Source organism: Patella vulgata, chromosome 4 (assembly GCF_932274485.2).
Source record: "Patella vulgata chromosome 4, xgPatVulg1.2, whole genome shotgun sequence".
Classification (NCBI taxonomy): Eukaryota; Metazoa; Mollusca; class Gastropoda; family Patellidae; genus Patella; species Patella vulgata.
The window spans coordinates 9,365,859-9,510,037 of record NC_065882.2 but is presented as its reverse complement, the minus strand read 5'-3'; the positions used below and the strand labels follow the sequence as shown (position 1 = coordinate 9,510,037).

The 144,179-nt window shown below is 36.0% G+C and overlaps 5 protein-coding genes across 14 annotated transcripts in view; 3 read left to right on the top strand and 2 right to left on the bottom strand.

Annotated features, from left to right (window-relative positions):
• Positions 1-2,175, top strand: part of LOC126819090 (actin-binding protein IPP) — a 9,511-nt gene extending 7,336 nt beyond the window's left edge. For both annotated transcript variants that reach the window (XM_050546932.2, XM_050546933.2), the window contains one exon: positions 168-2,175. In XM_050546932.2, coding sequence (XP_050402889.1) covers positions 168-392 — 225 coding nt within the window. In that variant the 3' untranslated portion in view covers positions 393-2,175. The remainder of the gene's footprint in view (positions 1-167) is intronic.
• Positions 2,176-19,441: 17,266 nt separating this feature from the next.
• LOC126819126 (inhibin beta B chain) lies at positions 19,442-24,025 on the top strand. The gene is made up of 3 exons (XM_050547007.1): positions 19,442-19,481; positions 20,360-20,917; positions 21,842-24,025. Exons 1-3 carry the CDS (start codon positions 19,454-19,456, stop codon positions 22,051-22,053), a joined length of 798 nt encoding a protein of 265 aa, XP_050402964.1. The 5' UTR covers positions 19,442-19,453; the 3' UTR covers positions 22,054-24,025.
• A 1,377-nt stretch (positions 24,026-25,402) lies between these two features.
• Positions 25,403-35,771, bottom strand: LOC126819113 (phosphotriesterase-related protein). 2 transcript variants are annotated; one of them, XM_050546986.2, is made up of 8 exons: positions 35,630-35,771; positions 34,630-34,792; positions 33,512-33,587; positions 32,647-32,758; positions 31,598-31,753; positions 30,200-30,364; positions 28,759-28,976; positions 25,403-28,113 (listed from the first exon to the last, which is right to left on the bottom strand). In XM_050546986.2, exons 1-8 carry the CDS (start codon positions 35,664-35,666, stop codon positions 27,976-27,978), a joined length of 1,065 nt encoding a protein of 354 aa, XP_050402943.1. In that variant the 5' UTR covers positions 35,667-35,771; the 3' UTR covers positions 25,403-27,975. The 2 variants fall into 2 exon arrangements, with proteins under 2 accessions (XP_050402943.1, XP_050402942.1); XM_050546985.2 differs by lacking the exon at positions 28,759-28,976 and adding an exon at positions 29,013-29,230 and having other exon boundaries at positions 25,598-28,113.
• A 108-nt stretch (positions 35,772-35,879) lies between these two features.
• On the top strand, positions 35,880-48,852 carry LOC126819087 (PCNA-interacting partner). Its single transcript, XM_050546928.2, has 11 exons — positions 35,880-35,966; positions 37,564-37,723; positions 38,785-38,981; positions 40,247-40,534; positions 41,338-41,496; positions 42,345-42,509; positions 43,072-43,226; positions 43,817-43,982; positions 45,459-45,628; positions 46,947-47,135; positions 47,638-48,852. Exons 2-11 carry the CDS (start codon positions 37,636-37,638, stop codon positions 47,960-47,962), a joined length of 1,902 nt encoding a protein of 633 aa, XP_050402885.1. The 5' UTR covers positions 35,880-35,966; positions 37,564-37,635; the 3' UTR covers positions 47,963-48,852.
• A 14,220-nt stretch (positions 48,853-63,072) lies between these two features.
• Positions 63,073-141,563, bottom strand: LOC126819117 (uncharacterized). 8 transcript variants are annotated; one of them, XM_050546992.2, is made up of 6 exons: positions 141,237-141,563; positions 139,409-139,505; positions 69,363-69,565; positions 68,170-68,331; positions 67,483-67,674; positions 63,073-66,568 (listed from the first exon to the last, which is right to left on the bottom strand). In XM_050546992.2, exons 1-6 carry the CDS (start codon positions 141,436-141,438, stop codon positions 66,420-66,422), a joined length of 1,005 nt encoding a protein of 334 aa, XP_050402949.1. In that variant the 5' UTR covers positions 141,439-141,563; the 3' UTR covers positions 63,073-66,419. The 8 variants fall into 8 exon arrangements, 3 of the variants coding, with proteins under 3 accessions (XP_050402949.1, XP_050402950.1, XP_050402951.1); XM_050546993.2 differs by lacking the exons at positions 139,409-139,505; positions 141,237-141,563 and adding an exon at positions 85,105-85,509; XM_050546994.2 differs by lacking the exons at positions 139,409-139,505; positions 141,237-141,563 and adding an exon at positions 77,999-78,222.
• Positions 141,564-144,179: the final 2,616 nt, after the last annotated feature.

Here is a 144,179-nt window from a genome sequence, read left to right as displayed (position 1 = left end):
CCTGGTTTGACTTGGTACCTGGTTTGACTTGGTACCTGGTTTGACTTGGTACCTGGTTTCACTCGATGCCTGATTCGACTTTGTACCTGGTTTCACTCGATGCCTGATTCGACTTGGTACCTGGTTTCACTCAATGCCTGGTTTCACTGTTTTTTATATATTTTCAGGATGAATGGAGTGATGTATCGTGTTTATCAATGAGAAGAGCGGGACCATCTGTTATCAGTGTGGATGGTTTGTTATACGTTATCGGGGGTCGATATTACTCAGATCTCTATACAGCACCAGTAACCACGGATAGCGTGGAATGTTACGATCCAAACACCGATAAATGGACGGAGTTTCCCCCCATGTTTAACAGTCGATGTGAAGCTGGTGTCGTTGTTTTATGACATAAACAGGAAACTGGTGTCACAGTTTGACCCGATACCTGGTTTGAATTGGTACCTGGTTTGACCTGTAACCTAGTTTAGCTTGGTACCTGGTTTGACAGGGTTACCTGGTTTGACAGGGTACCTGGTTTAACTCAGTTCCTGGGTTGACTCGGTACCTGGTTTGACTCGGTACTTCGTTTGACTCTGTTCCTGGTTTGACTTGGTACCTGGTTTGACTCGGTACTTTGTTTGAATCAATACCTGGTTTGTCTCGGTACTTGGTTTGACTCTGTTCCTGATTTGAATTGGTATTTTGTTTGAATCAATACCTGGTTTGACTCGGTACTTGGTTTGACTCGGTACCTGGTTGATTCGGCACTTTGTTTGAATCAATACCTGGTTTGCCTCGATATCTGTGTTGGCATACAACAGGGTTTAAATGGATACCGGTTTGACTCGATACCTCTTGTCTACGATATCACCCTTGGTGGAAGTGGACGTAAAACTCCAGGAACGAATGAACTCGATACCTAATTTAACTGAGTACCTTGTACGACTTGATGCCTGCTTTGATGCCTGCTTTGTCTCTAGGTATATTGTTGTAGTGATAATAAATAAAAGTGAACATAGCACTAGCATAAAATATATTTAATAATTTTACTAAATAAGTTTTATAACAAGGGATCATGTTAATGTTGTCAGAAATATAAATCTGCATTTCCTTATTTTTGCAACTGGCACCCTGAAACAGCAGGATAAATCAAATCATGATTGTTCTGAAATTGGTACTGGTACCATGAAAACTGTGAAAAAAATATTTATGTAAAAGATATTAAGTTTCTTTGGAGTCGCAAAGACAAATTGAGTTCCATTGCAGGCACCCCAGTTTCCTAGTCAAACTGGGTTTCAAGGCATTCCAGTTTCCTAGTCAAACTGGGTTTCAAGGCACCCCAGTTTCCTGGTCAAACTGTTTTTCAACTTGAAACTTTCAAGACACCCCAGTTTCCTGGTCAAAACATATTACTGTAAGAAAACTTGTTTCGGGGCATTAATTAACTCTTTTTTTTAAGTTGACTGTTGTTTTACATTTAACATGAAATAGAATTGCAAATATTGCCATGAAATAACGCCATTGAGGCACTGGACCTTCTGTGGTATTGTTGTACATTAAAATCACCTGGCACTATCAAGGTTTTTCCTGCCCAGTAAACAATTACACCTGTCTAGACTGGAAGACAAGGATAATGTGAGGTATTGAGACTGGAAGACAAGGATAATGTGACATGAGACTGGAAGACAAGGATAATGTGACCTATTGATATCTTATATATTTTATGTGCACATATTTAGTGAATGGATTCCTACTCAGCAATATATGCCGGTCTTGACCACTTATTTTAAATTTCTTAGAACCAATCGGTCAATGTATATCCAGTAAAACGAACATATTTTCCAAAACTTCATTTCAAACATGGCCACGATTGACCTCTGTTGCGCCACTGTAAAATATAAGGGCCTCTACAGATTGTTGAAAAGCTGGGTCCAGCCTATTTTGTGGCTTTCTCTGGCAAGTTTCTTAGGAAACACTTGTCTATGATGTCACCCTTGGTGGAAGTGAACGTAAAACTACAGGAATGAACGAACGAACAGATTAGTGCAAACACAGAGAAGCCAAAAACAGGAAGTCATATCTAATTTATTTTATTATATATAAGTGCAGATTAAAGGAGAGAGATTTGTTTTTTTGTTGTTTTTTTTTTTTAGGGCTGTGGTATTAAATTTTTTTCGATGTAATCTCTTTTTGTTGCATTTTGTTTATTATATAAATAAAGAATATAATATTGTTAAATGTTTTTGTCTCACTAAGAGTAATGCTGATACCAGGGCTGTAACTAGCTCAGAGAAACGAGGGGGGGGGGAGTGTTCTCAGGGGTGCTGTAAAATGGACGGACAATGTATATCTATTTTTGTAATGGTCGACAATTTTTTCACAGTTGGGGGGCGTACATAACTAACGTACGAAAATTAATTGGTGGCTAGCTTTTTTTTCGCAGTATACAGTGATTGGCCATTTTGCTTAGTAATCCCAGCCAGAATTTGGCTATTTTCTAAATTTCGGTTAAAGTTTAAAATATTTGTTTTAGAACTGAAATAAATTAGCTATTAGTCAATCCCAATGCTAAAAACATCAATAGAATTGATTCTGTATATCTGAAATAGACACGACCGACGCACAAAATAGTGCCAAGATGGCAGCTACCATTTGCAAACGCTGTCATTGAAGACGATGTCAATTCTATGAGTTGTAGTGTTATTTTTGTGAAAAATCATTGGAAGAAGATAGAACATGTTGGGACTGTACGAATTATATAGTCTTTATGGGTGCAAAGGACACAATGCTGAAGATAAACCTATTGTTTACAATGTTGACCTCATGACCCATTGACGCGAATGTCATGACCTGTGATGTGTAGATCACGTGATATGGATATCATGGCTATTGACTGTGTCTGAGATACTTCTCCGCAGGTAGCGTGTCTCAGATGTTCAGAATGTTGTGGGGGGGGGCGAAACTTTTGGCAAAGCCTCCCCCCCCCCCCCTAGTTACGGGCCTGTCTGATACACAGTAGATAATGTCATCTTGGCTGCAATTTGCAGGAAACTGGAGGACCCGGAGAAAACCCACGAGGTTGAACAATTTGTACATTCATTGATGTTTTGCAAAAGTAAAAATAGCCTCAAACAATCTTAATAAAATACAGATCTATATTTGGTTTTGTTTTCTTATACTTTCAATGGCCTACACTACATGAAGATCTGACCAGTTGTTTTGGGAGGTCATGTCAGAAGTCATACCAGTTGCTTTTGACCCTATGATGTCAGACATTTGATTAACCAATCAGCATTGATGTTTTAGTGGATTACCCACAGTTCCGTGCATCTCACGCCAAAAGCTTTCCGTTACAGACCGTTTCATTGGCTAATCCCTCACACCATCAAGAACATATCAATGATAACAACTCTTCTAGATCCTAGTGCAGTAAAGACAATTAAAAAGAAATTTTGAACTGTAAAAAACGAAACGAAATAGGATCTGTGTTTTAATCAGATTGAGCCTCAAACCACCAATTTTCAACACATACCATAATTTGTAAACCACAAACAATGAAGTATATAATCCGACGTCCATCTTGAAATCCAATATGGTGACTGTTGTAAGCGAATTTTAACAGTCGGACATACCCACCAGGTACAGTTTCTGGCATTTATAGCTTTTCAGATACTAATGAATTTCTAAAACATGGCAGCCATCTTTAAATTTTATATGGCGGTTGTTTGACCGAAACTTTCATGCCTCCATAATGTTCCTTGTATTGAAAATATGGACATAGACATTAGATATCCTGTCAGAATTTCAGGAGAATTTGAACAAAAATAGGTTATTTTGGTAACCATTTTGTAATCGACTAATTCTGGACAGTAAATCCAACTAACGTTCGTAAGTTACAATCCTCCTACGCGGTGTGTTATTGGTTCTTGGGTAATCGACGCTCCCCTATATACAATGTACATCTTGCCTATATTGAAGAAAATCCAAGCACGGTAGATACCTTTTTCTTGCTACCCTAAAAAAAATGAGAAAGTACTGTTCCTGGCTTGTCCGAAGTCTATTCTTTCCTGGGCATATTTTTTTTATTTTTCCGAAACCACAAACATCAAATTTAGCTTGAAAAAAAAAACAATTTTAAATGATCGGATATAATAGCAAAATCACGTTTCCCATTCAGGGCTCACTAACCAAACAGCCTCGGGCCCGATCTGGTTAAGAAGACAAGGAAAGTCGTCTTGTTGTTCGGATGGTACAAAAAAAACTAAAAAACTGAGTCCCATGTGTACAATTTACAGAAAAATACCCCCATTTTATTTTTAATGTATATGCATATAATTAAAGTCTCTTGGCGTCATTTTTAGCGATATGGGAATCTTCTGTAAACTACAATAGAAATATCGGTCCAATAATGGTTGGATTCCGTTCATTATTTACAAAGATACAATGGATTGAAATTTAATCGATATATATATATGTTGCCTTAAATGTACACTTTTATCGCTTCTTTTCTTCTTTTTTTGGACAGAATTTGTCCACAACACGTGTGTCTAAAGTTGAAATTTCTGCCATTTTAACCTACGCTACGTCACAATATTATAACACGCTTTGCGACATTTACTTGATTGGTCCGTTTTTAATTCGTTTGAATCCAAGCCGAGAGATTTTTAAACTAGCGTGGATTTAGCCGTGAGAAATTTGATATTATCCGAAATATGAGAATCACGCATAGTTACTTTAAGTTATTAAACAGTATAAACTATCAATGATAGATGCGCGAATTTAAAAATCAGCGAATCGTTTATTTCGAGGGAGGTTGGATGGCTGAATGGTTAGCACGTGCGCGCTGTATCATAAAGTCTGTCATTGAGTCAACTGGCGTGGTTTCGATTCCCCGGTTGTACGTGACAAGTAGGGTCGCCTGTCCAACCTCGTGGGTTTTCTCCGGGTCCTCCCCCCCCCCCCCACTGCTAGAGAACCCTACGCGCAAGCGAATTATGGAAATAAAATTGAATCATATATTAGTCCCGAAATGACCTAGTTTGTGTCGAGTGGACGTTAAACCCTATTTCTCTCTCTCCCTCCTTTATTCCGATGCCGGAAATTATTTGGGTTCGTGATATTGCAAAAAATAAATTCAATTATTTCGGTGTCGGTAATTATTTGGGTCTCGTGATATTTTGCAGAAAATAAATTCAATTAATTATATGTTCAAAATATATAGACCAGTATAATGTTTACGACTTTTAAAATAGCTATACCAGATGGTTTTGAAGATTTTTCTCAAATATTGCATATAATCTAACCGTATTCAATACAATCACGTACGACAAATAGCTGATCGGGTTGTATTACTTATTTATTTACATATTGTTCTTTTTAACTTATTATTTTCAGCTCTACATTTTTTCCGTTTCGTATTTTAATGTAGAGAAAATATGACTACTAACTGCTAAAATGTCACGGATATGACCGATTTATTTAATTCGCGTACGACTAATAGAAAATCAAATGGTTTTTAGCGTCCTACTTTTCTACTCCGACTAGGTTAATGAAGACGGGCGTACGCCATACAGTGTGTTATGAGGGGAGTGTTGCCTGGACGGCGGAGGGAGAGAGAGAGAGAGAGAGAGAGAGAGAGAGAGATGTTCACTGGACACAAAATAGGTCATTTCGGGACTAACACATGGGTCAATTTTATTTCAATAATACGCTTGCGAGTAGGGATCTTTAACAGTGGGAGGTTAAGCCGGAGGACCTGGAGAAAACCCATGAGGTTGTCACGTACAACCGGGGAATAGAAACCGCGCCAATTGACTCAATGACAGACCTTATGATATAGCGCGCACATGCTAACCATTCGGCCAACCAACCCCCCTGACAGCGGAACAACGGCCTACTCATATAGATTTCCAACTGTCAATGATTCTTTTACGTGCTCGTTAAGGTATACATGAATCCTTCGCAACATCTGAATGATTAGACGCTTTCCTTATTGCCAGGCCCTCCATCCTGCACAGTGACTGACAAGGAAAAATCCACGCTAGAAAATCACGGAAAACCTTCTCGAACTACACCGGGATCGAACCCCGGACCTCCCGGCTAGTGAAACAGCACCTTATTCACTAAGCCACCACTGCTTTGAAAACATTCTGCGGGAGTTCCCCTCCCCACCTCAACCTATAATGGGCAATTCTAACTGCGATACTGTTGTATCAAAGACAAACCACGCAGCCCAGATCAATTAGGCTAATTACATAGTTTATTTTTAAATTGTAATATTTTTGATATTTTACAACTTTAAAGTGAGTACCATCCAGTCGCCGAAGAAAGTAGGCATTGGAGGCGCTACGGCCTACTTTTACATCGAATTCCAACTGCCAAGGGATCGTTTACGTGCACGCCAATGTGTACACGGGACCTCAATTTTTACGTCCCATCAGAACGACTATACGTTCTCCCTTGCACTACTGACAAGCAGGAACCACGCCGGAAAATCCCGATGATTTTTCTCGGCCAACGCAGGGATCGAACACGGTACCCCCCGCTTTGCGAGCTAACGTCTTACTCACTTAGCCATCATGGCCCCCAGGGAAAAAACAATGTCACGTGTACACGTTGTCGTGCACGTAAAAGAACCCATGGCAGATGTGTGACACTATGGGGACGAATTGTGACTATCCTGATCACTTATCGTCTAGGACTTTCTTTGACTTCACGTTGTGGGATCAATTATTTCAATCATCAATTAACTGACTCTGGAACACCATTTATGTTGTTATTAAGTTTATATAACAAAAACAGGAAAACTACAACATCTATTATAGAAACTTTAGGAGTTATTAAAATATCCACGGTCTGAGTTTAGCATCCTTTACAACTCAGACCTAACAGTTCCCCCTGAGCTCCGAACGACGTTTATCTCCCAGCCTCTCAACAATGTCTAAAAAAACTTAAATCCCGCATGTTCTTTATATAGAGGTTACGTGCATGACTCATGTATTGGGCCCCGGGAAATTCACAAGGTACCTCCTTTATCGGATTGGTCAGATGCACAGACGCTACGCTGGATCTAAGCACAGTATACTTATATGGGCACCTAGGATGGTGGCTAACCACGTTTCTAACACATCGGATTAGCATATTTGGATTATCAGACTATGATGTCATTGCCCGATTTTAAACTACCAGACTTATCCTTGTTAACCTAGTTCTCGTTATCACTGGTACTAGCTAACTACTTCAATACATTAACCAGAGCATCTTTACAGAACTTGTGTAACCTCTACAGTATAGGCCCTGTAGTATTATAATACGCCCCCTTTGCAATGCGACAAATAAGCACCGAAGCTTAATTAACGTCGTTATCTAACATGCATTAACTACAATACAAATACTTTCAGAATGACATTTCAAAACTGTCATTCCATGTCGCGAACAATCTTTAAATAATTACTAATAATAGTTACTAAAAACTTCTAGTTGTCCATTAAATATTTCAAGTCCTACTTCTATAATAATATCATTACACTGATAACATGCTACAATAACATAAATACATTGATTCAGGATATAACACAATAAATAATATTGTTTCAAAGGTAATGTAATTTCACTGTTGTTTAATAAATTCCATGCCCTATTGTTCGTTTTCTTCCACTTTAACCTAAACACAGAAAAATATAACTATAATGTTCCTGAATTATTTAAATGTCCTAATTTCAAAATACTGTTCAGTTTCATTTTAAGTTCTTAGATTCATCCTCTTGGATTTCCATTGGTCTCTTTCAGCTACCATCGTCTTCTTCTTCTAAGTAAGGTATCTCGTTTGTCAGAAGTGCCGACTTCTAAGAATTTTCAATCAGCACTTCTTTTATAGACTTGTGATGGGATAAATTCATTGATCCTCAAATCAAACATATCATTGTCATCAGACCAAAAACTAAGTACATGTAGTCCTAATTTAAAACTTTATTTAAATATTAGCCCAAGATTATTTCTTAACCTTAATATCAATCTTTTCTCTTAATTAAAATAAACTTCATTTAATTATCAACCTCTTCTCTTAATTAAAATAAACTTCATTTAATTATCAATAAACTTTGATAACGTTCTACCTATTAGTATTACCTGTTAACAGGAACAGTTTTATACCTCAAGTACTCATTAACAAATCGTCTACAAAAACCAGATTCTGTCCTGACATTCCTGTTATTTTCTCTCGTTAAGACTAAACCCGTCTTAACGTTGAAGAATACACAGCTTTTGTGGGTGTGTGGGTGTGTGTGTGTGTGTGTGTTAGTTGTATTTTACGTCCGCTTCCACCGAGGTGATATCGCAGAGCTTTTGTCCTTCTTAGTTGTATTTTACGTCCGCTTCCACCGAGGTGATATCGCAGACAAAGAGCTTTTGTGATGATGAGTTAGTTGTATTTTACGTCCGCTTCCACCGAGGTGATATCGCAGAGCTTTTGTATACCCTCCAAGCTTATATAACAAGAACCATGGCGTCTATTTGGCGGCCTTTATTAATCATATTTTTGACAGGCACGCCCCTTTTCAACACCAGTGATACCGTGTGTTTCTAAATAACATATATACCTCATCTTAACATTTTAAACGCTTTTCCGTGAATTCATTTCTCTCTGAATTCAAACAAAACAGCATCTTGAAATGAATGTGATCAATATTCATTTCAAGAACAAATTGGATTATACTCATGGTTGTAATAACCAAACACAACCGTAAGTTATTATATTTCTTAGTTTCAACACATATAACAATTGACTAATAAGTTCGTGACTTCTTCTTTGACATTAAGTATGGTTTATGTATATATTACGCATGGCATGTCCGAGAATTCAAAATTTATTCAACAGCTAACCGTACATTCGAATCCAACGTTAAATTACCCATTTACAATGGTATGTTTCCCCACTTTTAACTAATAGTTTGAACTTATTCTCCGTTATACATTTTGTTTTTACAAAACAACACGAAAATGTGGAAACCGGTACATTGCTTAAGCTACTCGCTATATTGCAGGGCCCCGTGTTTCCTTTAAAACCTTCATTAGAACCTTATGCCGACCCACACGCTATCCCGCGAATTTAAAAAGGTCATTTACAGGTTTATACTTTAACACAAACACATATACAGGTACCTTACATTCATGTACAAAGAAACATAAAGTCAACCTCCCTATAGACTTTTCGAAACGGTGTGATTACAATCTATGCCTCGGGAAGAACAATTTTTATGGAGTTTTGTGTCAATCGCGCAAGATCTCCATTTCCGAACTTCCTACTTAGATCGGAGAGTGGAGGCTTTATTAATTCTTTATTTTATTCCCTATTCCGTTTCCTTATTATTCCTTAGTTAATAAAACATTTTTGCAATCTACCCCTTAGACCCACTTTAAATCTAGTTTAACAATTTTAACATACCTAGCTAGTCATATTACCTCGTTTATAAACCATGTCCATCAAAACTTAATAATGAAGATATCCTATTATTATTCAGTTGAATTTTAAACACCTATATTATATAATTTTGATCTTATATTAATTGGTCTGGTTAAACATATTGACATGTTGAATTTTCAGAAAAAAATGTGTTTACCCATTTGCTGAATATTTCCACCAACTCTGTCCACCAGATTGATTTCTTATGATTGCTATTTTCTTCCAAATTTCTTCCACGGGGTTTGGGATCTGTGTTACGGTTCCAAAACAAATATGTGGGACTATGCAGTCGTTGGTTAGATGTGGAAAGCCTCTCTAACAAAAAAAAAACACATCCAATGTGTGACGCATACTCCGTTCTCTGCTACATATTTTTAGGGCCGATATCCTTACGTCACTGGCTCCAAATAAAAATAGCTCTGACACTATGGGGACGGATTGTCACTATCCTGGTCACTTATCGTCTAGGACTTTCTTCGACTTCACGTTGTGGGATCAATTATTTCAATCATCATTTAACTGACTCTGGAACACCGTTTATGTTGTTACTAAGTTTATATAACAAATACAGGAAAACTACAAAGGTTAAATACAGGTAAACTACAACATCTAAGATAGAAACTTTAGGAGTTATTAAAATATCCAAGGTCTGAGTTTAGCATCCTTTGCAACTCAGACCTAACGGTTTAAATACTACATTCATTTGTCTCTATTCCAGCCTCTCAGCCGAGGAGGCTATGATGCTCCCTCTGAGCTCCGAACGACGCTTATCTCCCAGCCTCTCAACAATGTCTAAAAAACTTAAATCCCGCACGTTCTTTATAAAGAGGTTACGTGCATGACTCATGTATTGGGCCCCGGGAAATTGACCAGGTACCTCCTTTATCGGATTGGTCAGATGCACAGACGCTACGCTGGATCTAAGCACAGTTTTCTTATATGGGTACCTAGGATGGCGGCTAACCACGTTTCTAACGCATGGGATTACCATATTTGGATTATCAGACTATGATGCCATTGCCCGATTTTAAACTACCAGACGTATCCTTGTTAACCTAGTTCTCGTTAACTTAAATCCCGCACGTTCTTTATAAATAAGTTACGTGCATGACTCATGTATTGAGCCCCGGGAAATTCACCAGGTACCCCCTTTATCGGATTGGTCAGATGCACAGACGCTACGCTGCATCTAAGGACAGTATACTTATATGGGCACCTAGGATGGCGGCTAACCACGTTTCTAACGCATGGGATTACCATATTTGGATTATCAGACTATGATGTCATTGCTCGATTTTAAACAACCAGACTTATTCTTGTTAACTTTGTTCTCGTTGTCATTGGTACTAACTAACGACTTCAACACATTAACCAGAACATATTTACAGAACTTGTGTAACCTCTACAGTATATAGGCCCTATAGTATTATAGATGCAAATGGATAAAGAGTAGACTGTTCGAGCAAAATTTCTCTCACTGGTTTAACGTCACTCGACACAAACGGGGAACTTAGACCACGCCAGTTGACTCAAAGACAGACCTTATGATACAACGCACACACGCTAACCATTCGCCCACCCCCCTCCACCCTGCGCATAAAAGTAAAACATTAAACTCAATTTTATTTGATTTCATTTTTTTATAAGAACCGTTCTGATTTAAAAGCCTATCAGTGAGAAGAAGGCACGAAAATCGTGTAGTTGCTCAGATGGGACAAAAAACCGTAGTTCCGTCCATGTGTACAATTTGCAGGAAAGTGGGACGGTAAAACCCCATTTCATTTCATTTGATTTCTTATAAGTACCCTTCGAGCGTTAAAGAACAATATTGGTGTCAGTCCTCTTGCGTTCGTCACTTCCGATTGTTGAAACGTTTAATACGCATCTATCGTAGCAATGATCTCTGTGTTAAAATTATATTTGGAATGTGTTTAACCAGTTCTATTACATTATGTGATTATGACTGACACCAATATTGTCCTTTAATTGCGGTTGGCTACATCGACTGCCGTGCAGCCTAGTAATCAACTTTAGGTACAATAAGTAGAGTACCAATATACCTTGTACTGGCCGGATTAAGACCCATAGAGGCCCTAAGCACTTAAAAGACTTTGGTGCCCCCCCCCCTCTACATATGTAATTCAAAATATAAGTTATATTAAACCATGGCATGCCTAAACCCAAGGGGTAGAACCACGTCCATTTTCTCTCCGTGTGTCGCCCACAGACCACAATTCTTAATAAATCGTCTTGAAAACTTTTCGTACATATTCCTTATACGCTAAGCATGGTCTGTATTATTTTCGGTGCATGCCCGATCCCCTGTGGCAGAATTACGCCCAATTTTTGGGTGTGTCTGTATGGCGCCTACAAGACCTAATTCTTAACAGATCCCACCCCACGCCAACTTTCTGTGTTGTCTACAGGCCACAATTCTTAATGGATTGTCTTGGAACTTGGCATATTTATTCCTTGATTTTGGTGCATGTCCCGATCCCCTGGGGCAGAGCCAAGCCCAATTTTTGTGGGGGGTTTTGTCTACAGGCTGGAATTCTGAATGGGTCATCTTGAAACTTGGCATATTTATTTATTTTGGTGCATGCCCCGACCACCTGGGGCGGTATCACACCCACTTTTTTTCATTAATTATTTAGTCTATAAATTTGGCAAAACAAACCCAACACCTAGCCTTCTTTGGCTCTTGTCATATTACAGTCATTGCAGCTATTTCATATTTCATCATCTTCATGAAAGCAGGAATGCGGATGTATATTGCAGCGTTAGCGATATTCGAGTTTGGCTGAATCGACTAAGTAGAACATCTTTAGGTATAGTAATGTATACCTTGTTTAGGTTGATGATGGAATTTGTTTGGTGAAGACAAGAGTAAGACATTTAAAACCCATTTCATTTCCGTCCGTGCGATATTCGCGGTTGGCTTGATTGGTTTAAGGTACAGTACTGAGAGAGAATAGAGAGAGATATGGGGTTTAACGTCCACGCGACACAAACTAGGTCATTTCGGGATTAACACAGGGTTTAATTTTATTTCAATAATTCGCTTGCGCGTATAGCCGTCTTTAGCAGTGGGAGGAAACCGAAGGACCCGGAGAAAACTCACGAGTTTGGACAGGCGACACTATTCCTTGTCACGTACAACCGGGGAATCGAAACCACGCCATTTGACTCAATGACAGACCATACAGCGCGCACGTGCTAACCAATCGGCCATCCAACTCCCCTGGTACAGTACTGTTAGTACCGTTTATAAGTGGATGATGAAATTCGGTCTAACTTGATGCAATACCGTGAAATACAAGCAGCGTTAGTTTTTTCTGACACTGCCGTCAAACATGCTGATCATTATGATCATCATACGGTAAACACGTTGTTATCAACCACAAAACACGATAAAAATACGTGATCGTTTTTTTACTGAAACGAACTAAACAATTATTATTTATTTTCTTTGTATGTGAAGCTTCTTTAAGGAGCGTCAATGGATACTTGTGATCGCCACCTCGTTTCGTTAATCTCCCTATTCTCTGAAATCAGCTCGTCAAGCGATGAATACGCCAGTCAAGTGTTGGGCATTATATCTATATTTAATAAGAATTCTTTGTATCAAATGAAATATAAACGTGATTATGGTTTTTTGAGTTGGACTTTAGACTCTGGGAAAAAAACCCCGGCCTTTTTGACATGTGCTTTTCTGTTAAATACCTCTTCATTCATAGATACACACTATATACCGGTAGTGGTGTTCACGTTACAGTTGTGCAGTCGTGTTTCAAAATGGAAGGGCGTTTGGTAGCGTTGGTGATGATTTCAATTTCAATTCAAAATATTTATTCGGAGTTTAATGTGACAAGGACAGAAATGGATTCTTTGATGGATAATTCCATGATAATTAAAAAAATTAATCGAAGTTTGAAAATATTATCCGAATCTTTAACAAAGGGTGTCAATTCGGATATTCCTATAGACAGTTTTAGTAATTTTAGTCAGCCGAATTCCACTATTAATTCAAAGAATTTAAATATTCTACAGACAACTGCCACGCCCATAAAGAACTGCACTTGGTTTAAGGAAAGGACTCCCGATAAAAAAATCCGACATGAAAGGAAAAAATCCAAGAAAGTAGACAAGACTTCGGAAAGTTCCAAACATTTAAAGAAACGTGAAAGAAAAAATCGACGTCAACATCGATGCCAGGAACAGAATGGAACAATATGCAAGGACACCGAAACCCGGGAAAAGAAGCATCATGGCACTGATAAAGACGTGCCTACAAAGGGAGTAGTTCTTAAGGAAGAGACCCGCAAAATAAATGTTTCTGAGGAGAATCCACGACAAATCGGAAAAGTTCCGAAGAAACATTTAAAGAAAAATAAGGGTAGAAAGGGCGCTGATGAACACGGCCCCTTCCAGAAACCAGATGTATCCGAGATTATTAAATGTATAGGCTGTAATCCCAAAGATAAGGCTAAACGAATCGAGTCTTTCCGGAAACAAATTCTACAGAAATTTCGACTGGATTCGGTTCCGTTGAGTACCCCTCCTCCACCCCCGATCCTGCCACCGCAGTACAATCCAGAGTATATGCAAGACGATCATTCCGATGATCCTGACAACAGTTTTTACGCTAAAACAAAGGAGCTGATTATTGCCGCAACCGATGGTAAGCATTTTCATTTTCTCGGCGTATTTCTTTCCTGGGTGGGGTCATGGTGGCGGAGTGGGCAAGACGCTGGCTCGCTAGCCTGGAGGTCGGATGTTCGATCCCTGCATTGGCCGAGAATGTTCATCCAGATTTTCTGGCGTGGTTTCCTCTTGTCAGTGATGCAAGATGGAGGATTTGACAAGGACAGCCTGTCTAGTCGTTCGGATGGGACGAAAACCGAGGTCCCGTGTACACATTCGCGTGCACGTAAAAGATCCCTTGACAGTTAGAATTCGAAATAAGAGTAGGCCGTAGTGCCGCTGTACTGGCAACATTATCCTCTTAGCACACTGTATGGCGTATGACCGTCTTCATTAGCCCAGTTCGGAACAGAACAGTAGGACGTTAAACTCCATTTTATTGGTTACCCCCCCCCCCTCCCCCACACCCACACTTTCCGATTAGCATATAAGAAATGTGTAATTCCTGTGTCCTCCCCACACCAAAATTATGTACGCGTCACTAAAAACTAAAATTCTATAGTTACATATGTAATGGGTTGGGACTTTGCCAAGGCAGTGGTAACGTATTTCAGAGAACTGAAACTAGTATGGTTGCAACGTCTCTCTGTGAGCAGTGGCAACCGGACTTGAAAAATCTCGAAGATTCTTCTCGGCGTACATTCGGAATCTAACTCTCAGCGCTGTAGTGACGATTCCTAGGTCGCCTGACCGCTTGGTGTATACGTAATGGAAGACAGTGTCGGTAGAATATAACCACCGCAGCAGTGTAACCGCCCATTTACCCAAGCGTATGCTAAACGCGTCTGGTACATATCGGTTTTACTTCAAAATAAATTTGTGTTAGCCGAGAATGTTGGTCAGGATCTGTCAGCCTGGTTTCCTATAGTCGCTCGGATGGGACAAAAAAATGGAGTTCGCGTGTATAATTGACAGTAACTTAAAGAACCCGTAACAGTTGAAAATCGAAATAGACCCCACAGCCCACTACATAGCTACGGGAGGGAGGGGGGGGGGGCGACGACTGATCTAACGTGCGCGCGTTTGTTCATAAGGTCTGTCATTGAGTAAAGTGGCGTGGTTTCGATTCCCCGCTTGTACGTAACAAGGAGTAGGGTTTCTTGGCCGGGTACACCGGTTTCCTCCCCACAGCGCGCGCTGCATCATACGGTCCGTCATTGAGTCAACTGGCGGGGTTTCGATTCCCAGGTTGTACGTGACAAGGAGTAGGGTCGCCTGTCCAACCTCGTGGGTTTTCTCCGGGTCCTCCGGTTTACTCCCACAGCTAAAGACCCCTACGCGCAAGCGAATTATGGAAATAAAATTGAACCATATGTTAGTCCCGAAATGACCTAGTTTGTGTCTAGTGGACGTTAAACCCCATTTCTCTCTCTCTCTCTGTTTCTTTTAGATTATTCATTTGCATGAATCCTGACTCATTTATCTTTATGAATAAAAAAGGGAAAACGTTTTAGATACATCTATATTGCATTAAAATATACATCATCAACAAAAGTATGATAATAATGATAATAATATGATACGCTGTAATTTAAAGCGATAATTGCATTTTTTAAGTCATATATATTTGTTTAAAACATGTTAAAATAAAACCTTAAAATACATGGCAGCCCTACCTTGTTAAAGGATAATCCTAAATCCCATGATTCACTTGTGTCGGTCGAGAAATTGGCAAATATATCATTTTTTTTTAAATCCAACGTTGCTTTTTAAGGTGGCATTATCGAGTGTGCAGGTTTGAAAAATCTCACTCACCAGGCATCATTATCCTTATCTGTTTAACCAAGGACTTTGACAATCGAATCGAGACAACTCCCTCTTCCATGATACAATTTCCAAATACTGTTTAACGTCCACTTGACACTCGATTCCCCGGTTGTACGTGACAAAGTGTAGGATCGCCTGTCAAACCTCGTTGGTTTTCTCCGGGTCCCCCCGGTTTCCATTCACTGCTAAAGACCCCTACGCGTAAGCGAATTATTGAAATAAAAATTGAAACATATGTTAGTCCCGAAATGATCTAGTTTGTGTCGAGAAGACGTTAAACCCCATTCTCTCTCCGTGTAACAATATTATGGCCTCGACCTTATATTGGTTCCAAATTCATAAACAAATTATATTAGATAGGACATCACGTAATACAAAGGAAATATATGATATTGTGATGTATTAAAATGACCCACAGGTTAACAAAATACAGAGACTGGTCATTTGGTTATCAAAAACACGTCATCTATCCTGTCATGTTCACGACGATGTCATAAGGGTGAGCGTGGAAATATGCGGTCTGTCAAATTCAATATAAACAGTTGACATTTGGATAATGAATTCCAATAGCTGATTTCAGAGTCGCATTTCCGTCTTCATTAGGCTAGTCGATGCAGAAAAGTAGGACGTTAAATCCTATTTCATTCAGAGTTGCATTAAAGATTGTCCAAATCCCAACGCCCCTAATCTTACTGAACGCAGTAGGCCTACATGCTGGTGTGGGGACTGAAAATGTTTAACGTTCTGTTTTAGAATCACCCGGGCAAATGAAGACAGGAATATGCCATGCAGTGTGCTTTAGGGGACAACGGGCAACGTAGATGTCGTCCACTGTTCGTTGAATTTCAGTTGTCAAGGGTGCACCGCAACATATACGCGGAACCTCGATTTTTTGCCCCATCCGAATAACTAGATTTTTAAACTAGCCAAAGACGTCTGTTATAGTGGACCAATTGTCAAAGGCTTTTTAATGTACGCGAGACTTCTATTTTTTGGTCCCATCCGTACAACTATATTTGTAAACTGTCCCAAGGCGTACGTTAGTGGACCAATTGTCCAGGGTGCTTTATGTGCATGCCAACATGTAGCCTACGCAGGACCTCGATCTTTTTGTCCCATCCGAACAACTGTCCCAGGGGTTCAGCGAGTGGAAAAACGCTTGGAGCCACTGCTGTCTTGTCAGCAATCAAAAGTTAAATTATCCCAAGGTCGTCAGATTCGAGAATAACCTTTTTTTGCTTTCTGCACTTAAAATATCGCCTGAGGATATCTGTACCCGCGATATATTTTAGATATTTTGATTGGGTAGAGTTTCGTGCTTCCTTGATCAACATTTTGGTAAGGTCCAAACTCCAAATTCCAAGGCCATAAATAGACTCGATGATTCATCGTCACATATTGATGGCACCCCGAATTTAAAGAGACAACCGACCATACTTATTATGTTTTTTTTTTTTTAAAAAATTAGAGAAGTATTAAAAACTACAGAATTTAATTAGCCGGCCTGTAGATTAATCTTATTAAAATTAAAACCAACATTTCGTTCCGTTATGTTTTTGGGTGGTTTTTTTGATTTCAACTTAGTCAAAAGAGAGGGGTCTTTAGCTGTGGGACAAAAACCCACGAGGCTTATGACGTACAAGTTTGGAATTGAAACCACGCCATTTTCTTTATGGGCGGATTCTTCACAGTTTGGTCGGCTCGCGAGAAATTCACCGAAATCTTTTAAACGGCTTTGATTATCAAATCAGTAGCCACGGTAGCTCAGGAAGTAAGACGCTGTCTCGCAAACCTGGAAGTCGTGGGTTCGCGCCCGGTGTTGGCCGAGAAAGTTGATCGGGTTTTCCGGCGTGGTTTTCCCTTGTCACTAATATGTTGGACCTAGAAAATGACACAAATGGGTTGGAACGCATATAATAATGTAATATGAATGTATATAAACTGATTTACATTCAATCGTTTCCGTTTTTGCTGTATTTCAAATCAGTTATGTTTGGCGAAATACGCGAGAAGTCTCAATCGAATTGCAATCTCTAGCGTCTGGTTAGTCCAGTCTATTCCGGTAGTATCTATTGCGCATGCTCTCTAGATAGGAATATGTCGTCACACATTGACATTGACTTGTGGGATATGTCTAGCCTCGTTCTTCGAGGCCCTTGTTACAAATGGCGGTGAAACGCATTCTGGTACACAAGGTAAAATTGCTTATTTTGTCTTAAATATTGGATTTCAGAAGCCCACCTTTCCAGTAAGATTTCGGTATCAATGTTGATGACACTGAGTTAAAGATTTAGCTACTTTAAGTAACCTGACGTCATTCAATAAAAACACGCTCACCATTTTTTCCGATTAAATTCACAGAAAATGAAGAAAGTTGTATTACTTTAATAAACTAATTCTCCGTGCGATTTGTATATCTGATGAAGAGATTATAGAATTTCTTCCGCCCATCTTATCATATTTTTATGTATATTGAATTACATTAGAGTTGAAACAAGTGCTTTCAGTACAGGGTTCACACTGGCTTTCAGTTTTATTCCCGTCAAAATGGATAATAATTTTTATATCAAAAAAATGTTCATATGTTTTTTTCACGCCAACTGGAATATTTTATCTGCTAAAAATGTGTGACCATTATTGAACAGATTTTACTTTTAGAAATATAAATGTGACAATATGGTCGTTTCCAAGAATTGACTATCCTCCAAATCACAACCAGAGGTTTTAAATATGGGCTTTTATATGAATCAAGGGAATTGAAATTCGAGTATATTTTGGATATTGGAGTCTAAGTGGCACAGCGAGTAAAGCGCTGACTCGTTAACCTGGGGACCCAGGGTTTAATCCCGGTTGATGGCGTACTATCTTCTTTGATTGGCATTTAGTAATTGAACATATTAACACAAGGTACAGTTTTATGGATACACAATTACTGAGTTTAATACTAAGCTACCTTTCAACGAGGATACTCTCGTCTTTATCAAGACAGTAATTGTGTATCCATAAAATTCTACCTTGTATTTAATCCCGGTGTTCCTAGGATTTTCCAGCGTTAGTTTCCCCTTGTCAGTGATGCAGGACGGAGGGTGTGGCAAGGACAGCTGTCTAGTGTCTAATCGTTCAGATGGGACAATAACCCGAGGTCCCTTGTACACGAAAGAGAGAAAGAGAAATGGGGTTTAACGTCCACTCGACACAAACTAGGTCATTTCGTGACTAACATATGGTTTAATTTTATTTCAATAATTCGCTTGCGCGTAGGGGTCTTTAGCAGTGGGAGGAAACCGGAGGACCCGGAGAAAACCCACGAGGTTGGACAGTCGACCCTACTCCTTGTCACGCACAACCGGGGATTCGAAACCACGCCAGTCGACACACATCCTCGGTTACCCAGTGTACTCATTCCGTTCTACTCCACTATACCCTGGGTTAATCTATGGGGGAGACACGTTTTCAAGTTATCCACCCTTGATGACCAAACCCATCAATTGTTATTTGAAAAGGAAGTTGGCAAAGGTAAGTAACTCTCACCGGACAATGTTAGGAGTTGGCCTATTCAAAATGCGTAATTATTAACAACCAATTATATATTATGTTAATGAAGATCAGACGTTCATATAATAATGTAGGGTCATTAGTTTTATTTAGAATCGTTCGTTCGTTCGTTCCCGGAATTTTATGTCTACGTGATATTGTAGACATTTTATAGTGAACCAAATTGCCAAGTATCAGTTCAATAATAATAAACATAACAGAATGACATATTTCAGACAAAGAACGAATAGTAATAATAATAACAAAAGTCAAACATATAGATGTTATACATATTTGAAATCAACAAGACATACTACAGATTCTGAAAATACAATTAAATATAAATAAATTATAAATATATACATTATTTACATAAATCATTCAGTAAATGGACATGAATATGGTTATCTACCCTTATAAAAACGAAGGCGAAACGATTGGTTTGTAAACTGTTTTCTGATTGGTTCGTAGACTGTAGCTACATTCTAGGCCAGGGCAGATAATTTGAAACCGTGGAAACCCTATGGATTAACCCAGGGTATAGTGGAGTAGAACGGAATGCGTACACTGGGTAACCGAGGATGGTCGACTCAATGACAGACTATGATACAGCGCGCGCACGCTAACCATTCAGCCATCCAACCCCCCACACGTAAAAGAACCCTTGACAGTAGCGCCTTTGGGAACATTTCTCTCAAAATACACTGACGTTACAATAGGATAAAACACTGAGCTCTACACGTGTACACATAATTGTGCACGTTAAAGAACCATTGCCCGTAATAAGAGTAGGCGGGTAAGTGAGCAAGTAATTAATAAATGTCATCCATCTTTTTGGGGATTTAGGCCATGGTTGACATGCGTATGTTGTTTATTTCAATATTTATTGTTTATTTCTGTATTTTTCAGTTTCAAGACATTGCTCTCACCGACATGCCACTGGTTGTTTTCATCTTGATCTACACGGAAAGGTCAAAGGGCACATCGCTTCTGCAAAATTATGGGTGTTCAAAAACAGGGACTGGAATGACAAACAACAGTCGTTCACGATTTCGGAGTTGGACCAGGGCACAAGTTACAATTACACAAAATTACGGCCAAAAAATATCGTGCAGCGAATTGAGACGGACGTGAAGAGCGGATGGTTACAGTTTAATATTACGACTACGATCAGAAAATGGCTGGATAAACCGCACTTAAATCATGGCTTCTCGATCAGATGCAAGACGTGCCATACCAAAAGTCATCGAGTTGTGTTCGGTTCGAAAGAGGGTTATCGTCCTTTGTTGATCATACATTTTGGTAATGAGAACAGGCGACGTGAAAGACGAAGTATCGATTGTACTCCCGGAGAAACGTTGTGTTGCAGGCAACAGTTTTATATTGACTTTGGGGCCATAGAAGATTTTCTACAAATCCTGCAACCCAAAGGACTCTGGGCCAATTATTGTACAGGCTCTTGTTATGGTAAGTGTAGTTCTGGGAGCCGCGGCGACTCAGTGAGTAAGGCGATGACCCGTTTACCAGGGTGTCCCGGGTTTGATCCCGTATTGATCGAGAAAATTCCTTCGGAGTTTTCAGACATGGTTTCCCTTGCGGGGCCGGGGGGTTGGATGGCCGAATGGTTAGCGCGCACGCGTTGTATCATAAGGTCTGTCATTGAGTCAACTGGCGTGGTTCCGATTCCCCGGTGTACGTGACAAGGAGTAGGGTCGCCTGTCCAACCTTTGGGTTTTCTCCGGGCCCTTCGGTTTCCTCCCTACGCACAAGCGAATTATTGAAATAAAATTGAACCATATGTTAGTCTCGAAATGACCTAGTTTGTGGACGTTCAACCCCATTTCTCTCTATCTCCCGTTCATTATTTACAAAAAATATAACCCTACCAGTACATGTAATTGAGTATTTGTCTGCAGACATTATAAACGTGAGACGGTTAAACATGTATCTCTCTCTCCCCCTCTCTCCCTCTCTCTCTCCCTCTCTCTCTCTCTTTCGAGTATTTTAGGGGCTGGTGTTCTTTTCGCGAATTCGAGACCCTTCCATTGGACCATCCCATGTTTTCTCCCCGGATACTACTTAGTAATTTTCACCTGGCATAAACAAAGGGTTTACCTTTGCCATTGATGCAAGAGGAAGGGTCTGGTAAGGAAAGGCGTCTAGTCTTTCGGATGAGACGAAAAAACAATGTGTACTCGTTGGCGTGCCCAGGACAGAAACCTTGACAGTTGAAATTAAATAAAGAACAGGCGGAAGAGCCACTGCCCGGGTAAAATGTTCCTCATAGCACAAATCGTGGCTTATGAATGTCTTCATTAACGGGGTTGGTGTAGCAAAAATAGGACTTTAAACCCAATTTCATTTCAGTTCCTTTTTTTCTTCCTTTTTCAGATGGAACGATGGCTCATTACAACCATACAACGTTAATGCAGACGTTGAGATTTCGATCAACCAGTGTCAATGATAGTTTTGCAGAAACTCTCATGCCCTGTTGTGCTCCGATCAGCTACGCAACAAAATCACTGTTAGTTATTGACGAGCACGGTGACATCAAATACAGTGAAGTCCCAAACATATCGGTTCATGCGTGCGGCTGTATTTAATTCAACAAAGGAATAAGCCGCTGATAGGCAATCTAATGGACGATTAAAAAGATTCTCCCGAAATTGCCTGTTACTAAAACAAGCAATATTCAAGAAACTTCAAGTAGGGCCTATTTTATATGCCTGCGCCGCTTTAATTTCACCATGTAAACACACTTTGTAGGCTATATTTATGCGTGCGACGCCACAAAAATAAGCTACAAATGTATGGCTAATATAAAAATACTCGTTCTGGTGTATCGACAATATTTGCAAACAGGGACAGATATCGTGGTACACAAATTAGCAAATTGTTTCAATCTGATTAAAACACAGAGCCTATTTCGTTTCGTTTTTTATACTTCAAAATTCTGTTTTACTTGTCTTTACTACACTAGCATCTGGAAGAGTTATTATATTACCGGCGTTTTGGTTGAAGTGAGGGATGAACCAATGAAATGGTCTGTTACGGCGACTTCTTGGCGTGCTATGCACGGAAGTGTGGGTAAACCACCAGGGCGACCTTTGGTTATCGTGATTTCTTGACTATGGTCGAACTAACTGAATCCGAATTTCATTTAGTTCGGACCATAGTCCGAAAATACTGAACCATGGTAAGATGGCGGGTGTCGATGAAACGTAAGTGTAGAATATTTAGAAAGAATCTATTTTTATTTAGTATATGATTTTAGGAAAGCTTGAAAGAATTTTAAATGGTTGCAACTTCTATGAGCAGATATTTTTTGTCTCGTATGTTATGTCTGAATCTATATAAGTCTAAAAAATACGCATTATTTCAATATTTATGTAGGCCTAATAAAAAATGTGAAGTCAAATTACAAGGAATTTGGCGTCTCAAGCAATTTTAATTTTATGAAAGTATTATTTGTTTATATAGCGATTCATTATCCTCCGTGGAGAGATTATAGACCTTCCTTGAGCTTAAGGTTTTTTAGGGTTATGATCGAGGTCTAAAGCAGAATAAATTGACATTACCATGTCCATGGGAGCAAACATCTTTTAACAGACGATTGTCCGGACCATTCGCGTTCGGTTTCTAGTTTCGACCACTAGTCATGAAAAAATTATAACCGAAGGTCGCCTAGAAACGTCAATGCTGACACGACCTTCTAGTAAAACTTGTCAGATCTTCATATTATGTAGGCCATATAAAAAACCGAAACGAAATATAGATCTGTATTTTAGTCAGATTGCAAATTGTTTTTGATATGCCTTCATTACAAAAGAAACGCCTCTTGGGATTAACACCAATATTATAAATAATCATCTATTTATTTTAAAATCTCCTATGCATTAGTAATATTCTTCATTTTTATTTATTATTCTTTACGATTCTCAAAATCAAATTAAAATGTAACTATCATTTTAAGAAAATTGTTTCGCATCGCTCCGCTCGGCTGACCGTTTATACATAATTGTCCCCAAGCTTCTAAGAAGTTTAATTCTGCTTTTATATACTACCTTTGATCGACCTTTTAAACCCAAGCAACACTTTTTAGTCTATTTTGGCGTGGGTTATAATCTCCGTAAAATCCTAAGAAAACGCCAAAAAATTCTAGAATGCAGGTTTCACCCAATCTGATTGAAATACAGATCTATATTTCGTTTCGTTTTTTATACTTTAGATGGCCAACACTAGTATAGTAAAGACAAGTAAAACAAAATTTTAAACTATAAAAAACGAAACGAAATAGGATCTGTGTTTTAAACAGAGTGGGTTTCACCCACACCCGTTTTTAAAATCATTGTATATGAGCGCCTGGCGAATATTATCGTTTTTCACTTGTATACTCTCATCATCTTTGTTTAATTTTGTGTATTATCTATATATAGCTGTTAATTAATTTGTCTTTATGCCAAATGTTAATCAATACGTAAAGAACCTTTCTCAATGCAATTTGTTATAAATATATTATTTTATTCTGTATTAACTTTATGTGCGGTATTAAATAATAAAAACATTTTTACCAAACGGAAAACTTTCTGTTTAAATTAACAAAGTCTGTCATTGAGTCAACTGGTGTGGTTTCGAATCCCCGGTTGTACGTGACAAGGAGTAGGGTCGCCTGTCCAACCTCGTGAGTTTTCTCCAGGTCCTCCAGTTTCCTCCCACTGCTAAAGACCGCTAACCATATGTTAGTCCCAAAATGACCTAGTTTGTGTCGAGTGGACGTTAAACCCCATTTCTCTTGTACATTCCTTGTTACATACAACTGGGGAATTGAAACCACCCCGTTGACTCATTGATAGACCTTATGATACAAAACGCACGCTCTAACCATTCCGTCATCCAACCTCTCCCCCACCCCGACTATCACCACATAGATTAGCATGGATGGGACCTACCCAGTGTGCCCATGCGTTAAAACGGACCTGTTGTCAAGACTTATCTGCCAAAAGTCAAACCGCATCGTGCTTTATAAGGGTGATTGGGGCCATATAGTAATTTTAATACACCCACGTTTTTGTGTGGGGCTATAATGTCGTTGCCTTGTCCGTCCGTCAGCATTTCGCTTGTGAAGGCGATAGAGGCTACAGTTTTAAAATTTGGACTAAGGCATCGTGATCATGAGAGAACGAAACCTAATGACCTTTCGTTCTGGAGTTACACACTCTTTTCTTAAAAGCTTGTGAACGTACTAGAGGCCACCGGGTTTGGGGGTTTTTTTTGTTCAAATTTGGTGTTAATATAGCATCAAACTATATCATTTTGCGGCGTTCTACGACTTTCCGTTGTGGAGTTATAAGCACCCGTTTCCGAAACGAGAGATACTACAGTTGTTACCACGCTTACCAAATTTTATAGTGTTAAACTTTGTGGTTATCCGGGGTATGGACCCCAGAACATGTAGGCCTACATACCAAATACGCCAGTAAGTGATGAAGAAGTGCATAGTTACGAATATACATAAATTTGGATTCGCGTCCACATGTTTTGGGGTAGCGGATTCCTTAAAATGGTATAAGGAACCACATAATCCCACCGGGCATATCTTCAAATGAAATAATGGCCCCAAAAATATTAATTTTGAGACTAAAATTCCTATTTTATGATAAAACATGCAGAGTTATGTCCCTTTATAAATTTGGATTTTGGGCAGCATGTTTCTCGGGTAATGAAATCCCCGAAAATGGTTCAAGAGAGAACCGGACACCCATGAAAACCATGCCAAATGAAAGTTTGGCCCCGACAACCTAATGCATGGCGTCAATTTCATGTGTTTCTCTTAATAATTGATGACTTTTTGTTTGTCTGAAGTTGTACCTTAAAGGGACAATAACACTCTTGCTGGCTTGACAGATCCAGAAAATAAAAAATAGCCTTATTCTAAGTACAAGATGTGTTAGTGTCCTACCTGTTGTGTAAATTATCCATTAAATCCTATTTTACTTGTCCAAAGGGTTCAAAAATGTTTTTAAATCCAAGTCACATTTTAAAAGCTTTACGTCAGGCTTTTCAAATCATTTATTTGAATTTTTCAATTTTTTAAATTAGGCGTGTTAAGATGAAATTTGTATCATCAATTAATTGAAATATTGTAAAATAGTACAATTTGTTGACCAGAATAAAGATTGGGGCATATTATTCAGTTACAACAAGAGTGGTTTTGAGCCTTTAAAGGAAAATGGTTCAAATCCCAAATTTTACCCTCAAAACTTGGGACTTTCAGGTACTCCAATTTTGGTAAACTTTTAGGACATCATTCAGTACACCCAAAGCTACCAAAATCATCAAAAAACCTTTTCTTGCATTTTTTGGGGGGTTGACCCCCATTGTTTCACTAATTGACTGGACTATTCATAATCCAGTTGATAAAGGCCTGCTGCTATTAAGCCTGAAACACGTCCTATTCCGTAGCAGTCTTGTTGATGTGTTCCTGGGGGATTACTTTTCTCCATATATTATATCAGATAAGTTAACATTTTAAATTTAGATATACACCAAAACACACATATTATATTAAATATGTTAACATTTTATTTAGATATAAAATTATAACAAAGTAGAGATGAATTATATCCATTAATAAATGTCGGTTAATTTAAAATTCTCAAAATCAATCAAACTTGTATTTTAATCAACAGACTGACCCTTCTCCATAAGCCACAGATGTTGAATTATTTCAATGGCTTTTAGTAATTGAACTTGGATAAACAGGTCACAGTTCTATAGAATACAATTACTGCTTATTACTGAGTGACGCTTCTCTAGTCATTATCAAGCAATGATAATGACTAGAGAAGCCTAGTGGAAACGTCACTCAGTAGTAAGCAGTAATTGTATTCTATAGAATTGTGGCCTGTTTATTCCAGTTTATCACAGATGTTGAAGCCAAAATGGCCTTTATTGGTTTTAATCAATGTCAATGGAAAAATACATAATTAATTTTGGTTAAATTATATTCTTGATATAAAATTACATTAAATCATGATAATTACATTAAAGGGACAATAACACTCTTGCTGGCTTGACAGCTCCAGAAAATAAAAAAATAGCCTTATTCTAAGTACAAGATGTTTAAGTGTCCTACCTGTTGTGTAAATAATCCATTACATCCTATTTTACTTGTCCAGAGGGTTCGAAAATATTTTAAAATCCAAGTCACATTTGAAAAGCTTTACGTCAGGCTTTTCAAATCATTTAATTGAATTTTTCCAATTTTTTTAATTAGGTGTGTTAAGATGAAATTTGTATCATCAATTAATTGGAATATTGTAAAATAGTACAATTTGTTGACCAGAATAAAGATTGGGACATATTATTCAGTTACAACGAGAGTGGTATTGAGCCTTTAATGCTATCTTGTTATTTATATTTTATTCATTTGAATGCCCACTGAGAAACCCATCCGTGCAAGCCTAATGCTAGGTTTCCACTGTCGTGCCATGCTTTACGATAGGATTGTCCCTATTGATTGTCCCTGGTATGTGAAGATATGTTTGGATACGTTTCGATACGATCCACACGATTACCACGAGTAACCTCAATATATGATAAGATCTGATTACTCCACGATTAAAACCACGATTTCAATCGTAGCGCGAATCGTGATAGTGGAAACCTAGCATTAGAAGTTGGTTAGGCATCCGAAAATGTAACACAACATTTTGCTGGTTGACCATTGTAATCTTTGTATGAGAAAAGTACCACTTATTTCACTTCTATCAAATCTGTATAAACACATCCATGTTTGATACTGTATAGCTAATAAAATTAGAAATCTATGAGTGGCGAGTCGCCATCCCTGATTTCTCTCATGAAGCGACTAGTTCCATTCAATTCGAACTCATCAGGCTTAAGTGAGATATAGTCGTCGGGGACCGGAGCACGAAATAGGTCTCAGATGGACCTATATCACCGGAGCAACTGCTTCCGTTTAATGGTGAACAGAGAGACGGCTAAAGAACTGCCTTTATAAAATGCTTATTTGCATAGACTCTAAGGCTCCCAACTCAACTAATGGCTATACAATTTCATAAGATTTAATCCCGAAGTGTCCCCACATTCTTCATATTTGCATATTACAATTCTGATTTACAGAGAGAGAGAGAGAAATGGGGTTTAACGTCCACTCGACACAAACAAGGTCATTTCGGGACTAACATATGGTTTAATTTTATTTACATAATTCGCTTGCGCGTAGGGGTCTTTAGCAGTGGGAGGAAACCGGAGGTCCCGGAGAAAACCCACGAGGTTGGACAGGCGACCCTACTCCTTGCCACGTACAAGCGGGGATTCGAAACCACGCCAGTCGACTCAATGACAGACTTTATGATACAGCGCGCGCACGCTAACCATTCAGCCATCCAACCCCCCCTGATTTACAGATTTTATTATAATATGTATATATTTTTCAATCTTCAATCATCTGATTTGATTTTATTTGAGCAGAGGTTTAAAAATAATCATCAGGAATTCCTTCATTTTGTAAACGTCAACCATTTTCTAGGGTTCTGCACCAATATTTTATCAATGTGTTGCTGAGTTATCCCCCTTCTTTTCATATGAGGTAGAACATTGATGAGAATATGTGAAAATCCATGACCACCATATTTCATCTGAAAAACATGACACACAGATTGCCAGATAAATGAAATCAAGAGAATTTTCTCTGAGTGTCATAAATGGCCAATAATCAATATAGCCCGGGGTGGATATATGACCATCGCGGACAGCATCAATGATAGTTATGTCCAGAGTCAAATAATGACAGGAATATCAGACGATATAACCAGGTGACAAGCCGCTGTGTACATACCTACACAAACAAAACACACACAGGAATTAACACGCTGTTATATCATTCCGATAAAATGACATGAAATGAAATTGGGTGGGATTACCTTCTCTAAAAGAACCAGTCTAGACAATGAAGACAGACATATGCCAAGCAACGTTGACTGCAATCTGATAAAAATACAGATCTATATTTCATTTCGTTTTTTTATTCTTTCAATGGCCTCTACTACATGAAGATCTGACCGGTGTAGTGGATAAGGTCGCTTCAGAGGTCATACGAGTGGCTTTTGAAACTATGACGTAAGGCATTGACGTTTCTAGTGGGTTACCTACAGTTCCTTGCATTCATATTTATTGTAAATTCAGTGACGCCTATCAAAAATGTAGCCCACCCCTGTACTACGGCCTGTACCATCCTATTTGTTGCCATGGAAACAGCAAATAGTATTATGGATATCACTCACCAATCTATGTTTAGTGTGAATATCATGAGCTATCAATATTTTATCTTCGAAAGCATTATCTATCAGACATCGAATAGCCTTGATTCGCTGAGCATCAGTTGGCATGTCGACTGTAGGACAGAGCTTATAGTCTGAGACCTCGATGCCAAAATGGTCATATTCACAGTACATCCCCTGACGAGCAAATTCTAACAATTTTGATTCATCTAAGAGTGTTCCTGAAGATACAACAGAGATTAATTTACGTCACTCACCAGTCGATGTTTAGTGTGAATATCATGAGCTATGAGTATTTTATTTTCAAAAGCATTATCTATCAGACATCGAATAGCTTTGATTCGTTGAGCATCGCTTGGCATGTCGACTGTAGGACAGAGCTGATAGTCCGACACTTCTATACCAAATAAATCGTATTCACAATACATCCCCTGATTAGCGAAATCTAATAATCTGGATTCATCTATTAAAGTCCCTAAAATAAATAACCAATTATTTCAAATCAGGTTCAAGATAAACAAAATCCCATGACCTTGTATAAAAAAAACTAAGTCACATTTGTTTCCATGGAAACACAAATAAATAGCAAAAGTCACAACTTCTATATTTATAGGTTGAGTGTGTACAAAGTTTCATAAACCAGCGGCTGCCAGGCAGGATACGCCAACATTTTACAAGAGATGATAGAGAACAAGCTAAAAACAAATGCAATTTTTTGTACGATCAGGGGCAATAATCCAGAAAGTTATAGTCTGAAATGTGCAAATATCAAAAGGGACAGAGATCTTTGGGATATAAAGATATGTTTTAAGTTTCATCAAAATCGGATAAAAATTGTGACCTCTAGAGGGTCCACAACCTTCGTATTACACACTTCTGCACAATTTGCGTACACAGAACGGCCATTTTGGCGGGCAGTTTCATTTCGATTTTCCAGAAATTTGAATTCAACCTTCATTATGGTGGAATGGTGATGTATTTAAATGGTTTTTAAAAATGGAAAAAAATTGTAACCTCTAGAGAATCCGCCAGCTAAAAATGCGATTTTTCGAACAATCAGGGGCCATAATCCAGGAAGTTAAGTTTGGGTGTCTGCGATTATCAAAAGGAACCAAGATCTTAGTGTGTAATGGTGATATATTCACACATAGGGACGGAGAGGGAGGGAGAGAGAGAGAGAGAAATGGGGTTTAACGTCCACTCGGCATAAACTAGGTTATTTCAGGACTAACATATGGTTCAATTTCATTTCAATAATTTATTTGCGTATAGGAATCTTTAGCAGTGGGAGAAAACCCACGAGGTTGGACAGACAACCCTACTCCCTCTTCTCCTTGTAGGACGTTAAGCTTCATTTCATTTCATTTGCTTTCTGCTAATAACAGTTATTCTTTAAATATGAGTTACTGAGTTCTTCTGCCTAACATTTCGTATTTCAACTTACTATCTAGATGTGACATAACAGAATGTTCCGCCTTGCCGCCAGCCTCGGTAAATATTCGTAGAATTTCAAAAGGCGCTTCCTGATTTCTACCTGGATGGAAGATGACTGGTGCTCCGTGATCTTGTTGTGAGATAGCCGCAGCACGAATTGATCTCTTTTCAAAATCTGAAAATAAGAAATAATTTTTTGTATTTTAAAGCCTTAAAGCGAGAATTTCAAATTTTCTAAGAAAGTCAAAACATAATTATTTCTATGTCTTTTGCTCAAAAGGTTATCAAATCATTATTATACGATCATGGGCATTATTTCCCACCCTTAAAAATCCAAGACACAGGAAATAACAAAACAATTACCTCCCCTGTTTTGCTATTGACAACATGGGGCAGCCATTTTCTAACGTTGGAATTTGAAGTTAAAAATGATATTTTTGCCAATTTCTCAGCTGGCAATAGCGAATTATAGGATTAATAGGATTATTCTTTAACAAGGTAGGACTGTTTATGGATACCATCTATTTTAAGGCTTTATTTTAATACATTTTAAAAATATAACTTGAAAATTTGCAATTGCAACTTTAACAAGCTGGAATAAAAACAATATCTAAAAGATCATACCGAATCAAAAACGCTTTCCTTAAAAAAAACATTTTGGTCCAGAATTATTCATATTGATCAATTCTAACTTACATTCTGCCTATTTAAAGCTTAAATTGATTTCACACACCACATTTCATTCACACCAGCCTATTCATCATGAAAGTGTTTTTGTATGTTGCTATGGTGGAACTAATTACATAGTATTAGTAACATAATATTTACGCAATCTAATTAAAATACATAGTATTAGTAACATAATTGACGTTTCTAGTGGTTTACCCAAAGTTTCATGCACCTCACACCAAAAACTCGCCGTAACAGACTGTTTGATTGGCTAATCTCTCACATCATCCAGAATGCGGGTTATATAACAACTCTTCCAGATCCTAGTGTAGTAAAGACAAGTAAAACGAAATTTTGAACTATAAAAAACGAAACGAAATATTCTCCAGTCATGACCTTCATTCTCTGAGTTCAGACGTCGAATGTCTTTGTACAAGTAAAACCCATTTTAACTCATGCGATCTGTTAGTAGGAGAATTTTACCCAGACAATGCCATATGCACCTACCCTTCATCAAACTCCAACTGTCAAGGTATATTTTACATGCACTCTAATATGTACCTTGGTGCACCTTCATTTTTTATTCCTTCCATAGGACTAGACAAGCTCTAGGACTACACAACTGATATGGGGAAACCAGGCTGGAAAATCTCAAGGAACTTTCTCAGCCAACACCAGAATCTTCTACCTGTAGTTAGTGGACCAATTTTTGTTACAGGTAAAATTTGTATTTATTTACCTGTTAATGGCCAGGTACAACCCACTTCACCAATTACACCACATTTGATACCTGTACCTTCCACACCTTGTGTTAAATCTTGCTGTATCCTACCACACAACTTCTCTATTGATAGTTGTTTTATTTCTTCACTTTGAAAACTATCAACATAAAACCCTTTAAAATAAAATTACACACCCAAAAATTAAAAATATATACAGATCTTAAAATTTCTGATTCATGATATGAGATCTTAAATCGAAATCAACATATAAATATCAGAAAAAAAGTTTCAAGATCATTAACTATCATTTCTTATATGGCGGGGTAGGGTGAGAGAGAGAGAGAAATGGGGTTTAACGTCCACTCGACACAAACTAGGTCACTTCGGGACCAACATATGGTTTTGTTTTATTTCAATAATTCGCTTGCGCATAGGGGTCTTTAGCAGTGGGAGGAAACCGGAGGACCCGGAGAAAACCCACGAGGTTGAACAGGCGACCCTACTCCTTGTCACGTACAACCGGGGATTCGAAACCACGCCAGTCGACTCAATAACAGACTTTGTGATACAGCGCGCGCAGTGTGGGGCTGAGTGGTCTAATGTGTGTCATTGTGTCAAGTGGTGTGGTTTTGATCTTAAGTTTTCACGTGACAAGGAGTAGGGTGTCCTGCCTAACCTTGTGGGTATTCTCTGGGTCCTTTGTTATTCGTCCAATACTAAAACCCCTATGTACAACAAGCAAATTAATGAAATAAAGATAAGCACACAAAACATGGAAATACGCCCGCACACCAGCTTTGTCTTAAAAAAAGATTGTGGCCTCTATCATGTTCACAAGCTTTTCGGAAAAAGTGGGCATAATTTCAGAAAGTAAGGGCATGGAACACTGAATACTGCAAGGTTCGTTCTCTCATGCCCCCAAACCTTCACACCAAATTCGCAAATTTGAGTAAAAATCTGTTAAAAACTATAGCCTGTATGACATTAACAATCTTTTTGTAAAGGGGTGTGGTTTGGGGTGGGGGCAAGGGGGATTCCATTTGTTATATGTAAATCTTTTACTGACCTGTAGAAGCAATAATTTTAACACCAGTCTCTTCAGAAGCACGTTTTAAAAATTCAACATCAGCATGTAAACCTATTGTTGAGTTCTCTACCATTGCATCACCTCCATTCTCCTATAAGATATACATTGGATATACAGAAATGTCATTCTTCATTTTTTTAATACTTTTTTTTTAATAAACAGAGAATTAATTAATTACCGAGTAATAATAATATGTACATTTATATAACGCTAGTACTCCATACTCACATCGCATACAATTAAATTAATTAATCCTCATAACGCTTCTAAAAAGAATGGGTTTTAAGTCTTCATTTAAAACATGAAAGGGTTGGAGATGATTTCTGGTAGATTGTTCCACTGTTTAGGCGCATTCACTGAGAATGATCTGTATCCGAATGATTTTAGCTTCCACCTTGGGCAACACAACTGATGAATTCAGTAGCTTACATATTTTTAGAAAAACAGATACACTTGGTCAGTAGACAATCGATCATCTAACATTAGACATGAAATGAAATGGGGTTTAATGTCCTACTGTTCTGCTCCCACTTGGCTAATGAAGACAGGCATACCCCATACAGTGTCCTATATGTTAAATTTGGGCAGCTACAGCCTACTCAAAATATCAAATTCCTACTGCCATGGGCTCTTTTACATGCACACCAATGTATACATGGAACATCAGTTTTTCATACCATTTGAAGGACTACACATTCTACCTTGCCAGGCCCTCTGTCCTGCACCACTGCCAGAAAATCCTGATGAACTTTTTTGACCAACAAAGGCCCTCCCGGTCAGTGAGCCGACGTCTTACTCACTGAGCCACCGTGCCTCCACCATCCAGTAATGGTATAAAACTTACTTTAAAATATTTGAGTTCTTGTATAACTGTTTGTTCTTCTGGTGTGTCTATCTGTAGATTAGGTTTATGACTATAACTGAAAAAACACATTTAATACATAAATGTTTCTCAATAAATGTAGTTCCACTCCTATATAGATATAACATGCTAATTGCCGAGTTATTAATTAAAAAGAGACCACCTATTCATCTTTAATTGCTGTATACTTTCTGTGATGAATGGGCTTGAAATATGCCAAAAATTCTTTTCAGTCAATGCCAAGATTGAATGGAATCTGAACATTCCAGTAGAGAGAATCCAGTGATTGTTTGCGTTTATGTTAGGCACTACTGCACAGTTAGTGCTACACTGTTTTTATACAGTTTTTGATTTAAGTGCAAATGTTTTAATACATTGGAGTCTGAGTGACTCAGTGAGTTAGGATTATCAAATGCAGTTTCTGCCTTGTCAGTGGTGCAGACTGGAGGGCCTTACAAGGAACAGTGTCTAATCAATTGGATGGGACAAAAAGCTGGCATGAACATAAAAAAACCCTTGATGATTGGACTTCAATGAAATGGTGCTGTCCTAACATAATTTGCCTTTTAGGACACTGTATGATATACACCCATTTTCATTATCCAGGATGAGACAGAAAAGTAGGACATTAAACACCATTTCATTTGTTTTACCTGATTTTGTTTAGAAATACAGGGGGTCACGGTGGCTAAGTAGGTAAGACACTGGCTTACTAGCCTGGAGGTCGGGTGTTCGATCCCTGCATTGGCCGAGAAAGTTCATCCAGAGTTTCCCGCGTGGTTCCCCCTTGTCAGCGATGCAGGACGGAGGGCCTGACAAGTACAGCTGTCTAGTCGTTTGGATGGGACGAAAAACCGAGGTCATGTGTACACATTGGCTGGCACGTAAATGATCACTTGACACTTTAAATTCGATATAAGAGTAGGCCATAGTGTCGCTGTCGGGGCAAAATTTCCCTCATAGCACACTATATGGCGTATACTCGTCTTCATTAGCCCAGTTTGGAGCAGAACAGTAAGACTTTAAAGCACATTTCATTTCATTTCATTTTAGTAATACAGTATTTAATTCAACATAAATAAAAAGTTCGACTTTCTTACGGGTTATGTTGGATCCACCCATAATTCTCCAGTGTGAAAGGCTTGTTGATGTTGTCTTTAAATCGAGGTTGACAAGGATCAACGAAGAAAGAACTGGCGTTGATTGACAGATGTTCGTGGGTTAAAGTCTGACCTAATTCTTCTGGTGAAATTAGACCAGTGACTGTAAAAGAAATAAAGTACATTACACAATAATGTCAATAATTCAATAAATGTTAGGTGAGATTCCAAAACAGTGAAACCGCTGGTTGACAATTGAATACATCACATTTTGTCTTCGAAATCACTCTAGGTGGAAGGGTTAGGGTTAAGGTTATGAAAACAGATCTTGTCTGCAATATCACTCTAGGCTAGGAGGCAGCGGTCATAAAGATTGGATAGAACAAACGGACGCCCAAAAAACAAATTCAAGAACAGTTTAATATGTGAATGAAATGTTCAAAAAGACTCCCAACATAGTAAAGAGATTATGTCAGCTACAATTATATACTTAATTGTAGCTGGGTGAAGAAATAATTGCTTAAATTACGATAATCAATCATTGTTTTAAAGAAAAAATATGATAGTTGTTTTGATCAATTAATGCCATTTTCAGATAAAATAATAAACCATAAACCTAATATCAAGGCATGGACAGTAAAGAGATGTGACAAGTTAGCCTATACCCATATGCCGACATCTGTGTATTAATGTGTGTAACCCCCCCCCCCCCCCCCAAAAAAAAAAAATCCTTGCAATGATAATATGTACATATAATTAAATACATGAATAAATTGTTATATGAGGTCACATTGTTATTCGGGCTTCGCGTGACCGTACATCTAAATTGGTAACTCTACCAACGCAATCAGTAAATGCTATCTCAGTATCTCTTTAATTACTTATTCAAGTTACTGTTGTGTAATCTAGAGTCGGAAAGAGTTCGAGGCCATTTTCAGTTGCCTAAAAGTCAATGTTTTACCTTAATTACTTAAATGAAATACATTAAAATTGAAATTACCTGTTTGAATTTTGCTGACACGATTGGAATCGGACATTTTGAAATGTTGTCAGTTTATAGAAATTAAATAATTCTGAAAAGAAACACACGGAGAAATACAAAATTTGTGTTTTTATCAACAGGCCACCATATTGTATTTAGAGTTAATTCCCTTGATTTTTGGTCTCGTCTGTCCAGTATTTTTGATAAACGGCAATTAAAATACAGGCCTGCTGTAAAAGACTACAAATAGAAAGTTTTGATTGGCAGGGGTAATAAACAGTAGTATAAACAGGTGGCAAAGAAGGAAATTCAAAAAGAATATAATTTGGTTTTATTTTACAATAAGAACAAAGTTGTAAGTAAAAAGTCAGTTTTCATGACTTTAGACTTTAAGAGCATTATTGCCATTCAGGAGATTTTAAGATCGATTCAAATCTGGGAGTATGATTTATAAAATGGATGGATTTATTTTTATTTGTTGTGTGATTTTGTTCATTCATTCAATCATTGTATTGTTGTTGTCTAGTAATTATAATGATGTATAGCCATTGGTAATTACCTCACGTACTTTCAATCAGTTCCAATAGGTTCTAATCAAAAAAGCATGCTGCCACCGGTTAGTAAGAAAATTGGGGTTCAAGAATGCTGTCTTGTCTAGTAATCTTTCCACACCATGGTCGCCATGGATCATATCAGAATATAAAAAAGTAACGTTTAATAACGCATTGGTGGATTAAGAAATTTAGCAGATCTATATATGTAGTGCAATTTAAAACAGCAAACATTTCTATATCGGCCAAAAACAGTCCCACCAAATTTCCAAATATATTTCCTGTCATATGGTTGCCCTATCGTCAGTGGTGTAGGACTAGGACGCAGGCCTGGGAAAGGACAATGACCAGTTGATCGGATGGGACGTAAAACCAAGGTTCCATTTACAAATTGGCGTGCATGTTAAATAACTCATGGAAATTGGAATTCGATATAAGGTCAAAATTTCCCTCATGGCATATGCCATCTCAAGCTTAGGCTGTCTGTCTACAGCTAGCTCCGCCCAAGAACAGGCCCTAAGCTAATTAACCAACATTTTAATTCCTACATCAACTATTTTAGTCGAAAACAATGAGTATGCTTTTAGAAATTTTTAAAAGGATTTATTTCTCTTTTATTGTCATATTGAATGAAATTAAATATGTTTATTTAGCCGCTGTGTGTATGAAAGATGTCAAACTAATCAAAGCCGAATCACAAAATAGTCCTCTAATTATTCAATATGGTGGCGCCCATGAAAGATAATTTCACAGAGGCAGTTTTGTTTGCGAAGACAAATTTAGGAGTATCTAACCTTGTTTTGAAAGATAAACAGATTGAAACTCTAAAGACAGTTTACAATGGCAAAGAATGTATTGCAATATAATATTACCCACTAACACATAATATATATCGCTTTTACCTGAGTGGCAGAAGTTGACATTTTGCCAATGAGATGTGTTTACATAAAACACGTGTTTGATCAAGTTATTTTTACTCTGTTGTGTGCAGTAGTCCAGTTGATAAGTCCCGCCCAAAAATGATCACGTGAGTGTTTTAAATGGAGGGCAACTAGGACAGTGATCATAATCTCGAAGTATGACATAGATGGATCGCTGCGTGCAGTTTGTGCATATGCCTATCTTCATTAGGCCAGTTAGAGCAGAACAGTAGGATGATAAACCCCATTTCATTTCATTTCTGATTAATTCTGTAATTCCAGTAGAACTCTATTAGGCTCTGTGTACCTGGTACCGTCTCATATACATATCTGTTCTGCAAACTTGGTACTGTATTTTATATAATCTGTGTACCTTCTATCTTAAATGAAATGAAATGTGGTTTTATGGACCTTATCTTAAAGATTATCACAGAAACAGAAACAATATTAATACTGCAATATATTTTTTATTAATTTACAGATCTGCAGCCATCTGATCTAGCACCAAAGAGTACTACAACAATATAGTAATTGTGTTACAAGTTTTAAAAGAATGATGATGTACTTAAGTTGTAATAAATTAACTGACCAGGCAGATCATGAAGAAATATTGAAAAAACAAATCGATGAGAAAAATATTGGTAATGACGTTATATATTGAAATGAAAATAATCATTTTTCCTACCGGTACCAGACTTTTTTTGTCAGCCCCCATCTGTTAGTCACAAAATGACCTAGTTTATGTTGAGTAGATGTCTTTCTCTCTCGTTCAGTATTTACAAAAAATATAACCCTACCAGTACATGTAATTGCGTATTTGTTTGCAGACGATATAAACATGAGACGGTCAAACATCTGTGCCACCTAGCTGTAATTTTCATAATATATTTAGGGGGTTGGCTGGTCGAATGGTTAGCACGTGCGTGCTGTGTCATAAGACCTGTCATTGAGTCAACTGGCGTGGTTTCGAATCCCCAGTTGTACGTGACAAGGAGTAGGGTCGCCTGTCCAGCCTCGTGGGTTTTCACCGGGTCCTCCGGTTTCCTCCCACTGCTAAAGACCCCACTGCTAAAGACCCCTACGCGCAAGGGAATTTATTGAAATAGAATTAAACCATATGTTAGTCCCGAAATGACCTAGTTTGTGTCGAGTGGACGTTAAACCCCATTTCTTTCTCTCTCTCTTTCATAATATATTTGATAGGCCTCTTTCCAAACCGATTGATTACATGCCGGGAGATTAACAACAGGCTGATATTTTTATTTTGTTAGATAATTAATTTTAGTACATTTTAGCGTGACTTTATTAAAGATATGTAATGTAAGATTAGATAAAGAGCTGACAGTTCTCAGTATATTAGTTAAAAACCAGATAATGTAAAGGGAATATGCTGAAAATTTCATTCAAATTGCTTCACTCTAAGCCGAGAAATACTCATTTTAATAACATTGTAGCCTCGATTGTCATAGTTACTGTTGTAACGATAATAAACAAAGTCTTGATTATCTATTTTTACGGTTGATCATCAATAAATGTTGGAAGCATCAGATAGCATCGAGAGTTGATTATGGTCTGGATAAGTTAATTAATGTCTAACTAATAATTTAGAAAACATTTCAGACCTAAAGAAAGATCTACAATAGGCAAATTTAGCTCTTGCATAAATGTATGTTTAATTATTGAATTTTATTTGACCTTTCAGATAATCTCTACCAGACAGTGTTAATACGAACATTGTCTGAGAACGTAGACAATTCGTTAACCAGACACCCGACTGTTGGTGAATATTTAATACGACTGTGTAGAGAATATAAATTATTAGCCAATGAAAGAATGACCGTTTTATCAACGACTGATTCGTTATTAGCTGTTCAACTCTGTCTGTCATCGATAGGAAAGGTGAGTTACTCGGTGCTGCCACCACAAGGATTGAGTTAAAGATGCATTATGTAAGATGATAGTTTAAACTAAAGAAAGATTAGGAAAAGCAAAAAGGGAATATATTGAAAATTTCAGTAAAATTACTTTATTCTAAACAAAGTTATGAATGTTTGTTGTTTTGTTAAGAATAGCATAGTCTCGATTTTCATTGCTACTAGTGTTGAGATAATAAACAAAGTCTCGATTATACTTTTTTAAATTAGATTATTAAATGGGGATCATGTTTCAATCCATTCAATAAATATCTAAATAATATTTTATATAATATTTAAGGACGAAAGAAAAGGCCTGCATTAGGCAGATTTAGCTCTTACATAATGCATCTTTAATGGAGCTATCTAAGATGAGTTTTAGTGAATAAATCTGATTATCCAGTGCCAAACGCAGTTAAGGGAGAAATATGGAAAAGGGGGCCATATCTATCCTGGTTTTGTATTTGGAGCATTTTAAATATTTATGAATTGAAAATTTATCACCATTTGGCATACACAAGATGTACGCTCGTATAGGATATAGTCAACATGCTGAAATCTGTGGCTCCGCCCCTTTTTAATCCGATTAAATATAATTCAGGAGATTATCTACAGTTGATATTTTGATATTATGTTCTTAATTAATTTTAAATAGTCAATTTGAATACCTTTTAGTGTGGATTAAGCCATTTTTATTAATTTAAAGGAGCTAAATCGCAAATATTCTTGACCTAGCAATTGGCACAAATGGGTCGCAACACATATAATAATGTAATATGAATTTATATAAACTGTTTTACATTCAATCGTGTCCATTTTACTATGAATTGTCAACAGTTATGTTCGGCGAAATACGCCAGAAGTCTCAACCGCAAGTCAGTTTCTAGCGTCTGGTTATTCCAGTCAACACCGATAATATTTATTGTGTATGCTCTCCAAATAAGAATATGATATCACCGTTTGACATGACTTGTGGAATATGTCTAGCCTCATTCTTTGAGCACCTTGTTACAAATGGCGCTGAAACGCATTATGGTACACGATTCGTGTACCAATGGTAAAATATTTATTTTGTCTTTAATATTAGATATCAGAAGCCCATCTTTTCCAGGTAAGATCACAACACCAATGCTGATTTAAATTGCAAAAAAAATCGTGTTTTCAATATCAAAGATTTTGGATGATATTGAGTTACGGACTTAGCTACTTTAAATAAAATGATTATTAGTTGTTTGATTTTTTTTTTTTTAGGTGAAAGACATCATAACAATTGATGAAATAACGAAAAATCATGACTTTATACAAAATTATAAAATGAAGTCTGATGCTGATTTGTCCGAACCAAATGAAGAGAGACGGAAAATGTTAGATTCATACAATGATTTACTGAAAACTACGAATCAATTAGATATCTACGATATTTATTCACGAATAAAACAAGAACTACGATCGACAGACGTGGAAGAAGAATCAGATTTATTGAAAGATCTCAAGAAAAGTAAAATATTGTGTTTTGGTGAACCAACGACAGAATTAGAGGTTTGATTTTATAATTGCTTTTGTCTTTTACTAATGTTGGCACAATATATATGTTGAATCAATGTATCGTGATTCACCTTCTCACCTTCCACCAACATCGGGATCAAACACAGGACCTCCAGGAGGGGTGGCTGGCCGAATGGTTAGCACGCGCGCACTGTATCATAAGGTCTATCATTGAGTCAACTGGCGTGGTTTCGAATCCCCGGTTGTACGTGACAAGGAGTAGGGTCGCCTGTCCAATCTCGTGGGTTTTCTCCGGGTCCTCCGGTTTCCTCCCACTGCTAAAGACCCCTACGTGCAAGTGAATTATTGAAATAAAATTGAACCATGTGTTAGTCCCGAAATGACCTTGTTTGTGTCGAGTGGACGTTAAACCCCATTTCTCTCTCTGTCTCGGGACCTCCAGTTTAATGAGCCAGTGTCTTGCTTACTGAACCACCACAGCTCCCAGATTGGATTAGAGATTTTCTTCAACCAGTTGAAGTTTGACTTTGATGGCTCAACACGTAAATGTTTATATGAAGCCTGATTTGATTTGTTAAAATATAAATCACTTGTCTGGGAGAGTGTATAGATATTTGATGTATAGGAGAGTGTACAGATATTTGATGTACATGTATGGAAGGAAGAGTGTACAGATATTTGATGTATAATAATGTATGGGAGAGTGTAGAGATATTTGATGTATGGGAGAGTGATATTTGATGTATAATGTTTGGAAAAGTGATATTTGATGTACATATATGAAAGAGTGTACAGATATTTGATGTATAATAAATCACTTGTCTTGTGTTTTACAGAAGTCCATGTTAAAACTGTTATGTATAGATGGGTTGTATGAAGTAGAGTATGACCTCACATCCTGTACAGTAAATCATCAGTCAAGGGAGATAACTTGGTTAGATAATCTGATCTATCAGGAATCATTATCACAAGACACAACACCATCTACAGTTCAGGTAAATATTGCATTTGTTATAAGCAGGTGTTAGCGTGGGAATGGATGGGGAAATGGTTTTACAAGATCTTAAGGTCTGTTATTGAGTCAGGTGTCCTGATTTTGATTCCACACAGGATCAATGCAAGGAGTAGGGTGGAAATTTCTATTGTGGTATGAGTGGCTTGATAATCGCTACAATCCCACATCGCTCTAACTTACACAAGTATGTAGGCAAAGGTATCCAGGCAACTGTGAGTAGCTTGGACTAAGCAAGGTTATCGGTAACCACATTCCATTGTTTAATAGTATGAGGGGCTTGATAATCACGACAATCTCACATCACTCTAGCTTATACAATATGTAGTCATAGGTATCCAGGCAATTGTGAGTAGCTTGGACTAAGCGAAATTATCAGTAACCACAAATGGAAATGGACAGTTTGTATATCTGCGAAAGAGTACCAGAAATCGGTAGAGGACGAGACGAAGGTTTCTAACATTTAACCTGCATTAACTAGATAAACTACAAAATATCTGAAAAATCTCCATTATCAAGGGAGGTTGGATGGCCGAATAGTTAGTGCGCGCTGTATCAGAAGCTAAGTCATTGAGTCAAGTGGTGTGGTTTTGATTCCTCGGTTGTACATGGCAAGGAGTAGGGGCGCCTGTCCAACATCGTGGGTTTTCTCCAGGTCCTCTGGTTTCCTCCTACTGCTAAAAGATCTCTATGCACAAACAAATTATTGAAATAAAATTGAACCATATGTTAGTCCCGAAATTACCTGATGTTGAGTGGATGTTAAACCCCATTTCTCTCTCTCTCACTCTCCATTATCAGTTTTTCTTGTAACTTTATTTAAAATTTCAGTTATATATACAAAGAGTGTTTCGATGTTATTTAGAGTTATTGCTGAATACACGTAGTGAGCTTGCATTAGCAACTATATTTAACGTCCCGGACAGAGAATTAGGGCATCATGCCTTCACAGCTTTAAAACATACATCACAGTCGAAAAGACTTCCAATGTATCAGGTAATTATTTGACAATTTATTGAGAAAATTATTCCAAAAATATATGTAGAAATAAATGAAATGGAGCTTAACGTCCTACTCTTCTGCTCCAACTGGGCTAATGAAGACGGACATACACCGTGCAGAATGCTATGAGGGCAATTTGGCCCAGACACTGGTACTACGGCCTACTCTTATATCGAATTCCAACTGCCAAGGTTTCTTTTACGTGCAAGCCAATGTTTACACATGACCTCAGTATTTTGTCCCATCCGAACAACTATACGTTGTCCCTTGCCAGGCCCCCTGGCCTGCATCACTGAGAAGAGAGAACCATGCTGGAAAATCTTGATGAGCTTTAATCAGGATCGAACACGGGACCTCCAGGAATGTAGAAATAAATTGTGCTTTGACGTCTTAATTTTCTACACTAAACAGGCACACTGTAATCTGGGTATTATTTAATCTTGTGTATTTAGTACTAATTTCTTCACATTCATTTAATATCAAATCTTTTGCTGTTTTTTTTTTTTTGTTTTATTGAAATTTTAAATCGAGACTTATTTTTTGTTTGATATTTTAGACAGCTGTATCACATATAATAAAACTACGACTGGGTGGTAAAGCGTATGCTCCAGCTCTAGATTGTGAGTTAGCTCCCTTTGTAAAAGGTCTAGGAGAGTTAATTACCTTTGTACAGAAGTTACAGTCTATAGTAGAAGAAGAAGCAGATATCAGGTATATGTTGTATATTATAAATAGACATTTACAGATGCATTCCCACGAAAATTTTTATATGGTAGTTATGTATGGTTTAATGGTCGAGAGCGAGACATTAAGTGGTATATTGATACTGCACGAGGCGTTAGCCGAGGGTTGTTTCAATATTCTACGCTATCCCACACGAGTCCAATATTTCATCTAGTATAGATAATGTACGATTGGCAAGTTGCCCGTACATTATTGGAAATAATGATACGCCAACATCAAAGGATGATGTCACATCTGTATTTTAATTCCAATGAAAGTATGACACATTTGGTATATATGGAAAGCATAGACACCCCTTCTTACTAGAAAAATATTGGATAACCTGAAAAACACACATGTGGCGCGCACAGGACAAACATTATGTAAGGGTGTCACTAACCGTTCACGAGTCTGACCTTCTATCTGTATAATATACATACACCATGCCCAGCCAGACAATATAATAAAAAAGAATAGGAATGCAATGCCTGTTGAAGCCTCGTTTTTCCCTGCTCTCTATTCAAATTTTGTAGAAATGTATATAGATGAGTTATATCTAATGTATTTATATTTTGTAGAACTGCATGTAGAAGAGTAATATCTAATATTAGAACATGTATTAAGAAATGTAAAACAAACAGATTAAAAGAGGAAGATGTACAGACCACAGCTGATTATTTACACACAAGACTAACACAAATAATAGAGGATAGAGAAAAAATAAACCTTGTTAGTCCCGACAAGGTAATTTATTTTTGCTTTCTTTTGAGCGGGTGGAGAAGGCCTCTTAATTTATTAGCCAGTACAGCACTGACTTCTCCCCCCAAAAAACACAGATCTACAAACAAGATCTAAAAATTCAAGGTATTACTTAAAGTAGCTAAGTCTCTAACTCAATATCATCAAAAATCTTCGACATTGAAAACACAAATTATTTGTCAGTTCAAATCAACATTGGTCTTGTCATCTTACAGGGAAAAGATGGGCTTCTGATATCCAATATTCAAGACAAAATAAACATTTTACCATTGGTACATGAATCGTGTACCATAATGCGTTTCAGCGCCATTTGGAACAAGGGACTCAAAGAACGAGGCTAGACATATTCCACAAGTCATGTCAAATGGTGACGCTATATTATTATCTGTAGAGATTGCGCAATAAATACCATCGGTTTAGAGTGGAATAACTAGACATTAAAGATTGTCATTCAATTCAGACTTCTGGCGTATTTCGCCGAACATAACTGATTAGAAATTACAGTAAAAACAGAAATGACTGAATGTAAATCAGTTTATATACATTCATATTACATTATCATATGCGTTGCGACCCATTTGTGTCAATTTCTAGGTCCCAAATATTAGCGATTTAGCTCCTTTAAAATCCAAGAAAATGAAATTTTTCCGAGACGGCTGCCCATAGACCTATTCTTTATTGCGATTTTAAACTGTTGGAATTGTGAACATGACATGCACGTAAAAGATCCCTGACCATTTGGGATTGTAAACATGACATGCACATAAAAGATCCCTCACCAGTTGGAATTGGAAGAAGATTAGCTGAAAATGCCACTGTCTGAGCAAATTTCTCCTCACGATGCACACATAACCATGGAATTTACCGTATATTAGTCTCAGAATGACAAGTAATGTTTTGACGAGACTTTAAACCCCATTCATTCTATTCCAGTATCACGTTATTCTTGGTTACTATGACAATGTTGTGGTGATTGTGTATCTATATTGTTGTTTGTAGCCTTTCAGATATGATGGATCGGTGAGTAGGACGTCGGCTCGGTAACCTGGAAGTCACTTGTTCGATCCATGTGTTGACTGAGAAAGTTCATCAGGACAGAGGGTCTGTCAAGGAACAACATATGGTCGTTCAGATGAGATGATAAAACACGTTTCTATGTACACATTGGCGGGCACGTCAAATATCCCTTGGCAGTTGGAATTCGAAATGAGTGTCTGGGAAAAATTTCACTTATAGCACACTGTATGGTGTATGCCCATCGTCATTAGCAGCTCATTAGCCCAGTTTGAATAAAGCAAGTTTCTATGGGCGCATTATTGGCGTCCATGTAAAAGGTCCCTTGACAGTTGGAATTCGATATATGTCTGGGCAAAATATCCCTCGTGGCGTATGCCCGTCTTCATTAGCCCAGTTGAAGCAGTAACAGTAGAACATTAAACCACATTTCATTTGATTTTGTAGCCTGCTAGTGATGGTGGATCGTTATTGGGGAGAAGAACTGTTCGTGTATTACGTCAGCTACTAGATTCTGAAGTAACCGGTAAGGGGGATAACTCTGAATGTTTTTTAGAAGATTTTGCTCTCAATCCTACAACACCAACGAGAATACAGTGTATTTTATCACAGTTCAGGTATGTTTGATATTATCACCGCTTACAAAATTAACCAAGGCATTATGTAAGAGCTAAATCTGCCTATTGCAGGTCTTTCTTTGGGCCTTAAATGTTATATAAATTATTAATTAAACATTTATTAACATGACAAGACCATAATCAACTCTCGATGCCATCGTATGTCTCAAATTTAAAGTAGACTAGAATCATTCGACCATTTAATGATTTAATTTAAAAATGGAGAACCGAGGCTAAGACTCAAATGACCAGGACGGTGGTTACGATCAATGCACACATCTTGTCAAAAATACAACCGTTGATAACTTCGCTCTAAATAATGTAATTTGAATGAAATTTTCAATATATTATTATTCATTTTGCATTATCGGTTATTGAAATATTATAGCGAGAACGGCCTGTTCTTTATCTAAATCTTACATAATGCCCCTTTTTTCAAGGCTTGGCTTCAACGGAGGGTTGGGTGATCTGATGGCTGCGCTTTAGTTAATATGTCTGTCATTTAGTCAATTTACATAAATAACCCAGGCTTCACTTCAAGACAGACTTCTCACACTGATAAAGACCCCCACTTGCAAGCGATTTATTGAAATAAAGTTCTACCATACGTTAGTCCCAAAATAAACTGGTTTGTATCGAGTGGATTATTAACATTGAGTTAATGAGATGTTACATGCCAAGAAATCCTTAACCAGGAGATCTGAATTTGAGATCTAGACATTAGCCAAAAAACTTTTACAGAATTTTCCAGTCTGGTTTACCCTTTTGTCCCGGGATGGGGGGGGTGGGGTGGCTAAATTATTGAAGTAAAATTGAACCATAATCTAGTCCCAAAATGACCTAGTTTCTCTCTCTCTCTCTCTCAATCTCTCTCCCTCTCTCTCAATCTCTCTCTCTCTCTCTCCCCCCACCCCCACCAATAGAATGTTCTGGAATCAAATCAAGATGCGACTCAGGTGACATTTTATTTCAACACAATTGGCTTAACCAAAAAATCAGCATTTTCCCAGTTGGTGCAAAAAAGCAGGATTTCTCATTTCCAAAGAATCTGTGTCTACAAGTCAGCTTATCACTATATAGTTTGTTGGGTTTGGTTTTTCTTGTAGATCGGGGGTGGGGGTGGATGGCCAAATGGTTAGCGCATGGGCGTTATATCATAGGCGTTATATCATAGGGTCTGTCATTGGTTCAACTGGTATAGTTTTGATTCCCAAGTTGTAAGTGACAAGGAGTAGGGTTGCCTGTCCAACCTTGTGGGTTTTCTCTGTGTCCTCCTGTCGAGTAGACATTAAACCCATTTCTCTCTCTCTGTTTTTAGATCACCCGAGGTTTGTCAGGATGAAGAAGTTGTCGTTGATGATCAGATGAAGATTAAAAAACGAGGATTACAGGATAGACATAATATTCAACACACCTACAACTCAATTCCTGTACCAAAAGATGTTCGAATTTCAAAAGAAGAGAAATTATTAAGAGAAAATTTAAATTCTGTAATTGTTATCCCAAGGTAAATATTACACTGCTATAGTTATCCCAAGATAAATATTACGCTATTATAGTTATCTCAAGGTAAATATTACACTACTATAGTTATCTCAAGGTAAATATTACACTACTATAGTTATCTCAAGGTAAATATTACACTTCTATAGTTATCTCAAGGTAAATATTACACTACTATAGTTATCTCAAGGTAAATATTACACTACTATAGTTATCTCAAGGTAAATATTACACTACTATAGTTATCTCAAGGTAAATATTACACTACTATAGTTATCTCAAGGTAAATATTACACTACTATAGTTATCTCAAGGTGAATATTACATTATTATAGTTATCTCAAGGTAAATATTACACTACTATAGTTATTGCAAATGTACCGAAGGATTTGCCTGTAAAATCTGAGAATACCTAATTTTTGTCACATTGATTATGTATATTGGATTCATAATTTAATATTTCATATTATTGTCACATGGTACTAATCTTTTAATCTATATTTCAGTAAAACAATCGTCCACGCTGCTCCAGGAAATCACGGTCTCCATCTTGGATTAAAACACTCTGACACAAATAAACGCGACTCGGCAGCCTTCGATAAAGAAAATATACAACTGGACGATCAGCCAAACAAACGTCAGAAGACAGATGTTGAAGCCAGTAAAATAAACGTAGAAGGGAAATCCAAGAAAGGAGAAAAGCCTTCCAAGAAAATTTCTTCCAAAAGTCAAGAGAGTAAAAAGACTAAACCCCAACCCAAATCTTGTCGTAGAAAATTACTTCCACAGGTCAAAGGTCAACAAAATATCACTTCATTTTTCAGGTTATAGACGAAACATGTTTTATTATTTGTAGGAAATTTTAAAAAATACATTTGATATACGATTGTTAATAATAAATGATATGTGGTTTAACCAGGGGCGGATCCAGAGGGGGGTTATGAGGAACCTGGCAAACCCCTTCCTGCAAAAATTCCTGGATCCGCCCCTGTTAACATCCTACTTTTCTCACTAACCTGGCTTATTCTGTTTATAATCATGGCAGGAGGTTGGATGGCCGAATGGCTAATGCGTGGGCATTGTATCATAAGGTCTATCTTTGAGTCATCTGGCCTAGTTTCGATTCACTGCTTGTACGGAACAAGGAGTAGTGTCGCCTGTCCAACCTGGTGGGTTTGCTCTGAATCCTCTGGTTTCTGCCCACTGCTAAAGACCCCTACGCACAAGCGAATTATTGAAATAAAATTGAACATATTTAAAGCCTATTTATAGCTACATGATTTAAACAACATAATTATAATTTATTTAACATAATTATGTAACTATGGTGATATCATAGTAGAGTTCAGGGAATGTTATAAACATCTGATAATATTCTGTTGAATATGAAATAACAGTTGTGTTAACTGAATGTTATTAACATCTGATAATAATATACTGAATATGAAATGAGAGAGAGAGAGAAATGGGGTTTAACGTCCACTCGACACAAACTAGGTCATTTCGGGACTAACATATGGTTTGATTTTATTTACATAATTCGCTTGCGCGTAGGGGTCTTTAGCAGTGGGAGGAAACCGGAGGACCCGGAGAAAACCCACGAGGTTGGACAGACGACCCTACTCCTTGCCACGTACAACCGGGGATTCGAAACCACGCCAGTCGACTCAATGACAGACTTTATGATACAGCGCGCGTACGCTAACCATTCAACCATCCATCCCCCCCTGAATATGAAATAACAATGTGGGGGGCGGGGTGGGGGTGGGGGAGTGATGGTTATAAACATCCGATAATACTATGCTAAATATGAAATAACATAGTGGTAGTGGGGGAATTGAATGTTATAAACATCTGATTATAATATGCTGAATATGAAATAACAATGTTGGGGGCGGGGGAAGTGAATGTTATAAACATCTGATAATAATCTGCTCAATAACTAATTTTATATTTTGGATATGTGCAATAACAAAAAAATAAATTAGTGTAATTTTAGAATTAATTATATTTATGTGTCATATATATTTTTTTATGTGAATGGTGTTTAATTAAATTATAATTATGTTTATGTGTTGTATATATAACGTTATTTTTATGGGAATGTTGTTTTATTAAATTTTATTAATTCAATAAATGTATTGATTTTTTAACTCCCAATAAGGGTAGATTTAATAACTCAACTATGCACTGGGCTGAGTGGTTATGAGGTTTGAAAGATTTAATAACTTAACTCTGCACTGGGCTGTGTGGTTCGAATCCTGTCCTGGGTCAAGAAGGACCTTTGGGATTTTTGAAGCCCCGTTTCTTACATGTGAGTCAGTGGGGTGGCTGAATGATCTATAAGGCGTGCACATTAGATCATAATGTCTGTCACTTAATGTACTTTACAAGAAGTAGGGTCACCTGTTCTCCACTTCCCTCCCGCTGCTAAAATTCCTAAGGGCAAGCAAATTATTGAAATAAAATTGAATCAAATGTTAGTCCCGAAATGAACTAGTTTGTGTTGAGTGGACGTTAAACAACATATCTCTCTCTCGCTCTCTGACTCACTCCCACGTGAGGAGTGACACCTAAAGGGCTAAAAACCAATTGTGTCTAGTCATTGTCATTCAGAAGGCAGGAAATAACAACCTAATAAACATAAAGATCCCTTGACAGTCGATATTACAAACAGGGAAGGCGATAACCATGCTGTCAAATTAAAGAAGCTAAGTCGCTAATATTTGGGAGCTAGAAATTGACACAAATGGGTCGCAACACATTGTAATATGAATGTATATAAATTGATTTACATTCAATCGTTTCTGTTTTTACTGTAATTTCTAATCAGTTAGGTTCCGCGAAATACGCCAGTATTCTCAATCGAATTTCAATCTCTAGCGTCTGGTTATTCATGTCTACCCGGATAGTATTTATTGGGCATGCTCTCCAGATAAGAATATAGCGTCACTGTTTGACATAACTTGTGGAATATGCCTAGCCTCGTTTTTCGAGTCCCTTATTACAAATAGCGCTGAAACGAATTATATATTGGATATCAGAAGGCTATCTTTTCCCATTAAGATCACAACATCAATGTTGATTTAAACCGACAAATAAATCGTGTTTTCAATGTCGAAGATTTTGGATGATATTGAGTTAGAGACTTAGCTACTTTAAAATTCTTCTCCTTGTACATGTTATAAAAATTACAGGATGTTTTAAAGGGATCAAAGCACCGATGAGATATTTTACTCCATACCTTTAGAGCTGGCATAAACCCCTATCTATTTTCATATGTGATAATAATTTGCAGGTTAGTGGGCTATTAAATGCAATATTTGTAGCTGTGATAATTCTTATTGACGGCTACAATTGATACACTATTCGAGGCCTTGAGCAAGTAAAATTCGGTTCAATTGCAAAATTTTCAACACACCTTACAGTTTGCATTGAAATAAGTGATGAGTGGAACACTGAAATCTTAACCTTATCTTACCGAACAGTTTTTCTGTATTTTCGAGTGACATGATTTCACGTGATTCTGGTTCGGCGTCCATAGTGTCTTATGAGGGACATTTTGCCCGGACTCTTTATTTCGAATTCCAATCGTCGGTAGTCGTTGGTGGCAATTTAACAGGAATTGGCAGTCGTCGGCTGTCTAATATTATATGGAAAAAATAATCATAAATGTTTGAAGATTATATGTGTGTGCAAATGCAAATTGTGTTTACATGTATTTTAAGAACAATCGGCGGTTAATTGAAAGGAATCGGCGATCTTATATATGGTAAATATAATCATAAAGGTTGGGCAAATGTGGCCTAATAGTCCCTATTCTGAATTGTGTTAACAATATCTTGTATTTTGAGAGCAATTGGCGGTCGTCGGCGGTCAATTTAAAGGAATCGGCGGTCGTCGTCGGTGAAAAGCCACACCCCTGTAACGTGCTGCCTGTCAATAGTCTACAAGCTACAATGGTTTGCGTCGTGCCTGAACGATCAGACGCTTTTTCTTGTCATGGGTTTCATTCTGGATCTTTATCAAAGGATAACTAGATTGAAACACCGGATCAAGGCGCGTGCTGACATGGCTGCAGGCAGGGCCCCCAAATTAGTTCTAAAAAAATAATTATCAATCATACTGACATGCAAATTGCATTTGTGTGAGTGTGACTGGCAATGACCAGAATACGCCCCCTTGATGCAAGGACCCCGGTGATATGTCAGGAAGTGGTCCCATGCAAGCTTAAGCTAGCTTAATCCCGTTAGGACTTCTTGGCTGGTATAGTGGACTAGTTTGAGATATAGCATAAAAGAAGCAATTTGTGGCCTTGGAAAAGAACCAGCGGCTGCCAGGCAAGATGCCCCCATATTTTGCAAGAGATGGATAGAAAACATACTAAAAACAAAACCGATTTTTTTTTGTTCAATCAGGGGCCATAATTCAGGAAGTTATGATCCGATATGTGCAAATATCGAAAGGAACCAAGATCGTTGGGATATAAACATGCATTCCAAGTTTCATCAAATCAGATGAAAGTTGTGACCTCTAGAGGGTCCACAACCTTGATATACCATATTTTACACTATTTGCGTACAAGGGGCGGCCATTTGGTCCGGCAGTTTTGGTCCGATTTTCACAAAATTTGGGTGTAACGGTGGTATATTCAAACGTTTTTGTAAATCGGATAAAAGTTGTGACCTCGCTAGAGGGACCACATGCTAAAAGCTCGATTTTTCGTACAATCAGGGGCGATAATTCAGGAGGCTTCGATGCGATATGCGCGAATATCGAAAGACAACAAGATATTTGGGTTATAAACATGCATTTCAAGTTTCATCAAAATCGGATCAAAATTGTGACCTCTCGAGTGTCCACAAGCTACAAACGTGATTTTTCGTATCAGGGGCCATAATCCATGAAGTTATCGTCCGATACATGCCAATATCTTTGGGAGATAGACCTATATTTCAAGTTTCGTCAAAATCGGATAAAAATTGTGACCTGTAGAGTATCCACAAACAAATTGTGGACAGACGGACGGACAGGGACGACGACAATATACGTCCACATGAAAATGTGGGCGTATAAAAATTGTGACCTGTAGAGTGTCCACAAACAAATTGTGGACGGACGGACGGACAGGGGCGACGACCATACGTCGACATGAAAATGTGGGCGTATAAAATAAGATTCTGCATATGTACAACATTAGTTTATTGATTGCTAGGTAACATGTCAACAATATAGAAAATATCAGATCATAACTCCATCAAATATAATATCAATAGTTATAATAGCTATCACAAAAAATCAACAATTAAAATGAGTTGCCTTAAATACAAATAATATGTGATTATTTCTTCTCCACTCCCTTTTCAGATGAAAGACTAAATTGCATGTCCATCAACAGGAGTCAAATTTGTACGCCATATAAGGGGCCGTTTTTATACTGAATTTGATAAATTAACTATGATTTTGATTAACAAAAGGCACGTATGATCAAATTGTCAATGCGTCAGTTTCATCTGAGAATTTCCGCAACAATGATGAGGGTGGAGCGGGCATGAATGCGCGCCCACATTTTGATCACATATGTTCCTGAATGTCTATTGTAATTTCAATAATGCCAGGTCCAGATTATAAAGGTTGCACTGGGACCTTGTCTATTATTCAAACACCCCTCCATCCAACTGATCACTAGCGATCTGGTGTCATTCTAGTTTAGCCATATTTTGTGAAAATATAATAATTATCATTGATAATGAGTTCATCCGTTCAACTTGGAAATTTGCAGTCCAAAGAAGAAACTTTTGCCGACTGTAGCATTAAACAGGATCTCCATATAAAGACTAGTCTATACCCCATACACACTCGGCATACCCCCTCTCCATCTAGGGTCTAGGTATGAAATTTAGTTTACACACAAACAATTTCTGTTAAATAAATTGGAGGTTCCCTAAATATTAGGGGCCCTTGGCTTCAGCCCGGTTAGCCACGGTCTCAGTCCACTATCGTAAAAGGCAGCCATCTTTTACTAAGTGAACTTCTCCTTTGCAAAATTTCCTGTTCAGTACTTTATATACCACCAAGACATTGAACAGGGCTTTAAGTGGGTCTGTGATTAACATTGCCTTGTTTTAAAATCGGTTTAACCGGTGCTGACTTGGCTGGATGACGTGTGTATTTCTTTCTAGGCCGAGAACGAACCAATTGATGACGATCATCGTCTGCCCAATGCACGTGATGCTCTCTACTTGATGCTCGCGACGATGGCAAAGAACCACCTTCGTGCTTATGGCCATCGTGAAAATCGTAGTTGGTTTTAGAGCATCGCGAGCAGGGCCCTGTGTTCGACCAATGTTGGTCACCATGGAAAAAGAATTCGTCTTCGTGATGCTGTTCTATTGTATGTTCTAAATCCATCCCGCACTCACTGCACGCGGGGTCCTTTAAGTCGTCATCGTAGTCGTCATCAGGATGATCTCGTAGCGAACGGAGTATTTGTTGAAATATATGAGACGGAGGCGACGCCATATTGACGCTTCCGACTGGTTGTTGAGATTTATAACGGTGTTTAGTATCAATATTGTAAAATCTGGCTTTAACAAGTTTATTTTTGCAACTTGTCTTTCACAGTACAATCAATTAAATCAATGAATAACAAATCTATGTTGTCGTAAATGTTCCGACCACCCGCTAATCCGAAAGTTTAAATATCCAGAACTGGCTCCAAAGACGTGCTGTTTAAACAGAACTTATGAAATATCCAAGATCACTTGAAGAACAGCGGCTGATAATTACGACTGTTATTATTTGAATATCGGATAAATATCCTTAGTAATTCCAGCGATTATTAACTCAGCGATCACTTCCAATCCTAAGTCAAACTGATCTTCTTATTGTCCTTATATAGCTTGTGAATAATCGGTCCGGAATTATCCTTCGTGAGTAATTCAAATAATGCAATAGTTCACCCAGTGTCCGTTAGTCCAAATCTAGCTATCCATCAGCTCCAACTCCTCGCTATTATCCCGTGGTTTTGAATTATTCAGTCTAAGAGAATCCAATACGGATGTATATCGCAGAAATTTCGGAGATTCTAACCACTGCAATCCGCGACCATTGACTTTTATCCTTCTGTTCTGCGGTGTTTGAGTAACTTAGAGAAAACGATACCGATATTTTTTATTTTAAGACTAGGAATTCGTGACTTAATCTTATGAATACACATGTACCTCTGGGACCTTTGACAAAATGACGTAAGCGACTACTGTGTTTTACGTCAATGATAAGTGTTTGTGGACATTGGGTAATTTTACACTGAGAATCAGATCAAGGTCGGCTGATAATAAAACAAGTAGGCTTCTGTTTAAAAGTGCAGTTAAATCATTTGTAAAAACAAACACAAAACACTTATGACTCCGCCGGGAACAACCCCGTGGTTTCAAGCGAGCTTCTTCAAGTTGCGGTCATGAACGGCCGATTGCGGTCACAAAGGAACCCGTATGGTGCTAACACCACTGGGTAAAACAAGAACCCAGTTTGGGTAGATTATCCGGTTTAAGAAAGAGTCCTCCTTTTATATCCGACTAAGAACGTCTGCCAAACTCCTGAAATACACAAATAAAATCACGTAAAAATCTTATAAAACAATCCTGTAAAAATCTCGAACGCCCTTTCTTTAGTCGATTTAGTAATATATATCTACTTTTCGTTGGACGTTAAAGATCCTTTGACAGTTGGAAATCCATAGTAGGCCGTAGTGCCACTGTCTTGGCAATGTTAGAACTTCCAAGTTTTTACAAAACTTCTTTTAACCTATTTTTAATAATAAGAACCGCAGAAACGGATAATTCTCGAGAACTATTCTTATCCAGGGTCCAGTTTTATAAACATTAGTAAATACATTCAACCTTTTTTTTGAGGAACTTGTTCTTATCCAGAAAAAAAAACAACTTACAATTTAGAATTTTATGGAACTGTCGTAAACACCAATCTTCTGAAAACCAGTCAATTAACTGTTTTGGATAATTTAGTATTTCTTCACACGCTAGTATCCCGTTAGGCGAGTGGCACTGATACACTTCTAGTATTGTCAATTAAATCACCGTTTACTATCGTTCGCTACTAGATATCGATTCGTTGTAATGAAATACCTGAAGTTGTTTACATGTGTAGTCGTCTATCTCTGATGAAATAATCCACGTAAATTTTTTTTGGTGATTTGCCAGTAATCTCTTAATATACGGTCTTATGATGTAGATAAAACATAATCACAATATCGTCACATATTTTTCACTCCTTCTAACATAAACAGGTTACAATATAAAAAAAAACAAAGGAAAGAAACGTAAACGGTTCTAATATGAGAGAGATAGAGAGAGAGAGAGAGAGAGAGTTACCTTCCACTCGACGCAAACCAGGTCATTTCGGGACTAACATATGGTTCCATTTTATTTCAATAACTGGGGACCCAGAGAAAAACCACGAGGTTGGGCAGGCGACCCTACTCGAAACCACGCCAGTTAACTCAGTAACAGATCGTGTGATACAACGCGCACGCTCTAACCATTTGGTCATCCAATCCCCCGTAGGCCGTAGCACCGCTGTCGGACAAATCGGCGGTTAAACCCCAATTCATTTGTTTACGGGGCCGGGTGGGCTCGCTGGTCTGGAGGTCCGCTGTTCGACCTTTGCGTTGACCGAGAAAGTTCATCGGGTTCTTCCGGCGTGGTTCCCCCTTGTCAGCGGGGCTGGACAGAGGGCCTGGTAATGGACAACGTATAGTCGTTCGGATGGGACGAAAAACCATGGTCCTGTATACCCATTCGTGAGAACGTAAAAGATCCCATGGTAGTTGAAATTCGATATAAGAGCAGACCGTAACGTTGCTGTGTGGGTAATATTTCCCGCATAGCTCACTGTATGGCGTATGCTCGTCTTCATTAGCTTAGCCGGAGCAGAACAGTAAGACGTTAAACCCCATTTCATTTCATTTCATTTGCTTTACGATAGCTATTAATTTGAACAGTGTAATTTTGACAGTGTGTATAATATAACGGTTAATCCAGTGTGGATATTGTATTACAGATATTGAACGGTTTATTAAATAGGTTATGTGTAGGTTATTTGATGTGAAACAAGGTCTTATTGGGTGTTTATAGTCGTAGTGTGGGACGTAGGATTGTTTTTTCTAAACTGTGTTACAGGGTACACGTGCGGTGGGTGCATAGCCACTAAACCCCATCGCTCTTCTGATCCACGAGCCATTATATACTATTCAAAAAAAGTAGGGGATATTTGATTTTTAAGTGTTATTAAAGTCACCCAATGAAACTGACGAAGAAACAAATGACAAAATGAAATGAAGTTCACATTCATCGATTTATTCCAAATGATCGTTAGACTAAGTAAGGCACAGACTGGCCATTATATGGGTAAAATGATACCCGGGGTCAAACAGCAAAGTTACCACAGCATCACAACCAAGTCAGTAACGGGTAAATCCTCCTCTGTTTGCCAAACAAGCATTGATCCGACGTGGCATACTCCTAATGAGACGTCTAAGGTCATTTTGGTCCAAATTGTCCCATTCCTGTTGCAACGCAGCAGCAAGTTCTTGGACATTGGCAGGACGTTGTTGACGTTGACGTAACCTCTGTCCAAGCATGTCCCAGACATGCTCGATGGGGGAGAGGTCGGGACTCAGTGCTGGCCAAGGTAATGTGGTGATGTTCTGTTGTTGGAGGTAACCTGTAACGATCCTGGCCCTGTGACATCTTGCGTTGTCATCCTGGAAGATGAAACGGCGGCCATGACGTCGTGCGAACGGCACAACATGGACTGCCAAGATGTTGTCCCGGTAGTACTGGCCTGTAACACGCCCTGCAACAACATGTAAAGCCGTTCTTCCAGCAACAGTGATGCCTCCTCACATCATAACAGAACCACCCCCAAATCGATCATGTCTGATGACGTTAACGTCTTAGAAGCGCTCGTTTCGACGACGCCACACCCTCCTACGTCTGTCCAAAAAATCAACAGTGAACCTTGACTCATCTGAAAACATCACATTGCTCCAGCGTCGATTATCCCAGTGTTGACGATCCCTACACCAACAACGTCTTGCCTGAATGTGATGATCTCTCAAACAAGGGATCACGCGAGGACGTCGGGCGCGAAGGTGACCCCTATGCAGTCGATTCCGAATCGTCTGGCCACTCACTCTCACACCAGTGTCTGTTTGAAGACGAGCGCTGATCTGATTTGCTGTGATGACACGATTTCTCAAGGCCAAGGTACGGATAAATCGATCCTGGGCTTGAGTTGTCGCCCTTGGTCGACCTGAGCGTGGCCTGTCCTGTACAGATTGTGTATCACGGTATCTGGACCATAGCCTGCTTATGACAGACTGAGAAACATTCATCGTCCGCGCCACAACCGCCTGTGTTGTGCCGATCTGTAGCATGCCAAGGGCACGTAACCTTTCATTTTGGGTAAGCCGACGCATATCAAAATTTGTTTTCTGGTCACTAAAACAATTAAACTGATGTTTCCACCCTGGAATTCAATGCCACAATGACTGTAACATTCAAAGTCAGAGTCGTGCAAATCTTGGGTTGGACCCCCATGATGATCCCAAGCATCACCTGCATTCCATGCGGTAGCTATTGGTGCGTTTGGGCGTCACATGTAACTGGAATTGTTTCTTCTGTTAGGTTCTATAGTGACTTTTTTCGTAGTCATTTGCATATTTTAGTATTATGCCCCAAAAATCAAATATCCCCTACTTTTTTTGAATAGTATAGTTCTGTCACACGAACCAGGTCACAGGTATAGGCGTACGATAAAGTCGAAGTTTCAGATACATTATGGGAGATTAGATAAAGAGCTGGCAGTTCTCACTACAATAGTTAAAAGCTAGATATGTAAAGGGAATTTGCTGAAAATTTCAGTCAAATTGATCCACTCTGAACCGAAAATATAGCGGTTGAATTTTAGGCCTAGCCTCGATCATCATTACTAAAGTCGGTACGATAAAAAAACATAGTCTCGATTATCCAGTTTTTGATTTAATCATCACTGAGCGTTGAGCAGCAGATGGGATTCTAATCCAATAAATATCGCAACCTAGCGATGACATCGAGAGTTGATTATGGTCTGGATAAGTTAATTAATGTCTGATTGATAATTTAGATAACATTTCAGGCCTAAAGAAAGACCAACAATAGGCAGATGAGAGAGAGAGAGGGGGGGGGGGCGTCCCTTCGACACAATCTAGGTCATTTCGGGACTAACATATGGTTCAATTTTATTTCAATAATTCGCTTGTGCGTAGGGGTCTTTAGCAGTGGGAAGAAACCAGCTTTACTCAGTAAAATGTCAATTTAAGTTTAACTTCTGGTATCTTTATGAACTGAGACCAGATCGATTAATTTTCCAATATATCTATCACATTGACGTAAATATATAGAACAGAATTCAGCCATTCATTGTGTTTACGATCAATAAGGGTTATGCTATGCCAGGCTGAGTCTATTACTAGATAAATCATATTAACGAATAATGTACTGGATTTAAAGGGTATTAAAGATAATCCTCTTATTTAGAGAATTGTTATTAATAGACAATTGTTGTTGATTAGTGATACGAGAATGGCCACAGTTTCGTACTAGAAATAGCTCATATATACAATAGTCTAAGTATTTGTGTCAATTGAAATCTCCAGGGGTTAAATTGTATCTGATTGAAATTGATCAAATTGTTAATAATTTTGTGATGATATTAGATTGACTATAGTATTTGGGGGGTTGTTTTTTTCTGTTGGTCGATTTCATTGGTATAGACTATAAAAAATTAATTTATACTTAAATGTTTGTATCTGTCTATATAAATATAATCAAAGAGAGAGAGAGAGAGGGGGGGGGGGTAACGTCCACTCGACACAAACCAAGTCATTTTGGGACTAACATATGGTTCAATTTTATTCCAATATTTCGCGTGCGCGTAGGGGTCTTTAGCAGTAGGAGGAAGCCGGAGGACACGGAGAAAACCCACGTGGTTGGACAGGTAAACATACTCCTTGTCACGTACAACTGGGGAATCGAAACCACCCCAGTTGACTCACTGAAGGACCTTATGATACGCGCTATCCATTCGGGCATCCCCTCCCCTCCCCGAAAAATAAAATCAAGGCTATGTTTGTATGTATGTATGTATGCATGCATCCAAAAATATTAGCACAACCGTAAAGCGATGAAAAGATAAAAGGTATGCCGACACAAACTGATTTCAACATTGGTTTAATAATACCCTTCGTCCGTCTTGGGACACCATACATGTGTCATTGTACAGAGTTGGACAGTACTGGACACCATACTATAATTTATACATATTTACATAGTAACACTGTGGGTTTAATTGTCTATGGTTACACGGTATATGGGTAATTAACTGAAACATGTAAACAGGTGTGTTAATCTGTTGTATATGGGTATAATTTAGGAACAATGAGTGGAAAATAATCTCGGGATAGATTAAGAAAATCAATAAAATTAATGGACCGTTGTTATTTATTGATTATTAAGTCGAGGAACGTATTTTTTTATGAAATGGTTTTCCATTTTGTTTCTTTTATGTCATCGACTTTTATTTTATAAAACGTGAAAATTTGAAATTTTACTTGTTGTAGGTGTTGTGCACATCTAAAGATATGACTATTTACAAATAAGGATCCATTTTCAATATTACAATTCCGTCGAGAGATTTCTATATATTAGAAAGAATATTTGCTTTAGCTATATAGAAACTTGTGAATGGCCTACTATTATATGCTATATGAAGAGTCCAGGGGAAGAACGATCTAAGTCACACTTTTGTCCTTTCGCATAAAAGGCAAAACAGACTTTGAGACAAGAATGCTTGACGTGAACAGAACAACGAATGGGTTTAATTACAACTGAAAAATGAGGTTTATTAAGAATCACATAACTTCCAATACAACAACTGGAGATCCTAGTAATGGGAATAACTGACACAGGTTACTAGTGCGGGGTAACACGTTCGCTTGGCCGTCTCGACAGCTAGATGGCATCGATTCTGAGAATCCATTCCCAGCTCATGCAAAATTATAAACTATACGCTCCTTAAGTAAACAAAGTATACATTGTCAACAATATAAATGCAACATTATTTAACAGATGGACATAATGTGATTTATGATTAAGTTGACATACAAAAGTATTATTTAGTTACGTTTAATAAGTTATAGGATATGCATATAAATTATAATTGCATGCTATATATTTAAATTCAGCTATTTAAGTAAAGGGAGATAATACTCAATAATATTGGACAATGTATTATGGTACATTTTCAGCAAAATAGATTAGATTATATAATAGGGATATAAACTCACAAATAGTAAGCTAAATAACAAGACAGGGGTTTTCTATTAAATTATAAAATTAAACATAATATATTATGGCATATAGCAATATCATTATAAAACTTATAAAGAGTGTGTCAACATACTATTCATACAGTTATCAAATATCCAGTCCCTCACTATATATAACTACAGTTACGAGAACGGCGGATATTACTAACGTGGAAGTACAGGTAATATTGACGTTCGGGTTCGTGTTATACTTATGGAAAGGATATGTTGACATAATTACTTGCATTATTAAAAAACAAAAATTAAATTTTTTTTTTTTTAATGGTAAGTAAATTGTTTGTCTGCAGGTTTAAGTTCTCCAGTTGGTAAATAATTATCCTTACAAGTCAGACCCGACTGGTAATATCACAGTCATGAGAGCCCTACCAAGAACAATGGAGTGGAAAACATTCTATCTGAGGGGAAATGAAATGAAAAAGGGTTTAACATCCTATACTGTTCTGCTCCGACTGGGCTAACGAAGCGAACATACGCCATACAGTGTGCTATGAGGAAAATTTTGCCCGAGCAGCGGCACTATTGCCTACTCTTATATCGAATTCCAACTGCCAAGGGATCTTTTACGTCCATGCCAATGTATACATGGGAGCACGGTTTTTCATCCCATCCAAACGACTAGACAGCTGTCCTTGTCAGGCCCTCCCTTCTGCACCACTGACAAGGGAAACATGTCGGAAAATCGCAATGAACTTTCTCGGCCAATGCAGGGATCGAACAAGCCTTCGTCTTACCCACTTAGCCACCATGGCTCTCTCTATCTGAGGAGCTATATTCACCTTTAATGCACAGAATTTCATTTTAAAAATACCATCACTCTTTCTCTCAAAATCTTGGTGGTCAAACTCATAAAAACTTTGAAGCAAAGCCATGTGTTGCTCTGTCTGTAGTGAAAAGCGAAAATTACAAAAAAAGATGGTGCTGGACAAAGAGACCAGAATTAACATTGAAGTCAATGGGAAAATTGTTATGGAATAAATTATCAGTTCAAATTCCTAATTTCAATGCTATTGCTACTCTTAAAACTAAACTAAAGACATTTATTTAAACAGGCTTTTATCCAGCGATCCTTTTATATAAATTATACAGAGCTATATTAATTTCGAACTTATTATATGTAATTTTATCTAAATCACAACTTTTATTTATATATTTTTATCAAATATTTATATAATTTTATCTCTTTTTTATTATTTAACTGAAATATTATCTTAAACTCTAATATGTCATTGTAAAGCGCACCTAAGCACAATTAAGTGGCAGTTGTGTGCCATAGAAGTGTGTAATAATAATAATACCGAGTAATAATGATAAAATTGATGGTGGTCTGCATCCAATGGAATGAGGAGTTGTCCCCCTTTAATGCACAAACTTTCATATTTTTCCATGTGATGGTAAGGATTAAGGAATGAAATGCGGTATATAATCTGGCCAATATTTCAGTCATTTTGAGACTAAACTACAGTTGTTTGTTTTGTTCTGTTCAAATATGCAATCTAGGTGCACGGGTGAAGAATTCTAGCCACAACAATGTGATGTTTCACAATAATGTTCAATCAGTTCCAGTTGTTATTTTTATGGTTCACATTGTTTCATGTTTGTACTTATACTGGGCCATTTTCTACCAGCCTCTACTGTGGTGCATGCAGGGTGTACACATTGGCAGTTGGAATTTGTAGAAGAATAGTCCAGACAAAATAATTGACTCCCTCTATATACCGTCATCATATTGATTTTGTGTTAATACTAGCAAGGACGCCCGTAATATAGGCTGCTTAAAAGTGAATGAAATGAGATTTAACGTCCTCCTTTTTTTCCCCCAAATGGGTAAACGAAGCTGGATATAGAGGTCATAATGTTTGCTTAATCTAGCAAGCCAGCATCAGCATCTTACTCACTGAGACAACACGGCTCCCTATAATTATTATATGGATTTCTGTGGTTTCTAGCAAGGAAGGCGTCAGGCTCTGTTAACCCCCTAGCACCAAGACCCCCTAAATAGGGCTCCTTAGACCATCCAAAACTAACCTAGATAGTAGATAGGGCTCCTTAGATCACCCTAAACTATCATAGATAGGGCTCCTTAGACCACCCTAAAGTACCCTAGATAGGGCTCCTTAGACCACCCTAGATAAGGCTCCTTAGATCACCTGAAACTACTCTAGGTAGGGTTCCTCAGACCACCCTAAACTACCCTAAATAGGGCTCCTTAGACCACCTGAAACTAACCTAGATAGGGCTCCTTAGACCACCTGAAACTACCCTAGATAGGGCTCCTTAGACCACCCTAAATAGAGCTCCTGAGACTGAACTGTGACGTGCATAGCAGGGTGACCCCCACTTGATAAGGAATAGGGTTGCCTGTTCAATCTTGTGGGTTTTCTCCGATTTCCTCCCACAGCTAATTATTGAAATAAAAAATCAAACCAGGTTAGCCTCAAAATGACCTTGTTTGTCTCTCTCTATTATTTGTAAATAAATAAACACAGAAATCAAGTGAACTTGTTATTAATTTATTATATAATATAGAAACAGTAACAATTTAACATTTACTCTCCATAAAAACAATTTTATTTTAGATTAATTAAAAACTTACAAGTATCTTCATGCCACTGTTCAATTATTAGGTCAGTACAGTGATTCTCATCCAGTGTGCCTCGAGATCTTCATAAATGTGCCGCAAAATTTTGAACGGCACACTAAGAAAATGCGAAAAGCCATGTGATCCCAATTGAGTATTTCACTGGTGTCTACTGATAAGTCATTCTATGTCTCTATGACTAGTCAATGTTTTTTTTTTGTGCAAAATTCAAATATTTTTCATATATATTTAGCCAGGTGTGTGGCTATTTGTTCATGAGTTCCAAGGTGTGCCGTTGGCAAAAAAGGTGGGGACCACTGGGTCAGTGTTTGGATTTTCAATAAATAATCTAAAGGCTATCTTATGATTTCATATTAAACACATTTATTTTATTGGTAACAAGTAACTGTGATGCCACTTTTATCCAGTTGTCCTGATAGTTCACTAGCCTAAATTTCACGCTCAAAATGAAGAACTTAATTTTTGGCAGAACACAAAACATTTAGATCTAATTGGTTTTTACTTTAAATAGCTGTAGTCACAGGATATCCATTAATAAAAGTTTGTTAAAGTACACTAAATTAATACGAGACTGTGAAGATTTAAGCCAAATACTGCTGGGAAATAATTGCTAGATTTGTTCAATGTGGTCCTGTGACTTGCTTAAGGATTATCATTGTTGTTTAAATAATTGTGACAATGACATACATTGGACCGGTAGAAGGGGAGATAATTGCTGCACTGAAAACAAACAGTGATAACTACTTAAAGCCTTCTGTACTTGCTGTACAATTGTTTCAGTTATGACAAAATCTCAGTACATATTTAGCGTATATTAGGGCTTGAGAAATAGTGTATCGAGCCTTTAAAGTAGCTATTTAAAAGAATTTATCCAAATTTTGAGAGCATATGACGATCTCTACAGGACTGACACTTTCACTAAATATAATAACAAAAGGAAACTGTGCATGCTTGTTCTTTGGACATTTGTGCATCACTGGATGAAATTCTATTTTTGATATGACGTCATAATTTAAAGATGGCACATGTTTTTACGAATATTTATATGTTAAAGATGACGTCCAGGTCGGTTTATATAGTACGCACATGTTTTTAAGAATATTTATATGTTAAAGATGCATTATGTAAGAGATAAATCTGCCTATTGGAGATCTTTTTTCTGGCTTCAAATTTTATATAAATCAGAAATTTATTCACATGACATTTATTCAGATGACTGAGAATAAAATGGATTTGAACTCTCGCAAGATTTAAAAATTGAATGATAAAATGGATAATCGAGACTCAGTCTTTGTTGTCAAGTACCGTTGCTACGATAATAATAAACATACTGAAATTAAATATTAATTTTAAATGTGTGTTCGATATTGGGAATTATCGTTGTTTTGGATGTTTAAAATATCTTCCTTTCTCACATTTCTAAACTGAGTAATATGTCCTACTTCTGTCGTGTATATAGGCATATACAATCAAGGAATTGGCCCGAGGGAGTGGGAAGAAAGGGGGCAATAAAGAGAAAGAGTCTGATGTCCACTCAACTGTAAGGATAGTAACTATTTATGTTCGAATTAAGTAATTTTAATGAAATTTTCAATATATTTTCGAACTATTATAACAAGAAAGGCCAGCTTTTTTTTTTATCTAAATCTTACATAATGTATCTTTAATAAATATCACACATTTGTTTCAATATGACAGTAGTTGATTTTCATTGCTAATCATCTACATATAAAGATTTCATCAACATGTCTTGAAGTGTAGAATTTTGTGAAGACATTCTAAGGCCAAGGAAATATTCTTCCACACAACATTTTAAACGATCAAAATCCACAAAATTGATAGTTTGGGCTACAATACAATTTACACAAGTTTCTATACTTTGTGCATAAAATAAATTTGATTGAGACAGGATTCCTGGTGCTCTTTAACCTTTTTCAAAAATATAATAGTATAAAAATAACAGGTGGTTTTATTCTACTAATCAGCTCTTATTTCTTATTATATACCAGGCACAGAAATAATATTATTAGATGTATCTGACAAATATCAGGCACTACTGAACTGGTCTGCGACAAAATGAACTTTCTGCCATACACCTGACATGTCGTATATTGAGCGTTATGGAACTACGACGTAGCACTTGACCGTTTGAATCATTGTGTCCGACATTTATTAAAAAAATATCATTAAAAATTTGACTTTTTTGCCAAATATCAGGCACTACTGGATTAGTACCAGACAGTTTGAACATTTTGTCAGAAATATATTAAAAACACGAATAACAGACAATTGATAGACACAGACAATTAACCAACTAGAAACATCAACACTAATTGGTTAATTAAATGTCTGACGTCGTAGGGTCAAAAGCCGCTCGCATGACCTCTGACACTACCTTCTATTACAGCCGGTCAGATCTTCATGTAGAAGAGGCCACCAAAAGTATTAAACAAAACGTAAAGAAATACAGATCTGTATTTTAAACAGATTGTAGACACTGTGTCCCAGACAATTAAAGCCAGAATTTGTACCTGACAATACCTGTGATAGGTTTCTTATCACTAGGCTATATAATACCCATTTTTAAAAAAAAAATAAATACAACGCCAAAGAACATCATCCTATTGCTGAATAAATCTAAAACAATTTCCCGCACTATTTCAATATCTAAAGCACACAACAACCAACATTACAAAGAATCTTATGTTTATAAACAATAGTCCATGTCCTTAATAAACACAGTCCACTTCCTCAAACAATAAACACAGTCCGTGTATTATGTCTCTCGGTACCGTTCAACATTTTCTTGAAATATAACTTTAACATACGCCTGTATATTCTTCTTTGGTCTCTATCATCAACTTAGGCCTATATCGTTATTTAAGGCCTATATCTTCAGGATAGGTTTTTCTATATTTAAGGACTATATCTTCAGCTCAGGCCTTTGTTTTTTTAAGACTATTTCTTCAGCTTAGGCCTCTCGTTATTTAAGGCCTATATTTTCAGCTTAGGTCTCTCGTTATTTAAGGCCTATATCTTCAGCTTAGGCCCATATCTTTAGGTAAGGCCTATTTCTTTGTACTTATTATTTTCTTACAAAGTTTCACATCTCTCTCTCTCTCACAATTTATCACAGGGAATTGAGGAATCAATATAATACTGAAAATAAATTTATCACATAACGACAACAACAAGACTTCTCTAGTTCTTGCTTATAAAATTATCTTTAAACACATTTCATCTCACGAATCACGATCCTGTTTTGATTTCTTTTTAACTTTCTTACTACGTTCCCATCGAACCGTTTCAGCCTCAAGGGCAGATAAGTCTATCAAACGTTGTTGAAAGGAAGCAGGTGCTGCTATGGCAGGATCTGTGTATTTTGGTTCAACTTAAAAAAAAAAAAAAATATATATATATATTCACATATAACTCTATATAAATACATGAAACTGTTCTTTAACCTATGATAAGTTTTTAATTCCTGTCCACTGGACACAAACTAGGTCATTTCGGGACTTACCTACGGTTCAATTTTATTTTATTTCAATAATTTGCTTGCGCATAGGGGTCTTTAGCAGTGGAAGGAAACCAGAGGACCCGGAGAAAATCCAAGTTGGACAGGCGACCCTACTCCTTGTCACGTACAACCGGGGAATCGAAACCATGCCAGTTGACTCAATGGCAGACCATATGATACAGTCGCAGACACTTACCATTCGGCCATCCAGCTCCCCGACAAAATGTCATGGAGAATTTTGCCTGGACAGTGGCGTTTTTGTCTACTATTCCTCTTTGACTCTTCAGCTGAGCCAAGTGGACTTTAGTCGACACCAATATCGTTGCCATTAAGTACCCACAACAACTTCTATTGACAATATTGGTTAGTCGAATGCAACATTTCTAGCGTAAGGAGAGTTACTTCCCTTAGAAACAGACGACTTTCACTCGTGTGTTTACTTACTGTTTGACATTTTGACAGTTTAAAAACATACTGTTTCTTCTTAAAAAAATTATAATAAAACAGTGATATTGTCTACATCTACACAAAAATGTTCTGCTAATCATGGATAGACTTAATGACATGGTTTTTATGACGTTATGACGTCAAACCGCTGGGTCACTTAAGAGTTAACTTCAAACTGTCAAGAGCAGTTAGTTTTAATGTGGCTCGATCAGTGAGCATAACAGGAGGTGTCCAGGATTTTATCCCGATGTTGGCAGACAGAGATCCTCAGAACTATGCAGTATGATTTACCCATGTCATTGGTGGTCTGGTGCCAAAGATATATTATAACTACTTACCATCACGTGCTCGGGAAGCCCCAGTACCCATACTAAATCTAGAAGTTGATGGACCACGTCTTATTGGTGCAGCACTAGAGGTTGTCACAGAATTAACAGAATACTGTCTATTTAATGATAACATAGAGTTCTTAGCAACGGAATTAGGATTCCATATCGTTCCCATAGCAACTAAATCATCTTTCTCTATTCCTGATAAACAAATATGATAAAAGATTACGATAATAGGTGCTAAAGTATTAATAATAGTAGTAGTTATTTCCAATAAAAGGAGTGGAAGAATGGTTTAAAGAAGAGACACTCAATTTTACTAGAAAGATACTGAATTCCACGAGAAACACCCATGGGACATGTACAAGACAACAGAAAGAGAGAGAGAAATGGGGTTTAACGTCCACTTGACACAAACTAAGTCATTTTGGGACTAACATATGTTTTTTTTTTTTATTTCAATAATTCGCTTGCGCGTAGGGGTCTTTAGTAGTGGGAGGAAACCGGAGGACCCAGAGAAAACCCACAAGGTTGGACAGGCGACCCTACTCCTTGTCATGTACAACCGGGGATTTGAAACCACACCAGTTGACTCAATGACAGGCCTTTTAATACAGCATGCACGTGCTAACCATTCGGCAAACCAACCCCCCGAAAAGAAGAATAGAAAATCGTATTTGTAAAATAAAATCTTACCATGTGATGAGGTATTTATTTTTGGTGTAGAATTGTTGGAATGATACTGTTCTCCGCGTAGATATGACTGTCGTATACCCGCGGGTCGGAAGTGATTTTGTTTAGCTGCTGTAGCTGAGTTTTTGATTGGTTGTAATTCATCTTTATCACCATTTATAGACACTGAAAACAGACAGGGAATATAAATACATTGTCAGTCATTTATAGACACTGAAAACAGACAGGGAATATAGACACATTGTCAGTCATTCATAGACATTGAAAAAAGACAGGGAATATAAATACATTGTTGTCAGTCATTCATAGACAATGAAAACATACATGGAACATAAACATATTGTCAGTCATTTATAGACGCTGAAAACAGACAGGGAATATAAACACATTGTCAGTCATTCATAATCATTGAAAACATACAGGGATTATAAACTCATTGTCAGTCATTTATAGACACTGAAAAGATACAGGGAATATAAACACATCATCAGTCATTTATAGACACTGATCGTTAGTCTTTGTTTTCTATATTTCGCTAGTGAGCTAATAAGAGCTCTCCTTAATTTGCAAAAGTCAAAAATTCTTCCCCTAAAAAAGGTCTCCCAGTTTTGACCTTGGTTTTTTTGTTTCATCCGAACGGATATATGTTGTCCCTTGCCAGGCCCTCCGTCCTGCACCATGGACAAGGGGGAACCATGTCGGAAAATCTCGAACTTTCTCAGCCAACACAGGGATCAATCTCCAGATTAGCAAGCCAACATCTTACTCACTGATTCACTGTGGAATAAAAATTGGCTGGCAGGTAGGTTGTCTTGATTTCACTACAGACATTCAATATGACTTAAACAATATGACTTTACAATGTAAAGAAACATCAGATTTTTAATTTCACTTACCATCTTCTCACGCGACAAACAAGATTGCTTAAAATAGATTCTTACAGCATCAGGTAGTTTTCTTACGATTAAAATGTTTTGAGAGGGATTTGAAGCACATGTTTGAAAGATAAATTAGCTTGAATATGCTTCTAGTTCAAATATATCATCAAATCACACTGTTTGGGAAATCAAAACCACGCTAGTTGACTCAATGACAGACCTTATAATACAGCGCGCACATGCTAACCATTCAGCCTTCCATCCCCCCCACACTGTTTGTACATGGGAAGGTATCTTTAAGAAATGTATTTCACGTACCTTTTTCTAAAGACAATGATCGTCTAGAATTATTCCTACTTGCTGGCCGTCGTATATCACCATCTCTTATTCGTGTAGATTTATCTTTATCGAAATAGACTAGATCTTTAGGTGAATAATCATCTGCTAGTGAAGATCGACCAGTCTCTCCATTATATAATATATCTGTGGTTGAATATGGCACTGACGGTGAACTGGAAGAACTGAAAGTAGAGAAAAATAAAACATTAATAAAACATTTCAAAACACGAATTCCACAGATTCGCCTATCTGAGGCACTTAAAACGATCGGAATGATAATGGCTATATTAGCTACTTATGATTAGTTTGTCGATGCATTGCCATGCATAGAAAAGCTGTATTTCATTGGCTATTTTCAGTAACAAGATGTATTATCATTGGCTGTTTACAGTACATAAGTAAGACACAACACAATGACGAAACATGTAAAACTGAATCTGGTCGATTCTAAAATATGGAACATCCATAAAGCATCTCTTTTATCCATATTTCTATATATATATATAGCAAAATAATTAAAGAACTAGTACATCTTCCTAGCATTTATGCCACAAAACCGATTCGACCACAATAAAATAATATCATACTCTCAGAATCAACAGCTATATCCATCTAAATTGTTTCAATGGCATTTAGTTAGAAACATGAAAATACACCGGTCACAATTCTATGGAATACAATTAGGAGACGAAAATATGCAAGTACCAGTTCTGTGGAATACAATTAGGAGACGAAAATACGCAAGTACCAATTCTATGGAATACAATTACAAGACGAGAACAGTAACCTGTGGCCATCACTTACAATATCCTGACGTCACTTAATATAAATAGTAACCTGTGGCCATTACTTACAATATCCTGACGTCTCTTAATATAAATAGTAACCTGTGGCCATTACTTACAATATCCTGACGTCTCTTAATATAAATAGTTATTATATTCCATAGGATTGTGACCTGTGTATTTCTATGTTAAATGAACTATATTCTAACTTTATCCAGTATCTATACAGATTGTTCACTCTTCTACCTATTTACACAGTCTATATAGCATATTCTGTCTTACTAATATGAGTTTACTGAACAAATGTCTTGGTCTGTATTTTATGTATATAAAGTTTCTATGTATTGTATTCTCTCTTATTGAAATCGCAGTATACAAGTGACGACATGTTTCACACTTTCAGTGTTAAAGATATTGTACACTATATATTCGTTGACATGAATTCTTTATTATATAGGAGACATAACTTATCCTTTTACGATATAATATATATCTACTCGACAAAATACACATTGATGATTCTTATCTAATATAAATAGATGAAAGCTTTATTTTATACACTTGAAGCACTTGGTGTTTTCAAACCAATAATACACACTCAAAGATGATTAAGAAATGAAATGGGGTTTAACGTCCTACTGTTCTGCTCCAACTGGGCTAATGAAGATGGGCATATGCCATGCAGTGTGCTATGAGGGAAATTTCGCCCGGGCAGTGGCACTATGACCAACTCTTATACTGAATTCCAACTGCCAAGGGATCTTTTACGTGCATGCCAATGTATACAGGGGACCTCTGTTTTTCGTCCCATCTGCATGACTAGACAGCTGTCCTTGTCAGTCTCCTTCCTGCACCACTGACAAGGGAAAACCACATCGGAAAATCCAATTCAGGGATCGAACACGCAACCTCCAGGATAGCGAGCCAGCGTCTTACCCACTAAGCTACCGTGGCTCCCTACACTTTATGGCACAGTTATATGAAGCTTCTGCATTAATTGATGTTTAAAATTTAACTATCAAATGATTATTATCCAAGTTAGGTTAGAAATGACACAAATGCATCAACACTTTTACACACTTCCTGGATTTGGCAATAATTGTTATGTTTAAAACATTACAATTACATCAACACTTCTACACACTTACTGGATTTGGTATGGTCAAATAGTAATTATGATGTTTATAACAGCACAATTACTTACATCAATATTTTACACACTTACTGGCTTAAGTATTATTATTATGTTTAAGACAGCACAAATACATCAACACTTTTACACACTTTTTAAAACAGCACAATTACATCAACACTTTTACTTAGTTTGGCAATGTCAAATAATTATATTGTTTGAAATGGTACAATTACATCAACACTTTTACACACTTACTGGAATTGGCTTTGTCAAATAATTATTGTGTTTAAAACAGCACAATATGTCAATGTTTTTACACACTTTTTGCAGTTGGCGTTGTCAAATTTATACTAGATTTAATGCAAGTGATATGTGAGAGTAAATATGTTTATGAGATTATTCTAGTTGTATTTTTATGCATAGGTTTTTGTCTACTCCTGACAACAATAGTAGATAGGGTATTATTAACAGATTAGTACATACACAAGCTATCAATGTACAATATATAGAAACCATTGACACCAATAACAAAGATTTCAATAGAATAAAATCTGTATGACATACTCTTTATCTAAACTATAACATGTGTAGCAAAATGAAATGAAATAGGGTTTGACGTCCTACTGTTCTGCACCAACTGGGCTAACGAAGACGGGCAAAGCCATACAGTGTGCAATGTGGGCAATTTTGCCCGGGCAGCGGCCCTATGGCCTACTCTTATATCTGGGCTAATGAAGACGGGCATACACCATATAGTGTGCCCGGGCACTGCAGTACTACAGCCTACTCTTATACCTAATTCCAATGTAAAAGATTTCTTTTACGTGCACGGCAATGTGTACATAGGACTTCAGGATTTTTTACCCCGTCCAAACAACAAGATGTTGTCCCTGACCAGGCGCTCCATACCGCATTAATGACTAGGGGGAACCATGCCCAATGAACTTTCTGGGCCAACACCAGGATCGAATATAGAACCTCCAGGTTAGCGAGTCAACGCCTTACTCACTGAGCTACCGTGGATTCCTTTACATTTTGATGCTGGGGTGCAGAAAAGTTGTAACAGTTGTCCTAAAAGGCTCTGGGGGAAGCTTGTGCTTGTAATAATATAATGATATATAAATATACTGCCATATATTTCAATTAAGCAAAATATTTTTATGATATGATAACACAATATTTGTATGATGTGATATCAATATTTTCATGAATGATATTTTTTTTTTGCATTTGTGTCAATAATTCATTGTTGAATAAATTGTGCGACCAATGCCTTGTTATTCATTAAAGTTCTACATTCTGCTCGATCTAGACTAATGTGGTATGAGCGACATTTTGCACGGACAGCGGCAATACAGCCTACTCTTATTTTCAATTCCAACTGTTACCGGTTCTTCTACTTACACGCCAATATGTACATATGTTTTTTTGTCTCATACTAACAACTAGATGCTGTTCCTTGACAGGCCCTCGGGCTTGCAACTCTTTAACAAGACTGGCAGATATGATTGAAATAAGAGTCCTGATCTGTTCATCAGAGAGTAAGAGACAGAGAGAGAGAAAGAGAGAGAGAGAGAGAGTTTAAATTCATTCAACACAAACTAGGTCATTTTGGGACTAACATGGTTAAAATTTTATTTCAATTATTTGACAGGTGATCTGTCTGTTCCTTGTCTTGTACAAGCAGGAAATCGAAACAACGTCACTTGACCCAATGACAGCCTTATGATCCAACACGCACATGTGAAACCATTCGGACACTCAGCCCCCCTGCCCCTCTGCCCATCAAAGAACCTTAAACATTCGTAATTTGAAAATGAGTAAGTCAAGATCATCTAAAATACAATATATAAATACCTTTTACGACACAATCGAACAGATCTCGGAATGGTCCAAGTCCAATCTGGATACGCGATATTCAGTTCTAGTTTTTTCATAATTTATGGTAGGCCTGCGTAACAAGGATTATATACATTACTCATTGTAACCAATCAGACTGTCTCAGTTACTTCTACTACTATCATAATATACTATTGCAAAGTTCACAGATAAATACTTGTTCTTCCCTCTAAATATTCTTTAATCGAAGTTCCACAGATAACTATTCAATCTTTCGACGAAATACTTGTTCTTCCCTCTAAATATTTAATAATCTAAGTTTCACAGATAAATACTCAATATTTCGACTAAATACTTGTTCTTCCCTCTAAATATTCTTTAATTTAAGATTACAGATATCTACTCAACCTTTCAACTAAATATTCTGTAATCTACCAAGATTTATTGTTTTATCATCAAACAAACAAGATGTCTATTAATTCACCTACAATAATCAATAAATTAATAATGTCTCTCAACATACCACATCATGGCGTTCCCAAGATAAGTTGACCAGTATTTGATTTACGAGTGTCTTATCCCCATGTAGCTAGTGTCAAATCAATACGCTGTCACTAGATCTTGCAAATCAATTATGAATATATGATTTTCAAATATTTCAGTCCACAATTTCTAGGCTTTTATGAAAACCTAATGTAAACTCATGACTTCTCTATTTATAAAACTTGACAGGTATTCATGTACAAGGCAGGTATGCTCCTTCTAATTTCTATTCATGAATTTCACACAGCTAACAATTTTCAATGTTTTTTTTTTTAGTTATTAAACTTGTACAAGGCAGCTATGCTCTTTTTCATTTATATTCATGAATTTCACATGGCTAACAATTTTTAATGTTTTTTTTTAATTTGGCTGATCTCATTGGGCATACTGTACATAGTTTCATGATCAATTTCTTTTATACATGATTCACAAACAACTTGTCATTTACAAATAGTAAATATATTAAGCTCTTTCTATTATTTATGAAACAAACACAAACGTAAGACAGTTGGATGTAACTGTAGTACCACAATCCATAAAGCAAATTTTTTACATGTTGGTCTGACTCCGGCACAGACGAAGACCGATGAAACAAGACCTCAAAGTTGCCTTTTTTATCATTGTTCAACCACATCCGAACACGCTAGTCAATTTGATATAGTTCGTATAAATCCTACTGCCTCAACGATTGTCCACCATGACTGGCCTGTTTAAGTTGACTAATCTATTATAGGGGTTGTATAATATCCATTAGTTTATTGGTTCATACCTAGATAAACCTCTATTAGTTACACTTCATTTAACATCTAATAATAAACTCTCTATAGACCTAACACACTAATCTCTCTATTATATATAGTAACTAAACATGTGTATCATATATACACTACATGTAGCTATGTAATCAAAGGGAAGGTAACTCTAACATGTCATAAACTTTTTGTCATTAATTATCTAGAGACTGTATATCAATCAATAGTTTTACTGACTGAAAGGGTGCTAGAACAGCTGTTAATTTCTTTAACTTGTTCTAACTTGTTACTAGTGAATAGGCCACTATTAAACGTGCGCTTGTTTCAATGATCAGCTAGATATCTATCATAATCATAAGTTTTGACGGACATTAGACTCCGAGTTCACAAAACATATAGAACTGTTTTTTTATGGTGCTCAATCGCTAATTGCCACTCAAAGGATTAACCTGATCAACATTCCTACAAAATCTATAGTTTCAGGCACATCGGAAAAATATTCATAATAAAGGGGTGGGAGTGCATGGTTTGCAATTGCAGCAAAGCAAAACATGGTTTCGGGGGGTTGCACCTGGGAAAATTTTAAAACTAAATACCAAATGTTTGCAAATGATTGGGGGGCTGCCGCTCAATTCCGATGGGTCCGAGTTTACGAGATGAGGGTAGCCTATCAATAAAACTAGGAGTCCATTATACGTGCTATCGTAAATGTGGTCGGGGCAGCAAAGTCCATTTCATTTCATCCCACATACTAATAAAAAAGAGTCCACTCTATAATCGTAAAAGAGTTGGCCTGATGAACATGAAGGAGGAGTTTTCACAGACCAAGGGAAATAACTCTATAAAAATGACTGATGTGAGGATTTACAACCAATCAATATAATCGCCTGCTATGCTCTGATTAAATCAGTGTTATCTATTTTTCTCATATTTATTTAATGGAAATCAATGAATGTATCATGATGAAATAGTTTCAGGTATGTTGTAGACAATTAGAACATTTAAAAATCATTTGACACACAATTTCCCCTGTCATAAAATGAAATGGAGTTTGAAATGAAATGAAATGGGGTTTAACGTCCTATTGTTCTGCTCCTATGCTGGGCTAATGAAGACAGGCATACGCCATACAGTGTGCTATGTGGGACATTTTGCCCGGGCAGCGGCAATTTCGCCTACTATTATATCGAATTCCAACTGCCAAGGGATCTTTTACGTGGATTCCAATGTATACACGGGACCTCGGTTTTTCATCTCATCCGAAGGACTAGACAGCTGTCCTTGTCAGGCTCTCTGTCCTGCATCACTGACAAGGGGGAACCACGCTGGAAAATCTGGATGAACTTTCTTGGCAAATGCAGGGATTGAACACCCGACCTCCAGGCTAGAGAGCCAGCGTCTTACCCACTTAGCTACGTGATCCCCAAAATGGAGTTTAACGCCTTTCTAGTATGCTATGGGCGTCCTCGCGGAAGGAATTCCCACCAGACGTCGCTAGTAAAAACTTGGTTCCATGTGTCCTTGTCGTTGGTAAGAGAACCATATTTCGACGTTAGTATATTGGGATTAAATTGCATTTCAACGACAAACACTAATGTTTGTCCACACACCAGAACGTAATAATGTACAAGAAAACAATGCTGTAAGGTAAATAATGAGGTCATATGGGACCGCCTCCTCTATGGTGTCACCTATAAATTACCCTTGAGTTATACACCCTTATCTCTAACGAGGACGTCCATTAGAACATTTAAAAAGCATTGGACTCTACACACAATTGCCCTTGTCATGAAATATAGGCCTACACAATTAGTTATACAATGAAAGTGTTTTTTTACCATAAAACATAAAAATATAGGTTATACCATCTTGGTGTTGATGTTCAAGTGTAAAATAATGAATTATCATTCAGACATAGACAGATAAAATGAGATGGAATTCAACATCCTCCCTTTCTTCATCAACTGGGCTAATCAAGATTGACATGTGCTATGCAGTGTGCTGTGACAGGAATTTTGGACTGACAGCAGCGTTTTCACTTATTCATCATTACATACACACTGTATACCTCGGGACCTTGATATGGCGGCATGAAGATTGATGTGCGCTGTGACAGAATTTTGGACTGACAGCAACATTTTCGCCTATTTATCATTAAATTTCAACTGTTATGGTTCTGTTACATGCACACTACTGTATACACGGGACTTTGATATGGTGGCATGTAACCCAAAAAATCCGAAAGGGGGTTAAAGGGGGTATTATGGGAAATTAGATAAAAATCTCACAGTTCTCGCTATAATAGTTAAAAAAAAAAAAATTACATAAAAAGAATATACTGAAAATTTCAGTCAAATCGCTCCAATATGAACTGAGATATTAGCGACTAAATTTTAGGCCTAGTCTCGATAATCATTACTAAGTCTCAATTATACATTTTGACATTAAATCATCCATCACAAAAACCATGTAAATATTGCAGGCTAGCGATGACATCGAGAGTTAATTATGGTCTGGATAAGTTAATTAATGTCTAATTAAACATGCATTATGCAAGAGCAAAATCTGCTTATTACAAGTCTTTCTTTAGGCCTGAAATGTTATCTAAATTATCAATTAGACATTAATTAACTTATCCAGACCATAATAAACTCTCGATGTCAAGGCTAGCCTTCGATGTTGGCTGGATTAGATTCCTATATGCCGCTAATGGCCGTTGATAATTAAATCAATAAAAGTGGATAATCGAGACTAAGCTGTTTATATTAATGATTTTAGTAATGATGACCGAGACTATGCCAAAATTTCACCCGCTTCTTTCTCGGCTCATAATGGATCAATTTGACTGAAATTTTCAGCAAATTACCTTTACACTATCTAGTTTTTAACTATTATAGCGAGAACTGCCATCTCGTTATCTTATCTCCCATAATGTATCTTTAATAATATAGATAATACATGTATTTCAGGCCTAAAGAAAGACCTGTAATAGGCAAATTTAGCTCTTGCATAATACATGATGTTTAATCTTAATAATACATAAAATTAATTATGTTGGGTAACTTCAATAAACAAAAATCATTTGTGGAAGATAGTTATTATGTATGATGTTGTTTAAACATATACACATACGCTGTTTGTTCTGGAATATGAAATAAAATGAAATGGGGTTTAACGTTCTACTGTTCTGCTCTGTACTGGTCTAATGAAGACGGACATACGTCATACAGTGTGCTATGAGGGAAATTTAGCACGGACAGTGGCGGTACAGCCTACTCTTATATTGAATTCCAACTGCCAAGGGTTTTTATGTGCATATCATTGTATACACAGGACCTCAGTTTTTCATTCCAACCAAATGACTAAACCGAAGGCCCTCCATCCTGCACCACTGACAAAGGGGAAATGACGCTGGAAAATCCAGATGAACTATCTCGTTCAACACATGGATCAAATACGGGGAGCCCCCGGTTTGTGAGCCAACGTCTTACTCACTGACCAACCCTGGCTCCCTGCTCTAAAATAATTTACCTGTAAGAAAAAATTCACACAAATGCCTACCTGTATAAGTTTAATGAAGAGTAGGGTCTGGACTGAAAATTCATATATTCTTCTTCCCCTAATAAGGTTATTGAACATTTTCTGCCGTAAATATTCCGTAAGGATGAACGTCTCAACAGTCGAGCTTGGTTGTTTTTACACGCGACTGTTTTAGGTCGAATGTTCAATGGTGTGACTATGATGGATCCATCCTGATTCATTCTAATTATTCAAACGTTAATACACGTTATTTTACTGGCTAATCTAGACTACAAGGAATCGAACACAGATTGAGAATGCATTTTCTTACAAACAAACTCAGAATTTCGACATGCCAAATGAGTTCACTGGATCAAAATATTTAGCGTAACTTCATCAACTGAACACATTACATGCAAACAAAACCTTCAAATCAGCGGGCAATGGGACACACAAGTTACCTTATGTAACTTTCTGTATGTGATTATTTTTTCAGTAAGATATGCGTATACGTTTCAACTCTAAACAACACTATCAATTCAACATTAATTCTATACAACCTGCTGGCAATGGGGAACAAAAGTAACCTTATGTAAATTTCTGTATATGATTATATGTATCATCACAACCTTTTCGACAAGAAATTCATATATGTTTCAATTCAAAATTAATTCTATTCAATCTGCCATGTTTCCCAAATTAACTATTCTATATAAGCACCATATCCTAAAATGGTTCATTAAATGCTTGTATGTTTCCAATTAACCATACATAATCAATCTAATCTATACAATCTGCTATGTGTCCCAAAATAACAAATCTATACAATCTGCCATGTGTCCCAAAATAAAAATTCTATGCACTGCACCATATCACATTTTCATTAAGAATGCCTGATTGTTTCAACTTTACATTGTTAAATCAAATCTCATAATTAATTCTATGCAATCTGAAATGTTTCCCAAAATAACTGTTTTATATATGCATCACATCAAATAAACTATATAATATGTCATCTGCAATGTTTCCCAAATATAACTGTTCTATATATGCATATAACATCAAATTAATTATATGTCATCTGTAATATTTCTCAAAATAACTGTTCCATATATGTGCCATGATATCACATCATGTTCATGCATCAAATCAACCATACACTTTCAAATAAAATTAACGTTATGCAATCTGACATGTTTCCCAAAATAACTTTTCACGTATCAACTGAACGTGTTTAAGTAATCAAGATCATGGCAGTACACTAAATTATCCTTCCATGTTTTCAACAAGATCAATCAATATCTCCGTCTACAAGTCAAATAAATCAGATAGCTACCTATTCTATAAATCACACTTCAATATAGACATAAACTTGTTATTAAAATATCACGATAAATCATAAAGTCACGTTTTATTACACTTGTTTCGTTTACGCAACATTTCAAACTAAACACATCTAAAATGAAATCAAATATTTGTCATAAAAATCAGACCAACACGGACACGAAATATCACCAATAAATCACAAAGTCACATTTCATTCCATTTCTCTATGGTACATCAATTCAATCTGTCCAAACATATTTCATTAAAAAAGAAAAACAAACAACTCGAAAACCGCTAAAAGATCGTCTCGGTAACCAACAGTATATCAAATAAGGATCAGAAATCAATCTGTACAAACATAATTCGTTAAAATAAAAAACATGTCAAAATCGTTAAAATATCATCAAATATTTGATATTCCCCAGTAACCAACAGAATATCAAATCAGAATCAGAAATCAATATTCATATTCATTCCTCGTCCAGTCACCAATAACTCTTAGTACACCAACAAGCCTAGTAAAAGTAAACACATCATTTGTCTTGAATTAAGCTGATCAAACAGATCAAGTCGACTTCTCTCGGTTGTTGATGTACAATAAGTCTATTGTAAGTTGGTTAGCTAATTGTTCTTACTCCATGACCAGTCATAAAACTTGACAAGCTTGAAAATCTCTGGCATGTTAAACAAAAGTAAATGAATAAAATGTCTCAAATTACACTGATTATACAGTTCTTATGGAGTATTATAAACAACTCTATTGTAGGTTTGTTGGTTAATTCATCTTATAGTTGAATAGTCAAAGATAATATGAACTCATAAATCAGTTCCCTTGTTTTATGCACATCAGCTAATCATTTCGCTAACCGTAATTCCTTCTGTATATTAAAGGACAATATTGGTGTCAGTCATTATCACATATGCGACAGAACTGGTTAAACACTTTCCAAATATAATTTTAATACAGAAATCATTGCTACAATAAATGCGTAACAAAGATTTGAAGAAAGGGAAGTGTCGAAAGCAAAAGGAAACTTGTGTCTTCCTTTTATATAACTGACTCATGTAACAAGCGATAACATATACGTGGGCGAATTTCTGCTCACTAATAATTCCTTCGAAGACCAAGATCTCTTATCGCTTATTTATTACTTAAATCAGTTATATAGAAGGATAACTTGTGTTTTCCTTTTGCTTTCGTCACTTCTGTTTCTAAAACCTTCTGTTACGCATCTATCGTAGCAATAATCTCTGTGTTAAAATTATATTTGGAATGTATTTAACCAGTTCTATCACATATGTGATAATGGCTGACACCAATGGCAATATTGTCCTTTAACATACTCCTTTTTTTTACCAATACAAATTCACAATCAGCTGATCTAAGAGCATATCCAGTGCCTTTAAGAGTTCACTATCATTTCACACACCTCTTTAATATATAATATGATATAAGATATAGTACATATATCCAGTTCCCTTCACACACTCCTTTTTATACCAATATCAAGGGTTAAACTTTAACCAGTCACAGGTCATTTGTGATCAGTTATGGGTCAGTTAAAATCTCTTTAAGTTTAAGTGGATTAAAGGATCATAAACCAGACCCACGCAGTTAACTGTTTAATTTATAATCTGTTAGAATCTGTCATGTTGAAACACGGTGATCTGCAGGATTAAGGGGTCACTCAAACTCTTAGTTCTTGATCAACTATATATAAGAATTAGAATTGTACAGGATTAAGAGATTGCTACTTTACTCTAAGCTCAAAGATTGAAAAATTCATATTCAGGCTCAGGGACAGAAATAAACAAAGTTTTAATTTCCCTTAAACATACCAGTGCAATATTCAAAAGTTAAATCTGCCTTTTGCAGGTCTTTCTTTAGGCCTTAAATGTTATATAAATTATTAATTAGACATTAATTAATTTATTAAGATCATAATCAACTCTTGATGCCATCTGATGGGTACGATCGTAATTTTGAACTGATATTCCTTTCAGAGAATCATTGTTCACATTAGAAATCAAAATTGACACAGAAATTGAAGTTAACTGTATTATAACTTTTTAACAAAATGTAAGTTCCAAGTCTTCATTAAGTCTCCACAAAATCAACACCATGACATTCAACAACTATATAATAAAATATTAATTAAAACAGGTTGAGGTATCTTCAAAGACTTGATATTTGTTAACAATGACATTAAACCGGGTACTGTATAAAACTTTAAACAAAAAAAATGTTCATATATCTTTAAACACTTCATAATTATCCTATCATTAAACCTCCAAAAGTCACAAGTACACTCTCACACTAAATATATACGGTAATTTCATCATTTTCACGTTCATTTTCATACTTTAAGCCAATCGAGATTTATAAATCTTATAACACCACAACAACAACAACAGCATATTATTCTAACATTAACAACGCCAACTGTCAAATTTTTAAGTGATTATACAGAATTTAGTGACACTCGGTAAAAAGGATTAAATATCTACTGTCAAGTTGATCTATTGTGTTGTGGGCGTCGATCATATATTTATTCTTAATAATAACAATTGATGAGAAAGCCATGTATTGAAGTACAGATTATACCCTTCTATGAGCATGGACAAACGTTTCATGGATATCAACTATCTTCCAATACATGATCGTATTCTTGTGTTCAATAATTCTGTTGATATAAATAACAGTATTGTCATGGTGTCTATCAAGAATTTTGACCAATGGTAGGGTGACCCATGTACTCACAGAAATACAGTCCACCGCTGATAGTTCGAGACTACCACTGAAGCGTACACATTCGCCGTGCCGAGACCAACTTTCTGACAGTATGATACTATAAATAGCCATGGCACGTGCAATTCTCTACAAATCTATCAACTATTACAGCCGTAAAAAATTTATTGTTGACGATTTTGAATAGCAGTAAAATTAAACTTCTTGGTTATTACAGGAGATTTAGAAATTACGTTCGTTTCATTTTTTAAATCGCTTTATCATTAACTGTACCGTTAAGAGCGGCATCTTTTGGTTTAGTACAAATAATATCTCTGAATCACTCGGGTTAGACAGGAACATGATACTAGCAGTAGTTTCATTTTACTTTTACAAGCTTCTTTAAACGATTGTTGAGCTACCTAACGTGCTTATTTCTAAATTCAATTTCTTGTTCTAGCTTTCTGTTATGTTTCGTAAAAAAGTAGTCTTGATTATCCCGACCTGTCAATCAGACGTAGAATGGTCGATAGACTGGTTAAGCGAGACTAATTTCAAAACAAGGGCACGTAACCTATCTTTTACTCAAAAGTGTCTGGATGTTATGGACGACTCTTGGAACCAGTTTTCAGTCTATTATTTATACGTGATTAATGGTCATAGCTTATTAAGTACATGATCGTTTATTTAGTGACTATAATTGTGTGAAACTGATTTGAGGCTTGGCATATATATAAATATTGTGGCATAATTGTCGAGATATATGGAGATATTTATTTATGGTGGGTCACCCTACCAATGGAAGCCTAGGGGATGATCCATCTTGTCAATACATTAGCATTGTCACAACCAATTCCAAGGATTCTAAAGAAAAGATTACCAATAGAAGCCCAAAGAGAGAGAGAGAGAGAGAGAGAGGGTTTAAATTAAACTATTTAATGTCCACGATACAAACTAGGTCATTTCAAGACTAACATATGGTTCTATTTTATTTCAATAAATCACTTGTGCCTAGGGGTCTTTTGCAGTGGGAAGAAACAGGAGAACCCGGAGAAACCCCACATGGTTGGTTGGACAGGCGACCCTACTCCTTGTCACGTACAACCGGAGGATCGAAAAAACACCAGTTGACTCAATGACAGATAGACCTTATGATTCAGCACGCATGTGCTAACCATTCAGCCATCCCCCTCCCCAAAATGGACCACCTCAACACAAGACAATTGTCTTTGTGTAGGTGGTTTAATGTCCTACTGTTGTGCTCTGACTGGGCTAATGAGGACGGGCATATGCCATACAGTGTGCTATGAGGGAAATTTTGCCCAGACAGCGACGCTATGGCTTAATCTTATATCGAATTCCAACCTCCAAGGGATCTTTTACATCCGCAGCAATGTGGACACAGGATCTCGGTTTTTCATTCCATCTGAAAGACCAGACAGCTGCCCTTGTCATTGCTCTCCGTCCTGCACCACTGACTGGGGAAAAATCATGCAGGAAAAAGAAAAGATCGCAAATGGAAATTCTATGGAATGGAGTTAGTCACCTTGTCAACATAACATTCTGACCTTTTTGATTGTGTAATGAATTCTTTGGTTGCGTGTTGTCTTTTAATGAGGAAACTGTTGCCCAGGCAGAAACATTTTCATTTACGCGTCTTCAAATTCCAACTGCCAAGGGTTCCTTATTTATTTATAGATTAAACTCATTTCAGTTAGTTCAAAAATCTCAGTTAATTCAATTGTTTATTAGCATTATCTCTGGAATGGATAGCAATAAATTTTCACATAAAATAAATGCAAAAGTGTATGTGCCTTGGCGTTTATGTAAAAATGTAAAAGAACCCTTGGCAGTTGGAATTTGATATAAGAGTAGGCCGTTGCACCACTGTCAAGGCAAAATTTCTGCTCAAAGCACAGTGTATGGCGTATGCCTGTCTTCATTAGCCCTGTCCGGGCAGAACACTATAAATGTTACACCCCTTTTCATTTTTCTGTACTCGCCTGTAATGTCATCAATACAGTGCATTTTCATTCATGAAGTTCAAATCGTATGACAAAGGTATGAATGTTAAAGAGAGAGAGAGAGAGAGAAATGGGGTTTAACGTCCACTCGACACAAACTAGGTCATTTCGTCACAAACATATGGTTTCATTTTATTTACATAATTCGCGTGCGCGTAGGGGTCTTTAGCAGTGGGAGGAAACCGGAGGACCCGGAGAAAACCCACGAGGTTGGACAGGCGACCCTACTCCTTGCCACGTACAACCGGGGATTCGAAACCACGCCAGTCGACTCAATGACAGACTTTATGATACAGCGCGCGCACGCTAACCATTCAGCCATCCAACCCCCCTGAATGTTAAAGACTAAGTAACAAGGTGATTGACTTCTTATTCAACATGTAATAATCAACTCATTTTAGCGAGTCTAAAGTAGATCAATTTATGATTTATGATAGTGGAGAGTTCAATGAATCAATAATTCTTTCAATGATTGAATGTTTAGCATTGTCGCTCCAACTCTGTGGAATGACGTGTCAAAACATTACTTGTAGGAAAATTTAAAAACACACCTGTTTCAACAAGTTTATCCTGAGTGACATTAGAAGCACTTAGAGCACGCCTCGGCATAGAACAGCCGTTATTTAAATAACTTTATTATTATTATAAAATATACCAAATACCTTAGCATTTGGCGAGTTCTTGAATCAATCATTTTTCAATATATAAAAAATATCCGAAATGATATGTTGTTTAAAGTCCTACTTTTTACACTAACCAGGCCAATGAGAACAGTTATACACCATGCAGTGTTCTATAAGTGGAATTTTGCCAAGACAGTGGCATTCCCATCTACTTTTCATTGGATTTCGTTTTTTACCATCCAAAGAACTGGCAAATCAATTTTCTTTTTCGCAAATCTGTAAATTTGTCTCACTAGAGGGTCTATGGAAGGTCCACAAACTCGGTAAAAAGCAAGGGGCATAAATGTGTGGTGAAGTACCCCTTGGATTCTACAGAATGTCAATGGAGGGTCCACAAGCTTGACACATAATTCACATTTTTTGTAAAAAGCAAGGGGCATAACTTACTTGACTTGTGATATACCCATTGGTACCCATGAATACTGTTTATATCGTGCTAATCGTTTTTCTTCTAAAATAGCTTGAGCGTTCGACTCTAGTATACAATATTTTACGTTTCTAGTGCCACACCCACATGTGGCCGATGAACAACTTTTATCTTTACGAGCTGAAGTTGTGTTAAAATGTCTGGTAAAGTTGATAATATCCAGGTCTATCAAAAAGTCTTTACTGTTACTGAATGACGGCAACATATCCACAGTGGGAATATGCTGAGGTCAGAGGTGGTCTGACTCCGATTTTAATCTGTGGACAAAGTTCAGACAGTTTTTCATAAAGGTTTTTTATGCCTGCATATCCACAGTGATCTGTTCAGAGGTGGTCTGAATCTGACTTAAACAGAGGACAAAGTTCAGACAGTTTTCCATAAATGTTCTTTATGCCTGCATATCTACAGTGGTCCGTTCAGGTGGCCTGAATCCGACTTGAACAGTGGACATAGTTCTGTTTTTCATAAAGGATCTTTATGCTTGCATATATCTGTACTTGATTGTATTTATTATTTTATGTTTTGATAAGAACTTTGCATTGGATGTTCAGAAAGTCCTTCTGGTTACTCCTCTAAAAAATTCAACAGATCTTTTGCCTCCAAAACACTAAACATTCCATTCTCCTTCAAAACACTAAACATATCTTTCTGCTCCAAAACACTAAACATTTCTTTTTCTCTTAAACACTAAAACAAATCTTCTCAAAATATAATTAATCTATATTTCCAGGAAACACAATCAAATTCTGCTGTTATTGTTTTATCTTCACTACAATTCAAACATGGCAACATATCCTTTTCATATAATATAATAAAGTTTAATTTCCTGACCACCTTGATATACACCAACTTCGTTTATCACAGTTTCATAAGTGTATAATCAGTTAATATTTCGTTGTTGTTATTTGTGTATATGCTTGATAACGACTAGAGAAATCTTGTTGATATGTCGAAGTGAAATAAATCATAGTAATTGTTATCCATAAGATATAGAGTTTTATTTGATGATATAAGTGACTCACAAATAATAATTAAAACATCAAATGTCAAACCAATATCTTCATTTCGAGCAGGAACCATCAATATCTTGGTTTAGAGATCTGTCATGTTCAGCCAATTAAAGTATATATAATATTCCAAGAAACCAAACAGAATTTAGTATCAATTCAAGCATCTTTTGGGTTTTCTTTCTTTAATTAGTATGGTATAAACAAGAGCCATCAGAACAGATTGTGTAATTTATGAATCTTCTGTATACATCGATGGAAAGCATTTTGATATGCCATCATTTTGTCTTTTAATATCCATTATTGTATCTTTATAGATAATGGACAAAGTGAAACTAGAATTAGTCACTAATATATACAAACATATCTTTGGTGTAAAAACACAAACAATTTTTGAATAATCTTCCAACAATCGTCAAATAATCCACAAAGATAAATTAGACTTAGTTCTAGTTACTAGATGACAAACCTATCTTCGGTCTCAAACCTATCTTCGGTCTAAAAACAACACAAGTTTTAGTCACTATGGATTCAGAAATATTTCAAGGTCAGAGTTAACAACAATTTGGGAGATAACGATCACGCCAATGACATGAAACCGGCATATTCTGGGGTTAATCTATAGCAATATCAATTAATACACACCCTTATATATGTAACTAGCTTTCTATTTGATATAAGACGGATTAATCTCCAGTAAATACAAAATCAACATTTTTCTTATCCTGTAGTGATAGCTCTGGGGTCAATTTGTCATGTGCTTCCTTATTTCATCTTGTGGACAGCACGTTTGTGAGCAGAATCAGTTTTCATGACCACAATTGGATGAAGTTTTCGGTGAAACAACATGATTGTTCTAGACGTAGATTTACTTGTTTAAATGATATTTGTGACGAAGACCGGTGGAAACTATAGGGTTGTTCTCAACCTAGTCAAACTTGTTTAAACACTATTCAATTCAAATTACGGACATTTTAATCTTTGTTATAGTTATCTGTTCCAGGGGAGAAGTGGAATTTTTCAAATAACAGTTGTAATACAATCTTTTTACTCTGCGGTACTAGCAACCAAATATGGTCCAATTGTCGCTTGGGTTCTCTACTTGTCTCTGCTCTTCTTGTCTTGAGGACCAATTTATTTAGCTTTTCAAAACCCACGACTTGACGAGGTTTGCTGGAAACAACGATTTGTTCCAGAAGTAACTGAACTTGTTTAAACGATGTAATAAAATATTTTTCTTGTAGATATTTTAGTCTCTGGTATCTGTCACAGAAGATTAGTTGTATTTTTTTAAATAACAGCATTCAGTTTAGTTTCCAATATTTCCATTATTTACATACTGACTGACAATACAACAAAAAAGAAAAGTTAGAAATTTTCAGCTGAAATCTAATTCCATCCATCTTCTAATTCTCTATTTCAACTTTGATCTTGTGAATTCCCATTATCAAATCAAATGTATTATCACTGACGAAAACAGTTCTGGTTGTCGAAATTCAAGATATATGACCATCTTTTAAATCTCTGGAATATTTCAACTTTGATCTTGTGAATTGCCACTATTAAATCAAATGTTTTATCAATGACGAAAACAGTTCTGGTTGTCGAACGACAAGATATATGACCATGAGAATTTCCACTATGAATTTTCACTCAAGCCATGCTTTTTGAGTTTTTACGAATGCTTTCTCTCAAGCAACAAAACCTAAGAGGCGATTTGTTCACAATGGCAGAATAAATAATGGCCGTCCTTGTTGGTGAGTACCGTTAATAATAATATCATTAGTTATACAAACTTTTATTCGAAAATGACACGGAACAAACATAAGAGAGTAGAATTAAGTGATTGTACGGCCCTAACTTATTCAAGATCTTTCTTTTGCGGTAACAGAAAGCAATGTTCACGTCATTGTTCCCTAACACAAAGGATATTTCTTTATAAATTCTAATGTCAGGACCTGAATTTACTAATGAAATTATTAATGATCAAATGGGTCTTCATAAAAGCAAAAAAGCAGGTTCGTAGAGTATAAAATTAACTATAAAATTGACGGGCCTTAGAAGTCAACACAAATGATTATGGACGTTTGCCTTAGAATAGTTTTTATTTCAAATCAATAAATACTGTTTGAAGTTCTGTTTTGACGACATGTAAACACCCAAACAGATTGAGGATTAAAATCTAAGAAGTTTGAAATGAAAAACTAAATACAATTCATGTTATGTCAATTGGGACAACAAGCTACATTTGGTCCACACGATAACGTGGCTCCCAAACACCCAAACAGATTGAAAAGAAACGAAAAAATATATGAAATGAAATGAAATGGGGTTTAACATCCTACTGTTCTGCTCCAAATGGACAAATGAAGACAGGCAAATGCCATACAATGTGCTATGTGGTAAATTTTGAAAGAAAAGCAGCGCTACGTCCTACTCTTATATCGAATTCCAACTGCTATAGGATCTTTTACGTGCACACCAATGTGTACATGGGGGCCTAGGTTTCTGTGCCCTCTGAATGACAGTTGTCCTTGTTAGGCCCTATGCTCTGCAACACTGACAAGCGGAAACCATGTCTGAAAATCCTGGTGAACTTTCTCGACCAATGCTGGGATCGAACAGCGTCTTACCCACCGTAGATCCCCCTGGGCTACTGAAGACATATTTACAACAACAGTGTTACAGTATATCCCTACAGTTTAATATATAGGGGTTTGCTATATAACAGGTTATATCAGTGGACAGTGATAACAAAGCCATAATTAACAGAACACAATTTATATGGGAAAACAATCACTAGTTTTATTTTAAGAGCACAACGTTTCGACAAGCGACAAGTATCGTTATTAAGCACATTGTGTTCTGTTTTCTAATCGCTAAATGCCACTTAAAGATTATGATAGCAAACCTGTTCAGTATAATATATAGAGGACTAACTATACTAATGTCTAAAAGAAAGTATACACTGTGCATTTTGTGCTGCATCAACCAAAGTCGTTTTTCCATGGTATAGACAAACTTAGTAATGCTTTATAAAATGTTTTTAATCTAAACAAATATTAGTCATACTTTTAGTGTGTATACTTAATTTCTTTTGGACATGAGTATATAATAATATGGGTCAGTATATGTCTGTTACAAAGTACGAAAGTATTCAAATAATACAACTTTAGTAGTCCTGATATTTTGGTCTTGTAAAAACAGTTCTCAACGACAGTCGTGCAGTTCGTAAACATTTTTTGCTGAGTCATGACATGTCTGCTTGGAGATATAATGTGGTTTTTATCCCTGCTATGGATCTACAAACCTAAATATTGAGAGGTGCCACTGATATTTTAGGTATGACAAAATTCATTCCCCCTGACTGTAAATATAACAAAAATCATGGCCCACATTTTTAGATTGCCCAAAATATATGTGAAATAAATTTGATATTAAATTTTATCCATGATCCCTTTATTTTCCAGGGGGCTGGATGGCCGAATGGTTAGCGCGAGTGTGCTGTATCATAAGGACTGTCAATGAGTCAACTGGCGTGGTTTGGAGTCCCCAGTTGTACGTGACAAGGAGTAGGGTTTTCTCCGCGTCCTCCCACTGCTACGCGCAAGGAAGTTAAACCCCATTTCTCTCTCTCTCTCTCATTTTATTATACATTTAGAGACCGAAAAAGTAGAGTGAATTGAGCTATCAAAACTCTCTCTCTCTCTCTCTCTCCTTCTCTCTCTCTGAGCCACCGCCTTTCTAACTGAGCCACCGTGGCTCCCTCAATGTGATCAAGACAGGAACATAAATACCAAAGTAATAGTAAATACTAACCTTTTGCCAAATATAAAGGGTCCAAATAATTCCCTGGTTGGCGTAGATCTAAAACGAAGCTTAAGACTATCATATGGAACCATTTCAACATACTGAAACTTCTGACACACACATGGTAGTTGAAAGGGCATTATAAATATATCTCTATTTTAATAATAGAGAGTGTGACATAAACTATATCGTGAACAATTCATTAATCTATAATAAATGTCTCTCATTGTTGAAACATGTAATAAAAGTTATTATACCACAGGGTCAGCCATCCAATATAATAACTTCCTTTCTTAAATACAGATTTGTTTAAGCGAGGTCAAACAGTAAATCCAGATAATATTCTCTTTCATGTCAATTAAACTCTATAAACATTTACAATCCTTCCAAAGAACATTGCATACAAAGTTTCAGTAATTTTTTCATACACTTTCTAGAAGAGATTTTGCCAAATGAGATTTAATTTCAGGAACAATTACAATTCTTCCAAAGAACATTGCATATGAAGTTTCAGTAGTTTTCTCAAACACTTTCTAAAAGAGATTTTACCAAATGAGATTTAATTTCAGGAACAATTAAATTCTAAACATTTACAATTCACTAGATATATAGTTTCTTTATAGCCTTTCTATAACCGATTTATATATTGCAATTTAATTTCAGGAACACACATATATAATTCTGTAGACAAGATTTCAACCATAATTCTATCCCAAAACTCTCTGTCTGGTCTAGATTCCGAACAAAGTTACGTTAACACTTGATTTTATGAAACAAAGTTTCTGGCAATTCAGCATCAGTATTCGTCACTTGATCTATAAATCATTTTAAAAATAAACAGATTTCAGCATGTTTTAGAAATTAGTCTTTGAATATAACGTGGGTTTCGCTATGTCAATGCACTTCACAGGTATGGTATTTAGACAAAGTCACATCCATAATTTAATTCATTCTAAATTCATATTATTGCCATACTTTCTTGTTCTAATACGAATATATTAAACAAATTGAATTTTAATCCACGCAAACTCAATCAGCTCCAAGTTTTATTTGGTGGGCTATCTCAAATCAATTTAAACATTAATTCATTCTGTTTGAGAATAGATCTTATTAAATTTGTTTATATTACCACTACAACATGGATTAACTTTGTCGAGTTTTGATTTTTATACACAGACAAATCATTGTTCGACAGTATATAATTTAATGTAATTTAAGTTTGGTGTATTTATCTTTCTATCTGGGAGTAGGTTTATAAAGTCTTTTGTACTTTAAATCTTGACATGCATTATACATCTAGAATAATTTGCCAGCCTTTTTTCATACTATTTGTTGAACATGAATATAAATTTAACAATGCTAACAATTTAAACACTGATATTTGTAATGTTATTGAATAATATCCATTATTTATCCCTCTATATTTTGGTACCCAACCAATTTAAGAATTAAAGTTTATCAACGTGGTATTTGAGAAATGGTTGACAGTAAATGAGCCTTATTTTGATACCAAACCCATTTAAGAATTAGAGTTGTCAAACCTTGTATTGGAGAAATGGTTGACACAGGCTTCCATAGTCTGATAGTAAACGAGCCTTATTTTGATACCAAACCAATTTAAGAATTAGATTTTTCCAACCTTGTATTTGAGAAATAAGGAGGTTTATTAGCATTTATTTGACTATCGTTTATTCCTTCCCTATACTTCGATGTATTTGTCACATGTGTAATATCTATGCAATAATAATATGCATTTATAGAGCGCTTTAATTAATTATCCATGCAAGGTGCATGCTCTAAATGCGGCAATATGTCAATGGACTCTGGATATATAATACATCATGAACATATGTCTTAAATCTCGATTTAATCTGAGCAATCGATTCTGAACACTTTATCACATTAATTTCATTTCTTTTCTGTAAATTCACATGTCGATCTGTATACTGTACCCTTCGCAAAAATTCCAAGACAATTCATTAACACAGTTTTAACTGAAATAGTGAACCTAGATGAGAATATCACCAGAAGTAGCCTATATTAGAAGGGTTGGTTCGTTAATATCCTTTCTTCTATACAACAGTCACCATTTCCGAAATGGTATATATATATCTTAACTCCAAGCCATCTGATGACACTTCTCCTTTAGTTCAACCTTCACATTATCTGGTAACACTTCTCAATAAGAAGTCTACATAACTAACAATTCCTATTATCTTTTTAGTCAAACCTTCACATCATTTGAGTTCCATCACAACTAAAGTCAAGAAATCCTAAGTTAGTGGTTGGGTTTCTGTGTAACAAGACCAACTGGTAACACTTCCCAATAAGAAGTCCACATAACTAATAAGTCCTGTATCTGTTTAGTCCAACCTTCACATTATCTCAGTTCCTATTACAACAAATTAACAGGACCTCCAAACCATCTAATATCAATTCTTACTAAGAATTCAACATAAAAAACAATACTCATATTTAGTCGCACCATCACATTATTTGAGTTCCGATTGCAACTAAATAAAAGATATCCTAAGTTGGTAGTTGGGCTTCTGTATAAATAAAAGACCATTTGATAACACTTCTTATAATATGTCCATGTAACTAACAGTATCTGTTTAGTCAAACCATCACATTATTTGAGTTCTGATTGCAACTAAATAAAAGATATCCTAAATTGGTAGTTGGGTTTCTGTATAACAAAAGACCATTTGATAACACTTCTTATAACATGTCCATGTAACTAACAGTTTCTGTTTAGTCGAACCATCACATTATTTGAGTTCTGATCGCAACTAAATAAAAGATATCCTAAGTTGGTAGTTGGGTTTCTGTATAACAAAAAGACCATTTGATAACACTTCTCATATATAACTAACAGTTTTAAATAATTTTTTTAGTCCTGGCAACCTTCTTCACTTTACTTAAGTTCCCATCACGATAAATCAACAGAAATCCTTATTATTATTAGTAGCTAGCATATACCTTTCCCATAACTCGTTAGTCAGTATACCTGTGTCTAATGCTAGGCGTATTAATTATATAGGTGTTCCTAATCTCAATTAATGTCGACAAGATTGTTTAATTATTCACGGACAGGTTTCAGCATATCACGTTACACAATCCATTCACTTGATTTGATATTTCTTGCAACGTCTGTGTAGTTTGCTTTCTATGCAGGTTTGTCTTGCATGTTCTCCTTCAGTTACTAATAGAATGACAACATTACATTAAAATCTTACATCTTGACCTTAAAATCTCTGATTGTTATTTAGGGGATTATGAACTCCTTGCAAGCTACAATATTGTGAAAGTTGAATATCTAAAAGGATTACAAGTTCAAAAATGTTTCAATTCAGTTTAATATTTACAAAGATATGATGAATTAAAAATTTCACAACATTCGTCATCCTCTGAAGTGTTTGGTATAGTCGCCATCTACTGCCACTTGACGTTGAAGAACAGAAAATTGAGACAATGGTACTTGGGCAGCGAAACTATTTGGGCTATTTCTTTTCAAAACTTCAAACACCGATAACTTCTCCCAGAATAAAGTAATTTGACAGAAATTTTCAATATATTAATGTTTCATTATCTATCTAATAATAATAATAATATTTATTGATTAAAGCGATCTACACTTCGTTTCAGAGCGCTGTACAAATATAAATAAGACAGTTTACACATTTAAAACCAAATTAAAACAAACGACTGACTAGGCTATAAATTTAATTGTTTTTTAAAATAAAATGCTTTTAGTCCGGATTTAAAAGTCAATAGATTTGGTGATTGGCGCACACTGCGTGGAAACTCGTTCCACAAGAACGGGGCAACCACAGAGAAAGCCCTCCAGCCGTATCTCTTGATGGTAGTTCGTGCATTTTCCTTCGTCTTCTTGTGTTTATCCCTTCTAACAAGTGTTACTAAACTATTATAACAAGAACGGCCAGCTCTCTATATAATTCTTACATAATGCATCTTTAAATGCTAAATAATAAATTTGAGTACATTTGGGCATAGATTTAAAGAAGAAAAAAAATCACTTGAGACTGGCATTTTAAATTTGATTTAACCGTAAAGCAAATTTCTAGATTTCAAATACAAGTACATTTTCTTTAAACTGACCCTACTTTATGAAAATACATGTAAGAAAATCTTTAATTCTATAAAGTAAGTTGCAAAGTTTGAAAAATGATGACAGTTCATTATCAAATAACTCAGATTTAGAGACCTCAATAGATTGACGTGGTTTCTCGTTATTTCATTCCACTTTAGAAACAGGAAGACACATATTGACGATTAACAGAGGACATGAAAAAGCAATTTAAAGTCTGTCACTTTTTATCTCTGATCAGACACAATCTATTATTAATTATGCTATAGATTGATGAATTAAAAAAATTTCTGTTTGTAAATAAAGTATTTCCTTTTTATAATTTCCTGTAATTATGGGACCTAAATTGATATCAATTTCCCCTGAGCATTTGTTTTTGTTTCCAAGGTAATAAATTGTCTACTAGGTAAAATTATCTGCAATTTACCGATCAATTCCTAATAATCATAAAATTTAAAAGCATGGTCTGTAAAGATTAAATTCAGAATAATAGTCTCAAAATTGTCTTATCACAGTATAATCCATTCAGAATTCCGGTTTCCTCACAGCATTTTCCTAAATACTGAATTCAGTAGCAGAATATATAATTGAATAGCTAACCCATTTACCTCTAGTCAGCACAGTAGGTTACCAGAGACTGGAGTTAATCATTTATGTTTAAAATCAATTTATATTAGTTTGAAACGCTGTAGACAAATATCTTTTCTGGGCTTCACCTTAGTTCATATCCATTAATCATTTTGTATGCTGTACCATAAAGGAACTGTGCGTCTATTTGCATTTTTGGAAAAAATATCAAATATACCACACCTTAATCCATACTAAATTGTACCCAACTTGATTACTTAACACTTGAAATGTTGTAGACAACAAATCTTTTCTTCGTTTCACCATGGTTCATATCCATTAATCATTTCTTATGCTGTATAAAGGATCTGTGAGTCATTTATATTTTGGGGGAAAATATCGAATATTCCACACCTTATACGGAAATTGATTATATAAAATTTAATTAAAAAAGTAAAATCAAAATATCAAGAGCAGATAACTGCCCAGCTTGGATTCAATCGGATTAAAAAAAAAAGCCCATCAAAAGATTTCCCCAAAACTCATGAATGATGCCCTCTTGACTTGACTATATCCTGTCTATATTGCCAGTATAGGATGCAGAATGTGGACAAATTTTCAAATCATCATATATTTTTGTAAATAATGAACAGAATTGATATTCCTTTTAGAGATTCAAAATATTGTGGTTTGCAAGGGATTATAACAATCCCTTAAATGACAATTAGAGACTTTAATATATATCACCAACTGACCAAAGCCCAAGTTTTTTCTCAATAACATCTTCACATAAACCGAATAAAGCCACTCCTTTTTACTCAAAAGGCTTCAGAAATTCGGATCACATTCACTGTAATTTCACGGATCAGAATGTTTGTTGAACACAAATCAGTCTGGAATTTAGTGGCAAGAGGAAAACTTGTCACAGATAATGTAACTTATACTGGCGTCCAGTTAAAACATTTCTGGTAAAATTTCTAATAAATCACTATTTCCAGGCAATTGACTCTCAAAATAAGAGCTCCTTCAACGAAAGCTGAATATACTAGTTTTATAATACAACTTACATATAAATTCCAGTCTTTATAAACATTGATATATAGGCGTCCTTTCTGTTGCTATTCTTAATGCACAAAGCTTTCTGTTGGTATTCTTAATGCACAAAGTTAAAACAGAATGTAAATTCGCAAAATCCTAGTTCCAGCCACGTTCACTGAATCTTATACTATGACTGTATCTCAAAACACTTATAATCTTTTAAGATAGTTTCTAAACAATTCCAATCTTTATAATGAAACCTCAATAATTTCATTCCACACACCCTAATAAAACTAACATCGATCAGTAGACAAAAGCCAACTATTATAAAGTAATATATCCTTACAGTAGCTTATAGAAGTAATATTCTAGATTGCCACTTGATCAATCAAAATCACTAATTTGGTTCAGTATATTATCTGGATATTATGGCTGATATTATCAATAATTCTTGGGCTTAATAATCTCAAGTAAATTTGATATGTTTTGAGTTGGGGTCGATTCTGTATGAAGAATTATTAATGTTTGACCTCTAGTACTAGTAACCTTATGATTGTGTCAAATGTTAATACTGTTATTACCTATGTGTAATTTATTTCTATTGATGACCATGTAATAAAGTCCTCCCCACCCCTTATAATAATATACTTCATGATGTTTGGAATTATTTGAACACTTGAGTTTTCTAGGACAATTATGTATTAAAGTAATTAATAAGTTTTCTGGGAGCACTTGAGTTTTCTTTGATGATTATGTATAAAAGTAATTATTAAGTTGGGCATATAAATCTGATAAGATATTTCTATAAAAAGAAATGAAATCGGGTTTGAACTCATACTTTTTTGTGCCATCTGGGTTAATGACAGAGCTAAGGAGAATTTTTTTTCCAGGGATAGCAGCATTTTCCCCATCTCTTCATCGACTTCCTGCTGTAAGCCTGGAATAATTTTTACATACACACAAACATGTACACAGGACCTCCATACCATTCGACAAGACTGTTCAAGAGAGAGAGAGAGAGAGAGAGAGAAATGGGGTTTAAAATCCACTTGACACAAACTATGTCATTTCTGGACTAACATATGGTCTAATTTTATTTCAATAATTCGCATGCGCGTAGGGGTCTTTAGCAGTAGGAGGAAACCAGAGGACCCGGAGAAAACCCATGAGGTTGGACAGACGACCCAACTTCTTGTCACGTACAACCGAGGATTTGAAACCACCCCAGTTGACTCAATGACAGGCCTTATGATACAGCGCGCACGTGCAAACCATTCGGCCATCCAACCCCCCGCTACACTAGAAGCTTCATCAAATATAAATAGGTATTGAGTATTGATAAAGTGGAACTAAGGAAATCAGAGAGAGAGAGAGATGGGGTTAAACATTCACTCCATACAAACTATGGTCATTTCAAGACCATCATATGGTTCAATTTTATTTCAACAATTCGCTTATGCGTAGGGGTCTTTAGCTGTGGGAGGAAACCAGAAGACCCGGAGAAAACCTACGAGGTTGGACAGGTGACCCTACTTCTTGTCACATACAATAAGGGCTAAGGAAATAACCTTGACCAATTGATATCAATATATGGCCAAACTTCAAGTGTAAGCTTACAGACCGTAAAAAATTATGCAAAATATTACAGTGACCATTAATAACATTTGACAATCTGTTTAAAATACAAATGTATATTTCGTTTCGTTTTTTTATACTTTCGATAGCCTCTACTACATGAAGATCTGACCAGTTGTAGTGGGAGGTTGCATCAGACGTCATATGAGTGGCTTTTGATCCTATGACATTAGACATTTGATTAACCAATTAGTGTTGATGTTTCTAGTGGGATACCAGAGTTCCGTGCAACTCACTCCATTTGCTAATCAAGCCTGGAAATAAGGCACCTGTCACAAACAATGTCAGGCACAGATTCAGGCTTTGTCAGGCACTGATTTGTCTTTTTTACTAATATTATTAATACATGTCCGGCACTAAGTTGAAAATGTCAGGTACTATTTCATTAGTGTCTGACATTTTGTCAGGTACATCTAAAACCGTTACATGTTGTATTTCCAGGCCTGTTGCTAATTTCTCACATCACCCAGAACACGGGTTATATAACAACTCTTTCAGATCCTAGTGTAGAAAAGACAAGTAAAACGAAATTTTGAACTATAAAAAACGAAACGAAATAGGATCTATGAGTACTCAAGATACAGAGCAGACATGATTTGGGATGGACGGGTAGAATTCAGTTCCGCAATGAGCTTAAACCAAGGAAAGATCCACATTAAATAAGGTCCAGCACAAAACACAGCAAATATTGATTTATAGGGCAGCCATGGTGGCTCAGGGAGTAAGGCATAGGCTCACTAACTAGGCGGTAACAGGTTCAATCCCGATGTTGGCCATGACAATTCCTCAGGATCTTCCAGCAGGGTTTCCCTTGCTGGAGGTGCAGGAATGAGGACCTGGTAAGGAAAAGCGCCTAGTCGATTGGATGGGAGAGAAAACTGAGGTTCACTTTAAAAAATGTACTCGATGTCTTGCATGTAAACTAAATCTGCCTATTACAGGTCTTTCTTTGGGCCTGAAATGTTATCTAAACTATTAATTAGAAATTTATTAACATGAAAAGACCTTAATCAACTCTCGATGCCAACTTGTCGGATTTTCTCTGGATTTGAATTCGATTTGCTGCTCAATTCATTGATGATTTAATCCAAAAATGGATAATCAAGACTCTGTTTTTTTATTGTACCGACTTTAGTAATGATGATCGAGGCTAGGCCTAAAATTCAAATGTTAATATCTCGGTTCAGAGTGGAGCAATTTGACTGAAATTTTCAGTATATTCCCTTTTTATTGTACCGACTTTAGTAATGATGATCGAGGCTAGGCCTAAAATTCAAATGTTAATATCTCGGTGCAGAGTGGAGCCATTTGACTGAAATTTTCAGTATATTCCCTTTTTATTGTACCGACTTTAGTAATGATGATCGAGGCTAGGCCTAAAATTAAAATGTTAATATCTCGGTTCAGAGTGGAGCCATTTGACTGAAATTTTCAGTATATTTCCTTTACATTACATTATCTAGTTTTTAACTATTACTAGCGGATAACCCGGCACTGCCCGGGTAATGCCCGTTACTCCGAAACCGGAAGCGGTAGACTAACGCCACCTGGCCTATGTTACTCACCGGTCCGAGCTACCCCTATACCCCAAATTTCAGACTCGGGGCAGACCTAGTGTAGCCGCCAACCCCAAACAGACAAACAGACAGACAAACGACAGTCACAAATATTAGTATAGATAGTGAGAACTGCCAACACTTTATCTAATCTTCCATAATGTATCTTTAAGAGGAAGTGCAAGCTTTGCTTTCCAGGGAAAAATTTCCCTCATATCACACTGTATGGCATATAGTCATCTTCATTAGCCCAGTCGGTGCAGAAAAGTAGAACGTTAAAACAGGATTTCTTCAATTTCATTAAAGAGTATGTTATTTATGTATTCATAGTACTGTGATGATAAATCAGCAATTATTTTGCACTATCTCTTGGTTGATAATGTGGTAGACTTCATTGTATGGGAGACAACTCCGTTTTGCATACTTTTTTTCTTTTATCAATATATTCCACATTATCATGTTTAAGGTCTCTTGGCCTTTGATCCACTTTTCTTTAAAAAATAATGAAAGGATTCATATAAGGATGTAAAATGAAATTAAACTGGATTAACGTAGATGGACATATACCATGCAGTTAGACGATTAATAAGTGTATTAACTTGTTCTGAAATCACTATTTATACCTGATAAAACAAATATATACAGTCATATATATATTGTGAGATTGATCATTGAACTGACAGATAGGTAGATCTTTTACGAAATGATACATATTAAATATAAATAACCTTTAAAAAGATCAATATTTATACCCAAACTATAAAAAATCTATAAATACACGATAAAACAAATATTAAAGACTATTAAACTGTATTCATCTGATTGACTGATAGATCTTTAAATATCTTGTCTATCTGTTAATGGAAACCATGGTGGCTCAGTCAAGTGGTGGCTCAGCGAATTCGGCGCTGACTCACTAACCAGGAGGACCTGGGATCAGGATCGATATCGGTGTGGGTTGAGAATAGTTCCTCAGGATTTTCTAGTCTGTTTTCCCCTTGTTAGTGGTGCAGGAAGGAGTAATGTCCCCTTGTTAGTGGTGTAGGAAGGAGCGATGTCCCCTTGTTAGTGGTGCAGGAAGGAGAGATGTCCCCTTATAAGTGGTACAGAAAGGAGGGCCTGGCAAGGAACAGCATCAAGGATTCTTTAATATGCATGGCAATGTGTACGCCGGACATGGGTATTTCATCCGATCTTCACAAGTAGGCACTGTTCCTTCAATCCTTGACCCGCCTCCTTCCTGTGTCATCGAAAAGGGTGCTCGAAAAGGGTGCTGGAAAATACTGAGGAACTTTCTTGGCCACCACCAGAATCAAACTTTGAAATTCATGGACTTGGTAAGTGAGCCAGCACCCTACTTATTGACAGTAGTGCATTACCCATGGAGCACCAAGGTTTAGGAGTAGGGCTAGCACAATATATCGTTAAATCGATGCATCGTGATTCACTTTCTCACGATTCGCATATTGAATCGTGGAACAATGAATAAATGTATCTCGATTCTTTTTTATGTTTTTTGGTCGCTTCAGTAAGTATATAACCTGTCACTCTTAATTATCTATGTCACACATTATCCATAGGTTTGGGTCCTTATTTTGATCCAACATCAATATTGTGATTTAAAACAGTTTTATTTCTTCGACGTTGGCATGACTAAATATACTTATTATTCATTTATCCTGTTGTTTTCTTGGTAAATATTGACCCGGTTATGAATCAAGATACAAATCGTATGATGGTACTTGAATCGCAATAAGTACTGTATCGTGACTGCAGTAGCAATACCCACCACTATTTAGGAGCCCCTTTAATGGTTCTTTAACAACAGCATAAATTATATAATTTAATGTAAAAAAGAAATTTAACTGTAATATATTTATTTTATTTTGATCTGAATACTGTATTTGTATTTGAGCTTTTATGATATACATGTAATACCATTTGAAACAAATTAAATCAACTCTGCATTCCACTATGATGTTGGAGTGACTGAAATAGGCAGGTAAACAAGTAATTTGATTGAAGTTTACCTAAACAGAGAGAGAGGGAGAAACGGGGTTTAACATCCACTCGACACAATTAAATTTCAATTTCTTGATTAACTTATGGTACAATTTTATTTCAATAATTCGCTTGCGCGTAGTGGTCTTTAGGCAGTGGGAGGAAACCGGAGAACCCCCATGAGGTAGGACAGGCAATTCTACTCCTTGTCACGTACAACCGGGGATTCGAAACCACGCCAGTTGACTCAATGACAGACCTCATGATACAACGCGCACCGCCCCACCCTTTACAAAATTAACATTCATTCAATGCAAACTAGGTCATTTCAGGGCTAACATATGGTTCAATTTTTTTTCAATAATTCGCTTGCGCATGGGAGTCTTTAGCAGTGGGAGGAAAACCACGAGGTTGGACAGGCGACACTACTCCTTGTCACGTACAACTGGGGAATCAAAACCCCTCAAGAGTAACAGATTTTAATTAACATGTTATAAACAATTAATCACAGCCTGTAGTCAAATACAAAATCAAGCGGAAAAATTCTGTATTAAAAACATTGTCCAAAAATAAACCATTTAAATAAATAAATAGAAAGGCTGAATCAATTATTCATATTAGACCACAGGTCAGGTAACTTTAGTATGAAATGGTTAAATTATTAGAAAGTATAGGAAGGCAATGCAGGAGATTACTGTTTAACTTAAGGCAGTGTGCCGCGAAATTTTTAACGGCACACTAAGAAAATTTCTCACTGAAGAAGTCAACTATTTGACTGGTGAAATTCGTAACACTGCAATAAAGTAAGTTCATGAATAGTCTGTGTATGCCGTCTATGACTTGCTATATTTTTATTTTGCAAAATTCAATTATTTTTCATATATATTTAGCCAGGTGTGCCGCTATGTTTTCATGTGTTCCAAGGTGTGCCTTTGGCAACAAAAGGTTTAGAACCACTGACTTTAAGTCTTGTCAACATATTAAAGACACTTTATGTAAGAGTTAAATGTGCCTATGCCGGTCTTTCTTTTGGCTTCAAATTCTATATAAATTATTATTCAGACATATAATCCTGTAATCAATTCTCTATACCATTGGATAGCCGAGATTTAATAGATTTAAACACTTGTGAGATTTAAAAATTGAACAATAAAATGGATAATTAAGACTTAGTCTTGGTTGTCAAGTACCATTGCTACAATAATAAATAATCTACACTACATTTTCCATTTCGCCCAGAAAAAAGTAATTATCTAATGAAATTTTCAATTTATTCATTTTTCATTATCTATTTTATCTAAATCTTACATAATGCATCTTTAATTTAGTACTCTTGAGATTAATGATGGTTTTCATTTTAATGGCTACACAATGACATAATCATGTGAGAAGTAATTCATGAACAGAAATGTTTAGATAGCAATAAAGAGTGTACTGTATATCAGGGGTCATCAAACTTTTTTTATAGTAGGCCAAATATAACTGATAGAATGTCGAGCATGGGCCGGATAAATAATTTGTTCAATACAATACACTGAATACTGATTACACTGAATGTACACAAAATATTAGGAGTCATTCTATTTATTTATCAATTACGGAATGGTTAGCACATGCGCGCTGTATCATAAGGTCTGTTAATAGGTCAACTGGCGTGGTTTCGATTCCCCGGTTGTACGTGACAAGGAGTAGGGTTGCCTGTCCAATCTCGTGGGTTTTCTCCGGGTTCTCCGGTTTCCTCCCACTGCTAAAGACCCCTACACGCAAGCGAATTATTGAAATAAAACAGAACCATATTTGTGTCAAGTGGACTTTAAACCCCATTTCTTTGTCTCTCTCTGGTTGCAGCAGAAGTTAACTTTACTAACAAACAAATGAACAAATGAAAGTTAGAATACAAAAACAGACAAACTATCTCCTTTAATATCTGAAGTTTATTTACTTACCGATTGCCATAGGGTGACCAATAATCTGAATACATTCCGGATCTGGCAGATTCACGGAAACGACTTCTAATTTCAATCATTTTACGACGAAAATTGTTCACATAATCAGGAAACGAGGTATTCATGCTATTACACATGCTACACAAATTCACATTTCATTCATTTGAGGGAAAATTATTTGGAAGGAAAACTAACTTTTCACAGAAAGCAAATTTTTACCAAATCATTTTGGAAATATGTTTTTGGAAGTGTGCGCAACTCCAGTCTGAAATAAAATAGTCACCAAACAAAGTCAATGATATTTTGGGGAATTTGAAGTTTTATCAATTCCCAAACCAGCTTTCAAAAATTTTTCACTGCTCCCATCACAAATATAAAGAATACACCAGTATACCAGAGAAGAATTGTAAGTCCTTTCACAGTTCCGCATTAATTCCTTCACTCAACTAGCTCCCTAAATAGTTTTTATAGAAAGTGTTCACTTCTTCTTTCACAAGCTAATGGAATAAATAAATTTTTTATTAATTCCTTCCACCCAGCGTGCTCTCACATTTCAGAAATAATCTTAACTGAATAAAAAAGATCGTGAATGCAGCAAATGATCTGTTTGGTATTCAAATTTTTGTCACTTCACAGTTTCCCCTCAACTCATTTCAATCTAACCAGTTCTCTCTAACTGTTTGAATTATTTAGACTTTTCTCAATCCAAACAGTATGAATAATGTGTTTACCACAAATGTAGCACTCCTGTTAATGTGTAACTTTTTTTGCTCAATCATCCATTTCATTGATTTTTTCATTACTGAATCAGTTCACAGTTAAAAGGTAAAAAAATCCGCACATATTTCAAATGATTGTTTCCTCTGGCATGTTTTTCTCTTCGATCTAATCACATTTCATATTTATTTTATCAAATGCCATGATTTCAAACAGTTTCCAATCCGTGATCCTTTCTAGAAAATTGCTAAAATAATTAGGTATCGGTCTATGAGAACAAAATTACTGATCAATTAATAAATTATTTATGTTAAAGGATTGGACAGCTTCAGAATTGATGGTGATCACACAATGTCCTTTTACTATTATATCAGTACCGGTATGTTATTGGTACTGGTGATTCGTCCACTCTCACCTTGGGTGATATCCAACACCCTTCAAAATATAAAAACCGGTATACAAATGTGATTACGGACTGTTGTACCTAACTGTTTAAGAGCACTGAATGCTATAAGGATTAACAATATATCAGTTCAGGATGCATACATAAATGTGATACAGTATCTATATTCAAGCCAACCCATTTGGACTATGTAATGTACCTGACACTTTCCAACTGTCTGTTTATGAATATCAAATGCTAAAGATTAGCCTTATTATAATGGAACATCAACAATGAAATTTTTTATCAGAAGACAAAATTTTTACATCAAATAAACTGTGGACACAATACTTTTACTATCCCATATTCTAAATCACAAAATCATTCCCTATCACTACCTATATTAAGAAGATTACCATACAACTGATAGAACTTATTTAGTTGTCAATGACAATAAAATAATCCATATACTTAAAACTATTTAACACATTGTACAAACCAGAGCCAGCTAATAGTAATACATGTGTGATAAGCAAGCTACCAAATAAATGAAATGAAATGGGGTTTAACGTCCTACTACTTCTACTGTTCTGTTCCAAACTGGGCTAATGAAGACAGGGCTACCACATAAAATAATGTATCCGTATTGTTATTTAACACAAGAGCCAGCTAATGGGAATTTCACATAGCTATATTGTATAACATTTACTCCAAATAAAATAACGTATTCATATTGTTATTTAACACAAGAACCAACAAATGCAATTGACACACAATAGAGCACTTGATACCAACTTCACCTTCTCACAAATGGGAACTTCACATAGCTATAACATTTACTCCATACATTGTGTTTATAGTAATTGATGCAAAGATCCAAACATGTGAAACATCCAAGAATTTTTGAGAACTATGTGAAGCCAAAATTATTACAGTCATGAAAACCCCAAAACTCCAGTTCATTGTAAAACACCTTGTTTGGATTGACAAGACCTTTGCAAATTGCTGTTCGAAGAATCCTACTAATATTTTGGTCAAACTGTCTACTACGATTAAATGCCAAAAATCTCACTGTCATCAAAACAAAAATCTGATTGCTGTCAGGAGAATTCTAGAATGAATACAGGAGAATACTTTGACTTTCCATAAAGAGATCAGATATTACAGAACAAGAATAACCATTCTCTCTCTCTATAATAAAACCATAAATCTAGTAGAGGATTTAATCATATAATTACAACTAATGACTGTTAGCTGCTATTTCTATCATATCCCTTACAGATTATCTATAATTCTTAATCAATACGAAAACTTCTTGATCGACTAACATCAATTTTTTAAAGTACCAATAGATCATCATGAAATGATCTCGTTGAAATAAAATTTTGCTTTCACAACAGCGTTTTAAATTACTCCTCATCCGATGTCAAAAGTTCATTTATGTGCGCGTCAATATCAATCAGATTGAAATACAGATCTATATTTCGTTTTGTTTTTTTATACTTTCGATGACCTACACTACATGAAGATCTGACCAGGTGTAGTAAAAGGTCGCGTCAGAGATCGTATAAGCGGCTTTTGACCGTATGACGCCAAAAATTGATTAATCAATCAGTGTTGACATTTCTAGTGGTTTACCCACATTCCATTTCCGTGCATCACAAGCCAAGAAGTCACTGTAACAAATGGTTTCATTGGCTAATCCCTCACGCCATCCAGAATGCAAGTTATATAACAACTCTTCCAGATCCTAGTGAAGTACAGACAAATAAAACAAAATTTTTAACTATAAAAAACAAAACATAATAGTATCTGATTGCGTCAATATGTACATGGGTGAACTTCGTTTTTTTTCCAATCTGAACAACAAGACATACTTTTTTTAGTCAGTCCCAAAAATATCAACTCTGATAAGGAAAATCTGATCCAGGGAAACCTTTCCGGACAACTCAGGGATCAAACTGCGGAGTGCGAATCTACTGCATAGCCAGTGGCGTACCTACTGACCCACTGGCAGATGCACAATCAATCCAATTAAAACAGTTGTCATCCATCCACTCTTACTAGAAAACCATCCATCTTCTAACAAACAGTGACGTAACCATGACACGTTTTGAAAAAGCGAATAGATTAAATTTTAGGTTCAATCAGTGCTATTTTCCAAGAGATATTGAAAAGATATTTTTAACAATTCAGTATTCACCCGAGTAAGATATTCAAGGCATTTTGAAAAGATATATATATTTTTTTTAACCTCGACATTTCTATTGCTTGTAATAATGAATACAGTTCAATATTAATACAAGATTTTAAACAATTCGAACATTTCTTCACTCGGGACAAAACACTTCGAATGTTATTAATCATCATTGCCGTTATCGGACTTATGATTAAAATTTCATTGATATTATTATAGTTGAAAGAATTCTCTCTGCTGTCAAACTAGTTATTTATTGCAATATGATTGTCTGTGAAAACAATTGACAAAAGCAAGGTTATTACGGGTATTATGGGCAATATGTCAAACTAGTCAATGACTGTATTCACCTTTACCACGCGGAGGGGATCTGGATAAAGAGGCTAAAGGGGGCTTGCAAGCTCCTTTAAAAAAAGTTTACTGAATACTTTAGTTAAAATCCTGTTGGACCTAATAAGGGGCTCAGCACAGGGCTCTAGTTCCAAAAATGGGTCAATTCCGTTAAGTATTTACTTTGTTTTTATCGTACCAACTTTAGTAATGATGATCGAGGCTAGCCTAAAATTCAAAAGCTAATATCTCAGTTCAGAGTGGAGCAATATTTACTGAATACTTTAGTTAACAACATGTTGGGCCTGAGGGACTAGCGCAGGGCTCTAGTTTAAAAAATGGGTTAATTCCGTTAAGTATTTACTTTGTTTTTATCGTACCAACTTGAGTAATGATGATCGAGGCTTGCCTAAAAATCATAAGCTAATATCTCAGTTCAGAGTGGAGTAATTTGACTGAAATTTTCAGCATATTCTATTTATGTTATCTATTTTTTAACTATTATAGCGAGAACTGTCAAATCTACATCTAATCTTCCATAATGCCCCTTTATCAAATAATTTTGCTGATATGTGTCTACGCCCACAGCTAAGAAAACAATGAAACTATATAGTACTAAAGAACAAGGCATCCATTGACTTTTACTATGACAAATCACTGTATAGCAATCAGCTTGGTGAAATAAGAACAGTGTTAAGTCAGGATTATCATGTCATATGTCAAAATATTACAATACAAGCTCCGACTGACTCAATTTCTATGCCTTTGTCTGGATTAGGCCATATATAGTCACAATACTAATATAACTCGTAAAATGTATAATACACATTTTGTTTTACAAGATTTGGATAGTTACATTATTACCTTAGATAAGATGCAAATATCCATACTAAAATCAGAACAAGAGACATGCAGGGGATATCATGTTTAATCATTCTTAGAACACTCGATGTCACACAGTTAGTAGAAATGCGGGACAAATCATCCCAAATGTCAAAGTTAATGAAATGGGGTTTAATGTCGTAGTTTTCTGTACCGATTGCGCATCATGTACAGAAGTGTATCTGCCTACTCTTCATCGCATTTCAACTGCCAAGGGATCTTTTACGTGCACAACAAGATGTAAATGAGACCTTGGTTTCCATGCCATCCGAACAATCAGATACTGTTCCTTGCCAAGCCCTCCATTCCGTTTTGTACCAGTGACAAAGGGGAAACCATGCTTAAAATCAAAAAGCAAAAAGAATTTTCTCAACCTACACAGAAATCGATGTAGGCAACATCCTGGTTACTCAGTCACAGAGCCACCGTAGGTCACATTCCGCAAAGATGTGATAAACCAATTAAACTATCAGAAAATTAACGTCTCTGATCGTCATTTGATGAAATTTGATCGAATCCCTTGAAAACTACAATATTATGGGAGTTGAATCTGTAAAAGGCATATCAATCCAAAAATGGCTCAATTCCATCTTCAATAAGCAAATGAATTGAAAATTTGTCAATATTAGACGTGATCATTTGGTGAAAATATTTTGGATATAGTGAACACAACTGAGTACCACCTATAGGCTTTGCTGAACTTTTTGATGGAGCTCATTTTACTCAGTGTAAATTAAGTCAGGGAAAATGAGATAATTTCTGAAAAATTTAAATGACAGATACTTCAAAATAACCAACAACAAAATCGACTAACCAAACAATTAAAAATACAAAACTTCACAGTTACCCAAATATTGACATTACTAAAGGTGTTGAACTATCTTTCATATCGGTGTTAATTATTCTCAACTAATGCTGAATGAACAGTCAAGTGACTCAACATGCTTGACACTTTGGACAAAACCCCTTACATACACTGACCTTGTTTAATAATAAACAAAACCCCTACCAACCCTTCCTTTCAAGCTAAGTAAATCAAATATGCAAAAACTTCTCAATAGTACATTGAATACAAACCCTTTGTCCAGCAAACAACATTCTTTCAGTGTCAGAAAAAAATAAATCCTGGGGATCAATAAATTCTAAAGTTTTTAGCAGGGGTTAAATAAACGTCATTTCATAATAAAAGAAATTGATGTGTGTACACAGTTTCATAAAGATATCTTGAATGGTTTACAAGATATGCTCAAAAAACAAATTCAAGAAGATAGGACAGACAGACCAACACCAGTTCAATATACAACTGTAACTTTGTAAAGCTCAGGATAATAAACAAAATTCATAATCTACTGATTCACTTAAAATCACAAAAAAAAAGTGAAATGGACTGAGGAACTTCCCAATACCTGGAAAGTTGCATCATCTGTTTCCGAAACTGTAAGCATCTACAACACTCTGCAAACCTCGGCAGATTCCGGTAACCTACATCTTTCCTCGGCTGTATGATAGTAATTGATATGTACCTACGCCCATACATTTGCAATGCGGCTACCGGTTTACTTTAACAGGAAAATGTGCCGCTTTTACAAAAAAGTCCCAAAATGGCGTTTTTTGTCGAATATATATAACTAAACGAGCAGAGATATTGTCTCAAGGCTGCTGGTTTGATATAATTCCCTGGTAATTCCCAAAACCCAATGTCAAACTTGACATTTGTTGATATAATACACTCTCCACAGAAATCTCCATGGGCGCAGCCATTTTTCATCCGGGACCTTTAAAATAGTTCCAATATGGCGGAATTCGTCATACAGCCGACATTAGATGCGTAGAATCTGTCGAGGTTTGCCGAATGCATCTACAACTGACTTGATTGTTCTAAACCTCCAGGAAATATAACTTTCTAAATTAATTCAAAATAAAATAAACCCCAATTTCAATCCGATACTGTGGTTAATATTCTAATGTATAACACAATAAAGCCTGTTCTATGTAACACAATTCAAGTAACAGGTTTGATCCAAGTTCTATAGATGAAATGAAATGGGGTTACCATCCTACTTTTCTGCACCGACTGGGTTACGAAGACAGCAGTTTTATATAAGAGAGAGAAAGAAATGGTGTACTCGTCACAACTAGGTCATTTCGGGACTAACACATAGGTAGTTGAACCTTACTTAAATAATTCGCTTGCACATAGGGGTATTTAGCAGTGGGAAGAAGCCGTGGACCCGGAGAAAACCCACGAGGTTGGACAGGCAACCCTAGTCCTTGTCACTTACAACCGGGGTATTGAAACCACGCCATTTGACTCAATGACAGACCTTATGATACAACACACATGTGCTAACCATTCAGCTATCCACCCCACCCCCGTTTTATATAAGAATGAGTATGGTTGACGGTCTAACCACTTATCTTTTTCCAAGTTTTCTGACACTTACAAGCGAATTATTGAAATGATCATATACCATGTAATAGTTGTTAAATAACCTGCTTTGTATCAAATCGATATTTAATTCCAACGCGCTCTCTTTCGACAGTCAACAATCAATTGAATTTTTCAAGAAACACAAGTACAACTGTCACTGTATTCAATATTTCACTATAAAAAACTTTTTTTGCCATCACAGAACACAACTGAATTAACCCAGTAGTTATGGTAGATCTATAACAGTATATCACCGAGCATGTTGTGACTATAACAATGTTTACTCCATAATAACTAGTATCTTGTAATCACGTAACATACACATTTATTTCACTACAAACAAACTTTTTTTGCTATCACAGAAGACAACTGAATTACTAGTAGTTATATCCAGTATGTATAGGTGGTTATAACAAAAGGATAGTGTGACTATAACAATCTTTACACCATAATACTTGTAATCACATATAACACACACATTTAAAGGGATACATTCACAACCAATGAAAACACAACTTGACTTTCCGACAAGTCCCCTTGACTGTGATATCAACCTAGGTAGAAGCGAACGTGGACATAAAGCTTGAATAAAATGAACACAACCAAATAATGGTTTTCTCAGTTTTACTTTACAAGTTTTTAATATACAAAACCAAATCACATGACACTCACATTAAAAGGACAGCCTTTCCGACAAAGTTTTCTAGGAGACACTTGTCTGTGACATCACCCTAGTAGGTGGAAGTGGGCGTAAAACTTGCATAAAAAGAAAACAACCACAAGTATTTATGAAACAAAACCATACCAGAATTGTTAATTGTAGCTACACAAAATTAAGTATAGTACCGTATAACACAATGAATTTTTAAAAATTCTATCTGGTTTCTTTAAATTCTTGTCCAACCTGCTAGACATCAATAAATTCCAACTGTCAAGGATTCTTTTACGCGCGCCCAATGTTTACACGGGACCTCGGTTTTCATTTCATTCACCCAGATAAGCGAGTCAATGTCTTACTCACAGAGCCACAGTAGCTCCCTAAGACATCAATTAACCTTCTTATAAAATGGTTGCTGTATAAACTATGACATGTATATTAATCAGTTTTCCCAGATTGTATAAGAATACATAAAACACAATAAACTAGAAGAGTATAAGTGTGAAAATCAATTCAGGTATTACCTATATAGTATTATTACAATTACTATTAGGACTATTGTTATGCAATCAAAATTAATCCTGTTAGGTCCACACAATAAAAATAAAGTTTGGTTCATGTAAGATTTAGATAAAGAGCTGACCATTTTAGCTATAATAATTCAAAATTAGATTATGAAAAATGAATAAATATCAAATCTTGATTCAAAATACTTATTCTGAGCTAAGTTATGAGTGTTGAAAAGATCTAGGGTAGATTGTTCATTACCGTAGCAACAGTACTTGACAATGCATTTTATTGTTAAATTTTTAATCCAGAGTTGATTATGGGGACTTGTGTGTAAATAATAGTTTATATAAGATTTGAAGTGTGGGGGGGGGAGGGGGAGAGAGAGAGAGAGAGAGAGAGAGAGAGAGAGAGAGAGTTTAACTTCCACTCGACACAAGGCAGGTCATTTTGGGATTAACACATGGTTCAATGGGAGGAAACCAGAGGACCCGGAGAAAACCCACGAGGTTGGACAAGCGACCCTAAATTGTTGTCAGGTACATCCGGGGAATCGAAACCTCACCAGTCGATTCAATGACAAAGATTAGAAGCCAAAATAAAGATAGACAATTATTTTATTGCACCTAATTTTTAAAATTATTTTATAATGTGGAGATCTATGTTTCATCAATATCTATGTTCATGTTACTCCACAGATTAGAGGAAAAAACCTTGGGCCCTTTCCAAATTGAGTGGGGTTAGTGTTAAATGATAACGCCAGCTCAATTTTACGTCATAGGTCACATGATGTAAACAGGGCTACAGGGACTTGACAAAAATTGGCTGGCCTTAACAAATAGATTTAGCCAATGGAGTGGACTGAACTGCCTTATATTCCTCCAGGAATGGTCTGAAATGCTCTATTTTTCAAGTGGAATGAACTATTCTATTTTCTTAGTGGGCAGACCTATTTTCCTTTTGTAGTAAAAAGAAACAAAACGGGACAATAATGACCACAAAATTAATACATAACCTAATCAAAATCCATTTCACATGTTAGAAAACTTCGACAAAACACCCATAAAATCAAGATAATGACTAATTAAAATCTATTTTCACATTTTGTTAGGACAAAATATTAATCAATATATAATATGTGAAATATAACATTGTAGAAAACTTCAAGTAAATTTACATACCCCACCTCTGCAGAAAACTATACTTAATCGTAATGCTCACAAAAAGATTTTAACAATTAAAACTATGACAGAATTTATTAGTCAGTCTATAATAAGATGAGAAATTTCATGTAGAAAACTTCAAATAACAATAACCTCTACGAAATCTTTAGATTTAAACAAATAAAACACTAGATCACAATGTCGACAAAATCACATAATCACAGTTAAAGAGAAGACAGAATATTAGTCAATCTATAGATATTAAAATACCCCCCCCCCCTCCCCAAAATACAAAATATTTAAATCTAAACGACCCAAGACCATTGGATTGTGACATTTTTACAGTTGAAACTAGAACAAAATATTAGTCAATTTATAATAAGATGTGACATAATAATAAAAAAAGCTCTAAAATCTTTAAATTAAAATCACCCAAACAACCGGGTCATATGCCCATAAAATCAAATGCTCCTAAGTTGACTATGAGTGTTATCTCCAGATTCTCCACGCAAATACTGGTACATACACTGCACAGTAATATTACTAGAAAGGCATATTCACTTTCTCCATATAACTAAACTGGTACATACACTGCACAGTAATATTACCAGAAAGGCATATTCACTTTCTCCATATATAACTAAACTGTTATTAATCCTTATTCTGTAAATAGACTGTTGGGTCTATTGGCCAAACAATTATCAACAGGTTTCATTACAAATTATGGGATTAGGGTAATTTAATCTTACTAAATAAGAACACCTGGTCGCGGTTGAGTGTACTAATACGTTTTTATATCTCGTTTTACTGTCGAGTAATTACACTGTTTTTATTCTAATAATCTTCACTTAACCTGGCTATGACTCTTAATATTATAATCAATAATATCTGTATTCATACACAAACTATTCATTATTCTTCTCTACATAATAAAATATATATCTCAAAATATATACCGGTAAATCATTATAGATATAGTATAAAAAAAATAAACAACACTATTTAAGGGGGATAACTCCACATTACATGATTCAGAGAGAGAGAGAGAGAGAGAAATGGGTTTAACATCCACTTGACACAAACTAGGTTGTTTCGGGACTTACACATGATTCAATTTTATTTCAATAATTCGCTTGTGCTTAGGGGTCTTTAGCAGTGGTAGGAAACTGGAGGACCTGGAGAAATCCCATGAGGTTTGACAAGCAAAGGAGAGAGTGAGAGAGATAGGGGTTTAATGTCCATGGCACAAAGTAGGTCACTTCAGGACTAACATACAGTTCAATTTTATTTCTATAATTTGATTGAAAAAACCCCACAAATGAAATGAAATGAAATGGGGTTTAACGTCCTACTGCTCTGCTCCGAACTAGGCTAATGAAGACGGGCATACGCCATAAAGCGTGCTATGAGGGAAATTTTGCCTGGACAGCGGCACTACGGCTTACTCCATCTGTCAAGGGATCTTTTACGTGCATGCCGATCTGTACACTGGACTTCGGTTTTTTGGTCCATCCGAACGACTAGACGGCTGTCCTTGTCAGGTATCACTGACAAGGGGGAACCACCGGAAAATGAAAACCCACAGGGTTTGGCAGGTGACTCTACTTCTTGTCATGTACAAGTGTGGGATTGAAACCATGCCAACTGACTCAATGACAGATCTTATGATCTGAAGCACAGTAAGAACACGCATTAGACTATTTGGCCACCTAACTCAGAGGCAGATCACCATTATTTCTCCAAATACCGGTAACAACATATCTAAATCATTATTGCAAAGAAAGACAACTAAAGGGACAAAACTCCACATTCTAATTCAAATGAAACAAGAGTTTAACATCCTACTTTTCTAAACCAAGCAGAATAATGAAGATGGGCACACAACAGCATACATGCTATGAGGGAAATTTTGTCCGGACTCACAGCGGTTCTAGGGCAAAATTTCCATCGTAGCACAATGCATGGCCAAGGCCCTTCTTAATTAGTCCAGTAAGTGTTAAAAATTGTTATCATGAAGTTATATTAAATTGGTTTTCTTTACATCTCAAAGCTGTAAAGATCTTGTGCAAGGTGAATAACTTTAACAACCTAATTTTAGTATGTCTAGCGACATCGTCGCCATCGAGGCTTTAACCTGGCACAGTATTTGACAATAACAAATTTATAAACAAACTTACCTTCGACTTCTCTCCTCATTCAGTGTAAAATTTGTACCGATTAACATCAAATCTGGTATCTGATGATACGACCTCGCTAATCTTCCAGCGGTCATCGTTAAAAATTGTATCTTTAAATCACACTATGATGATTGAAATCTAACACATTATCCACCATATTTTAAAATTGAAAGTCAGTAATGACAAGATATGTAGCCTCAGAAAATTCCACAACTATTCAACATATATCCAGTAGTATAAATTTTCAAAGTAAAATTTGAAAATAGGGTTCAAGTAGCTATCTCACGATCTTGATAATCTTCCAATGGTGATCATTACAAATCAGATCTTTAAATCACGCTTTGATTGAAATCTAACATATTATTCGCCACATTTTAAAATTGAAAGTCAATAATGACATAATATGTAGCCTCAGAAAATTCATTAACTATTCAACATATACGTATGAAAATAGTATAAATCTAAAGTCAAATTTGAAAACTCTAAATCAGGGTTCAAGTAGATATGTCACTTCTTTAAAACCGACATGTCAACAGTTCAAGACTAAATCTACTGAAGACTTAACCAAGTGAATGATGTCATGTGATTCACTGACAATTTTATTATACTGTAAATTTAAAATTAAATAAAACTGGTACTCTGGAGGTCGTTAAGTAATAAATTTTGATTGTTCCAAGGACTTGATTGGGTTACAACTTCGTTTAGCACTCAGCTTATAAGGTCAGATTATCTCGTTATAGACAGCTTGAAGTGAGATGATATTTTGTTTGAATTACAAATGAGCTACTTTAGAAAAATATATTTTTATAATCTCATCTCCTCGTTAAATTGATTGTTAACTTGCAGATCTGTCAATCCAGAATTTTACATTCTTAATGTTTTTTATTTCCATAGATTTAATTACTACAGAAAACTTTTTAACAGAAAGAACTTCAATTTCTTTTTAATTATCAGCAATCATGAGGGCAGTAGTTTCATTTTGACTTTTTAAAAAAAATTATCCAATTACCTCACTTTCTTCACAAGAAATTTTCCAAATATGTTTTAATATCCATAAATGTATTCACTACACCAAAATTTTGAAAATAAAAATTGCACTGTTTTAATGACTGTTTTTACTTTTATTTTATTTTTTGTTGATTGCTTCTTCATAATCTTTAATTCAATAAATCTATTCTCTAAACAAAACTTTATGTGGTCATAAATGTTGCACTTTTTAAATTACTAGTACTCAGAGGTTTTATATGTTATTTTACTTTTCATATATTTCACTTTCTTCACAAAAATCTGAGATGCTGAAGACATAGATGTTAATACATGGATTTTGCAATAGTTATGCACGCTCAAACTTTAAATTCTATATTCACACCATTTTCAATCAGACATTTAAAATGTGGTTTAACGTCCTATTATCTTCACCGATTGTGCTACTGAAGACGGCAGACAAGAAGAATAATCATCATCTTATTATAGTGCTGAAATTCCAACAAGTGTTTTTAACACTGTATAGGCATCAATCTGAAACTGTTTATTATCTTTTACTTATTAATTAAGAACGTCACTTGCCCCTAATTTCAAATCACCAAACTTTTATACCATATTTCACTTTATATCATCCAAACTATTAAAATCTTTTTATCATCCAAACTATCAAAATCTGTTTTTATCACTCAACCTAGTAAAATCTGTTTAAAAAAAATACGTCAAGATCATTTAGACCTTTCATTAGGAACATTTTCTACAGAGTTTTATTTTTATCATCGTTTTGAAATCAATACTGTTGTCAACATTCCAGGTATTGGAAATTTCCCCAGTACATAGCACTTTGTAAGCGTCAATCTGGAACTCTACGAAATTCTCTGAAACTGTTTATTATTTTTTACTATTTAATTAAGAACGTCACTTGCACATAATTTAAAATCACAAAACTCTCATCATTAACAAGAACATTTAACATATTTCACTTTTAAAACCACTTTTTATAATCCAAAAGATTAAAATCTGTTTTAAAACCAACTTTTATCATCCAAACTATTAAATTCTTTTTATCATCCACACTATCAAAATCTGTTTTAAAAACAGTTTTTATCACTCAAACTATTAAAATCTGTTTTAAACCCCCCCATGAAGATCATTTAGACCTTCCATTAGGAACATTTTCTACAGAGTTTTATTGTTTGTCATCAGTTTGAAATCAATACTGTCGTCAAGACAACTCGTGTCTCGCTATGTTATATACAATAATATACATGATAAAAGATGAACCATGGAAAAAAGAACTAACAATAATAATAAGAGATTCGAATGTTGTAATAATAATAGAAATATCTTATTTATCTCGGTGTATAACTGAAGACAATAAGTGATCAATAAACGTGCGGTAAATATCTTTGACAGACGTCTGATGAAAATCAAAGACATGAAATAGGGTTTAACATCCTACTGTTCTGCACCGACTGGGCTAATGAAGACGGACACGCCATCCAGTTTGCTATGAGGAAGATTTTGAATGGACAATGGCACTACGGCCTACTCTTATATTGAATTTCCAACTGCCAAGGGATCTTTAACATCCACACACAGGACCTCGATTTTTTGTCCCATCCAATTAACAAGGGGGAACCATACTAGAAAATCCAGCCAACACAGGGATCGAACATATGACACCCAGTAAAGGAAATTCTGTTGACAAGGTTGAAACACATTTTTTACATAGAGATAGACATGGCCCTCCGTCCTACCCAAGGGGGGAAACCACCAAGCCCTCCGTCCTACACCAAGGGGGGAAACCACCAGGCCCTCCATCCTGCACCAAAGGGGAAAACCACACCATAAAAAATGCCAAAACATGGATTAAAATCTTTAATCTACAATGTAACACTAGATCAGCCACAACAGACAAATGTGGGATGTATGTAAGTGTGCTTTAGATCATCACATCTGACAATTAGTCAAGTGGCTTCTGGTTTCAATCCCAGGCTATAAATGTTAAACCCCATCGCAACAAATATCACCTCGGTGGAAGCGGACGTTAAATAAAGCTATTTCACACACACTCAACAAATGATGCTTTTCCTTGACACAAAGGATCTTTTACATGCACGCCAATGTGTACACAGGATATCTGTTTTTTGTCCCATCCGATCGACTATATATTGTCCCTTGCCAGAACCTCTGTCATACACTACTGACAAGAGGGAACCACACCAGAAAATCCTGATGAACTTTCTTGGCCAACACAGTGATTGAACATGAGACCTCCAGGTTATCGAACTACCTTCTTTCTCACTGAGCCACTGTGGCTCCCCTTTTCCTAGAAACACACAACTAAAAGTTTAAATGCATAAAAAATTAATAATAATAATGTATATTTGTAAAGTGCCATTCCATCCACAAATGCACACTCTAGGCACATATACTATGTACACTATAATGGTCAGTTGGTCACCGTTTACAAAATTATCTCGATCCACTTTGGTTAGAATGCAAAGAACAGGGTGACCAAAAAAAAAAAAAGAACCCACAATTTTTTTTATGAAATCCTACAAAGAGGAATGTGTTGGCGTAATTGACAATTTTGCGCAACTTATGCAAGTTTGCCTCCAATGCCGCGGAGGCCACATGGAGTATATTTTAGAAAGAACATGACTTTTATGCAAAGCCACCAGAGAGAGAGAGAGAGAAATGGGGTTTAATGTCCACTCGACACAAACTAGGTCATTTCGGGACTAACACATGGTTCAATTTTATTTCAATAATTCGCTTGAGCATAGGTGTCTTTAGCAGTGGGAAGAAACTGGAGGACCCGGAGAAAACCCACGAGGTTGGATAGGCGACCCTACTCCTTGTCACGTGCAACCGGGGAATCGAAACCCCGTCAGTTGACTCAATGAAAGACCGTATGATACAGCGCAGCGCGCACATGCTAACCATTCGGCCATCCAACCCCCCGCAAAGCCACCAAGATAACTGAAACTTTGGGGAATGATCGTACACAGACTGATGTTAAAAGTTCAGCAAATTCGATGGACCTTTGTAGGACTTAATAAAAATTTGATGGGTTTTATTTTTTGGGGTGTCACTCTGTAAACACATGTGTATTTAGTTTGGTTTTAAATGATTAATCAGTCTATCCAAATTTCACAGTACATCAGAATATTACCGCAGACCTGATAGCCCATTCACTAAGAAAACATATAACCATAACAAAAGGAAAGAAAGTTGCCAGGCAACAAAATCTACGCCCACAGCAGCTATAATACTTTGTAGTTAATGAGGGATGGGGGGAATATACATAACAATTTCATACAGATCAAATTATAACATTCGTCCTTTGATGTTACACAAGGTGCTACAAACTGAAACAAGGTGCTACAAACTGAAACAAGGTGCTACAAACTGAAACAAGAGCCTTAACTCTGAAAGTGATATACAAAAATTGTTGACATTCGACAGCCTTTTTTGTTTTACTAATTTAGATAATGCATAAATTTCATACATATCAGATGATGACTTTTGTCATTTGCGTGTTCACAATGTTCAACAAAGTAAAACAAGGGCCATAACTCTAGAAGAAATTGATGGAAATTGCTAAAATTCTCATTAGAGAATTCACAAGGTTCAACAAAGTGAAACAAGGACCATAACTCTAGTTCTAATTAACTTAAATTTCTGGAATTCAATAGGATTCTTCCTTGTATTATTTTAAATAATGCATATCAATGTCATACAGATCGGATGATAATTTTTGGGGTGCCCAAGTTAAGATTGATTCCATAATGAAGCAAGGTTTTTGAACGTGAAATGCAGTGTAATTCAACATGGCATATATGACAGTCAAGATTTGGACTAAATGTCTCAGAAATTAGAAGTCTTATTAATAGCCAATCTGATCTCTTATAAGGAAAAACATAAGATATAGTTAGGTGATTAGATTGTATAAGTAATCAGATGGTTTATAGCTTTGTTTACCCAAATTCCGAAATACATTAGAATATCAAGTCACACACCTGATAGCCCCTTCACCAAGAAAATCAGATCCTAATTGCTGATTTATAATACTCATTTTGATTAAAGATACATTATGGGAGATTAGATAAAGAGCTGGCAGTTCTCACTATATATAATAGTTAAAAACTAGATAATGTAAAGGGAATTTGCTGAAATTTCAGTCAAGTTGATCCACTCTGAACCAAGATTTTAGTGATTGAATTTTCTGCCTAGCCTCGATCATCATTACTAAAGTCGATACGATAAAAAACATAGTCTTGATTATCCATTTCATGATTAAATTATGAATGGAAGTCGAACAGAAAATCGGAACCTAATCCAATAAACTTCGTAGGCTAGCGATTCCATCGAGAGTTGATTATGGTCTGGATAAGTTAATTAATGTCTAATTAATAATTTAGATAACATTTCAGGCCTAAAGAAAGACCTGCAATAGGCAGATTTAGCTCTTGCATAATGTATGTTTAATAAATGACATTTTAATAGTTAATTCTCGGATTGAATCACACAAAAACAGAACCTTACCTTAACATGGGTAGGCCTACTGACATAAAAGGCATGGTCTGACGTCGATGATTCTGGGTCATATTTAATCGCATCATCTTAGAACTGAAGAAATGTACACCAGATCTATCCGCCTTTGATTCCACATGCGGTCTATCTCGGTGGGAATAGGAGAGAAAATGGGGGAATCCCCTAGTCCTGTGTGCGGATGATAAACAGTTTAAGACAGAGTCAACTGGTGCACTTATAACCTTAACTTCCTTCATTTTTTTTCTGATTTTCTGTGTTCCACTATGAACCCTGAGAGATTAGGCTAATCACATAACAAGCTGATTTCCAGGCTTAATCTCAGGTATTTAGGAATTGACATATCACATAACATAATTAACTGTAAGCAAGTCAGATAAACACAATGGCCACTTTCCAATCAATTAATCTCCACCAGGTTGGATGTCATTGTCCTGAAGATTTCAATTCTAATGACCATTTCTGGTCTTTCTTTTAAAGCAGTGATTCCCAAAGTGTGTTCCTCAGGAACCACATGGTTCCGCAACAAAATTCAGAGGATAAAATTTAATATCAAAATTATCCAATATGAAACCAAATTTCCTGAGGATACTGATAAGCAGAACCATCCGGTAACCCTTTTATTTTTGTTAAAATCATGTACAAATTTGCAATATGCAATATATTTTTTATTCAAATTATTCCACAATTTGCGGCTCCTTACAAAAAAAAAATAAATAAATAATTCATCGATTCTTATTAATAATGTCAAAAGGTTTCACTGCATAATAAATTAGGAAACCACTGTTTTAAAGTAACAAACTTATGTAAATTTGTAAAATGCATCCATGATAATGACCAACAAAAGTAGTAATAGATACTGAACAAGTGTGATTAATAGCAGAATTCGACTAGTGAGGAAAGATTATCCAAATAGGTGTAAAATTTGATAATTTTTCAATATTTTCATATTTTGGAACATGTGTGATTTACAGAAGTATTATATTTGGACTAGTGGGAAAAATGTTCAAAATAGACCTATAATTTGATCTTTTTTGCAATCTTTCATTATTATGGCCCGCTAGCAAATTTATGTGATTAACAACCGTATTGGACTATCCATTTAAATCTCGGCCATCCAATGGTCCAGAGCGTTGATTATAGGCTTGTCATGTTACTAAATATCTAAATATTATAATGTACATATAACATTTGAACAAAAAGACCTGCAATAGGCAGATTTAATTTAGTAATTACAATATATTCAACAGCTTACTTTGTCTCATCCTGTATGTTTGCATATCCCTGAATTAGTCTTACTTTCACTCAACAAAATGTACTTTATTTTGTAGATAATTATATGATTGATTTCAAATTGATGGCCTATAGTGTTGAGTACAGACAACTATAACAATATGGATGTCTCGAACTGTGTCAAGAAAGTCACAAAAGTCAAGTTATTAATACTTGTATATATATATTGAGTGGTGAAATAAACTCTTTAATGGTGTTTTTAGCTTTAACTATGATCCTTACTAATACCACATATTGAGTCCTTAAGATCAATAGGGCCTTATTACCCAGTAAATATAGGGTAGAAAACCCCCAAAATATGTTTGCTTTTAAGAAGGAATAATATCTAAATGGCCAATAAAATTAATAGGGTCTTTTATTACCCAGTAAACACAGGGCCGAAAAAAAGAAATATGTGTACTTTTAAAAAAAAAAACCATGTGTAAGCCAACAGGGTAAGTGGAACTCTTTTTTTCATCCCATCCAAACAACTAGACATCTTATCCTTGCCAGGCCCTCTGTCCTACGCCACTATGACTCATGAGAAGGGAGAAACCAGCGAATCTCGCTAGTACCATGGAAAATATTTAATTATCTTTTCACCTAAATTTCTGACTTTTTTTTCAAAACTATTTCAATGTTTAAAAATTGCAAAAAAAGATAAAACCTTACACCTATTTTGAAAATTTTCCAACTCCAAGCTACTTCAATTCTGCTATTGAAACTGCAGATCGTCATGGTATTTTTCGAACAATATCTAATTTTTCACAGTTTAATCCTCGCTGAACTGTATTCAGACTGATTATTTTATATTTAAGTAAACAAAACCAAAATGTCAACGTTAGATAGTCTCCCAGCTTTAATTCAATCGGCCCTAACATATAGGTGGTGCTGGCAAAGGAAATGAAATGAAATGAAATGGGGTTTAACGTCCTACTGTTCTGCTCCTATACTGGGCTAATGAAGACGGGCATACGCCTACAGTGTGCTATGAGGGAAATTTTGACCGGACAGTGGCACTATCGCCTACTCGTATATCAAATTCCAAATACCAAGGAATCTTTTACGTGAATTCCAATGTATACACGGGACCTCAGTTTTTCGATGCCAAACATTGTGAAATTTAAAATTCACCACAACGCTGTAAAAACTGAACCATAGTACCTGTATTGAAATTCCTTTTAAGATAATAAATTTTGCGAGAGATTAAAAAAAAACCCACCCAAATAAGGATCAGCGGGTTTAATCTCACTTATTATTTATGTCGTGAAATTTTTAATCTATCATATTTCTGTAAATACTAAAAAGAATTGAACCCTTTGTGGATTGATATTCCTTTTCGAGATTCAACTCCCACAATATTGTATTTTCAAGGAATTAAAAATACCATGCACCCAAACGAAGATCAGGGACTTTAATCTCACTTATTTAATATCTACTACTACCGGTAATAAGCTTATCCTAGTTTTGCTGTAACTACCTGGATACTCGTCACTCTTTTAGTACTTTTACACAAACACTGTAATAATGAGATCCTGAAATTTTCACAACATTCATAGATTTGTCTATCATGAATATTCAATCAATCAATCATTAAATATCATTGGATTGAAATGTCATACTTTGTTCAAGATATTTAAATATTGTCACTATACATATATTATACACACTAGTAAATAAAATAATGTTACATATTGGTAAATATTGGTATCAAATAACAAGATTTAATCTACATAGTTTTCATATCATATGGTGTTCTATACATATAGATATATTCAATATATCCATTAATCTTCAAGGTTTTTACAGTAAAACAGCTAAAATTTGAATCTCTTGACATTAATAATCACTTAAAGTAGCTAAGTCTCTAACTCAATATCATCCAAAGTCTTTTACACTAAAAACACTAATTATTTGTCAATTTTAATCAACATTGATGTTGTGATCTTACCGGGAAAAGATGGGCTTCTGATATCCAATATTTAAGACAAAATAAACATTTTACCATTGGTACACCATAATGGTTTCAGAGCCCTTTGTAACAACGGACTCGAAGGATGAGGCCAGACATATTCCACAAGTCATGTGAAACGGTGACGCCATATTCTTATCTGGAAAGCATGCACAATAAATGCTATCGGTGTAGACTGAAATAACCAGATGCTAGAGATTGCCATTCAATTGAAACTTTTGGCATATTTCACCGAACATAACTGATTAAAAAATTACAGTAAAAAAACAGAAATGATTGAATGTAAATCAGTTCATATACATCCATTCGTGTCAATTTCTAGGTCCCAAATATTAGCGATGTAGCTCCTTTAAAGTGACAATGGGTTATGCAACCAGAATAATTTATTGTCATTAGTCAGCTTTTAATCTTACTAATTAAGAAATACTAACAGTTTGTTTCGGTACATGCAAAAATGGCCAGATTTATCTCCCTATTTCGTCACTTAAGAGTAAACAAATGTTAATTTCTGCCAATTTAAAAATTGGAGCTTTCTAACATATATTTGAAGTAATAAATCTTCATCACAGTATTAAAATATTTTTTTTTTAGTCATGGTACCTGGTTTGTGAACTTTGAAAATAAAATCTGGTTAAATGTTCTACTGTCCTGTTCCGACTGGGCTAATGAAGACGTGCATACGCCATACAGTGTGCTATGAGGGAAATATTGCCCCTAAAGCCTAGTCTTACATCAAATTCCAACTGTCAAGGGATGGTTTACGGGCATGCCAATGTGTACAAGGGACATCAGTTTTTCATCCCATCCAAACAATTATGTGAAATTTGTTCATCTGCATCTGGACAATGCTGCAGAGGTGGTGGCTCTTACACACTTGACTTTAAAGAAATATTGGTAAGAGCCTGAGTTTTTATTGTACGAAAACATCTATTAATAAAGGATATCACAATGTATATTCCAGTGTAGACAAGCGAAATATTGATTAACAAGATCAAAGAACTATGGAATTATGGAATCAATCACCATCATGCCTGGGAATAACGGTTTTAGATGTACCTGACAAAATGTTAGGCAGTAATGAAATAGTATCTGATATTTTCAACTTAGTGCCGGACATGTATTAATAATATCAATACAAAAGACAAATCAGTGCCGGACAAAATGACAGGCACCAGCAGCTTTGTGCCTGACAATGCCTGACATTGTCTGTGACAGGTGCCTTATTCAGAGATAACACAACTTCCAACTGTTTCAGCTTTGAAATCAAATGTCACCTAAAAAACTTCCAACTTCAAACTGATGCAGATTTGGAATCAAATCTCACCTAAAAAACTTCCAACTTCCATCTCACCTAAACAAAACTCACCCCTCTCAGAAATTCTGAGTAAAAATACATTGGCAGAGCAACTCCGTTTCCAAAACCAAAAGACACATCAGATATTGGGCACTATAAATTCATTATTATGATTATTACTTTTGATGTTGAGTTAACAATTTGCGAGAAAAAAGGAATAGTTTTCTTGAAGGTAATAGGCCATTTAGAAAAGTATGGTCTGTTATAGAATGTTTACATTTTAAAGGAATAATCATTAATTGTGTCAATTTTATCCTGAAGTACTTAATAAACAGCATCATTAAATTCCTTGAAAAATATCGTTATTACGAACGTATTTTAAAATTGATAATTTCAACCATTTGGTTTCATATATAGCGAACCCACAAATAAATAAATTGATAATTTCAACCATTTGGTTTCATATATAGCGAACCCACAAAAAAACAAACTTTCTCTTTTGTCTAAATAGATCCACTGGTCATAAATTATTTCTTAATAAAACCAGTAAATATAAGAAATGTAGTAGTTTTACTGTAATAAATTCAACCATTTTACTTACTGGGTATGTTATAAGATAGATCAACAGGTATAAACCAGTAAAAATAAGAAATATAACAGTAGTTTTACTGTAATAAATTCAACCATTTTACTTACTAGGTATGTTAATGTTATAAGATATAAGATAGATCCATTGGTATTAATGGTATAAAAGATTATTGTTTATAAACCAGTAAATATAAGAAATATAGTAGTTTTACTGTAATAATAGTGTGTATAATAAGGTATATTCTATCCGTGTTATAGTCAATAACCATGAATCAAAGAAACATCTTCTTATTGAGTATTGAACCAATATCAATCTATCAATAGATATAAATAATTATTTACTACGGTACATAAAACAAATTTGATTCAATCTGGTTTTGACAGAGTCAAAATTTTGCATATCGTAACTTCCAAATAAATTGTCTCTCTGGTAATAGTTTTCAGCACCAACCAGGCTTCGCACTGGCCTTAAAAATTTGTGTTTAACTCAACCTTGGCCACCTACAATCTACGAAAAGGGTCTGTAGGTTTTTTTGTTGTTTTTAAAGTGTGTGAGAGAGAAATGGGGTTTAACGTCCACTCGACACAAACTATGTCATTTCGGGACTAACATATTATCCAATTTTATTTCAATAGTTCTCCCACGTGTAGGTGCCTTTAGCAATGAGAGGAACCTTGATGACCCGGAGAAAAACTCACGAAGGTTGGATAGGCGACCCAACTCCTTGTCATGGACAACCGGGGAATTGAAACCACGCCAGTTAACTCAATGACAGGCCTTATGATACAGCACGCACTTGCTAACCATTCGGTCATCCAACCCCGCCTCACATGATTAGGACATACTGAGAGGAGCTTCACAAAATTCTCAAGCTGCTTTCAGAAGTGACACATGCAGAATGTTAACCGGGGAATTGAAACCACACCAGTTGACTCAATGACAGACCGTATGATGCAGCGCACAGAAGCTAACCATTTGGCCATCCAACCCCTCTTTTAATGTATGGCAAGAGGAAATCTACACAGGAAAGGGGGGTTGGATGGCCGAATGGTTAGCACGTGCGTGATGTATCATAAGGCCTGTCATTGAGTCAACTGGCGTGGTTTTGAATCCCCGGTTGTACATGACAAGGAGTAGGGTCGCCTGTTCAACCTCGTGGGTTTTCCCCGGGACCTATGGTTTCCTCCAACTGCTAAAGACCCCTACGTGCAAGCGAATTATCGAAATAAAATTTTAAAAAACCATAATTTGTCCCGAAATGACCTGGTTTGTGTCGAGTGGACGTTAAACCCCATTTCTTTCTCTCTCTCATCACAGGAAAATCCTGAGGAAAGACTGTAGCTCCCAGTCACCAGTAATTTAAAAAGGCTTATATAAGTCAATGACGTAATAACATATTGTTTACTTGGTAAATATAACAAGTTAGAATAACAATATATACCGGTAGTAGATTAAGACACGTCTTGACACTTTATTAATAAGAGTCTAATATTGACTTCATGTCTCTATAGTTTATTGCCAGTGTCTAATATTGACTTCATGTTCATGTAACATAATTAATCTACAAGTTATATCATAGTATTATTCAACTCGTTATATATATAAACATACTTATTCTTTGCCAGACCTATGTAAGTTAATAGGCTGGAAAAATTCATAAACATTAAGAGTATGACTAACATGAATTAAACTACCGGTAGAATTAATTATATTTGGGGTCCCAATTAAGATTTGTTGGGAGTAATCAATTACATTTTGGGGCTTCGACTGGACATTCTTGGAGTAATTAATTACAATTCAGGTCTTCAATTAAGATTTGTACAAGGAGTAATCAATTAAATTTCAGGTTTTCAACTAGGATTTGAGGGAGAAAGAGAGAGAGAGAGAGAGCGAGATATGGGGTTTAACGTCCACTTGACACAAACTAGGTCATTTCGGGGCTAACGCTTGTGCGTAGGGGTCTTTAGAAGTGGGAGGAAACTGGAAGTCCCAGAGACAACCCACGAGGTTGGACAGGTGACCCTCTACTCTTTGTCACACACAACCGGTGAATCGAAACCACGCCATTTGACTCAATGACAGACATTATGATATAGCGCGCACGTGCTAACCATTCAGCCATCCAGAAATTAATTATATTAATTCATACCTTCTCAATGCTTCTTGTTCCTTTTCTTTCTCTTCCAACAACTTGTCATGTTTTCTGGCCAGTTCATCAATAAGTTGACGAACTGTAGGGTTCTTCTTCTGATTCTGGGGATTACGTCGTAACATACGAATACGAACACCCTGGTTTCCGTATAGTTTGTTTAATAAATCACAGTTAGTTGGAATGCGTATCATCCCATTTCCATCTGGTTTTAAATCCATGCTGTTAGCCATTGTTTAAATTAATGTTCATACACATCGTTCGTTTAACTGGCTTTGTCCACTTCCACTAACAGTGATATCATTGACTAATTCATACATGTGGTACAAACTGTTTTATAAATGAAGATTGAAGATGCCAGGATTTTTTGGGGTAAATTCAACACAGTTTGATATGCAGTCACTTATGTCTATTCTGTGAAGATGCCAGGATTTTTTGTAAATTCAACAAAGTTTGATATGCAGTCACTTGTGTCTATTTTGTAAGTCTATAAACATCAACTGTTGTCAATAAAGTTAAATATTCAGATAACATGAACAAACCAAAGCCAATCTCACAAATTGTATCTATTCTGTAAGTCTATAAACAAAATTAAATCAAATTACATGAACAAGACCGTTTAAACAACATTTTGTTTATTTCACCTAATTGCGGTATATCACAGCTATTCGTGGTATATCAGTCACAGCTAATCATGGTATATCAGTCACAGCTAATCATGGTATATCAGTCACAGCTAATTGTGGTATATCAGTCACAGCTAATCATGTTATATTAGTCACAGCTAATTGTGGTATATCAGTCACAGCTAATTGTGGTATATCAGTCACAGCTAATCATGGTATATCAGTCACAGTTAATCGTGGTATATCAGTCACAGCTAATCATGGTATATCAGTCACAGCTAATCATGGTATATCAGTCACAGATAATTGTGGTATATCAGTCAAAGCTAATCATGGTATATCAGTCACAGCTAATCATGGTATATCAGTCACAACTAATCGTGGTATATCAGTCACAGCTGATTGTGGTATTTCATCACAGATAACCGTGGTACATCACAATCACAGATAACCGTGGTATATCACAATCACAGATAATCGTGGTATATCAATCACAGCTAATCATGGTATATCACAGCTAATCGTAGTATATCAATCACAGCTAACCATGGTATATCACCGTTTACCATCATATACTATTCAAAAAAAGTAGGGGATATTTGATTTTTAAATGTTATTAAAGTCACCTAATGAAACTGACGAAGAAACAAATGACAAAATGAAATGAAGTTCACATTCATCGATTTATTCCAAATGATCGTTAGACTAAGTAAGGCACAGACTGACCATTATAAGGGTAAAATGATACCCGGGGTCAAACAGCAAAGTTACCACAGCATCACAACCAAGTCAGTAAAGGGTAAATCCTCCTCTGTTTGCCAAACAAGCATTGATCCGACGTGGCATACTCCTAATGAGACGTCTAAGGTCATTTTGGTCCAGATTGTCCCATTCCTGTTGCAACGCAGCAGCAAGTTCTTGGACATTGGCAGGACGTTGTTGACGTTGACGTAACCTCTGTCCAAGCATGTCCCAGACATGCTCGATGGGGGAGAGGTCGGGACTCAGTGCTGGCCAAGGTAATGTGGTGATGTTCTGTTGTTGGAGGTAACCTGTAACGATCCTGGCCCTGTGACATCTTGCGTTGTCATCCTGGAAGATGAAACGGCGGCCATGACGTCGTGCGAACGGCACAACATAGACTGCCAAGATGTTGTCCCGGTAGTACTGGCCTGTAACACGCCCTGCAACAACATGTAAAGCCGTTCTTCCAGCAACAGTGATGCCTCCCCACACCATAACAGAACCACCCCCAAATCGATCATGTCTGATGACGTTAACGTCTTGGAAGCGCTCGTTTCGACGACGCCACACCCTCCTACGTCTGTCCCAAAAATCAACAGTGAACCTTGACTCATCTGAAAACATCACATTGCTCCAGCGTCGATTATCCCAGTGTTGACGATCCCTACACCAACAACGTCTTGCCTGAATGTGATGATCTCTCAAACAAGGGATCACGCGAGGACGTCGGGCGCGAAGGTGACCCCTATGCAGTCGATTCCGAATCGTCTGGCCACTCACTCTCACACCAGTGTCTGTTTGAAGACGAGCGCTGATCTGATTTGCTGTGATGACACGATTTCTCAAGGCCAAGGTACGGATAAATCGATCCTGGGCTTGAGTTGTCGCCCTTGGTCGACCTGAGCGTGGTCTGTCCTGTACAGATTGTGTATCACGGTATCTGGACCATAGCCTGCTTATGACAGACTGAGAAACATTCATCGTCCGCGCCACAACCGCCTGTGTTGTGCCGATCTGTAGCATGCCAAGGGCACGTAACCTTTCATTTTGGGTAAGCCGACACATATCAAAATTTGTTTTCTGGTCACTAAAACAATTAAACTGATGTTTCCACCCTGGAATTCAATGCCACAATGACTGTAACATTCAAAGTCAGAGTCGTGCAAATCTTGGGTTGGACCCCCATGATGATCCCAAGCATCACCTGCATTCCATGCGATAGCTATTGGTGCGTTTGGGCGTCACATGTAACTGGAAATGTTTCTTCTGTTAGGTTCTATAGTGACTTTTTTCGTAGTCATTTGCATATTTTAGTATTATGCCCCCAAAATCAAATATCCCCTACTTTTTTTGAATAGTATATACTGTATCACAGCTAATCGTGACAGCTATTGAGCTAATCCCTGTATAGAATATTGCAGACAATCAAAAACCTCAACACCTACAGACACCATTTCATAGCATTAACATCCACAGACAATCAGACGTCAACACCTACAGACAATCACAGTCCTGAACACCTACAGACAATCAGTCCTGAACACCTACAGACAATCAGTCATCAACACCTACAGACAATCAAAGACCTTAAAGACTGGGATGCTGTTTCAAAATTTTGCTTATCAGACATTTTTAGAGGCCAGAACTAGGTCACCAGAAGTCGTTGTCAGCTTCAGGAATTAGGGTCAATAAACTTCCATTTCCTTTAATAGATTTCAGCTACAAATATTTTTTATTTTATGTAGCATATCGTGTCTTCTAAAAAACATCCATGACTGATCATCATAGCCCTCAACACTGACACACTCTGCATCGGCTACGATAACATGTGACTGGTCTGTGTATCAATTTGTACCTACACCAGTTGAGAGTAACAACTCAGGATCAAAATGCTACTGGGGAAGTCCCTCATTCATATGCTGCAACCATCATCGGATTCACTATCATAACAATTATCTAAGATTAGTTATAATGAACTTGTAATTTGTCACTATTTTCAAAACTCTATTATATCATGGCAACAATCATATCGTAGACATCCTCACAGGCTACCACTTACGTCCTATCGCAGTTTATCAGACACTGCAGTGTTTGAGGCCAACTTTATGTTTACGTGAATATAAACTGCTGAATTTTTTAATGATCAGATTTGCTATTTCAGTAAGTAAACGTCCAAGCGCTGTACCATTATTTTTTCATTTCGGCAAAGCAAGTAGAAGCTTATTTGCCAATTTTAGTAGTAGTTGACAAAGCAAGCATAAGAGTTTGTGTAGAAGTTAAAAACCAGACTGGTTAAACCTATTCAGTTATATCTCGACAGAAGATCCGGATCCATATCACAAAACAAACTGAATCAAATCAGCATTTTTTCTTTATACCTAAAGGTCATGTTCTTCTAAATTTTAACTTCAAAATATCCAAGCTAAACTTAACACTACACAAATCTTTTGTCAGTCTATTTCTTATTGGGTTTTATTTATTAGCAAATATTTGATCATGCCTGAAAAGCCACAAGATATTAAATTTGAGTCTCCTTTGTCCTGGTCTTGTCTACAGTATAAATCTGCCCATACCAATCGTCTGGTTGACAATACTACAGTCTGGTTGACAGGCCTGGAAATAACGATTTTAGATACCTGACATTTTCAACTTACAACCAGACATGTATTAATAATTTCAATAAAAAAGACAAATCAGTATCAGACAAAATGACAGGCACCAGAGGTTTAGTGCCTGACAAAGCCTGAATCTATGCCTGACATTGTCTGACAGGTGTCTTATTTCCAAGCTTGCTGGTTGACAATACTTCAGTCTGGTCGACAATACTACAGTCGGTTGACAATACCACAGTCTGGTTGACAATACTACAGTCTGGTTGACAATACTACAGTCTGGTTGACAATACTAGTCTGGTTGACAATACCACAGTCTGGTTGACAATACTACAGTCTGGTTGACAATACTACAGTCTGGTTGACAATACCACAGTCTGGTTGACAATACTACAGTCTGGTTGACAATACTACAGTCTGGTTGACAATACTACAGTCTGGTTGACAATACTATAGTCCAGTTGACAATACTACAGTCCAGTTGACAATACTACATGTATAGTCTGGTTGGCAACACTACAGTCTGGTTGACAATACTAAGTATGGTTGAAAATACTACAGTCTGGTTGACAATACTACAGTCTGGTTGACAATACTACATCTTTGCTTTTAAAGCCATTGATCCTCATTTGCATTTTTTAAATGTTAGACAATATCTAATTTTTCACAGTTGAATTCAGGGTAATATTTACTCAATTTGATTATTTTACATTCAATTAACAGAACAAAAAACCACATATCAGCTGTACGTAGATAATCTTCCGGTTTGGATTGTTTATCTGCAGGGTACATGTATGTCAATTTTCAAACTATCTTATCATTGTTAATACTCAATGAAATTGAATATTTTCAGAGATTAATAACTTTCACACAATTGTAGTTAGCAAGGGATTCAAATGAAAATCACGGCTTTAAATAATCCACTAAAACTAATCTCTCAATTGAAGAAACAGTCTCTAAACCAAAACTCCTATCAAAATAAATAGAACTGTCACGATATTGTAGTTTGCAAGTGATTCATCAAATCCATCAAATGAAGGGTCAGTGGCATTAGATAATCCATTATATACTATGTCTAAATAAAAACTTTGTCCAGAGAAAACTAAAAATACAAATTATAATCCATCTCTACTAAACTCTGTCCTGTTAACTAATCCACTAAAATCATCAAACTGTGTCCCTCGAACTAAAAATACAGATTTTAATTCGCTCTTAACCATTCTGCAAACTGCTGTGTTCATCGAAATAAAAATACAGATTTTAATCCACTAAAACCATTCTGCAAACCGCTGTGTTCATCGAAATAATCCAGGTTAATAACACATAAGTTACTAAATATATGTCATTATATATACAGATTTTAATTCACTAAAACCATTCCTCAAACCACTGTGTCCATCGAAATAAAAATACAGATTTTAATCCATGCTAATAACACATCAAGTCATTAAACCTTTGTCATAAAATATATATAACATAATAATTACTATTCAGCGAGTCACGTCTTCTTATAAACTGAAATATTTGAGTTAAACTATGTCCATCGAAATAACAATACAGATTTTAATTCACAAAAAGCACCCTGCAAACCGTGGACTAAAAATATAGGGTTTTAATCCACTAATAACACCAATAAGTTATTACTATTCAGCGAGTCACGTCCTATAAACTGCAATTTTGAATTAAACTATGTCCATCGAAATAAAAAATACAGATTTTAATTCACAAAAATCACCTGTAAACTGTGAACTAAAAATATAAGGTTTTAATCCTAAATCCACTAATAACATCAATAAGTTATTCATAATGATTACTATTCAGCGAGTCACGTCCTATAAACTGAAATATTTGAGTTAAAACTAATTTGTAATACAATAAAACACGAAGGTAACAGAGCAACCGATAATTACTGGACCTTATCTCCGTGTTTAACAGACAGGTTAGTCCTCTACAATAAATATTACTTAAGTATTAAACTTCAAATGATTTTAGCCACAAAAACCCTAGACAAGTTTCATTGAAAGTCAACACTGATTTTAAATTACGTTTGTATAAATCAAGAATGTTTTATTAATAAAACTTTGAAGAGGATCCACTTTCATTTTATTGTCGAAAGAGGTTTTAAATTGTAAAGCACTTGTTTTGTATTGATCTTAAAGCTTATGTGACTTATATTAAAATAGTTAATCCATACTTTAAATTATTGGGCAACATTTCATAGTATACTAGAAAATCCAAGTAGAGGACGATAAAACCCCCACACTCGATAATTAAGGAGGGCGGAAGATTCCCTAGAACAGTGCAGGCAAGTCTGGATCTCAGTGATGCATCCGGGGAGGAGCAGGAACCAATCCGTGAAATGTATATCTATTTTTAAATAAGAATATTAAAACCAAAAAACCTTTATCTAAATTTGTCTGTGTGGATTATACTTAATTCCTTAATGGATTTAATCAAACTGCATTTAAAAATACCATATTTCATGATAAAATACAATCAATGCATTACAGGTTTTTTCACAATACAATTCGCAATACAGAATTCAGTGTATCAATATTTTTAATTTGTTTTAAAATAGGCTGTTTAATTTTTCAAAATATTTGAATTATACGGAAACATACTTTCATTTCTTTATTTTATTAATATTATTCTAAATACAATAATACATGGATTTTTATACAATGTTGTAAATATTAGATATTTTAGACTGAATTTTATTGTACGGAAATATTTGTTTTATATTTTCCGACGCTATTCAACATTATGTGACTCTCATTTTTGTCACTCAATATTTCATTGTTGCTGATTTTTGTCTTACTCATTGGTTTTAATCATAAACCACTAACCCTGAGTTTATAGGTTTTATTTTAATCTTAAATACCTGACCCTAACCCTAACCCTAAAATGTAAAAGTGATGGAATGTAAAAGTGATGGAAATAGAAAAGGGAGTCGGATCAAACATGATCGCCGTTACTTGAACCCATTACTCACACATGCTTTTATCACAGATGATCAAATGTGACAAGCCTTACAAGATGAAGCATACCCTACCCACTACAAGACACCTGTAACCATTCTCATTACAGGTAAATAAAACACTTTTTCACCATGTTTTTCTTTTACTTTTAGTTCTAATAGTTATACTCATAGACACATGAATTACAGTACACATGAAAATAATAATTAATTCCATCAGATCATTCGTAGGATTATATATATACTCAGGGCTTCAGATCAGATAAATCTAACATTGATTTGAAGATTCTTGTTTCACTCTGGATACATTTCATGGCAACTGTCTTGATCACAAAATCGGTAGAGTCTTATAATATAGAGATATTCCAGCAAACTATAATTATTACAACTGTGATTTAGTAATAAAATAGATTTTTTGTATAACCATAGTGACAATTACAGATTCTTACAAAGTTTCCTGACTCTCACCCACCATGTCTTGTGTACATAGAACTATCATTCCATTCACTACTGACAGTCATAATTTTATATTTGGTTGGTTCTAATGTTGATATATCAATTTTACTCAAAATGGTAACCATGCCCGTAATTGACCAGACTCTCTCTCTCTTTGTATATATTACCATATGTTTGGCGTAATATAGCCCGGTTGGAGCTGACGTGCCATTAAACAATATTTCATTCATTCATTCTGTTGTATATGGCTGTGAGTTGAAACATTCTGACACTGACTAGAATTAAGAGAGGAAAAAGACAATAGACTTCTCAGATAAATCTTGTCTCAATCAATGTCTCCGAGTTAGTAAAATCACAACTAGACTTGTTGAGTAGAATACTAAATATTGTTAAAGAGGACAGCAAGATAACGTACATGTTGTGTACTGGTATATATAAAAGGGCCAGAGGATATAGACCATTGATTAAATTACTTCATTCATAAAATAAGGATTAAAGCAATGCAAATGAAACATGGTTTAATGTCCTACTTTTCTGCACCAACCAAGCTAATGAGAGAGAGAGAGAGAGAGAGAGAGAGAGATGGGTTTAACGTCCATTCGACACAAACTAGGTCATTTCAGGACTAACACATGGTTCAATTTTATTTCAATAATTTGCTTGCAAGCAGGAGTCTTTAGCAGTGGAAGTAAACCCGAGGAATCAGAGAAAACCCACAAGGTTGGACAGGCGACCCTCCTCACGTACAACCGGGGAATCGAAACCACACCAGTTGATTCAATGACAGGCCTTATGGTACAACGCGCATGCACGCTAACCATTCGGCCATCCAACCCCCAGACACTACTACACTAGTGGGATTGTTCCTAACAAAGTCTGAATCTGTGTCCGACAATGTCTGTCACATATTTAGACACTTCCGAGAGGATGTCTCGATATTTATGCCTTTTATTTTGTGCAAATCTGAACATTGGAACAAAAATGCTGGGCTCTGTTTCACGAAATTTTAACTAAAGATAAAATCCAAATTTTAGTAGATACTCCAATTTTGATTGGCTAAGCACTAAAATCAATCTAAAATTATCCAATCAAATTACTAAAATTTGGATTTTATCTTAGTTAAAATTTCGTGAAACAGGCTCCTGATACATATATTAGCTTTGATTTCATTACAAACTCATCTTACAAATATTGAATGTCAGTTCAAATTACAATTGCTTTTTCTGTGTGGTTTAATTGTTGAGAGTCAGACATTCAGTAATAAACTGATACTGCACAACCGGTAGTCTGAGTGTCGTTTTAATATATTATGCAAGGTCTGGCTTGAGATCATTAAACAAGTTAATGAAATCAACACACAAGTCCAACATCTCATCTAGTATAAAATAATGTACAATTGGCACTTTCCTGCACAGAAAATTGTCACACAACTTCAATATTTCATTTAATATAAAATAAAGGTATGCAAATACCAAAGGATGATGTCACATACAGTGTATGTATTCAAATCCATATATTGTAGGCCTATAGAGAGAGAAATCGGGTTTACTGTCCACTAGACACAAACTAGGTCATTTGGGGACTAATAGGCCTATAGAGAAGATAGTTAAATTAAACATAAATGATCAACAGCTAGTCTGCTCATGATTAAATCTAGTATGTATAAGTCAGATAGAGTTGATTGACTATTTGTTTAACTTCTTATGTTGTTAAATCAACATAACCTGAGATATATTCAAATGATTATCATGTATACTCTAGGGTAGTGCTAATATTAGATATTTATGAACATGGGATAATAAATGATTATAAAAGCTTATACCAGTATAATTTGCTCTGTCAATTGTTTTTGTGAGATGGCGGGGAGGGGTGCAGTAAAACAAATTTGAGAATTTTAAAGCCCTGCATGTCTGACAAGAATAGTGTATTGTATGTAAATACAAAAGAACTTTATCTCTGTTCACTGGAAATGAATTCAACTGCCGCTGCAATAAAATTCTACCCCTCTTTACTCTTAAAATAGACAACTTGTAACATTTGTTACATACATAGACTGTATGTGACACTACTGGAAACCAAGCCGACACATGGGAACCATATTATGTTGAAACCCACCATTTACTTACAGAGAATTGCACTACAATAAATTTATTCAAATTCATGTCAGTAATATTCCTATAAAATTACGTGTTGACGTAATACGATAGAATGAAAGCGTGCACCTTGTTATTTTTCATATTTAATTCCAGTACAGTATTCCAATTTATGTCAGTAATATTCCTACAAAATTACGTGTTGTAGTAATATGATAGAATGAAAGCGTGCCGACTCGTACACGTTTTAAAAACCTAAAAAATTACCGTATTTTGGGGGGTAACTACTAGTTACACAAAATACATATACCATGATACAGTATAGTAGTTAGAGGATATATAAAGTATAACTTCAATTAGTAAACAATCGAGTATCTAAATGAAATGAAATGGGGTTTAACGTCCTACTGTTCTGCTCCTAACCTGCTAATGAAGATGGGCATACGCCATACAGTGTGCTATGAGGGAAATTTTACCGGGACAGTGGTGCTACGGCCTACTCTTATTATCAAATTTCAACTGCCAAGCGTTCTTTTATGTGCAAGCCAATGTGTACATGTGACCCCGGTTTTCCGTCCCATATACGTTGTCCCTTGTCAGGCCCTCAGTCCTGCACCACTGACAAGAGGGAACTACGCCAGAAAATCCTAGTCAACACCGAGATAGAACACGGGGCCCCAGGTTTAGCGAGACATCTTACTCACTTGGCCACTGTGGCTCCTCCTCCAATAATCATATGATAGATATGTAATATAAATCATTATAATATCAGCTGTTTGATCATTTCAATTATACTCTTTGAAGTATAGAAAAAGACATTGAAGTAGATTTATCAAAATCTATCCTTTCTAATAATGCTTTTATCCAATAAACAGCCAGTTTTATGGATAATATTCACTAGGTTTATTAACTGCAACGTTTCAACACGGATACTCTCACCATTATCAAGCAATGATACAATCAAACATGTTACAAAAAGTTATATACAAGTGGATAACAATAAAACTAATTAACAGTTTGAATCAGAAGCCATTCAAAGTTATCCATAAAACTGTCTGTTTATTATATATCGCTTTCACTAAATGTCTTTCAAAGATACAATGCTTTCATATACAGAGTACGGTAATTCATCAAAGTCTATCCATTCAAACAGATCTTTAAATACCCATATCAAAAGTTTTTTCATATGACTGAACAATCTTTTTGATCAACTTTGAGACTTTAACTTGTATCTCTTACTCTTATTATATTAAATAAACACCCAGTAAACTTTAAAGCTACTTTATGAAAATATAAAAAGTGTTTGTCATTTATCGCATTTAAATCCTTTTATCACTGATAAATTGTCTCGTCAATAGATCAGTGGGTTAGTATGTTAAATGTCAAGTATATTTCTTATTCATTTATAAGAAATTCAATCATTCATAATAGTAATTTAACAGATCTTATGAATAAATGTTTCTAAGGCATAACGGTAGATCTCTACAGCAGTAGAGTAAGTCTCCATCAGATAAGACTTGAAGGGAGATAACCCATATTTAAATTTTCATAATTTCCATTCACATAATAAGGTACTTTAGGCAAGCTAAAGTATGCCCACTGACAGCTTTCTAAATTTGTAATATATGTATACACCATGTATAACTACATTGTAACTCTCCACAATCACATTATTAGTTACCTTACAAGAGAACAATGGAGGAATATACACAATTTGATTAAAATACAGATCTATATTTCGTTTTTTTTTTTTATACTTTCAAGAGAGAGAGAGAGAAATGGGGTTTAACGTCCACTCGACACAAACTAGGTCATTTCGGGACTAACATATGGTTTAATTTTATTTCAATAATTCGCTTGCGCATAGGGGTCTTTAGCAGTGGGAGGAAACCGGAGGACCCGGAGAAAACCCATGAGGTTGGACAGGCGACCCTACTCCTTGTCACGTACAACCGGGGATCGAAACCACGCCAGTTGACTCAATGACAGGCCTTTAATGATACAGCATGCACGTGCTAACCATTCGGCCATCCAACCCCCCTTTATACTTTCAATGGCCTACACTACATGAAGATCTGACCGGTTGTAGTGATAGGTCACGTCAGAGGTCATACAAGCGGCTTTTGACCCTATTACATCAAACATTTGATTAACCAATCAGCATTGATGTTTCTAGTGGATTACCAACAGTTCCGTGCACCACAAGCCAATAAGCTTGCTGTGTAACAGACCGTTTCATTGGCTAATCCCTTACATCATTCAGAACACGTCAATGATAACCACTCTTCCAGATATTAGTGTAGTAAAGACAAGTAAAATGAAATTTTGAACCATAAAAACAAAACGAAATAGGATCTGTGGAACATACAGAACAAGGGAAAGAAATGATGTTTAACATCTGCTCAATATAAACTAGGTAATTTTGGGACTAACATATGGTTTATTTCATTTCATAACTTGACTGCAGATTGGGAGGAAATGGGAAATTAAGAAAACCAATGAGCAGCCTGGGGTAAAATCCATGACTTGCACAGATAACAGACCTTAGGGTTGTCTTAAGAATACCCGGTACAATAATTTCACACTTCTTGAAGTTTGTGAAGTAGTTGTGAACTGGTTGTATACACTAAGCAATCTTAGAATCTTAGGCTTGTATGAATCACTGTGTATGGATCCATTCATTTGATCTGATTTTGCGTTTTGTTTGTGTTGTCTGTATATTGTGTCGTGTCCGTGGGTTTGTCTTGTCTGTTTGTTTATGTGTGGTGTGGTCCTCAAGCACATACTAGTGTAATATAAACATAAAAAAAGTATGTCCACTTACCGATCATGTTCATCTCTGTAATCAGCTATTTTCATGTGTTGTAGACTTATTTCATAACCTTTACCACGTAAAGACACAAGATTTGGACAGTCATCAACTGCAATAACAAAATATATTAAATGAAATTATATTAGAGTCCATTTCGTTGTGAGAGAGAGAGAGAAATGGGGTTTAACGTCCACTCGACACAAACTAGGTCATTTTGGGACTAACACATGGTTCAACTTTATTTCCATAATTTGCTTGCATGTAGGGGTCTCTAGCAGTGGGAGGAAACCGGAGGACCCGGAGAAAACCCACAAGGTTGGACAGGCAACCCTACTCCTTGTCACGTACAACCAGGGAATCGAAACCACGCCAGTTGACTCAATGACAGACTTTATGATACAGTGCGCACGTGCTATCCATTCAGTCATCCAATCCCCCTCCATTTCGTTGTGTGGTGAACAGATTACACTTTGAATGTTCTGGCAGATGATAGTGTCAGTGATCTTACCCAGGATAAGACTATGGAACACAATTACTGTTTATCGTATATTTTTTAATTTCATGGGTGTTCAAATCTGTTTAAATCTAATGTTCTAGAGAGCTTCTTATAGGAGTGTCTAGAAATAATAATTTATATAACACTTAAGACCTAATAGGCAGATTTAGCCTTTACATAATGCATCTTTATTATAAACAATGACTAAAAATTTCAAGTTGATCAGACAAAAACTTTTGTCACCAGAGCAAGGGCAATAACTATGGAAGTTCTTATCAGAAATTGCAGAAATTCAAACAGTATTCTTGATTTTCTTCTTTGCACTGAAAACATTTTTTCTAAAAATCACATGCTATATGTACACATGTATAGACTGTACTCAGTCTGTAGTGTGTAATTTTTTTTTAAAATTTGTGGATGACAGAACGAGAACGGCAACAGACTGACTGTGCCACAGTTAGAAATGGTTCCGCTACTGACACTGTCTTCTTGCTTGCTCCAGCCACAAGACAAGACACTGCTACAATAGCTTATTATTGCAGCTACATGCTATGTATGCTAGAAATGGTTCCACTACCGGTACTGATGTCTTTCATCTTGCTACAGCCAGAGTAGTGGATCATTCTAAGGAGTTCCTTTAAGCAGGTTTTGTCATGATTTGATGACAATAAAGTTACTCCCTTAATTTCTAATTAAACCGACCACAGACTGTATTGCACATTGCACATAGCTTAATAATAAAACAATTCCCATTGAAATAAAGGTGATACATGTAATTATATGATTTGATAAAACCCAACAGATACACAAAATTACTGTCCATTTTAAAATGGCATCTGAACCAAAATTAGAACATGCACATGATTTCACTGTTCGGTAAGATAAGATTAAAATTTGAGTGTTTCACTCCGCACTATTTGTAACATAATTTCTATGCAAACTGTGATGATATCTGTTAAAAATTTTGTAAATGAACCTAATTTTAATTGCGCAAAGCCTCGAATAGCCTAGTGTATCCATTATTGTAATTGCGGACATGGGGTAGCACGTCATTTGGGTCCTGCGTCATTTTCGACTCAACACAAACATCGTTTTTGACTCAGTTTGACAACTTTTGGGACTTACTTTAACTTAGCGACATTTTTCGGACCCTGTCTAATGAATTTTCAGAACGAAATGGCATGTATTCATGTAATCGGACAAGACAGGACGTGGGTACAACTACAATACTACAATATTGCAGTATGCCACAGTCTGCACCAGCTGACCCCGGCGTTTAAAAATGCAAACTCATGCTCATATCTGCAGACTACAGTATACTAAAATACCTTTAAAAAATATTACCCCTTTCTTGAGATCGTGTTGTGGATTTAGATTTCACCTGGTGTCTCGTTTGTCGAGGCGTTTGGTTCGGAAGAGTTGTCCCCCATACTGACATTACTGGATCCGAATTCACATATTCCACAGAAACAACTGGAACGACAGCAAGGGATTCATTGTCTTCACTTTTCAAAACTGACAAGAATGATGCATGTGTTTTCTTCATTTCGTTAATGCCGTTAATTGGTGGTAATTTTCGTTTTTTTCCAGCATGTTTTGGTGATTTTTTGATGTCAAATCTCCCACCATTGAAACCGGAAGTGTAATCCTGGACGACCAAATTACCGAAATCTAAAGGATATAAAATATAGTTCTGAACATCGGTGTAATAAAATAAGAATGGGTGTGAATTGAGAAATATTGTTCGAGTCTAAATTAATTAATTAGTTTTTATCTTGTAATCAAATAAACATTTCTTATCCAAGCATGCACGTATCAATAAATAACCATGTGTCGTCTGTTAAAGTATTGATATGTGCCGTACCGTAAATACCCAAATTATGTAGTTATTGGTTATCCCCCTTGACGCACTAAAGGGAGGTAAACACGTGGAAATTCTCAGTGCAATTGGATTGAACTCGGTGGCATTTGAGACAGACTTTTGTTAAAAGAGCATAGCGTTTACTTACTCGGTATCATCTTGATTTTCGAAGAAAATTTTAAAAATAAATATCCACAAAATTATGTTGTGAATGTTGATATGCTTTTCTTCACTTTAAATTTGGCTGGCCATATAAAATAAATGTGAATGTCTAATTCAAATAGACCTATACTGTGTTACTCAAGTAATAAATTCCGTTGATGCAAGCTCTCATAGCCAACCAAACTATGTAGGGAAAATAATAATACCAAAGTTATTGATGGTAGGCCAAATGTTACAATATTGAAATCTCGATAAAAAGAAAAGGAGCAGACGAAAAAAACCAAGCTGAAACCCTTATAGATAACCCATTATCGACTGTTTAAACTACATTAAAAATACCAGACAAACAGAAAACAAGATGGCATACGCACTTAGATTTTGAAATAGATAGCAAACACAAAAACAAAACTAACAACCCATACAGTTCGAAAAGTGAATTTTCAAGGAAGTAACTGAAAGGTTCTATGGAATTATTTGTTATGTCAATAAGGCTACAGCTGGGTAACTGAGGTCCCGTTTACGCATTGGCGTGCACGTAGAGAAACCTTGTAATTTGAAATAAAAGTAGGCCGTAGCACCGATCTCCTGAGCCAAATTCCCCCCATAGCACACTACCCGTCTTCTTTAGCCCGGGTGGAGCAGTAAAATAGGACGTTATACCTTATTTCATTTCATTTTTTTTTCTCTGATTTCAAATTACAAGGATTCTGTAACGTGCACGCCAATGTGTATAGGGGACTTCGGGTTTCGTCCAATCCGAACGACTAGACATTCCTTGTCAAGCCATCCGTCCTACAAACCACACCGGAAAATAACGAACTTTCCCGGCCGACACCGGGAAAGAACCCATGAACACCTGATTAGCAAGCCACTATTAAAAAGACGAAAGACGGCGCATATTTATTCGTATAGTAGATTTTAACTAGAATCTCTATTTTGTTGCACTTTTTTACAATTTATTTGCCTTAAGAATTGCGAAACGATGTATTTATTTATATTCACATTGTCCCTTTCAGTTACACAATATAATTACTTACTACAAAACTCAACAACACCGTAATCCATGATTCTAGAATATTTTCAACAAATTCTCACCAAACTATACACAAACATTTCGTCAAATCTGACATTAATCGAATATGTTCATATCTATAAAGATCAAACTTATTTCATCAAATAAAATACACTTCACATATCTCCTATAAGTACCCTTTTAAATCGTCATTCAGGCACAATAGGCCCTTGACATAAAATACCTATACTACTGACTGACAATAACATAATAAGTTTTATATGTGTATTAATATGGACGCATAAGTCCGATATTCATTCATTATAAAGTGACCAGTGCCCCTGAAATTATTAATTTTTCATACACAAATAAAAAATATGACCAACACTAATCCTGGTCAATAACATTTCCATCGAGCGAACAAAACAAGGGTTAGTGCTAAATGATAAGGCCAGCTCAATTTTTCGCCATAGGTCACGCGATGTAAACAGGGCTAGCGCTAATCTCAACCCTAACCCTAACCTTGGATCTGGCCCCAATACTTACCCTAACCTACAATCTCGCTAACAATCACGCGCCCTAACCTTATTTACATCTCAGCGTCCTTGACAAAAATTGAGCTGGCCTTAACAAATAGCCCAAAATAAGTCAAGATTATCTCACAAGAAATAAAAAGTTGATCAATTATGGATTCGATGATTTATTTTATACTCTTAGAGATATCACAACAAAATAAAAAATATACCCCGCTCAATTAATATTATTCGTATTCTCATAATATTTGATAAATAAATCATTTCCAACTGAACTGATAAAATATACATTTTGAATCCCTTGACAAACAGGGGCGGACATATTTTTTTTTCAAAATAAATATAATTCATTTTCGCATCCACTGAAAAATATAATGGACTAAATTTTCGTCATGTCACGTATATTCTTCTCCGCAATGGGGGCCCAGGGAAACCAGTTGGTTCTGGGGCCGATAGCTACCAAGTCCTCGTCGGATTGACAATATTTTTAAAGTTGTATCTCTGACTGGTATCCGATTATTAAAAAAGAAACTGAAAGCGAGACCTATACTGTCGTCTTCGATTCATTAGGCGCTAAAAATCGCGATTTTTTTTCGATGTAATGTCAATTTCGGACCTTTTTTCGACCAGTGTGACCTCCAGTTACGCCAAATACACGCCAAATGACGCTAAGGACTGTGCCTTTCAAAACTTTTCGAGTCCGCACATTTTAGCGTGCA

Excerpts from the sequence above, each read along its gene's own strand:
- LOC126819126 (XM_050547007.1), top strand. The coding sequence starts at position 19,454 with ATGTTAGGAGTTGGCCTATTCAAAATGC. Across the intron at positions 19,482-20,359 it reads AGTTGGCCTATTCAAAATGC|TTTCAAGACATTGCTCTCAC; the intron begins GTAATTATTAAC and ends TGTATTTTTCAG. Across the intron at positions 20,918-21,841 it reads TTGTACAGGCTCTTGTTATG|ATGGAACGATGGCTCATTAC; the intron begins GTAAGTGTAGTT and ends TTCCTTTTTCAG.
- LOC126819113 (XM_050546986.2), bottom strand. The coding sequence starts at position 35,666 with ATGTCCGATTCCAATCGTGTCAGCAAAATTCAAACAG. Across the intron at positions 34,793-35,629 it reads TGTCAGCAAAATTCAAACAG|TCACTGGTCTAATTTCACCA; the intron begins GTAATTTCAATT and ends TTTCTTTTACAG. Across the intron at positions 31,754-32,646 it reads TAAAATTATTGCTTCTACAG|GGTTTTATGTTGATAGTTTT; the intron begins GTCAGTAAAAGA and ends TTTATTTTAAAG.
- LOC126819087 (XM_050546928.2), top strand. The coding sequence starts at position 37,636 with ATGATGATGTACTTAAGTTGTAATAAATTAACTGACCAGGCAGATCAT. Across the intron at positions 37,724-38,784 it reads AATCGATGAGAAAAATATTG|ATAATCTCTACCAGACAGTG; the intron begins GTAATGACGTTA and ends TTGACCTTTCAG. Across the intron at positions 42,510-43,071 it reads AAAGACTTCCAATGTATCAG|ACAGCTGTATCACATATAAT; the intron begins GTAATTATTTGA and ends TTGATATTTTAG.
- LOC126819117 (XM_050546992.2), bottom strand. The coding sequence starts at position 141,438 with ATGAAGAAAACACATGCATCATTCTTGTCAGTTTTGAAAAGTGAAGAC. Across the intron at positions 139,506-141,236 it reads AACACGATCTCAAGAAAGGG|TTGATGACTGTCCAAATCTT; the intron begins GTAATATTTTTT and ends TTGTTATTGCAG. Across the intron at positions 66,569-67,482 it reads GGCTTCCCGAGCACGTGATG|TTGAACCAAAATACACAGAT; the intron begins GTAAGTAGTTAT and ends TTTTTTTTTAAG.